The sequence below is a fragment of the Pseudogymnoascus verrucosus genome (genome assembly GCF_001662655.1).
Source record: "Pseudogymnoascus verrucosus strain UAMH 10579 unplaced genomic scaffold scaffold_79, whole genome shotgun sequence".
Lineage (NCBI taxonomy): Eukaryota > Fungi > Ascomycota > Leotiomycetes > Thelebolales > Thelebolaceae > Pseudogymnoascus > Pseudogymnoascus verrucosus.
This window is the reverse complement of record NW_017263730.1, coordinates 1-107,507: the sequence shown is the minus strand read 5'-3', so window position 1 is coordinate 107,507 and position 107,507 is coordinate 1. Positions and strand designations below refer to the sequence as shown.

Here is a 107,507-nt window from a genome sequence, read left to right as displayed (position 1 = left end):
AAACAGACCAAATACTACAAAAGCTCCATTAGTTCCTATTATAAGTGGACGGGCGTGGGAGAGGGTTCAAATTGACCTAATTGATATGCGCTACGAACCGTCAGGGCAGATCAATTGATTACTTCTACTATTTGTGGTTTACGGTTAGGCCGGGCCAACCGTAAACCGGAAAAATCATGGTTGGACCGGCCAGTTCATGAACGGGCCGGCCAGTTCATGAACCAGAATAGTTCACGGTTGGGCCGGAACATATACCAGACAAAGAGAATATTTATTTCGCTACCTATTAACAAAGCTTGCAAAACCGTCCAACCCCTAACCAGCCCTAACCTTAAGGCGCGCTCACTTATGAAGTATGTTAGGCATCTTCCTTCCAAAGCTCCCCAAACCGACTCTCGCTCGTTGCAGCCAGCATCTTCGGACTGCCCTCTTCAACCAGCGTGCCCTTATCTAGGACAAACACCCGGTCACACATGTTCATCACTATATCCAGCCGGTGGGCTACCATAATGACAGTATAATCCGCAAAATGCTCTCTAACTATCTCCTGCGTGATTCTGTCTGTGTCTTTATCCAACTTAGAATTCATTTCGTCAAGCAGGAGAATACCCCCCCTCGGCCCGCCCATCTTGTCTCGCAATATTCGTCGCAGGACGGCCCTGCCCAAGCCAAAAAGCTGCTGTTGTCCCGCACTGAGACTATCGGCGCTCATTGGTGCGTGGAGACCGCCGCACGCTCGGACGAAGCTGGAGAGCTGAACTGTCTCGAGCACTGATATGCACTCCTCATCTGTGGCCGAGCTGAGGGTGTCGAGGTTGAATTTGATACTGCTTACCCCCGGAAGGAAGATGGAATCCTGAGGAACGGTTATGAATCGTTGCCGGAGAGTTGAACGGTGAACTTGATGAATAGGTATGCCATCGACTTCTATGTTCTCCGAACCTGGCAAAGGGTCGAGGAGGCGTAGGAGAAGTAACATCAAAGATGATTTTCCACTTTTTTAACGTCAGACATTAAGCTTAGCGCGTATATGTTTGAGGGAAACTCACCTGCCAGTTCTTCCGCAAACAGCAACCTTCTCCCCTGGCCGAATATATAGAGAAAGGTTGTTTAAAGCGAGGGCTTGAGGGCTTTTACCGGTCGACTTATCATCCGCATCTGCAGCTTTAGTGCTAGGAAAATATGTTAGCTTGTAGTTGCAAGAGTAAGCGTACTGCAGCCATACCTGTATGATGCTGATACAGCGTTGAGCGATACACTACCATAAGTAGGCCACAATTCTGGAATGGGCATGTTTGCGTCATTCCCGTCTTCGGGCTTAACCTTCTGGCTGAACGTCCTCAGTCGGTTGATTGCCCCAATGGACGTCTCAAGTTGAGTGTAGCTCTGCATCACAGCTGCCACTGTGCTCGCTAAACTCATCAACGTGAGCAAACTAGCTCCAGTGAAGCTCGAGCTCGTCCTGAGCTGGGTGGCGAGCGTGGTAAGACAGATGGCAATCACCCCAACCAGCATTGTGAGATTCGTCTGCAACCAAGCTTGAATCATGGCCAGGAGGTACGCCGGTCGCTGGGACGCATTCAAAAACTTATTGCTAGTATCAATTTCATCTTTTACCCATCCAAAAGCCCGGATAGTAGCGAGATCTCTTGTTGTATCGATGAAGTGGTTGCTGCAGTCAAGTTAGTGGATCGGCATTGGGGTCATGGATTGTTTCTAGCGAATTACTATAGTGGGCTTTTTGCTTCTAGATCAAGCAATCGCAGCTGTCTTGATGTTCTGAGATAAAATACTTGGATCACGTAGAGTATGCCAGCCACGAATGGATAGCTTATTGCGAGATATGGCGATGCAATGGCGGCGACAAAGCAGTTCCCGATTAGAATAACGACACCAAGAAAGGTGTTTATAAAGGCTAGCGGTAGCTCTCCGTCGATAAGAGTCATATCCTGCGAAAATAGATTCGTTACAGTACCGGTGTCTGTTGTAGTAAAAAAGCTCAACGGTGCCCTTACAACGGTAATGATGGCCTGTCTGTGGAGATTTGATCCGGATGATGAGACCATGTGCACCAGCCCTACAACCGCGCCAAGTATGGAAAAGAGCTCCAAAGCACGTATTGAGCCGTATAATCCCACATAGAAGTTTGTTGGTCGATCGAAAGAATTTTCGGACCAGAACGACGCCCATACTGTGGAAAAGTTTGCGGCAGTTCCACTCACTATGCAAAGGATAATGCACGCGGCAACGGATCGTGTCGCGACATTGCGTAGGTAGTGTATGTAAATCGACCAATCGCCTACTTGCCTGCTTTGGTCGGCGTCATTCATCTCTAGTGGAGCCTTGTGCTGGATTGAAACTTCCGGTAACTCTTCAGGGATCAAGAAATTCAAGTTGAGGGCTCCCCCGAATACGGAATCACGGCATAGGTTGTGTGCATAAATCGACCAATCGCCTGTTTGCCTGTATTGATTGGCGTTATTCATCTCTAGTAGAGTCTTGCGTTGGATTGAAACTTTCGGTATATCTTCCGCCTTCGACACTCTATTGGTATCTGGGGTGGTTGTCATGACGCCGAGGCTCGATACATATTTGCCGTTGTTGGCAAGTGTATCAAACGGTCCCTGTTCGACGACTCCGCCGTCGCTCCCAAGAACGACGACGTAATCCGCGAAAGGAAGATGGCGTACCGAGTGAGTGAATAATATTGATGTAGCCCTCCGTTGTTGGATGATCCCGTCTGGGCCAAAGACTCGCTTGAAGACCTCTGTCTCAGTAGGGGCATCCAGTCCACTAAACACATCATCGAATATCAGGACTTCCGATTCAAGGTAAAGAGCCCTTGCCAACGACACGCGTTGTTTCTGCCCGCCGCTCAAAAGGATTCCATTGCTCCCAATCTTGGTGTGATGACCAGATGGTAGGTTTGCTACATCAACACTCAACATAGTGGCAGTAATTATTGCATCGTACTTCTTTTGATCAAATCGAGAATAGCTAATGATGTTTTCCATTATGGTCGCGTCCAAGAGAAATGGCGTTTGCGCGCAGTAACCGATAGGGGAGTTGGGGAATTTAATTTTTGTGCTTCCGCAGGCTATTGGAACTTCACCCAAAAGAACTTTGCATAAAGTTGACTTTCCCGACGCGATTGGTCCAACAATTATCGACATTTTGCCGCTGGGGAAGGCAATATCAATATCTTTCAATACCATTTTGCTCTCGTCCCAACCGAACGAACCATTTTCTATCTCGAATGCTGGCTCTTGGGACGATGGCAGGACACCGGCTTGATGTCTAGCAGCATGTGTGAGATCCGGGCGATGAAGTTCCACCAGTGCGGTTTCAGAAGTCCAGGACTTGTGGTCATCTATAACCTGGCCTTCAGAAGCTCCGGGCGCATCCCGATGGCGAAAATCTTCCCAAGGCTGTTTCGCTAAATATGCTTCGATGCGATGGAGGCTGGTCAGGGCGGCTAGGCATTGAGGTAGATCTTGAAAAAGTTGCAACAAGGGAGTCGTTAGAAGTGTCATAAAAGACAACGAAACGAACAGAGTCGAGGCATCGAGGTTTCTAAATGTAAGCCCAAATGTGACCGCTGGCGATATGGACAACGGAATATAGCCGAGGCCGAAGGCGGCCAACAAGAGGATTCGAAACTTGGTTCCGGCCCGAATCTCCTCCTCTCGTAGGTCCTGTATCAAGTCCGCTACATGGTCCGAAATGCCCAACATCTTGAAGTATTTCATGTTGGAGATTACGTTGGCCGTGAGGCCGACTCTGCTTTCTATCTTTCCCATCCAGACACTCTGGCGACTCTGAACAAATGTCATTACCCAGAGAAGAATGCCGGAGCATAAGCACATGATGACGATAGGTGCTACGAACGAGACACCAAGTTTTGTGTAGAGCAACCAGCATCCGAGTCCAACCTGTATCAAACTGGACCACATGAAGTGCATAAGGCGAATGCCGGTTTCAACGTGCTGCACGTCAGTGCTCATTAACGTGACCGAGGCCGTGTCGGTAGCAGTCGCGGTGGTTATTTCGGTGGTCTTTTTGTAGATGACTGCACACAAGCTCCCACGGGCCATGGACGCCGCTCTCTGACTGTGATAGGCGTAAAAAGAGGTAGATACTGTCATTCCGAGGTATATCAGCGCACATGCAACAATAAGACCATACCCCATATTCTTAGACGACTCATGATCTGGTCGCTCCAGATATTCAATCAAAGTCTCCAGAAAGAATGACTGAGAATACTGGAAGGCGATAAGAGCAATTTGGGGAAAGACGGGCAGCAAAAACGGCCAAGAAAATGCTCTGAAAAGGGCCTTTAGTAAAGAAGGCTTTTGACCATGGTGTTTCTGATCATTTAACTTCTCTATTAGCTTTGAGGCTGTGGTCTCCGCACTCATTGCGCTATCTAGACCGTACAAGTCGTCGAAGCGTAAAATGCTCTTATACCCTCGTAAAAAAAGCTGCTTCAGCCAATAGTAGACAGACAGGGTGTAGATTCCGCTTGTTTCTTCAGGGCTGTGCTCTTTCTCGTCCCAGATAATCCATCTAGCCTTGCTGTGAGTTTCGAGGACGAGGACAATCAATTTTATGGTGATCGAGGCTGTGAACAAATAGGTAAATATAGCCTGGCTTCGAGAATTTATTACAAGCCATAATGTTCGGGCCTGGACAATATCAAAGAGCAAGGTAAATAGGAGGTAAATATTAAGAAGGGCTGACGTTCGATGTGATCGTGCATGCTCGAGAAATGATACGGCGATCATGAGGAGACTAGCAGTAAAGGCCAGAGCTATCCCGGCAATAGAAAAGCTACGTACAGCAGCCGCGTCCACGATGCTCAGGAGAACTAGAAGAGACAGTTGAGAAGCAGCATAGATAATAATCGTCAGCTGGACATAAATTAGTACTGCGCTCAAAGATTTTGCGTTTTTATTTGGCACAAATAGCCTCTTACAATTTTGACGAGCTGAAATGGCGTCGCCAACACTAATCGCGGTTTTTGGGCCAGGTGAGATACCCTGACTATGGCCACGAGTATGAAAGCCGAAGCAGGAACTGCAGTGAATAAAATCCTCTCAAACTTCTGCGTAAAGTCGAAGTCGTCGCGACACCCCTGGACAACTGGTCCAAAGGTGTCGTCGTTAAGACAGCCCATCAAAGTCATGATGCGGTTGCTGCCATTTCTAGTGAAGCGGAATATTCGTAGAAGAGAGATTAGAAGGTGATGAGGGTTGTTCGGTTAAGTGTCCAGTTTTCTAGCCTCTGGAAACCACGGCAGCTCCACCTACTGTTATACTCGGGCATGCTGGGATACTCACCACTGCTGTCACCTGGGTCAATCGGAGAATAGAGAAGGCCCTAGAGGTGGACGAACGAACCCTCCCGCAAATGAACCCAGAGGACAAAGCGGCGTCACATGGTGGAGAAGATGAAACGGGATTGTCGTCTCTCTGCCTGCGAAATCTTCCCAAGCGGGGCATACTGGTAAGCTGAAGGGTAAGACTGTCTGTGTAGATGCAGACTTAACTTCTGTGACGCATCGTTTACCCATCTTTAACTCGACAGGCGGCTCTATGCCGGACGCCGTTTCCACATGTGGGTACTTTAGTGGTGTGGTCTAATACCCCATGGGGATAAGGCCTTATTAGTAAGGACCCTGACAGGGATCCTTGGCATGTTTTAGACTAAATTCGGATAATGAGCCGGCTTCTAGCGTGCCACCTGACCCGCTTCTGCGCATCAAACCTTGGGCTTTGGGTATGGCTTGCGAAGCTTGGTACGCATTCGAGCCTTAAGCTTAAGGGCATGGCTTGCGAAGGTTGTGCGGGGCCGCATTGAACCTTAAGCTTAGGGCATGGCTTGCGAAAGATGATGCGGGGTCCAATTAAACCTTTCAGCTTAGGGCATGTCTTGCGAAGGTTGATGCGGGGTCGCAGTGAATCTTTAAGCTTAGGGCATGGCTTGCGAAGGATGATACGGGGTCGCTTTGTCTTTGTTTCTTCATCCCCTCATTTAAGAACACCCCTTAATCTTTTAAGAAAGGATATTCTTAACCGTGATTATTTTGTCCTCGAGTCCCCCGGCAACGGTGACATTGACATAGGGCTAGTAGCGCTAGTATATATGCCTTCACTCTAGATGATGCATTTAGCTGCCGCTGCGATGCAGTGGATCGTGGAGCCAATGCCTACGTCCTGGCTTACATGGGCACTGCGAGTGTGGCTCAAGACGTGATCGCCATAGTTGATGAGGTTCAAAACTCCTGAAGCAGACTGTTGAGCACCTTGACTCTGGTCACTTGATCGATGAGGAGCAATACCGTCTCCGTCTTCACGATCTAAGGGTGCAAACAAAGACCGAGTTGACCTGCCTCGGCTTCAGTATATTGGATTCCCCTATGGCACTATCTGGGTAATCAGACTTATCCATTATTCCCCCCCAAGTCATGGGCCGTGGACCCCTCGGAAGAGGTCCAACACAGCAGGGTGAAACAAACACCCGGCTGACCTGCCTCGGCTTCAATATATTGGATTCCCCTACGGCACTTTCTTGAACACTTAGATTTATCCCTTAGTTTCAGGAGACTTTCGCATTGACTATTACAAGGATTAACCGCTTTACTTCCTACGAACTTCGTAGCTTTGCAAACGAAAAGCGCCCACTTACTTGGCCTAGGAAAGTATATTTACTTTGATAAAATCCCATATCTTCGAGATCTCACCTCACACCCAAGACGGTAAACTCTTTTCTGCTTACATTTTCTCTACACCACACGAGATAAGAGAGAACTAGCCGCAACCTATACGACTACTATGGATTTCTCATGGCACACTCGGGAGATTAGCTTCATGTTTGGTGCTTGTTGCCTTATGAATTGGGTTGTTCAACCACGAATCTTGAGCTACTTCTTTCCCCACTGGCGTGCTTCCACCTACTCACATACGAAGACGCAATGGAATATTCGCATCATATCACTCCTACACTCAACCTTCATCTGCGGCATGGCCCTCTGGGTGGTTCTGAATGACCAAGAGAGATCGAACATGACAGACGCCCAAGAGAGGTTGTGGGGGTACAGCAAGAAGGCGGGCATGCTTACCGGGTATTCTATGGGGTATTATCTATGGGATTTGATCACCATGATGAAGAACACTAGATCCTTTGGTACAGGAATGTTGCTACATTCTGTATGCACGTTAGGTCTTCTATGTGCGTCCTCTGTATGTATACAATGACACCCTCTACCATATGAAACGCTTGCAGCGCTCACTAATTATGCGTACAGCAATCGTTTCTCCAGTTCTACGCGCCATGGGGTATTCTTTACCAGCTTTCGAATCCGTTCCTTCAAGTTCATTGGTTTTGTGACATGTTGGATATGACTGGTTGTAATGTACAACTTTGTAATGGCCTTGCATTGTTGTTCGTCTTCTTTTGGTCTCGTATAATATGCGGGAACTATCAGTCTTTGGGTCTTTACCACGATATCTGGACCTCTTATTGCAAAAATCACTCGCCGATCAGTTTCGATTCTGGTGTCATGGGTCTGGCGAACAGAAACCCGTCTGATACATGTCAGGCTACTCAGGAAGGTTGCGTTCCGCTGTGGTTGGCATTCACCACCTCTCTCGCTGTTGCGGCGTTAAGTGTCATGAACTGCTTCTGGTTTTACAAGTTGATCCGGAGCATGAATCGACGGTTTATCTTGGCAAAACAACAACCCAAAAGATGCGCCAGTGGAATTTTGAAGGTAAACAGCGCAAATGTCGCTGGTACATCAATTTTTGGGTGGCCATGGAGGATGTTCGTGAAGCTACTGCCCTGGTTGGCCGGGTTTCTCTATTTAGGAGATCGCATTGCCCTGCGAGAAAAAATTGTCAAGACGCTGCAACTTTTCAGGCACACGGCAGCACGTATTATTTCAAGGAAGCTCGTGCTGGACATGAGAGATACGTCGACTGAGAAATTGGCACCATTAACGGAAATGGAAGTGAAGGTGCAGAGACTTTGGGCCGAAATCTTGGAATTGGATGTGGATACCATAGGACTGAAGGACAACTTTTTCCGACTCGGTGGGAATTCTGTCCAAGCAGTATCGCTCGTAGCTGCATCGCGAGCACACGGGGTCCAGTTTACCGTTGCAGACTTGTTTGCCAACTCGACAATATCTGAGTTGTCCTTGGTCGCAACTGGAATCGAGAAATCAACCCACGTTGACCTAATGCCATTTGAAATTTCAAGTGGGCATGAAGCTACCGACACCATCGTTGATGAGGCTGCTGCCATGTGTACCGTACATCGGGACAATATTGCAGATTTGTACCCATGTACACCTCTACAAGAATCACTCATGGCCCTCTCTATCAGGACAACTGGCGCATATGTGGCCCAACACCTGATCTCACTTAAGTCGACGCTGGACGTGGACCGGTTCCGCGCCTGTTGGGAGACCGCTGTGAAATCCTCACCCATCTTACGTACAAGAATAGTGCAGTCTAATTCTTCACGGAAAATGCTTCAAGTGGTTATCCAGGAGCATCCGAGCTGGGCGGTCAGCTCGGATCTCCAGACATATCTTGAAAATGACAAGCGGCTGACTATGAGCTTCGGAGAACCATTAAATCGATGCGCCATAGTGAATGATATTACCAGCGCGCAATCCTATCTGGTATGGACGATGCATCACTGCATATACGACGGTTGGTCTTTATCGTTGATCATAAAAACCCTTCTTCAACTGTATGAAGGTGCGACGGTTCCCAATCCGACCAACTTCAACAGCTTTGTAAAGCATGTTGAAGGCGCGAATGGTGATGCGGCGAGAGCATTCTGGCAGTCACAATTATCCAGCTCACAACCATCAACATTTCCAATCGTTACAGGAGCGATGTGTACGACGACGGTGGAAAGTTCCTACAAGCACCAAATTTGCATATCACGGACCACAAACACGGACATAACCACCCCGACCATAATCCGTGCAGCATGGGCACTTCTGATGTCTATGTACGAAAACAGCAATACTGTTGTGTTCGGTGTAACCATCGCAGGAAGAAACGCACCAGTGTCTGGCATTGAGAACATCGTCGGGCCTACGATCGCAACTGTACCTTTCCGTGTCAATATTCATCCCAACCAGACCATAAGCGAGTATCTAGAAGTGTTGCAGAAACAAGCTACTACTATGATCCCTTTCGAGCAATACGGCCTCCTTAATATCAAAGCTATCAATTCGGAGACCCAATCAGCGTGCGAATTTCAGAACTTGTTAGTCATACACCCAACAACTTGGAGCAAGGAGATAGGTCGCATTGGCAGCGTCGAGACATACCTGAGTGAGCTTGAAAACGACAAGACTTATCCATTGGTCATGGAATGTACGCTCACTACAGATGGAATTCAGATCAAAGTAAGTTTTGATAGTAAGATCGTGGACAAACCCCAGATCGTAAGACTTACTGGGCAATTCGAACACCTGATAAATCAGATATGTTGGAAGCATGAAGTTGCGCTTGTAGGCGAAATCAAAATGATCAATCGAAAGGACCAGACAGACATCTGTGCCTGGAACAGCAACTGCCCGGAGGCCGTGGAGGCGTGCGTGCACGAGACCGTCGCGCAGCAGGTCGTCGCGCGCCCTGACGCGCCAGCTGTCTATGGGTGGGATGCTAGCTTCAGCTATCGCAAGCTCGATGAGCTGTCGACGCAGCTAGCACGCCATCTTGTTGGCCTCGGTGTCGGACCAGAGAAGTTCGTGCCATTGTGCTTCGAGAAGTCAGCATGGACCATCGTTGCGATGCTAGCTGTGCTAAAGGCTGGCGGCGCATGTGTTTCTCTGGACCCAAAGCATCCCATTGACCGATTGCAGGCTATCATCGCTGACCTTAACGCCGACCTTATCATTTCTTCTACAGCTAATGCTGCTTTGTTCAAAGGGGTCGTTGACAAAATCGTGTCTGTTGGCCCTACAGCATTGTTTAGGAAGATACCATTAGTTCCTCATCTAGGGGTTCAGAAAGCACGGCCATATGACCCTGCATTTGTCATTTTCACCTCAGGGAGCACTGGAAAGCCTAAAGGAGTCGTGCTTACGCATGCATCTTTCTGCACCACTGCACGGCAGCATGGTGCGGCCATGTTTCTCGGATTCGACTCGCGGGTGCTACAGTTCGCCGCATATACGTTTGACCTTAGCCTGGCAGAGATCTTTAGCACGCTTGTTCATGGTGGTTGCGTTTGCGTGCCATCTGAGAAAGACAAGATGGACAATCTAGGTAAAGTAATTAGGACGATGAAAATTAACGTAGCCCACCTTACGTCGTCGGTGGCTAACCTAGTTCGACCTAAGGATGTTCCAGGCCTCAAGTTTCTCGCCGTTGGTGGAGAGGCTACCACACAAGGTGTTGTTAAAAGATGGGCGGATAGCGTGTACCTGGTTAGTGTATATGGACCTTCGGAATGCACAGTTTTCTCTTCTTGTCTTGGTGGGCTCCAACCAGATACGTCCGGAGCAAATATCGGACGAGGGATAGGATCGGTGTTGTGGGTAGTGGACCCAGGGAACCATGAACGACTTATGCCCATTGGCTGCGTTGGAGAGCTGCTAATCGAGGGGCCTATCCTAGCCCACGGATACCTAAACGACCAAGAGAAGACCACTGCGGTCTTCATCGAGAACCCTGAGTGGGCAGAGCACTTTGGACTAGGCCGCCGAAGACGTTTCTACAAAACGGGGGACCTAGTGCGGTACAACCCAGACGGCACGCTGAACTTCATGGGCCGGAAAGACACGCAGGTTAAGCTGCGTGGGCAGCGACTCGAGCTGGGCGAGATTGAGCACCACCTAGAGCTGTTGGTGCCTAGCAACTGGAAGCTGATAGTGGAGATGATCCGGCCTACCTGCCGAGATGGGGATCCGATGCTGGCAGCATTTATTTGTACTGAAGTTAGGCAGTATGACACGGCTGATGCAGACCTAGCATTGTCCGCGTTGGCCGCGATACACGACAAGATGCTAGAGCTAGAGAACGGCCTAGCTGCACAGTTGCCAGGGTACATGATGCCGGCCGTGTACATTCCCCTTCAGCACCTGCCTCTGACGAGTTCTGGCAAGACCGATCGGCTGCGGCTACGGCAGCTAGGTGCGCGGCTGACTGTGCTGCAGCTGACGGCGTGCTCAGTGGGCGAGCGGACCAAGCGCCCGCCGTCGACAGTGATGGAGTTAAAGCTACAGCAGCTCTGGGCCGAGGTGTTGCATCTAGAGCTGAGCTCGATCGGGGCGGACGACAGCTTCTTCCGTCTCGGAGGCGACTCGATCCGGGCCATGCGGCTCGTGGCGGCGTCCCGCGAAAAAGGGATCGTGTTGACGGTGGCAGGAATTTTCCAGACTCCCACGCTCTCTGACATGTCACAGAAAAGCAACATGGCAGATGACGACAGCCTTAGGGAGATTGCACCCTTTGGGCTGTGGGAAGAAACCGACAGCGCTGACTTCAATCGACTGGAGGAAATTGGAGCAATTTGCAACGTGGCGAAGGACCAAATTGAGGACGTCTATCCTTGCACTCCCCAGCAAGAGGGTATGATGGCAATTTCGGCGCGGCAGCACAAAGCGTACATGGCTCGCAGAGTGTTCAAGTTGCCGCAATCACTTGACCTTGGCCGCTTTCAGATGGCATGGGATAGACTTGCTGAGGTACACGCCATCCTACGAACGCGGATCGTGCCCGCAGCGCGATCAAGGCCTCTCCAGGTGGTGGTCAGAGAGAAGATATCGTGGCACAGAAGCGGATCTCTGGATGAGTACTTGAAGCAAGACGAGCATGCTCCGATGTCTTACGGCCAGTCTCTTACCCGATATGCCATTCTCGGTCAGGCAGATGCACGGGTCTTTGTGTTGACCGTCCACCATGCACTATACGACGGATGGAGCTCCGCTTCCTTGTTTGAACAGGTGAGCCGCATTTATCGTGAGGGCTCAGTGCCTCAACCGGTGCCTTACAACAGATTCATTCACTATCTTGCTGGTCTAGATCATGAGAGGGCCGCTATGTACTGGCAATCGCAGCTTAGTGGTAAATTGCCGACAAGTTTTCCACCGCTGCCCTCTGCGACATATCAGCCGCGACCGAATGATTCCATACGGCAATTTGTGCCCATGATGCGGGGTTCGAATTCCAGTGTGCTGACGTCAACTATTGTGCGAGCCGCATGGGCTGTCGTGGTTGCGCAGTTGTCGGACTCGGACGATGTGTTGTTCGTTGTCACACTCACAGGCCGGAATGCGCCAGTGCCAGGGATCATGGAAATAATCGCACCTACATTCACGACAGTGCCGATGAGAATGCGCTTAGATCGAGGACAACCTGTTCCTGACTATCTGAACGGGGCCCAGAGCCAGGCGGCGGAGATGATACCATTCGAACACACAGGGCCTCAAAATATCCGCCGACTAGCACTCGATTTTAAGCACCTGTTGTTGATACAGCCCTACATAGACCAAGGAGAACAATCCAGTATCCTTGGCTTGGAGGTAGGTCCGACGCATCTCAAGGACTTCGATTCATATGCCCTGGTCATGGAGTGTAATCTGGCCAAAGACGGCGTTTTTTTCGAGGCTCGGTTCGATGCTACAGTCGTCCCAACAGCGCAGATGCAAAAGATCTTGAATCTATTTCATAAAATGATTTCCTTACTGAACGAGGAGAAGGGCGACATGAAGTTGGGCGACGTATTGACATCTTAGTCGATTAAGATGTTAGATTTCCCGTTATTTGCTCGCTCGATAATTTCCTTACACCAAGGCAGCCTACGGCCGTCTTCCGCCGGCCGGATATTCGGAAGACCGCCCACTGCATTCTTGTAGACAACGAGGCAGAGCGATCAGATGTCACAAGCCTTTGTGTAGTATACAGTACGGTGCTTAGTATATACTTCCGGTGCAGCATAGCAATGTGTCCATATCAGAGTGGTTGGAGGTCAGCGGTTGTCTTTGAAAGGATAAAGTCTGACAGTTTTATGTGGAGCAGTTCTCGAGATTGAATGAGAATGTTTTCTGGTTTAATATCTTAGTGAATGATGTTTGCTTCAGGGACAGAGGTTAAGCTATTAAGGCTTTGAAGAGGGGTATCGAAGATTTCTTGATTTGTAATCGGATGTTGTCTGTTTATATCTTCTAGGTTTCCAAATAGAAGATTCCTAGAGAGAATGTGCATCTTTAACGGACATTTGAGAGTTGTGAGATTTTGCGCATAATATGTGTTCCGGCCCAACCGTGAACCAGACTGGTTCATGAACTGGCCGGCCCAACCGTAAACTAGAAATAGTAGAAGTAATCAATTGATCTATATAGCTACGTAGTATTACCTACTGTGTCTGCCCGTGCTCGTTTCTAACGAGGCCTCTCAACTAAAGCTATTTCTGTACGAGTAGTAAGACCTGATAAATTGCCACAGTCGTGGTCATCGTTATAGCAGTGTATACTACACTCCTTTGCTTCCTTATAACACCTACACCTCTTCGTACTACACAGCCCTTTGCACTGACAGGATATTCCAACCTGAGCACTTGTAGAAGCCTCTCTAGCTGCAAGCCCTAGGCCTACTTCCTTAGTAGAAGTAGGAATTACTATATCACCCTATAGAGCTCACCCTACAACTCCTAGTGATTTAGTAGGAATAAGGCGTTGTATAATACTAGAAGCTGTAAGAATCCGATACCTATGAGGGTAAGGCTCTTCTAGAATTCTTGTAAATAGCCTCTTATTATTAGTTGAAGTTCTATCCTCTTAAGGAACCTTAATAGAGACTATTGCTCCTATATTAAAGTGCTGAATATCATGCTTCTTTATATACTTCCGCACCATAGAAATCCTTGCTCGTTGAGTAGCTACTATAGCTCTCTCAATTACAGGATCTAGTGTAAGCTGAAGCTTAGTTCTAAGCTGAGTTGGAACTCGGGCCCGGCTCCCACGCTGGAGCTCTGGCTTAGAGCTAGTGCTTGGCTCAGAATTGAGTTCTGAGCTAGAGCTCTCAATTCTAGGCTCTGGCGCTCGAGCCTAAAGCCTTGAGCTCTCGCTTAGAGCCAGAGCGGAGCTCCGAATTGAGCTCCGAATTGAGCTCAATTCCGAGCTCAATTTCAAGCTCTGACTCGAGCTGGAGCTGGGCTCTAGCTGTAGCTCTAGCTCGAGTTCTAGATTAAACTCTGGCTCTGGTTCGGAGCTTAGAATTGAGCTCAATTCGGAGCTCTGGCTCAGAACCAGAGCTAGGCTCATAATTAAGCTCTGGCTCTCGCTGCCGAAGCCGTGGGTCGATTGGAGCTTCCGTCTCAGACTCAAGCTCGGACTAGAGCTCGCTCTCAAATATCGGGCCTATGGTTGGGTCTTCCTACTCAATTCCAATTGACAGATCCTTCCGGGCCTGACTATTGAGCCAGTCAATGTATGAGCTCCGCTCTCGGAACAGAAGCTCAGCTAGCGCACACCTAATTGTAGAGTGGATTTGGGTGTTCATAGCAAGCACCACTTTAAGTAGCCCATTCTTCCATTCTGTAGACCCGTGATCCATTTTCCATGCCTAGAGCTTATTCTCAACAACTCCATTTGCCTGCTCAACTAGGCCTTGCGTTTGTGGTGATCATGGTGCTCCATTTACTACCTGTATTCCATACTTCCGTAGTAGGAGTAAGAGAGCCCCCTTGAATTCCTTCCCATTATCAGCCTGCATAATCTTCGGAGGTAGGAAAGCTGCAATGAATTGAGCAAAGCACTCTGCAATAGGCTCTACGTGCTTGCTTTTTAATGGGTATAGCTGTGTATACTTTGAGAAGTGATCCTTTATATGTAGAATCCATTTATACTGCCCTAAAGGCTCGTGGCGCATATTAATTAGATTAATTTGAACCCGCTCCTACGCTCGCCCTGTAGTAATAGGAACTAAGGGAGCTTTTGTAGTATTTGGCCTATTAAGTGTGCAATTCTTACACCGTTTGAGTATAAACTCTACATCCTCTCGCTTTATTCCATAGTACTGTTGCTCTATAGTAGGCCATACCTTCTTATAGTTAGTACTATAAAGTAGGAGCGAGAGCTTAAGCTAGAATATAAGGAAGGCTTACCTTATTCCGGCCTGCGTGTAGGAGCTTAAGGTGTTCCTGTGTAATAGTATCAAACACCTCTGCTTTCTATACTACATATCGAGGCTGTAGATGCCGAATATCACTCTTATAGATCTTATTATTAATAAGCTCAAAGGTAGATTGCGTACGGTTTTTAAGGTTACTAGTCTCTCTATTATATGGTGTATAGGCTGTAGGATTCTCAAGAATAGTACGGATTTAGCTCCATTTTGCGTGTGATAACTGCTCACGGTTGTAGTAGGTAGAGCTGCTTATATAGGCTTCAAAAGCAGTACGTACATCGTTTGGAAACGGGTTAATCGAAGCAATAGTAGCCATAATTATCGTGATTATATAGGAAGTAGGAAATAGGAAGTAGGATTTATTTTTTAATACTATTCTACACTGCCACGTAGTTGGGCCGTAATACGGTTTACGGTTGGCCCGGAACATATATCCATCCCCCTCTCTGCTCGTCCCACTTTCCCCGAGAACAAAAAGGTAAACCCCCTATCCCATCCTCACCAGCTGAGCTTCCATCGACCAACAGTGCGGGACGAAGTCTATAAAAAGGGCCTCCGAGCAGAAATCTTTTAATCACACAGCAAACAGGTACACACCAGAAAAAGGCATCAGTTCTCCTCTGGAACTGATGTAAAACAGGCCTCGCACACGACGGTGTGACTACTGAGCTTCCCGCGCGGCTCTTGGATGCTTTCGAAGCTGGTGGGGTTGGAGGTGATGGGGGTGTGGTGGTGGTGGTGGTGAGAAAGGGAGAGGTGAGAGGAGCGCGACAGCAAGAACCCGCCTCGCAAGAAATAGATGTGACGGCAAGAACACCAACCTACCTTATCCACACCCCGAAGAAAACTCTATCAAGAAACTCTATCAATGGATCCATCGATCGTGAGTCGACGAACAGCCACCACACGTGTCGAAGCATGATATTTCAAGGCGACCCAGTGAGTGAATGAGAAAAAGCTGTATTCGCGGATTCTATCGTCTATCATATATTCAACCCCCTCTTCCCCTCCCGTCTTTCCCCTTTCTCCCTTTCCCGATTTCCCGCTCCCCCCGAGACACCAAACAGAAGTGAGACAGGTATCTAAGACAGCAGTAAGACATCGATCGCCCCACCCCACACCCCCTTTCAAAACGGCACGGGACGGAGCGGAGCGCAAGGGAGATAGATGGAAAGGAGTCAAACATGTGTAGTAGACGGTGGATTTAACTCAGTCAAAGCCACCGTCTATTACACCTGTTGTCCCCTTTCTATCTCTCGTCTTTCCAAAAGAAAAGATAACCCCCCTAAAAAATCCCCTAAAAAACAACGCGAAAACTTTCAAGCACAAAAATAAAATAAAGACTTGGGAGACAACAATTCAAATAGAAATCGGAAGAAAAAAAAATCTTTAGCAGTTCTTGTCTTTGTAATTAAACGCGTAGTGCTCCCATAAACTCCTGAAATCTTTCTTTTTCATCATCAATCTTGCCCATCTCGACGTCTCTCTATAACAAAAAAAGAACTGCGAAAATGAAGCCACATATAAAAGCTCAGATCCCGTCTTCATCATCACTGCGTGCGTCCACTGCTCCCTCTTCTTTTCTTCTCTTCTCTTCCCCCCCATCCTTCTCCATCACATTCACCACGCGCACATATTATTCAACCTCCCCCCTCCTAGCCTCGCCAACCTTATGCCTTAGCAACCTTCGCCGGCGGCACGCCCAACCCATTCCTATTCCTAAAAAACAGCACCCCCTCCGCCTCCCCTCCCTTCCCCAGTGTCTCCTGATTCGGCTCAACCCACTGACACCACCTAGCACTCTTCCAAATGCTCTTCAGGAAGCCCCAGCTCCCTCCCTCCACATCGGCGCGGTAGTGGCGGCCCATGACGGGCTTGATGGCTTCGGAGGCGAGGTCGGCGTTGTAGAAGGGGATGGTGCAGACGTAGTGGTGGAGGACGTGAGTCTCGATGATGCCGTGGAAGAGGTGGCGACCGATGAAGCCGAATTCGCGGTCGATGGTGGCGGCGGCACCGCGGACGTAGTTCCAGGACGAAGGCTGGTAGTGGGGGAGGGAGGGGTCGGTGTGTTGGAGGTAGGTGATAGCGACTGTGGGGGTTGTTAGACTTATATTCTTCTGGGGAGTTGAAAGGGGTTAAATGGGGGATGACATACCAAGCCAGTGGTTAACCCAGAGATACGGGATGAAGTACCAAACGAACATATTCGCCGCTCCAAAGGTCTTGGACACCCAAACAAGAGCTGCGATGGTAAGTCCAACACCAATATCGCTCAGGACGATGAGTTTCGCATCCTTAGCCTCGTAGAGCGGGCTGGCGGGGTTGAAATGGTTGACACCAGTCGTATACCCGTTCTTCTTCCCCTTCCCGCGTCCCTCCTTCTGGTTCTCGTGGTGATTATGTCCAGTAACATTAGCAAAGAGGTACAACCACCACCCCGCCAACTGCTGTCCAACCAAATGCAAGAGAGTGGCAATAGGAGTCTCCTCAGTCAACTCATCAAGCTCATGCACAAACTTCGCAATGCGGTTCGCGTACACCTCGCGAGACTTTGGGACGAAAACCATGTCCTTCTCCATGTTCCCCGTAGCCTTGTGGTGCTTCCCGTGCGAGATCTTCCAGGAGAAATAGGGGACCAGGAGGGCGGAGTGGCAGACCCAGCCGACAGTATCATTAACGACCTTCGAGGGCGAGAAAGCCTGGTGTCCGCACTCGTGAGCCAGCACCCAGAGGCCAGTCCCGAAGAGACCCTGGATCGCAGTGTACACCGCCCAGAGGGCCGCGCGGGCAGGGGTGGATGGTACGTTTTCGGGGGTGACGAAGGTGTGGAAGAGGTAGAATGTGGTGGCGAGACAGGCGATGTCGCGGGCGACGTAGTAGAGACCCAGGGCGGTGTTGCGCTTAAAGCACTCCTTGGGGATGGCTCGGATGATATCCCCCATCGCGTAGTCGGGGAGCTGGAACTCATTGCCGTAGGTGTCGATCAGCTTTGTCGATGTTGTGGACTTGGCGGAGACATCGTTGTCGATGGACGACATGGAGGAGAGCGAGGAGGAGGAGGGAGAGGCGCGCGGGCTGTCGGTGGGAGACACGTCCGCGGTGGAGGGGGAGGAATCCGCTGCTGCTGCGGCGGCGGCAGCGGTGCGGCGGAGGCCATCACGGCGGGGGATGGCTGTTGAGGAGGCCATGGTTGTGGGATGTGAGAGAATCGACGACCCGGGGGGATGTTGTAAAAGGTAAGAGATGGAGGTGGAGGGGCTTGCGGGAGATGTTTTATAAGTCGGGTGCTCCCTTCGGGTCGGGGGGCGTGGAGGCGTTTGTTGGGGGAATTTTTGGTACGATTCTCGTCTTTTTTGGGTCCGAGGTTTCTTTAACGCAGGAACCCGGGGCTGTAGATTGGCTGGCGGGAGTCGTTAGCGGTAGATCTAATCTGTCTGGTCAAATCAAACTTGATCAATTGACTCGCCGGTGGCCACGAGAACTTACAATTTCACCAAAAAACGTTCACAGGACGGTGAAGGAAGAAGAAGAAGGGAGAGGTTCGCGGTGACAGGGGGAGATGTGGGTTGAAGGGGGACGGTTCTTCAAAATGAGAAAAAGCTCGGGGCGCGGTGGTCTGGGTGTGGGGGAGATTTATTGGCTTATGTATGTACCACCGTACCCTCCCCATCCACCCCCATCCCTTTGGCTTGGCACAACCTTGCAGTTCAGTTAGTTACAGTTTCTGGAAGTAGAGTTACTCGTAGCACGCTATCTTTTCTACAACTTGTCCCATCCCACGCTATTTCATTATTTCCACCACGCAACGAACGGCAAAAGTTGTACTGTGTTGGAATTTTAGTGTGGTTGGGGGAAAAATAGTTAGGTCTCTTGGCTATCTGTTAGTTCCGCGATTTGGCGTGTTTTCTTCGTGGTCTTTCTTACAGGGCAATTACTCATGTTATGTTTTCTAGGGCGGTTAATTCACGATTTTTGCCCCCTATAAAATTTTGATTAGCACACCAGACATAGACCACACCCTCCCCCAACGACGATCTAGTACACAGGGGGGTGCACATCATCAGCTTCGAACTTGACGGCCCTCTCCTGCACGCCATTCTAGCCACATAAACTCGGTGTCTAGAACTATTTTGATTTGCCAAGTTACAAAAGTCTGAGTGAGCGAGGGTGGCGAGACTGGTGCTGGAAGAAGAGAAAGAATGGCTCACAGGACCAACCTGAGAATGTAACACCAGCAAGCCAGCCTATCTCCTTCCTAACTCTCTCCCACCGAGACCTCACTTCTCAACCTTCGAGACTTTCTCGTCACAACATCCCACACACACACACAGCGGGCTCGTCCAGAGTCAATCAAAGATCGGTACATCACCCCCCCTCCCCCCGAAGTAACCATCTATCTCCACGAACCCCATCCGTTTCGGGCCTGGGATCTCAGCACATGGCATGCATGAATCGATCGCATGAGCAGACGAGGCTGGATCGAAGAGAGCTGACAACGTCACACCGGCGAATAGGCGAACAAGAAGTCTTACCAGGAAAGAGTCCATCACAAAGTGGCACAATCAATCCCCCCCTTCAGATAAAAAATATACATCCGATACTTCCACACAGAGTACTCGCCGTAACTAACTAAACCACCCGGTAGCTAGCCCTGATTCGCGGTGTGTGTAGTGTATAGCAGAGGTGTGAGACTTGCCGTCACGGATTCGAGATATCGAGAGACGACGGAATTGTGGCCCGTTTGTGATTGACATGTGCAACTGCAACACCAGTAGCTGTGCATGTGTGTAACATAACCACCTTCCCCCACCGAGGAGATACTGGGAGGATTTCAACGAGAGAGAGACGGGAGTGTTCGCCACTGGCCAATGGGATCGGCAGCATTTGCAGTATTTGCTGCGGTTTTGTTGACACACTACTAACAATACTAACAGTACTAACACTGCGGAACCACCAAGGTCAACAGAAGAGGGGTGATCAAAACAAGACAGACAGCTCCATCTCCCCAAGAAGAATAACTATGGGGCGGAGAGAAGGAAGGGAACGAGAAAGCTCCTGTCAAATCCCACACCGACTGGTACTCTACTCACTACTCTATCAAGTTCGGAGTAACTGGGACTGCAGTATACTGTATTGTACTCTACATATAACCAACCCCCCTCCTCATCCAGAGAAAAAAGATTCTCCTCCCTCCTCCCCATTATGAGAACGAGCGAATGACGTGGCAACCCGATCTCCACCGCCCTCAATATACCTGAGAATCTGGATGTTAATTTACTTGTACTGTACACGCTGTACAAAACTGTATTGTACTGCTGTATGGGATAGGATAGGATGAAGTATGCCCGCCCAGCTCTCCGCGGCCTCCTTGGCTGGTAGTTGGTCTCTTCCCACCCGCAGGTTAAGTGAGAATCAAACAAAATGTTGCATTGCATGTGCTCCCTTCTATCCCTTCCTGTCCCACCCGACCACCACCACCACCACCACCACCACCGATCTGATCCCACCCGTCCCACCTTCCCTCGTACAAATCTCTACTCCGTACACTCTTCCACGTGATACCACACGCACTGCCATCTCAACACCTTCATACCGCCAGAAGACAGACTGGTTACGGCAGATACTGTAGTAAGCTGTAGCAGCTGCAACAGATCGTATCGTAGAAACTCGACTCACCTCGGCCCATCACCCACCATCGCCACCCCCCACCCAATCACAACCCCCCCATCCCATCATCCCTGCATGCCACTCACTCGCCTCTCAGGGCCCCCCACTAGCGTCCCCAACCTTAAAATTGTTGAGGACGCGACCGACCACCAGAGTACCACCCACCCACCCACCCACGACACCCATGTCCCCCTCTCGGAAGGAAGAGCGGGAAGACTTGGCGGGCGGTGTGTGTCTGTCTGTTGGCTGGATGGTGGAGAGGTACGGGAGGGTGTGTACTGGGTACATGGGGGGGATGGATGGATGGATGGATGGGTGGTGGTGGTGGGATGGTGGGGGGTGGGAAGAGAGATCTAAGCGAGGAGGGGGAGTTTCACGTGCGGATGGGACCGAGATGGGTTGTTGTTGGGGATGGGGAGGGGAGGAGAAGTCAGGTGATTGGAGGGGTCGGAGCCTATCAAGTAAAATGGCTGAGTGGTTGAAGGCGTTGGTTGGGGTGGTGCTTGCATGACAAGTTGATGCACGTGATTACATTATAGAGTTGGTAGGGGTTTATTGCACGTGATGTAAATATTATTGGTCATGTGATCGTATATTTATGGTGCTAGGTTGCGGATGTTTGCACGTGATGTATATGGCAGCGATCACGTGATTGGATTGTTAGGAAGTAGATTGGGGTTTTTACACGTGATTGAAATAGTTATGGTCATGTGATCAGAAATCTATGGCGCCAGGTGATGGTTGTTTGCACGTGATAGTGTAATTTTAAATCATGTGATTGGTTTGATATGAGCCAATCGAATACAAATGGCCGAGTGGTATATGGCGCCAGGTCGTGGTTGTTTGCACGTGATGACTGAATTTTAGATCATGTGATTAGTTTGATATGAGCCAATCGAATACAGATGACCGAGTGGTATATGGCGCCAGCTCCTTTCACAATTTGGTCATGTGATTTAATAGATTGGCGATCTATCTAATCTTATCTCTTCAACGGCTGTGCCTATTCCGGCTCTTGCAGGATCAGTCAGCCGCCACAATACGGTAGTTCTCAGCTATATCAATCGTTGATATCCCTTTTCACCTTCACTCCCTCGGATCCGCCGGTTAGAAGACAAACTCCGACGACAATTTTGCAAAGAGTCACACTGCAGCCTAACATTTCAGGAACAATCCCCTCATCCACCACCAAAATCCCAACACTTTAGTGCCGGAGCACGGCAAACCCTCTTCGGTACAACGGCCACTCGTACCTTACATACCAAAGCCAGCCACCCGCCCCTTACCACCGAGCGGCTCAAGAACCCCCTCTAACCCTCTCACACTCTAGACCGCCTCCCCGCTTCTTTCTTTTCGACGCTACCCCACACAAAACCACTCCAACTCCGGACTCAAACCCTTACTAACGCTCGTCTCCACGTGGTTTGACGCGAGCAGTTTGCGTAGTTTGCCCTCTCCGTCGGCCTATTGTGCCGCGGAGATGTTATGTCCACGGTTTTTGTCCGGCTGAGGGAGCACAGAGCTTGCTGTAGCTGCTGTGGTTGGTAGGTACTTTCGGTAAGTAACTGGTTATTTTTGTCTGTTCTTGAGACATCCTGGGTATTCGTCATATTCGGACATACCCGTCCGTTCTTTTCTTCCTTGAGTCTTCCATTCCGAGTCCGTTTGCTTTCTTTTGCTTTTTATATGATCTCATCCCCCGTCGCGAGCGAGAAATATACGATACCGCAGATGTCATCAGAGCCCTCACCATGTTCCACTCGAGCATGTCGCCCGCACCATACACGACGTCAGCTGGCAGCTCAACGGCCTCTAGCTCAACGTCTTCAAAAACAACTCTCCAAGCCTCACCATCACCCTCGCCATCACCCTCGCCATCACCGTCAATCTCGCCCTCACCATCACCATCCCCCTCACCCTCACTCTCACCCATCCCCCCACCCTCACCTACACACCAACCCCGCCGCACCCCCTTCGACATAGACCACCACCTCAACCCCTATCTACCTACCCCCCGCCTCCACCTCCTCCCCCGCCCCCTCGCCCACCTCCTCGGCCACCGCCCCCACCTCCACCACCCCCCTCGCACGCTCCTCACCACTCTCCTCGCCCTCCTAGGAACCTTCACCGGCCTCGCTCTCGCCACTTTACTCTTCCACATCCTCCCCTCCCTCTCTGCGGCTACGGATGCGAATCCCCTTATCATCGCTTCGCTGGGCGCTACTGCGATACTGTTGTACTCCACCCCCGCCTCGCCCCTCGCGCAACCGCGGCCGTTGTTGTTGGGACAGGCGATATCAGCCACAGTCGGGATTCTAATCACGCTCGCCTTCCGCTCTCTCGGCCATGAGGAATTCGAACGCCTGAGATGGTTAGCAGGCGCCCTAGCTGTCGCGATAGCGGCGGCGGTGATGTCTTTTACGAAGACCGTCCACCCCCCCGCCGGCGCAACGGCGTTGTTGGCTGTTACGTCAGACGAGATTATAGAGCTGGGCTGGGGGTTGGTGGCACTGATTGAGGTGGGGTGTGCGGCGATGATGGTGGTGGCGCTGGTGTGGGGGAATCTGCACAAGGGGAGGAGGTATCCGGTGTTTTGGTGGACGGAGATGGAGTTGGGGGAGGTGGAGGAGGGGGTGGTGGAGAAGGAGATGGAGGAGGGGAGGGGGGAGAGGGTGGTGGTGTTGCCGAGGGGGTTTGTGTTGAGTGAGGGGGAGAGGGAGGTTTTGGAGAGGATTGAGGGGAGGGTTGCTGCTGCTGCTGCTGCTGCTGCTGCTGCTGCTGTGAAGGGGGGGATGGGGGTGAAGGTTGTGCCGTGATGGAGGGATGATTGATGAATGACTGGCTTTAGACGAGCACGGATGGAAGGCTGTGTGTGGTAGACGGACTAGACGGGTGGTGGGATAGACCTGAAGAGATTATATACGACATGGCTAGACGGACGACTAGACAAAACGGCGGTTTATACGGCATCGATATACGGCAGACCAGATACGACGGCAGATTTACATGGCATGTTAGACGGCAGACATGGCGAAAATATACATGAGCGGACAGTACGCCCAGAATGGGGTACCAGGCCGGATGACGATACACGACATTTACAGAAACGAACACCTACAAAATTTGAGCATTAAAAGCGGGCAGGGAAAAATGGCAGCATATGGAAGGCGTTTTGGGAATTTAAAATATTGCTTTAGCATAGGCGTACATAGATAATACGCGGCGCGGAAAAAGGGGAAGAGACGCCCCACTCAAGCAGGTTTACAGCTTCACAGCGACGAAACCAATGTTCACATGAAGCAGAACCGAGAGAAGCGGTAATTATATCAATAAAACAAAAAATATATCAAAACCACGCCGCCCGCGCCACCATGCACCACCGCACCCCCCCTCCTCCTCCCCCATCTCCTTACACATACATACACAAACACAACTCCTCCTACCCCCCTTTCCTCACTACTACCCTCCAATCACCCAGCCCAGCCCCCTACTGCTTCTTCTTGGAACCCCCCTTCCCCTTCCCCTCCTTCTTCTCCATCGCCTCAAACTGCGCCCTCTCCTCCCTCTCCCTGCGCTCCGCATACCACTGTCCCGCCTGCAGCACCAGCACACCCACCAGCACTAAGGCAAGAATCGTATTACTCGCCGCAAGCACCTTAAGACTATCCTCCCTCCCAACCACCTCCTCCCCATCCGCAACCTGTACAACAGCGTCCCACTCCCCCTTCGTCACCACTCTCAATCCCTTGATAATGTTTGTGATGTAAACGATCACGCCCACGACGTAGAGGACCAAGCTAGCGCCATCGAAGAGTAAATTCGCTTCGGAGGGTTTGAAGAGTTTCAAGAGGAAACCGGCGAAGCCGACAACGATGAGGAAGTGCAGGATTCGTGGGATCAGAGGGGGGGAGGCGTGAAGGAATTGGAGGTGCGTTTCCAGGTCCGAGAGGAAGGTGGGGGGGAGGGGGCTGGAGGTCCAGAGGAGAGGGTAGTCGTAGGGGAAGGAGGAGAAGAGCATGCCGAGGAAGAAGGATGTTGCTGTTGGGGGAGGGGAAGAGGTTAGCTGGTTGGTCTGGTTGGTCTGGTTTGAGGGGTTTGGGGAAGGAAGGGATGAGGGGAAAGGGGATGGAGGGAGGACGGGACGTACGCGCAACGATCATGTATGTAGCGAATGACCCCGAGCTAGGCGCGCGATTGGGGTCATCGAAAGTTTTGAGGCCGAGGAAACTCATCGTGGCAGTTGTTCTTGCTATCTCTTACTCCTTCTTCTTATTCAATCCCCAATAATCCCGCAACAACCGTATTGTTCCTTTTCGCGCTCGTAAACCTCAATGCGTCTCCCGTTTCCTTCGCGATTCGTATGCTGCTGCTGCTGCGCGCGACAGAAATTCTTGCGATGTGAAGTATGCGTATGTGTCGAGATTACCAGAACGCAGAGGTGGACGTAAACTGGACTGACCTGATGTTCGTTGCGCGCGCGGCCGCGAGTGGAAATGTCGCGAGCGATTGGATTGGATGGGAGGAGCTACGTAGCTTGGCGGCGGGGGTGGGCTCGCTTGGGGGACTGATTAGGCAGGCGGGCGGGACGTGTGTGTCGATGCGGCGGTCGACGTAGGGGGGGGAGGCGGCACGAAAAAAAAAATTGAGGGGAAAGGGGGGGGGGTCAGTGTGTGGTGTATGGGATGGGATGAGGGGATTGGGGAGGGGAGGGGAATTATTCTGTTTGGAGGTTGTTTGGGGGGTTTGGGTGGGTTTTTGGGAGAGTGACGTTTGGTTAGTGGTTGTGGCTCTGCCGTGATGTGGGATAATCACTTTTTTGCGTCGGGGTGTTTTTATTGCTACTATTGTTTGAGGATTATACTTAAATCACTGTGCACTGATATATAATCTAGAGGGCGAACGAATTCTCCTTCTTCTCCTTTACTTGATTAGTGTTATTTATTTAGAAAAATAGCCAAGTCACTCAAAAACATAGTCACGTCCCAGCCATTCAACAGTAGAAACAAAAACCATAATTCAGAGGGATCAAATAAATTTATTCGCCGCTACTGAGTTTCATAATTATAATTATCTAATCATCATCATACAAAAGAGTGTAATCCAAGAACCGCTCCATTAATCCAGTGTCTCAAACCAGAGGCGCCGCGTACCAGCGCACACCTACAATGGCAAGCTCTAGTTCAGCGCCTTCTCGTCCGTTACGACCTCTGGCGCCTTCGCGTCAATGTGGTTCATGCCGTGGATACCCTCCTCGCCACCAGCGGCGCTGTAGTTTTCGATCTGCTCAACCAGCTGCCTGCCCTTCTCGGTGGCGACGGCGCCGCCCAACAAAGCGGAGTCGCCGTCGAAGTGCTTGACGATTTCCTCGAGTGCGGTGTTGCTAGTCTCGACGTAGAAGAGGTAGACGACCAAAAGCTCAACGGCCAGCCAGACGTCGTACACGATGTAGTACTTCCATGCCAGCTTGCCGAGGGCGACGGGGTTGACGTAGCTGTTGAAGAACAGCGAGAGATCGATCGCGAGCCACATTACGGTCATACCCTAAAATGAAGTTAGTTTCCGCGTTTCTAGCTTCGGATATTGATAGGGTGTCGTACCTTGGCACGGATACTGTATGGCAAAATCTCGACGGCGTAGCCGACAAGCAGACCAGACCAGGCCATGTTGTAGAAACAGTAGAAGATGAAGATGAAGGCGATCTCAGCATTTGCAGCCATGGTATTTGGGTTCTCCTCGTCAGTCCTGGCGACAATTGATGCAGTTGCGGTCCAGATAATGAAGGCTCCGAGCATGCCTCCAGTTGCAGTAAGGAAGAGTAGGCGACGGCCGAGCTTGTCAATCCAGAAGCACATGAACAAGGCGACGCAGAAGTTGACAATATTCAGGATACCGTTGATCTCAAGCTGCTTGTCGGAGTCTTCAATTCCTATCAGTTTCAAAACGTCGGTCATGTAGTAGGACACGAGTCCGTTTCCAGACCACTGGGAGAAGAAGCCGAGAGAGATGAGGATGATAAGACGATGGCGGTTGCCCTTGGTGCTGATCAGCTGTTTCCATCCGTTACCCTCGAACTCTTGCTCCAGCTTGATGGTCTCGGTGATCTCGGTGAACTCGAGCTGCACCAACTCATCGTCTTGGTTGCCGCGAGCGTGTACGTCAGCAAGAACTTTGAGGGCTTGCTCATGCTTTCCCTTAGCGATAAGGAAACGCGGCGATTCCGGTACGAACCTGTTTATATTGTCAGCATGTATAGTGCAGAGGAAAATGTGTCCCACAGAAGTTACGGTTAACGTACCAGATAAAGATCATTTGGAGGCAGGACGGCAGGGCCTGGAGGATGGTGGGGATTCTCCATGCCCAATTATTTGTATCTCCCAGCTTGTTTGTACCGAATGCTGTCCATGATGCAACAATGCTACCGAAATACCAGGTACAGTTGTAAATTGTGGTGTAAATCGCGCGATGCTGGGGGTGGACAAGCTCTGCAACAAGAAGAGGGGAAGCTCCGTGAGCGATGGCGACACCGAAACCGACGAAAAAACGTGACGCAGTAAGGAGTTGCAAGTTGATACCAATCGATTGGAGAACAACACCGAGAATCATAATAGTGCAGCCAATAATGATACCCCAACGTCTGCCGAGGATATCGGCGGTATATGGGACGACTGGGAGCGCGCAGATAGAACCGACTGACATGATGGCGTTGAGGAGACCACGGGAGGCCGGGTCCGGGGACTTGAATTCTGTGAGGTATGTTAGGACGTATTCGGGGTTAAGGCCAAAGCCAGCGCGCGGGGTACTCACCACTCCTCCATGACTCCATAGCCTGGAGACCGTTCATGAGAGATCCATCGTAACCGTTCGTAGCAGACGTCAAGACGACGAAACCAAGGCAGATGTACAGCGACCTCATGCCAGGTTCATTCCACCAGGTAATGCGCGGGAAGTCGCGTCCAGCGACCTCGAAGGTTGGCTTGCTTGGAGTGTAGAACGGCATGGCGGCGACTGAGTTGCTCGCGACGCTGTTTGATAGCCGATCTTGGGGATACCTTTCTGTGCAGGAGAAGGGGCGTCAATGACTATATATGCATTTTGGGGTTGTCTCCGAGAACGTGCATCTCCCCCCCCTTGCCCCTCCCAATACAACCCTGGTACCCCGAAAACAATCGCATCTAGAGTACACCCTAACGCCCCTCCAATTCATCCCCGCATAGAAAGAGAGACCACTGAGGGCGATTTTCTTCCCACTGGGGCATAGTAAAATCACGAGCGTGTTCTGGTGCCGGGTGGAGTGCGTCGGTGGAGTCTGCGGTGGATCCCATCACACATGGAGTTGGGGGTTGACACTGTCAATTACACTGGGGCCGCCGAAAGCCAACAGCGGCCAGGGCGCATTTATCCCACCATCACGGCAGGGCAGTTATGCGTTCCCCTGAGCCGGTAAGGGTTCCATTGGTTCTGTAGAGAAAAGCGATTGGATGGTCTGTTTTCCATGGCATTAGGCTAAATACCGCCGTCGTACTCCGCACTCTGGATAAAGTCGATTACCCCGGAACATGCGTGATCCACCACCACATCTGGGATAGTGGCACATGAACCTTGAGAGGGGAGGTCTAACCGTGGAGGAGACAAGACACACTTGGCACTGTCAGAAGTCACCAGCGCAAAACCCATGCCGGTAAAAGGAGCTTCAGCACAGTGGATGGTCAAATAGTGGATTCTTCTTCTTTTCCTGCCGAGGCCTGAGATTGATCTCCTCTATCCGTCTTCGGCGAGGGTGGATCAAAGGCATAGTCGGGAGAAGAGGTTTAATTTTGGGTGAAAGCTGGGGACACCGAGGACGGGAAGAGAGTTTTTCATCTGGGTAATATCGAACAGCACGAACAAACGAAGCCCTAATCAGGCAAGAACCGTCCTGTGGAGGTGCTAAGTAGATTTGGTGTTCGATGTGGAAAGCGTGGGCGTCGCCCGCGTATTGTTGTCGAGTATGAAGGAGAGAGAGAGCCAATGGTAAACGCGTGGCGTATGCTTGTTAACTGCCGTGGCGATATCCAGTCCCGGCGCTCGGTTACCATCGCCGAGCAAAGCGCCGCAAAAACCATAGAACTGTACCGCTTTTGCCATCGATCAGCTTTGATCAGCTGTATTTTTGCACAATAGTTCGCAGGAATCATAGTATCTAACAACCTCAGAACTGAATACCACCTCCAACAATGACAATGCGTATGGCGTTCTCGCACTTTGCGTACTGGAGCATGTGCATTGATCCGATAAACCGAGGGTCTGGATGTGGGGTCTCCACTGAATGGGTCTATAGTCTCCAAGAATCCCCAAAATGAAGTATTCCCCCCACCAGCAACTTAGCCGGCCTTCTCGAACCCGTTCCATTATCCAGCTAACGACTCATCCCAGCGACCTAATACTGAAGCGGACTCTTCCCCCAACATGATTCTCGCCTCAAGGTCCACTTCCATCGCTCTTTCCTTTCAGGCAGAAAGCTGCAAGTGCAATCCCAGACGAGGATTACCGCGTGGAGGGAAAGAACGATCCACCCGTCACGCCACATGCACGTGGGATGGGGTGGCAAAAGGGCTGAGGGAAGAGCGAGCTAGAGCTGAGAGCTATGCGCCGTCGATCTGTTGCATGTACAGTGCAAGCATGGCAGCCGATATATTGAATCGCCAAGTCGGCTTGCAGTGGCTGCTGGGAATACTCGGTAGTGTTCTGCTAGATGGTAATCTGGGGCGTGTTCCAGAAAGATAATTGTCTTGGCCGAAGCCTGTCTGGGTAGCACACACCTCGGGAGTATGCGTACGTGGCGCCTGCATCTCGTAGTTGATGGTGGTCTGCGATCTCCGATTCTTCCCTCTACTCGTTGAGGTTGCTACTGAACCTCCGGTTCATTTCCTATTCGTTCAGCCATCCATCCTGTTCCCTGAAGTCTCCCGCAGTCAGGCTCTTTTCTTGCAATATTGATTTCACTCCTGCGGTATTCGTTCTGACTACGATGGATGCTGCTCCCCAAAGCTTTGGTTTCGGGGGAGCGGCTCACTCCATATAGGATTGGTTTATTCCTACAGCGTTCGTTCAGATTGCTACGGACTCTATTTTCTGGAGCTTTGGGCTCGGAGAAGCGGACTGATTCTTACAGCATTGGTTTTATTCAATGTCATTCAAACTGTCACGGATCCTGTTCTCTGAAGGTTTGGGGGGTGGCTCGTTTCGTACAGTATTGATTCTACTCCCATTCGTTCTGACTGCTACAGATCTTGTTTCTCTGGGGGGTGGCCGCTGAAAATCGATTTTGCGGCGTCCCTCGGCTACACAACTCAGATTTCATGGATATTGACAAGCTGCTTATCCTTCAGGTTAGATTGAGATGACGAGCACACCCATAACTCCTTTGCAGGCAGTCGCTATTTTTCAAGCCAGTGAGGGGTGGTGAGTTCATGCATGGGTTTGTCCAGGGAGTCATGGTGAGCTCATCAATGGCCTCGGTCCGTTTGCTTTCTCTTCTGCTTATAGTCATTTGGATTTTGGGGGGAGGGTGACAAGCCCCATGACCAACGTACATATTTTGAAGGAATGGAGGTAAACATGGAAGACACGTGCGGACTCACACGACATGGATTATAACTTGCATGATGCATGTCGGCCTTTTCGAATTTCGTACCATGCCCATGATGCTCCCTGGAGGATGCAGTAGGCTGTTCGACATGATTCCCAACAATGCGACACTGACTCGCAGCTGTCAACAAAGGGTTCATTGGTAATCAATCTGCAGCCCGATGGAATGGGTGTGGACGATGGGCGGCTGTCCAACGTGTGTGTTGGATGATTTGGCATGATTGGCTATAGGCAATGAGGGGAAGATAATAGAGAGACCTCGAGATATTACGCGCTTGCGTCGTGGTTATCTGCTATTCGCCAAGAATCCTTCTGATGGTGGTGGTTGTCAGCCACAAGTTCGGCGTCTAGATGATGGCGTGCAGCCGCGCGCTGAGCAATGGCCATCGAAGTGGCCGGCCTAGTTGGCGTTTCTATTGGAAAGACTCCAGAAGGTTTGTGAGCCAGTCAGACAACAGTCTTGTATCTTCTCCAACACACACTTCTGAGTTGAACAGATGTTGGCAGCAATTGGTGTTGGTCCACGGGCCACAGAACACCAGATACCGCGCGCTCTGCGAAGCTCTGCTTCATCTTCTGGCGCCAATGTATTATTAACGGCGAAGAGGTCGTCGACACTGGATCTCGTTGATTCGCGCCCGTCACAGACCAAAATATAACTCTGCTGGCGCGCGCTCTTTGTGTCAGTTTATCTGCATGGCCTACTTTGACGGCCGTCCTTCTCTAAATAGGAGACTCTCAGTTTGGCACTTTGACACTACATAAGCAAGGGAAATGCCCACTATCGTGACATTTAAGCAAGAACCTCATTGACATTCTGTTCTGACATAACTTGTACACCCGGGATCAGCGTTTACTTGCTGGATCTGTTGGTTGTCTCGCCTCACTCAAGCCACCCGTCTTCCCCGTCCTCCCAACGAAAGTCGTCTGACCCGTCGGCCTGGTTCCAACACCGCTCTGGATCTTGGGATTTTTTTTTGTCTCGCTTTCACCTCGGGCCCATTGCCCTTTTCCGTCTACCACGCCTCTACCACATTGAAGCCACGACGCCCTCGAGTTACTCTGGATAGTACCGCTGGTCAACCTGTCCAACTTCCCAATTCCAACTGCAGCGCAGCCAACAAGTGACGCTCCCTTCCAGCCACCAAATATTGCGCAGCACGACCAAGCCCGTACTTCGATACATAGCTGGACTATTGGCCCAAGTAGTGCTGAGACTCCGTCCAGATCACCTTTTGTCTCATTGGCCCAAAGACCAAAGAGTTGAAGAGTTAGCCGCCGAGGACTGAGCGCCAAGTATAGTACTGACGCACATACGCATTCTCGTCCTGTCCAATCACAAGCAAAACACGGAAGTCACAGGCCAATCAAGAGCGGGTATCTGCAGGCGCCGCTCAAGCTCGACGCATTCGCTGGCAGTGACCTTCACAATAGCACCACAGCATCTGAGCACTGTGCCCCTACTGCAACTGTACATACAGTTCACATTCACACTTTGACGATCTCTTCTCCTCATCCACGGTTTCCCCGATTATCGTCGCATTCACATTATTCTTTACCGTCTTCGTCTTCATCGCCATATCCAACGATCTCTCTTGCGCGCTCTCTTCAAACGCGTCAACAGTACGAATCAACAACTGATCCAAGATCTATATCGAGCTCAATCATCGATCCTTCGCCCTCGACCTAAAACGCGGCCAAGAACCAACGGGCGCTCTATTGCACCCACAGGACTGGGCGACCCACTACCCACAAACAGAACCCGCAATCCCACCCTGGCGCGATTCGCGACCTACTGATTGGCGTGTCGCTTAGTTCCCAGCAGAGGCAAAGCACAATCATTCATCCCGTTTCTTGTCAACCATCGCCTCTAATTGGCTCTTGTCTCACACACCCTTCTCCATTGCCGCCCTTATCACCTGCCAGCGCTTGACCAGGGGGACCAACTGAACGAACAAAGCTGCCACCTGCGTCCAACTACGACCTGTCCTGCAACCTACAATCCCTCTATCACTCACTGCTCACTCGCCCTGACTTGCCCGCGTTACTGCTCCTTGTGCCCCTCGTTGCTGCTATATCTGGCCGCTACTTCATACTCCAAACACTGCTGCGCCAGCTTGTTGACCTGGTCCACCCTTGTCACACGGGAACATTCATCTCACCCAGGCCCACCCGCCGCCTCTGTTTCTCTATAATACTTTACCTATCCACCCGTCACGATCACTTCATCTTTACGGACCACTGCTACGGTTTCGCTCCAAGGTGCCCTGCGTCTCGCATCTTGCCTCGTCTCCCATCCCGAGTCATTCATTCTCGACGCCTAAGGACACTCGCTTCAACAATCGAATACTCAAAATGGCCGCTTCAACGACTACCCGCCCGACGCTGCCAAAGCTGAAGACGCCTCAGACAGCGTCTTTTCCCTCTCCATTCCCCTCTGAACTCAGCGCCCGGTCTGCTCGCACGCCTCTCTCTGCTTTCCCCGACTACATCAAGATCGAGTGCGATACCAAGACCCCCATCACCCCGCCGTCCGCCTACCTCGATTTCCTCAAGAGCATGGCTTCACCCGTCGTAGCCGACAAGCCCAAGTCTGGCTCGACAACTCCCTCCTCCACCGCCCACTCCGACGGCGGCTCTACCACCTCAGTCTCACCCATCACCGACGATGACCACACCCTCCCACACAAATCACCCGCGCCCTCGCCTTTTGTCTACCCCACCTCCGCCCCCTCCACCTCTCGCATCCGCCTCCGCATACCTCCCTCCCCCGCCTTCTCTCTAAAGGACGCCCGCTCCCCGCTCAGCGCAAACCCATACAGCGCACACCCTATGAGCGCCACCAGCATTCGCTCCCCCTTCAGCGCCCGTAGTCCTCACGACTGGGACATCGCGCTCAAGGGACGCTGGTTCGACGTCAAAAGCCCGAAGACGAGCCGTAGCGGCGTAAAACAAATACGTGAGATTGTCACGCGCACCGTCACATATACGCCGAGGATGAGCGCGGCGCCGAAGGGGAAGAGGAGGAGGATCGAGTAGAGAGTTACGAATGGCTATGGGGAGCCTCACCGGATCGCTAGGTCGATACCGGGTGAGGTGAAGGCCTTCACATCGACAGCCCAATTACCATGAATTTGGGCCGTGGATACGAAAATCAACACACTAATTTAAGATGCGCTGGACACATCGCACACTACCTATCTACCTTATTTATCCATCACATCGAACTATATACCTCTCGGACACGGAGAAAAACGGTTGTTTTCTATTTAACGAGCCACGCACGCAACGCATGCGCTCGAGGAACGCTCGGCTTCAGGCTTGGAGCACTCGGAGCAGCTGGGGGCGGGGTTGGGGTGGGAGGGGGGTACTTTGTCTCCCGTCTGCCTATGCTACGTATGCTGGGACGGGATGGCGGGAGCAGGCGTTTTTATGGGAGTGTGCTTTTGGAGTTCGTTATGGGGGACTATACGGGGGGTCAATGGGAGGCATACATGTTATGTCATTGCGGAGTGGGAGGGTTAGATGCCCGTACATAGCAAGAAATGAAGATTCATATATCAAGCACGTCCACATCACGTTTTGACTCTCCTCTGCCTCCTCTAACAAAATAAACAAATAAACAGAACCCAATACGCGACCATTCCTCCCTAAACAGCCGGTCGCCATGGCCTCGACCAACCAACCCACTACCATATCTGCAGCCCGCAACGTGTCCAAGCTCCCGCTGCCAAAGCCACCACATCGCCATCTCGACTGCCCTCAGCACGCAGTATTGTACATACACACAACCACATCTGATTCCTCGTCCTTACACATCCCGGATGCAGCACATTTCCGCTGAGGCTTTACCCCATAACCAGGCGGCACAGATGTAGGATGATGGTGAGTAACAATTGCCATAGTGTCGACCGTTGAGGACCACACCTGTGGCTTTACGGTCTTTATCACAGGCGACAATACCGCTAGGGTCATCCCACCCCATATTACAGTAATGACTCTGATGGCTGCTGGCAAGAACTCCACAGTCGGTAGCAAAGATTGTGGGCTGAACCCAGAGAACTCCCGCCCCTTGAGGGGTTTGACCATTGGTCATGTAGGTGTAACCAACACCGACTTCGTTGGCCTTGCATGGCGTAGCCGTACTGAGTGTTGGTAAGGCGAGGAGAAGCGAGAGCGTAGAGAGGGTAGTGGTAGTTGTGAACCGCATGATTATAACAGTGTGGTTTGTTTTGGTTGTAATATGAGACTGATTTGGAGGCGTGCTATAACAGAAGGATATAATACGCAGTATTTACTATCTTATAGACATACTTGATGCCCTCGAGTGGATATTTTGCTGAAGAATTATCCAAACACTTAACCGGCTCAAATTACTTTTCTCTAATAACTAACAAAGCCAAGGCCCCTACGAGCAAATGCAGTATTTGATGTCCCAATTAGGCATACTTGACGCCGTCGAGAGGATATTTACTGGAGGGATATCTAGACATTTAGCCGGTTAGTACTACTTCTCTCCACTCCCCAACAAAGCCAAGATCCCGATGAGCAATCAATATCCGCTTGCGCATACCAATAGTTCCTAATAAAAAAAACCGCCAGAAAAAAACCTCGTTCCTGCGGCGCAGCTGTGCACAGCGACGACGACATCACGAAAATAAGACACAGAAACAAACTCCCCCCATTGCCCGTCGATCACCCATCACCCACCCAGTTCACCCCGCCAAAATCCCCTAAAAGCAGCACCACACACCCCCAGTCTCCACGCCGGTACGTACCCGCACCCCTCCCCCTCCCGGCGGCTACAGGATCACCCACGGCGCTGGAATCTTATGTACGCGCTCTGATTGGGTTCTTTTAATAAGCTAATGGTGTGGGGCCTGCGGGAGCAGACGGGGGACAGGGATGGTGAGAGGTGTGGGTATTTTTAGCTTGGTTGGATGCGGGTGTGAGTTTTGAGAGTGCGCTGTGAAACGCAGACGCAGTTTCAAGGAGGGTTATTTTTAGTGTTTCAATCGCTCCTGTTGTTTCGAGGGGGTGTGTTGGGGTCCTGTTTTAGAGCTGGAGTTCTGCCAGAATTAGAGGAGAGGGGAAAGAAGGGACAAGAGGGGAGGAATGCCGAGAACGGGATTAGAGGCCAAAACGGGATGACCGACGGGATACCTTTCACAATAGGACGGACACCGACGGGGCACGTGCATGGCGCTCGGCCGTCACGTTGTTGGACCGCTTGGTTGGGATGGAAGTCCGAGACAATACATGGGACACGTGATTGTTGGCTTTCGGGATGGCGTTTTGTGGTACAGTATCACAATTGGGGTAGCACCATCACTATCACATACGCTTGCTGCCGAGTTCATCACAGCACATCGATAGTTTCTGTTTTTCTTTTAACTAACTCTACGCCCACCTCATGCCTGGGGGTAGAGATATTTAGGGGCACGTGATTGTTAAGGAGGCGTTTTGTGGTGTCACATTGACACTAATCGTGGGTGGAAGGAAAGTGCGTTCGGAGACATTTATATAGTAAATTTGTAAATATCAGAACTTCTTCATTTTCTATATTTTTAATATGAGCCTATTTTACACCCTTTTTAGTAATTAGTAACTTTATAATCTTATAATCTAGATCGTGGTGTTCGAGCTTCGGGTTTAGTGCCCGCCTTAATCAGGCAATACGCCTGCATGTGCCTGCTGCCGCTTTCGAGTTCTATCAAATGGCAACAACTCCCTCTCCCGACTGCAAACATCTTAGTCGCGGTGTTCGCCAACCTATCTACCTCAGAGCATGGTTCCCCGCCCCAATCCTAGCCTGGTAAAGACCACAACACTACCATCTTCAGTAGACTTACAAACACTGGTAACGTATCTAATCACTCATCTCTCATCGCCTTCGCTTCCTCTCTTAACTCAAGCACAACTCTGCAAATCATCCCAATAACCATCTTATCCGCATCACCTGGTGCACAATTGCGATACAGGTTAACCATTTTATCCGGGTGCCACTTCAAACTCTCACGCTGCATAGTTTTAAACATCGCGGTCGTTTTCGTATCCGGGCACGCCTCGCGATAGAAGCCCCTAACATGTTCTCTGGTTAAATCTCCAAATCTGCCGGATTTCACTGGCCACGGAATGAGCGCTTGAGCTTGTTGCACTGTACAGGGCTCGTGCTTGGCTTCTTTAAAAGCTGCCCATTTAGTCACGTAATTTTGCCACGCTTGTTGCCACTCTCTTCGTTCCTTCATGGCTTGCTCTCTCGCTTGTTGCTCTCGTTCTCCACGTTTCTGTGCCTCACGTTGCCTTCGCTCGCGAGCCTCTTTGTCTCGCCGTTCCTGCTGCAATTTCTCCTTGTCTTGCTCCTCTTGCCTCTTCTTCCGTTGCTGGTCCTGTTGAGCCTCCCGACAATCCTGTTCTCGCTCTTTCTGTTTCATATCCTCTGCCTTAGTCTTGACATACTCATCCGTGTAGCGAGTATAATATGAGCGCGTTGACTGCGACTCCTTTGTGCGGTTTTTGGATTGCTTTCCTTTCCCCTTAGCCTCAGGGCCAGGTAGGTTTAATGCAACGATACTGGCTTCCCACTTCTTCACGATGTCGTCAGCCTGGATACCGTGCCGCCAACATAAAGACCGATATGCCGCTTCTTCCAGCAGAGTCGCAAAGTTGCCGCTACTAGGACCCATTAAGGCGAGGAGATCGAGCAGTCCGTACACAAAGTCACGATTATTTCGCGCAATCGGGTTCCGGCATTGTCGCCGCATGGACGGTGCGTAGCCCACGCAAGTAAAGGATCCTCGATCTGGGTTTATAATGCCCAGTATAGCTTCCGGATCCCATTGTGTAGCTTTGCAAGCACTTGAGAATGGAGTCTGAGCTTCAACCTTCATTTTGACCTGATTCGTCGATACTGAACTATTATTTGGTATACTTTTAGCTTTAAAGTATTCTGCGGAGAATATAAATGAAAGAGTCGTAGTAAAAAAATGCAGGCCACAAACACCTTTAAGTGAGAATACCAAACTCAACTGTAATTATAGTTGCATTAGAGACGTGCGCATGCCACCTATATATCCTCATCAATCAGATAGTACTTTCACGACCGAAGCCCTAGCTGTCGTCCTTTTACTGCGCCATTTTGCAGCCACAATGTGAGGCCTGCATAATGACATGGTTGCGTATCGAAAGACACCCATACGAAAATAGTGCAAGGAAGTCATTGGCTGTCTACATGGAAGTTGCAACAGCCTGCGCCACAACCAACAATGATTATATAATGAAGGCTGCTACAACGCAAAGGGATATTCATCTACGAGAAACAGTTCCACAAACATCTCCTCGAAGCACAGCCTCACAAAGATAAAGGACCCCTTGTAAGTAGTTTGAGGGCTGTATCAATTCATATCTTCCTATTCTACTGAATGCTACCCGCACAGTTTAACAGAAAGTAAATGTGGAGTTTTTGACGCAACATGGACTAGGACGTACACTATGATGTGAAGTTGGAAAGTGATTTGTTATTAGACATCTAAGTTTATTACTCTCGATCTTTAAATAAAGACGAAAGCAAGTAAAGAACTAAGTGAACCTGTCCTAGCCTCTCCTATTTAACAGTATAGCAGTAGCAAAGCAATACAGAGCAAACACCGGAGCTGTAGCTAATGCTGTATAGCCACTTGCTAGCAGGCATAGCTTGTAAAGACCTACATGAACCTTTGAAGTGTTACAGCGGGAACCTACAACTCCTGTACCAACCTGACTATTGATAGGGTAGTCTAGATCTTGGTGTTCGTGGTGGCGTAAAGCAGCAACCAAAGCCAGCTGAAAACAGCAGCTCTGGCATCACAATCTTGCATAAAATTATAAAATCTATATGCTTCTAGGTATAGATAGTATTATATATTTTTTTATTTTAAAAATCCAACTATATCTCCATCTTTTTGCTATCTTAAGTTACGTTAAGTACAGTTTACCATATAAAGGTACCTGTAATATTTAGTAGTTGCAAACGTATATTGCTCCTACATCTTCTCACGAACGCACTTTCCTTCCACCCGCGATTAAGTAGTAAATAGAGTTGTAGAAGGGGGCTTTCTTCTCCCTTTACCTCCCAGGCGAGCTGCAACCACATACAGACCAATACCTCCTCCAAATTGGGCGCAGAAATCCCCTATTTCATTATTTCTTTGTCTACCAGCTACAACGCGCTAGACCACACCAGCTTCCGCGAGGCGGACGACTGGCAACATACATTTCAATATCAAGTTTACACACTCAACCTGGCGTTATTCCCATTTCCAACCACCGTGCACTCCGACACCCCAGCTACCCTGAACTCTACCACATCTCCACACACACATCACGTCCTCAAGGTCCGTTAGGACGAGGACGAGTTTCTTCCTCCTCAGCTGCCTCTACCAGGCCTGCTACCCCTACAACAACCATGGCCCCCTCATCGCCACCACCCCCACCCCCCCCATCTCCCGCCTAACCGACCAACGGATCCACCGAATCCAACAAATCCGCAGCCCTCAAGATCCTCAAAGGCCTCCGGAACCATGAACCAGCAGCAGACGCACGCCTCGAGGTCATCAACGCATTCCTTCTCTCGATCAAGCGTGCCGCCGACCTAGCCAACCTCGAACCCAAGGACCCCAGTCTTCCCCCTTCCACCAATGCCAAGACCATCAACATATTCCCCAAAGAACTCCAATACCTCAACACCACAAAAGCCGAGACCCATCTCCGGCGCGTCCAAGCCGCGCGCAACCAGGACCCAACAGCTGAGCAATTCACTAATGCCGAGCTGGATGTCGAAGTCCAAGAGCGTGGGAAACTAACGGAGTTCATGCATGATACGTTCCGGCGGAGGAAGGGAAACGTCAACCTAGCTGTCATCATGGGTTTAGCACCGTGGACTAACTTCGCTGCTGCGGATCAGGCGGGGCGGACGGAGGGTACGAGGAGTGCAGAGGAGAGGAGGAGGTTGTGGGAGGAGCCTGAGACGCCGGGGAATGTTATTGTGGTTAAGTGGGAGGATAATGTGGTGGGTCCCCCCCCCTCCCCCCTCCCCTATCCCACAGACAGCACAGAATATCCTAACAGTAACCAGATGACCATATACGACCCCTCATGGTCCACCAACAGCCGCACCTACTACCGAGACGGAAAAGTCCTCCGCCTGCGTGAAATCAGCGGATGGTCCCTCGTAGCTGCGCTGCGGACGGCGATTAACAAGCAGGGAACGAATGTGCGGCTTATTCAGGGAGGCGGGGGTGGCAATCATCATGGCGAGTCCCGAAGGATGTCGTATCGTTGGCTTGTGGAGGAGGTTATTGCGGCGATTGAGCCTGCTGAGGCTAAGCCTGTTCGGTGCACGGATTGGGTGAAGATCGTGGCGTGAGCTGGATGGGTGGTGGCGGGGTAATATAGTGTTATTAGTAGGAGGGAGACTCTGCTTATTACATACATTTGGAGACTAAGTGCATACCATCGAGCTCATCACATATTCAATTTGACTCTCCGGGGCTACCACTGACTCCCCCTCCCAGCCGTTAAACCTTCGCAGGACTGTCTCCCCCCTAAACCTCCAACCTAAACGTAGCAACCTCAAACGGCCTCAAGCAAATCCTCACCCCTCCCTCCCCAACCTCCACCTCCACCCCCTCATCCTCCAACACATTCGTCTTCCACGCCTTTTTCACTTTAAACCCCGTCTCAATCACCCCCCTACTAGTCCCCCCCAAACTATCAAAGATCCTCAGCACCACACTCCTCCCCCCCCTCTTCGGCAGCTCCCCCCGACTAACATCCTCATCATCCTCCCCCCTCTTCACCGTATCAAGCACCAGACTCGCATCCCCCGTGATACGGATATCAAGTACATTCAGCGCCTCCACCGCCGCCACCGGCGCGCGCAGCACACGCATGGGGTTGTTAAACGCATACCCCGCCCTGATCGTCTCACTTCCCAGCTCCCCCTGATGCGGTAACAACGCCCATTTAATCTGATGCCTCCCCATATCCGCATGCGCGTCGGGCGCCTTGGGGGCTCTCAGGAGACTAAGTCTCATCACATTCCCACACGTCGCGAACCCGTACTTCGACTCGTTGAGCACCGACACGCCGTAGCCATGCTCGCTCAGATCAGCCCACTTGTGGCAGCAGACCTCAAACTTGGCCATGTCCCAGGTGGTGTTGTAGTGTGTAGGGCGGCGCACGATGCCGAATGCCGTTTCGTATGAGGCCTCGGTGTTGCGGATGTCGACGGGGAATTCGACCTTGAGGAAGCGCATGGTTTCGCGCCACTCGACGTTGGCGGTGATTTCGACGAGGGAGGGGGTGTTGACGAAGGCGGCGCTGAGGCTGATGGTTGTTTTGATCCAGGAGACGTCGCTGATGCGGGTCTCGCTCTGGACGCTGACGCGGTGGGGGGTGTTCTCAACGACGCGGGTGCTGGTGGCGTGGAGCTCCTTGCGTGAGTCGAGGTGGTACACTTCGACGTCCCAGGCTTGCCAGTAGAGCGGCTTGTCGTCGAAGATCACGAGCTGGTTGGCCCGGCTGCCTTTGGGGATGACTTCGCGGCCGGCTCGGTGGTCGTAGAGGGATGTGATGTTCCCGCCTTCGACCTGGACTCTGAGCTGGTCGTTTTCTAGGACGAAGACGTCTTTGATGACTTCGCGGACTGTCACGGCTGGCTTTTCGGCGATGTTGAATGGCTTGATTTTGATGGCAGTTCCGCTTCCACAAACTACGCCGACTGCGGTCTCTGAGATTCTCACGATCTCTTTGCGATACCATGGAAGGGTGTTCACAGCAACAAGTCCACCACTGACCCCAGAAATTACAGGGTCCTCAAGACCAAGTGCTTTGTGGGCTTCTTTTAAAAGTCTATGCCCAGTTGTGAATGCCTTTTCGTAAAGCTGCAAGTTCAATTAGAATGTTTCAAGTAGTTGGGTAGGGGGTCCTTACTTCATCGGAGTCGTCGTAGCACATCTCTATCGAACTCCCCGGTAGGCAATCATGGAACTGGCACAGTAACGTAGCCTCCCATATATCATCTATATCCTCCTTAGGATACTTGTATTTCGAATTCTTAAGAGACGCAGCAGTAGCCAAAAGCTCAATATCACGAAGCAGGAACTCAGCCTTCCGATTATTGCGCTTGTTGTTCGCCTGGGTCGTGTATGTCCCACGGTGAAGCTCAAAGTACAGCTCACCATACCAAGTGACGAGATCCAAGCCCTTCCCAATTCGGTCTTCAAGTCGGTCATAGAAGTCCTCCACGGACTGTCCCATGTGAACTCTAGGCAATGAGCCTATTTTATCACTCAACCCTCTGCAACGTCTGAGCTTCTCCAAATGCTCCCATGTAGGACCGCCACCACCGTCACCCTTCCCAAAGACCAAGAGCGAGGTCGCATCCTGATCCATCGACTTATGTTGGGTTACGCTCTTACGAAGGTCGCCAAGGTTAGCTTCCGCAGTATACGTCTCAGACGGACACATGTGGCAGATAACCTGGCTTCCATCAAGGGACACCCAATTGAACGTGGTGTGCGGGAATTTATTGATATTGTTCCAGCTCAACTTCTGGGTAAAGAAGCGCTTCATGCCCGATTGCCTGCACAATTGCGGGAGTTGCGCGGAGTAGCCGAAGGTGTCTGGAAGCCAGAACGTCTTGCATCGCTCCCCGAAGTTGCTCTCGAAAAAGCGTTGGCCGTATAGGAACTGACGAGCAAGTGATTCTCCACTTGGCATATTTGTATCGTGTTCCACCCAGCTACCTCCAACAGTCTGGAAGTTACCCTTCTTAATATGCGCCTTGACTCTATCAAAGAGGGATGGATAGAACTCCTTCAACCATTTGAATTGCTGTGCTTGGGAGACCGTAAAACGATGCTCTGGATAGGAATCAAGGAGGTTGCATTGACTTGTCCAACTTCTGGCGACCTTTCTTTTGGTCTCGGCCCATGGCCAGAGCCAACATGTATCGATGTGGCAGTTACCAATTCCATATACAAGAGGTTCGGTGCCGGTTTCGTAGACCTTTTCGGAGTCTACGTTCTCACCCAAGTATTCCTGGGCAATCTTCCTACCTTTTATAATCGAATCCTGGTTGCCAGCCTCGAAAGCGTCAATTATTGACGTTGCGACCTGAAGTGCTTTGTGCTGCTCCCAGGAATTTTCTGGGAACTCTTTCGCAGCATCGCCAATAACCCAGAAGTCCAGGCGTAAAGCCCTCGCCTGAACGTTAACGGCGACAATCTCCGCCTTGCCTAGTCTGAAATACCTGTTTGGATCAGGTGGCTGGATGGAGTCTCCTCCAGGAGCATTGCCGAACATGCCATTACAGGCCATCTCGACGTATACGATATGTTCTTTCCCGTCTCTGAAGGAATCAGGAATAACCCATTCTACTCTTTCGCCTCCGCCTGTTAGGCCCTGCAATGGGTGGCCATCCTCAGACCACACGAGCGCCTCGTTATTACCATCCCAGTGTAACTCAAGAAGCTCCTTCTTCAGTAGCTCCTTAGGAATTGTGATAGCCACCTTGAACCAGTGGGTTGACCACGACGGGCCAAAAGACTCGCCGACTTTGGTGGGCTTAAAGTCGTGGGAAACAGCATCTTTGAAGGGCGGCCGAGCAAGGTCTGGCACGTTATAGACTGATAGTCTGACATGCGGTTCTCCAGACACCACAGCCTCATTCAGCATACTATCAAATACGTAATCAGCGACGGTTCTGGTATTATAATTACCGCCATTAAATCAACTCACGATCGTAAGTTTTGGCTCTCATATTGGCCACCCGCCGTAAACGAGTTAATGCGCTCCTTATAAATCCGCGAGATCCGCTGCCCGACCGGTTTCGCAGACAATTGAGGATACTGGCCGTCTGCCTCCGCAGCAGGTTGTCCGCCCATGATTGTGTCTTTCAGTGCAGCAGTGGTTGTCTTGAGAATGTTCTCTGGCAAGTTCGTGCTGCGGAGTGAGCATTCGCTGGTTAGCCACCGAGCTACCAAGGTCACGGCAGGGATGATGTGCGGGGCAGAGACCAAGTGGGAAGGCGATAGGGAAGAATCTGGGGTAGAGTCGTCACTCACGAAGACATTATAGCATTGGTTTTTGGAGATTTAAATAATGACAGAAGAGGACTATGGAATATAATATGAAGAGTAGTAATAGGTGTTTAAGACAGCTATGAGGTAAACTGTTGAATATCGTGTCTTACCCCTCATTGCTGTCTTTGTCAGGCCAGGAACGGTGCTAAGGTTACTAAGGTTACTCGAGGCATGATGATGTGGTGTCTCGCTCCTTCCCAATTGTCGTCCAATGAGATAATCAGCACATGACTTTGATTATTAAGGAAGTTAGTAGGAGGTTGATTTGCAGTTTGTTTATTGTCTTATAATGCACAATATATCTGTCTTGGCATTGCCATATTCAGAAATTCCCATAAGCCAGGGTTAGGTAGGTGTGTTGTTGGGATGGGGATGTATGTGTCATGTGACTCGCGCGTTGTATTGCTTCAAGGAGAACGTGAGACGTGAGGCTTGATTGAGGTTCCCACTTCCCGACCTGAGACTCCAGACTCGATACTCGAAAGACATGAGACCTCGCTTAAATGATGTCAGCAATCAGGAGACAAGAAAAGATAAAAAGATAAGCAATGTGGAGGATTAGTTCTTCCGTTCCTGACGTTAGTTTCACTGGATCGGCCCATTAGACCCGGCTATCCCCAAAGCAGGTAAGCTGTTGTGGTGTGGTCGGTCAAATCCGTGAGATGCGCAAGATGCCTAAGATGTCGGTCATGGGCGGTCAGAACCTTCAGACCCTTAAGAATCTTGCTGATCCCCTTTTGCCTCCACAGTCCAACACACTGCCTAACGCTGCCTATCGCTAGTGTTCTGATGGTGTGTGGTGGTGTCTCCATGCTTGCTTCCTTTTTACTCCTTTGGGCACTAGAGGGGATTAGCCGTAATTGCGCACTGTTGCTTCTGTTGCTAAATTCCCACTTCTCCATGGGTAAATATTCCCCCCAGCTGCCTCATTGGCACATTCATCCAATAAGACCCGTCAACGTCGGAATGTGCGGCACCATGGCTTAGATCCACTGTCATCCACTGTCATCCACTATAATCCACCAACCATCCACCGTCATCCACCATGGTCCACTCGCTGTCCACTCACTGTCCATTCACTCTGCTGCTGTTGTCGCTGCTGCGCCGCCCAATGCACTTTCCGTCTACGCATCCTTGATTGGATGCGTCGAGGCACAGGTGAAGTGACAAACAGAGACACCGACACCCATGGGGCCAATGCATGGATGCGTTCGTTGCGTGCTGCGGACTCTTTCTTGCTCCCCCCCAGCCGCACCTACCTCGTGGCTTTCAGACACTGTGCCGCGGGTGCTCTACAACCATGGACCCTTACCGTGTCAGCGATGAGCCCCCCCAACAAACCAAAGAAACGCCTCAAATCAATACATCGTCTGTCTACCTACCACCATTGCCGCAATCAAGGCAAGGGGCTGAACATTTGCCGTTCCTAGATCACTTGATGATTCGCCTCATCCAGCTGCAAAAGGTAGGTTCCGGGGAAATATTGAGAGACTTTCTCGCCATCTTGTCCGCCCTGGGCTAGACTTATGGTTTATTTTGGGAGACACACCCCAGTCCAACCCTTCGATATGATCGTTAATTTCTTCCCTGTGAGTATCCACCTGCCTGTTGGTCCGCTAAGATGGGCAGTTCGATGGACTTCACACCCAATTTCCAATGAGGCCCTCAGGTAAGAGGATCCCTGCGGGGGCTGACACTGGACTGGCGCCTGGCCCTCGCTGCCTATGTCCATCTGCGACACCTCCGCCTTCAGCTTTCTTAACCTTTTACACTTTACATTACTGCGCCGCTGACCTTCATTTTTTTGTTATTTCTGCCCTTTGTCGCTCATTCAGTATCCTCGGATACCAGTCACTCTTTACACCGATCGACCTCGCGTTCAATTCTTCAACATGCAGTACTCATTCGCAAAGGCCTGCCTTTTGGCACTCGCCACCACCACCAGCGTCCTCGCTCAAATCCCCGGCTTCAATGTCCTCACCGCACCAACCAGCCACGAGGTCATCCCGGCCGGCTCGACCTTCACCATCAGATGGACTCCCAGCGACCCTCCCGCACCCATCACCCTCCTCCTGATGCAGGGCAAGGACGCCCAGAGCCTCGACATCGCCGAGCAAGCCATCGCCAGTAAGTTCCCCTTCCCCAATCCTGCGGCGCAGCACACCTAACAACCACTACAGGCTCCATTGACAGCGCCGTCGGCCACTTCGACTGGACCGTCCCTGCCTCCGCCCCCTTCGCCGCCTACGGTATCCTGCTCCAGCTCGACTCCAACCACGATCAATTCCAATACTCCAACCCATTCACCATCTCCGGCGGCGAGGGCGGTTCCACCGCCGGCGCCGGCGAGGGCACCATCAGCATCTCCACTGCCGAGTCCACCGAAGGAAAGTCAACCACCACCATCAAGGTCTCCCAGATCTCCACCGCTGCCGAGCCCACCACCACCTCCTCCTCCACCAAGGCCTCGTCCACCTCTACCAAGGCAGCCCCATCCACCACCTCCACCGAGGCGTCCACCACGACTGCTGAGTCTACCACCGAGGCCCCGAGCACCACTGAGGCCCCATCCACCACCCTCGAGACCAGCATCACCCCACCCACCTCCACCGAGGCGCCTACCACCCCGCCATCCGCTACCCCCACCGGCGCTGCGCCCCGCAACGCCATTGTCGGCAGCGGCCTCCTCGGCGCTATGGTCATGGTCTTCGCGCTCTTCTAAGCTGTGCTTATGTAGAGATGTGAGAGGGACGATTATTAGAGGGATTGCGGGGTGAGGCGCTTGGCGCGCGGAGAAGATGGGGGATGCTAGAGCGATATATTTTTACGGAAAATTTTGTTATGTGCTGGGGAGATTGGGATCTTATCTTGTTATAAAGTGTAACGTACGTGTGTACTTGCTTGCTTGCTTTCGGCGAGGGGTTCGTTCCCTGTTTTTATCTAATCCTGTGCTCTTGCTCTGTTTGTCTATTTGTCTTGGATGGTTTTGTGAGATCTCTTCGAGTGGTGCGCGCGTGCGACGGAATACTTAAAACGGTCCTCTTGACTCGCGCGCAATTGTCACCCACATAACCTGTAACCGTTGCATCGTCCGCCCTATATGCATTGATAATAAACCCAGAACCCGGACGAGCTGAAACGTATAACCCCCCCACCCCCGCATTCCTCCATCCCACACCTCCCCCTCCTAAAACCTCCCTCTACCCGGTGGAAATCTCTGGCTATCAACCGGGAAATCGCTTTCCCGGTCGCTATGATGATGACTTGTGAACCCTGTGGAGCTGAGATGATGTCGGCGGATGGGTGATGTATGCTTGTCCAGCTGTCAGACTGGGGGTCAGACGCGGGGTGTTGGGGATTGGATTGTCCGTTTTCGACTGCGACTGCGGTGCCGTTATTAGGATGCGACGTGGGGAGGTGGTGGGTTAATATGTAGACTAATGCGCGGTTACTTCGCCATGTTGGCGGGTGGTGGGTGAGAAGTGGTGTAGAAGGGAGGGGAGAATTGAGAAGTCTTGGCTGTCGCTGTCGAGGAGGGGCATCGTTTGCGATTATAATTCCTGCTTTGGAGCACCATGAAGGCGGTAGGGATTGATTTAAAATATACAGCTTGCCAATTACTCAATCCCAAAATCCAACAATTTTATTTCCCCAATAAACACCTTTCTAATAACGTAGGCCTCTTTTTAAGCTTCCAAACAAAAAAACTCGTCATCCCGTATCTAATCGCAACCTTGATGTCTGACAACCCCCCCACCCCCGCACCCGCCGTTCCAAGACACCCCTCACCTCGTATCCATCATCTATCATTTTATTTTCCCCCCCGCCCAAAACAAAAAGATCATCATGCATAAAATAAAAAATCCAAAACACAGTCCACAGTCCATAAATCCATCAACAACTCTCCTTCCCCCATATTAGGCTCCTGTTGCTGATGCTCCACCCCCACAGAAGTGATAGTAAGATAGAGCTGCAGTAGAAAACAAGGCTTACACACCACGCCCACCACCCATCCATTGGCACCCCTTGCTATCATGCAGTCAAATCACTGCAGCACACACGCAAGCAGCCACTCACTCACCCAAACCGGCTATCACACCACGGCCTCCACGCTCTTGAGAGGTGCCACGATCCCTGTGGAAGGCGAGGAGGCAGATACCCGCCTTGTGCGGATGCTTGCCTCTGCTCCGCCATCCTCTTCCTACCTTTCCTGCTGGCTCCTCCATATCCCCAATATAATCACTCTACACTATTCTCCCCGTACCATATATACCGGGAGCTTCCGCTGAAATGATAGTACCATGATATCGTAACCCAAGCAAATACGTCACTAACGGACACTCCCACGACACGAACCGCATCGCATGATCCGCATGACCCGCACCAGCCAGCGGGCCCTCTAAGCCCTACCATACCCATACCCATACCCATACCCATACCCGCCCATCACCCGGCTTGGATACCAGCTAGGTGTGAATGAGCTGACACCTCGTTCTTTGGTTGGCTGCCCCCGTAGAGCCGCAGCTGCAGCCTGGAGCCTCGTCGGGTGCTTGCGTGGTGAGGGCTGCTGCGGGGACGACGAGTCTTTTGTTGAGTTCAGCGCAGCCTTCTCATCATTTCTTTTCTCGGGTTATCTGCAAGTTCGTCCAGCAGTCTGTCCCTGTCATCGAGGCTGGTTTAGTGAGGCGGAGAAGACAGAGTTGGACGATAGGATAAGGATTTAAGTGTTGTCTGCTGTTTTAGGACAGACGATCCGGACGGGAGCAGAGAGGGATGTCGACCATAACGACGCCCCGCGCGGAGTCCTCGGCTGCGGCGCAGAGGGGAAAGGAGCGCACGTTGGCGGATGCGATGAGGGAGCCGAGCGTGGCGGTGCCGGCCGTGGTGGTGCTGGATGAGGCGCATGTGGAGGTGCCGAGGAGGGTGTTCGTTAGTGTCAAGAAGGACTTGTGGCTTTCGACTGTGGATGGGTGAGTGGTGTGTTTTTTATCTTATTTTGCTTGTTTGTTATTCGGTTTTGCGGGTTTTGGCATGGGGGTTTAGGGGTCGATGGGAAGGGAGGGCGTTGGGTGGTGTGGATTTTTGTTGGATGGTTTGTTGCTATGTTGGGAGTTTTGATAAGGGTCTTCTTGTGGGAATTGGTTTTAACATTATGTTCTCTCTTAGGCGCCATCAATCGCCGATTATACCAGTCAGGTGCGGGCCTGAAGCGGAGACGTTCTACGTTCACAAGGATATCCTCACGAAATCGGAGTTCTTCAGGAACGCGCTTGATGGGCGGTTTAGGGAGGCGGACGAGCAGGCTGTGGACTTGCCGGAGGAAGACCCGGCGTTGTTTAGCTTTGTGGTGGCATACCTTTATGAGGGGAAATTTTCTCCTATCAAGCCTGCGGTTGATGCATTGGGTGAGTTTTTACGGTCTGGGGGGGTATCAATATGCTGATGATGGGTCTAGTTGTGGAACTTCCGAAAGGGAAGGGAAGGGAGGGAGAAGAAGAGAACGAAGAATCAGAAAGCGGCAGCGGCAGCGAAATCGGCAACAGCAGCAGTGACGACTCGTAAGGCCAACCTTCCAACCCCCCCCCCCCCCCCCCCCCCCCCCCCCCGGGCCACCAACCTCTAACCCCCTATCCCTATCACTAACAACCCTCCCCAGAATGCGAAGCGAACGCCGCTTCCAAGCCCGCCAACGCCGCCAACAGCGCACCTTCGACCGCCTCAACCGCAAAGAACCCGGCCGCCACCGCCTCGGCTGCAACTGTTCCACCTGCTTCAACCACAACCAGCGCCCGCCCTGCTGGAACTGCGGCGTGCAATCCAACCGTCCCCTTCCCCCCCGCCGCGCCTACGCAGGATACGTTGCTCCTCCCGGCGGCTGGGGTGTCCCTCCACCGCCGCCACCTGTGGGCGTCCATCCTCCTCATCCGGGGGCGATAATGCATCGTCGTGGCCCGCCGCGGCCGAGGGGGGGAAATCAGAGGAGGTTGTCGAGGGATAGGGGGGTGGTGGATCCGGCGCCGGAACCGAGGATGGATGGGGAGGATATGCGAACTTGGTTGATGGCGTATGAACTCAGCGTCGACGTGTATATCTGCGCCGAGCGATACTGTCTCGATGATTTCAAGTCCTGCATACGGCTCTGCATCATCGACTACCTCGAGACGGCCGGGATGGATGCCGCGCAGCCTCTTCTGCTGGAGTGCTGTAGAAAGTTGCATGCGGGGCTGAGTGCAAATGATGTGTTGCTGAAGATGGTGTTTGCGAGGGTGGGGTTTATGTTGGCGAGGTTGTGGAAGAATCATGGGGAGGAGACGCATTTGTTTTGGATGGAGAATGCGGAGGTGGGGGGGATGATTATGAAGGAGACGATGGAGAGGAGGGAGATGGATGCGGGGGAGGATTTGCCGGCTATGAGTAGGGTGTTTCAGGTTGGGAGGGAGAGGGAGGTGGTTGCGATGCACAGGTGACAGCAATAGGGGAGAGGGGGAGACTGTTTGTGAGTATTTGATGAGACGACTGGGACAGACTGACGATCCATAACGATATACGACGAACGAAGGGCATAATCTGTGGGTTTCTAGCGAAAAGGTGTGATGACAAGTTTTCTTATGTTTATTATCTATTGTATTTTTGGTGCATTAGCGTCTTCATTGTAGTTTGTAAGTTAGGATTATTTACTCTTTCATGACCAGAAATAATTGTTTTATGTGTTTATTATAAGTCTAGTAGGATTATTTATCAATGAGAACAATTTCTGTAGCGTCCCAATACAAATTGGAATAAAACCGCCGTGTGCAACTATGCAACCTAGAAACAGACCAGACATAAATTTATTTAACTGTTACCAATATTGGACTCTTATTCAAAGTGAAGTGTAAGAGGGGAAGTTGAATGATATATTGTCTTGGCAGTGGGAGCTTGAGCTCTCACCGCCTTACCACTCCGAGCTATTACTAGGGCAGTATCGCGATGTGGCCGGACCCCGATTGATAACCCCCCGTCCATGAATACAGATTGCCTCTAAGATGATCTGATGCTCCCAATAGCTGTCTGCAATGGAACAGCCATCTTCAAGCTCAAAGGTCACCGGTAAGCAAACCCAAACCCAACCCCCCGTGCCTACCACACCACTAACTCCACTCCACAGTTGAGTACTTCGACCCCTACAATGTCTACGAGCTTCTCTCCCCCGGCCTCCTGGCTCGACTCCCCCTCCGAACACTACACTGGGAATCCCACGCCGGCCCCCTAAGATCCATCCGCTCCCTGCACGTCGACCTCGTCCCCGCCGCCGACGCGCGCCCCCCCTCCTCCGCCAGCAGCCCCGAGCTCTCGCGCGTCAAATCCAACGACTCCACCATCAGCGGCGACGACGGCTTCCGCACGCAGCCCCTCGGGAAATCAAGCAACGACCGCGATCGCGAAGAAGGGAAGACGCCTGCTCCTCTCCAAGTCCCGGTGAAAGGGCGGCGTCACCAAATCCCCGGCCTGAGACAGACGCCGTACCTCAAAGTCCTGCTCGTAAGATGCGACGACAATGATACCTATAAAGCGCAGGCTAGGAAACAGGTTCGCGAGTGGGTGAAGGCGCATACGCCGCCGGCGCAGAGCACGGCGAAGCTTAGCGCGCAGGAGAATCATGATGCGTTTGAGTACCTGATTCTGCATGTTATTGTGCCGAACACGGCCGCGGCGACGCAGCCGCGCGTTAGTGCGAAGGGCGGGAATACCATCTATGAGAAGCTGAAAGCGGATTTTAATGGCACGGCGAAGGCGCCGGTGGATCGCGTCGCGCAGATCAGGATTGGTGTTAATGATGTGCCATACGATCGCCTGCCGCGAGTCGTACCCGCGATACCGGGGTCGTATACGGAAAGTGCGCAGGAGCACGAGGCGGCGTGGCAGGATCTGATTGCGAAGTTTAAGAAGCTGATTTTGGACTCGTTTGATATGCGGGTCACGCAGTATGAGGATGATATTAAGGAGAAGGATGCGCAGAGGGCGTTGCCGGGGTGGAACTTTTGCACGTTCTTTGTGCTGAAGGAGGGGCTAGCGAGGGGGTTTGAGAGTGTGGGCTTGGTGGAGGATGCGCTGGTTGGATATGATGAGCTTGCTGTGGGGCTGGATGCGATTATTAGGGAGCAAGCTGCGACTGGGACGGGGGCTGAACATGGCGGTTCGTTTTTGCCTTATACGGACGACTTATTCGGCCAAGTTGAGCAGGCCAAGAAGAGAATCGCGAACGGGGATGCTGTAGACCCGTCGGATTCAGAAGACACTGTCGACCTCCAGAGCTCCGATAATGCTCAGAAGGCCGACCAAGATGAGATCCTCCTGAGTGCAGACCGGAAGCCGTACCGTGAACTTATCTTGGCGAATAACATCTCGATATTCGACTTCCGATGCTACTTGTTCGCTCGACAGCTCTCCCTGCTCCTACGCATGGGAAATGCCGTATCATCTAGAGAAGAGCTTCTGGCCAAGTTAAAGGAGCAGCGCGAAACATCCCTTCTCGGAGTCGCTGCTCGGCATCCACCGACCCAGGCGAACGAAGAGGGAGAGAACCTCGCTCTTCTGAGCGAGATCTGTCGACGCTCTATTAACTTCCTGGCATCTATAAGCAGGATCATGCGCGACGACATTACATCTGCTCTGTATATATCGAAAGAGAAAAACCCTGACGCAAAGTCGAGTACATCGGAGGATCTAGCCACAGCCCAAGCTATCGACAATGTCGTATCGTCGTTTACGTTTTCTGTTACCCAGCAAATACTGGCTCAGACAGCAACGAAGGCGCTGCCAATTCCTGCCTCTAACTTGGCACCAATGAATGCAACGGATGGCCCTGACCAGGAGAAGGCAACTATCCCAGAACCTAAAACTATGATGCACCCCGCAAGGTCCTCATCACTCATTACGAATCCGCCACCAAGGGCGACAAGCCCTGGTGTATTTCCGGGCCGAAGAGCCAGCTCGGCTGCAGTTGATAGTAACGCCAGTGTCAGCTCCACGTTCTTAAAAGCCGGGCTTGAAGATTTGGCTGCCGGCAGAGCTCAGATTTACCTTCTCAGCCGAATTGTCCTTGAACGACTTGGTAAGAAAAGAAAGTGGTCTGTGGGATGGGAGGAGCTTCAATCTTCAAACGTTGGAACTGGTGCTATGGAAGAGGTTGATCTGAACTCTGACTCTAAAGAATCCCCGGACAAGTTAGATAAAGGCACGCCATCCCTTCAGGGGATTGACAATAAGCTTCTCCGAACGGCGCTGGAAACCCAGGAGGATTTCAACCGACTGTATGAGATATTAACGGATAAAGCCCTGCGCCACTTTTCAGTGGCAGGACACACTCAGTCTGTGCAGGCGAATATGGCAGACCTTGCGGTTCTGAGATATCACCTGGATGATTATGCTGGCGCAGCATCATATCTATACCGCATAACGCGATTCTACGGTGAATCGGGATGGGAGCAGATCCAGATGTCTATGCTGGTGATGTATACCAGGTGCTTAAAAGAGCTTAAGCGGAACGACGAGTATGTCAGGGTAGCTATCAACCTTCTGGCTAAAGCTGCTGGTCATGCGAAGAGCGATTATTTCCGAAAATCTGGGGTTAAACTTGGCCACGAGGACGCACTGCAGGCCCTCGAAGATGTATCCGTTGATGGATATCTGACGGAGCTGATGACGATTGTTCCTACTCTGCAGAATGATTTCGCCGTCTCATTGAAGTACTTCTTTGCTCGCATCGAAGTTGAGGGAGCTGCGAGGTACCATGAAGGCCGTGATAGCTTCTCTATTCAGCTTAAACTTCGGTACCTTCTTCCTGATGACCTGCATATTGACAAGGCAAAGGCTCGGTTGGTACCAGTTACGGCGGGACAGGCTCGAGATATATGGCTTGATTTACAGGAACCTATGGATTTGAAGCCTGGGATTAATAGGCTACAATTCCAGAGCAACGTAAGCATCCCCATCAACCACTCTATGATGCCATCTAACACTCGCGCAGGTTACTATTCCTGGGACGTACGTCGTTAAGCAACTCGTGCTATATTCGTCAAAGATGGTAATGTCTTACGAGACCGAGAGTGCACCGCCAGCCATGACACAGAGCATGGATTTCTTCAAATGCCCCCGCATCCGTCTATACCAACGCGCAGACTCATTTGACGTCAAGATGGCCGCCTCCCAAAATCTGCACCTGGACCGCCAAAGGGCTCTCGAGGTTACATTCTCATCCGGCTGGAACGATGTCGCTAGTGGCGAGATCCATGTCCGCGCCGCGACAGCAGGTCTCCGCCTACAAACTGCAGAGACGAAAGTGCTCGATGGCGAACTTGAGATCATGAAGAAATCGAGTCCAGGGGTTATTCGCTTTGGGGCTTTACCTGCGAATTCAACCGTTAAGCTTAGCTTGCCATTTAGTCTTGAGCAGGAGACAAGTACGCTAGCGCTTAAGGTTGAAATGTCGTACACGGTGGGCAAGGAAGTCTTCTTCCTCGCATGCAGCCCGACTATCTCGGTGCTGTTACCTCTCGGCGTCAATGTGCAGGATGTATTCAAGCGGAAGGCGCTCTTTTCGAAGTTTACAATCTCATCCGCCACAACCAATCCTCTACGACTTCTCAGCTCAAGTCTCTCAGAATCAGATATTTACGAAGCCTGCAGTGGAGACGAATTCATGGACTCAGTAGTCATCTACCCCCGCCAGTCCGCGTCACTCCTCTACCGAATCAACCGCAGAAAGACACCCATCATCCCCTCCGGCGGCAAGAAAAAGCAAGTCTCCTCCCTACAACTGAAGCTCCACTACATCTGCCTCGAAGAAGAAATCGACTCCGCCATCACCACCGCCCTAACCACCTCCCTCAAAACCACCCCTCTCCACCAATACACCCGCCTCATCATCCCCGCCATCCTCTCCGTCCTCCACTCCCGCCTCTCCGCCTACGACCTCGAGCGCGCCGCCCTCCTCGGCGAACTCCTCACCTCCACCCTGCTGGACACAAACTGGTCCCCCTACTTCGGCGGTCTGCACACCTCCTCCCAGCAACCCACCGACGTAATAACGCAAATAGCGACTTGGATCCGCGAATTCCACGCCGCGCACCCGTTCATCCCGCTTCCGCCTTTGGTCATCACAGCGGATACTATAGCGCAGAGCCGCTCTATCACCATCCCTGTCGCTGTACCGTCTATAACAGTCGTCCACACCGCGGATTTGCAACTCACCACCCCCTCTCCCCACGGCGCGGAGACTACCACCGACGACGAGCTCGTCGCTGTCACTAACCAACCCATCCCAGCCACCTTAGTCCTAAAACACACCCGCGCCTGGGACAACCCCGACTCCCCCCACCGCGCCACAGAACTGGCATTCACATACGAGCTCAGCGCGCCCTCAGACACCTGGCTCCTCGGCGGGCGTCGCAAGGGGGGTTTCAAGATCCCCGCCTCCGGGTCTGCGCCGCCGACAACACTACGGTTCCCCGTTCTCCTCATCCCGCTACGCGAAGGGTACTTGCCGTTCCCTAGTTTGGAGGTTAAGGCTGTGCCGGTGGTGGGGGAGAAGAAGGGAGAGGGGAAGAAGGAGGGGGAGAAGGGGGAGGTGGGGAAGAAGGAGGAGGAGGTGAGGGTGACGAGTGAGTGCGATTATGGGAATGTGGCGATGCTGGTTAGGGTTTTTAGTGATGCGTTTAAGACGACGGTTAGTTTGGATGCGAGTGGGCCGCAGGGAGGGGCGTGGTTGTTGGAGAGTAAGCGGAGGGGGGAGTGAAGGGGATTGGGGGTATGGGGGGGTGCTTTCGCTGCGCAAAGTATGATGGGGGGTTTTGTGGCTTATGACATAAAGAGTTACTAGAGACCAATATACCCGTTTGGTTAGACATGAAACTTTGATATCACGAATATATACGATGAGTGTGTCATGTAAACTGTAAATTATAGTCTATGGAACGCTCAACAGCGCGATCTCTCTAGGCTCATATGCGGTATGCAAATCTTCTCATACCATTATTCCTCCTCTGCCCCATCTATTATGCAAATGCTTTGCCAAAAAAGAAACATCCACAACAAGTTTGACTCCGTCGCCATGCCTTACTCCCAAGAAATATATATAAAATAAAAAAGTTGCGGCCGAAGGCCAGGTTTCGTTCCCGTCACCATCCAGACGGGAATATGCAATGCATCTCACCTCATTTCATGTATCATCTCCTCGATATACAATACCCCCCACTCCAACATATCTGGCTCTAAATCATATATGTACTTTTGACTCTGAAATACCAATCATTCATGACGTAGGGCAGCCCAACTGCGCGCGCTCAAACGCCGCCGCAAAAAGATGTTCCATAGCGCGATAATGGAACAAGATCCCCCCCAGCACCGCAAAATGCCACAAGTTATGGCTCCCCCCCACGTAGTCAAACGCGCCGGGATACCACTTCTCAGGCACCTTACTAGCATAGACGATCGCGCCGCAGAAGTACACCGCAATGCTCTTCGTGATCGGCGCGTAGAAATCCCACGCCCAGTCCCCGCCACGCGTCTTGACGAGCTGGAACACAGGCACGAAACCTGTCGCAGCGAGGGTGACGTAGAATGCGACGCGGCCCCAGGCCATGTTCTTCGCGTTGAAGGTCGGGTGCCAGGGGAGGATGACGCCGGCGACGCCGAGGGTTGCGGTGGCGATGAGGTAGACGCTTCTAGCGACCGGTTCGCAGTAGAACGCCGTGTACTCCGTCGTCATGATGGAGGCGGCGATCAGTAAGGAGATGCCGGTGTAATCCACGCATGCGAAGCGCTCGAGCAGCGTGCGGTTCGCGACACAGTTCATGGTGTGCCAGAGGCAGGAGCAGACGAGGCATTTGCAGGCTGCGAAGAAGAAGACGGCCGCGATGACTTTGTCGGCTGTGGTGGAGAGGGAGAAGTTCACGGAGGTGGGGTAGAAGTAGAAGGCGATGGAGAGGACGATTAGGAGGCCGATGGCGTGCGACCAGATGTTCACGAGCTCGTTGGAGATGGTGAGTGTGGAGCGCAGGATGTGCACTTTGGACTCCGAGAAGCGGTAGCCCCGCGTGATGTGAGGGTTCACTTGCCATGGGGCGGGCAGGTCTTGGAAGGTGATTAGGCCGTGCTTCTTAGCTTGCGAGACGGCGTGCGCTATGCGGATGTCCAGGGTCTCGGCGGCTTTCATGGCGCGTTCGATACTGTCGTCTACCACCACCTTGGCCCTGCCAATACCCTCGTCGACCATTCTGCGGCCGCCTTCAATGACCGTGTTTGCGGCGTTGCAGAAGCCCTGCTCCCGGAATTTCATTGCGCGCGCTTCGTATTCACACAGCATCTCTTCTAATAGAATGAGCCCCGTCTGTGCCTTCTCAGCAAATGTCTCCTTCGCTACCAGCGCGTGTTGATATCTCGACTCTACAGTCTCCACCATGACCTTGGCTCTCCTGCGGCCAGCGTCGAGGACTTCTCCGGACACCTGCGAGCATCGTGCTCGTACCGCTTGTAAAGTCGCGTAGGCTCGCTGGATGCTGGCATCGAGGTCGATATCGCCGTACTCCTCAATCAAGTCTAATCGGCGCTCTAATTCTTCGAGGAAGAGGTCAATCTAAACAGAGAAAGTTAACAATGTCCCTGGATGGTCGTTGGGTTCGAATTGGGATGTACCTTCAACTGAAGCCCGTCCTCCCAGTCCAAGCTGGAGATGGATAGCCTCCCACTACGGAACGACGAATGGCGTCGTTTGTAGGGCGCTGCTGGAGCCTCAATGCCCGATGTCGTTGCGCTCATGGTTTCTGTAGAGCATTCCGCCCCGGCGGCTAGGGCGGTAGTCGAAGCCATGTTTGGCTCAGGAGTTTGCGTATGCCACTTCGAAAGCTAGTCGCTGATTCACGGGCTGTGAATCTCGAGCGATATAATGAATGCTATTGTTTTGTTTGTAGCCAGCGTGGAGGACTGGAAATTGAAGTCTGAAGAGGGGGAGGTCCGTCAATCGGCTGTGGTCGTTAAAGGAGCACTATAAACTGCAGGTTCGAAACCGCCGGCGGAGGTTCTAGTGGGGAGCAGCGGCGGTTAAAATCTTGGTCGGGGGATAACAGGGTGTGGGGTTCTTGTGGGGAGGACAAAGATCTTTAATATATGTACTGGTATGAATATAATATAAATGAATGTGAATATGTTTTAATCTTTAATTAAGTTGTAATGAGTTTGGAAAGTGGAAATTCATTCCCAGATATGTCCTCCTGTTTGTATTTGTTGGCACATGCAATTTTGAGCGGAATAACCAGCCAAGACGTGCCCAGACTCCTATGAGCCGTCATAAGTCAGCCAAAAGGAGGCAAGTGGGAGCGGCTTGGTTCGGACTGAAGGGACGAAAACTCCGACTAAGTCATGTGATGTGTAACCGACTTGTCCGCCACCACTAGAAAATATTCAAGATTGAAGATTCAGAAAATATCACGTGATATATTATCATGTGATGTGTCGTTGGTAACAAGGGAGAACACAGACAGACAAGACAAGACGTAAGGCTGAACTATCAGCCTCGACCTCAACTCTCCACGATCTCAGCAAACAAAACCACCTACCGTTCTACAGAACCTACCTCCACAAACAAACACAAGCCTAACTCTCCCCCACAATCGCAACAATGGCAATCGACACGGTCGTCACCGACCCCTCCCTCAAAGCCGTCCTCATCGCCTCCCGCGAAGCCCGCCAACAAGCCATCGACCTCCTCACCCTGACCTCCTCGCCCCTCCCCCCCTCCACCGCCGCCCTCCAGATCTCCAAGCAACAGAAGCTGCTCAACGGCTACCTGGCCCAGCTGCGCGGTCTCCAGCGCCAAGCCACCTTCGGCGCGCGCGACACCAAGGCGCAGACGGCTGAGGCGCGCCAGGAGGTCGATAGGCTGCACTTGCAGTTGCAGAATCTGTATTACGAGCAGAGGCATTTGCAGGGCGAGATTGCGGCTTGTGAGGCTTATGAGTTTGTCCCCCCCCCCCGTCCTCCCCAATGGCTGGAAGTTTAGTTACTAACGAAAATGGCAGCCACAAATACCTCGAGCTCCCCCTGATCCCCGAATCCGAGTTCCTAACTCTCTTCCCGGAGCACGTTGGGAAGGATGAGGAGGCATTGATGGCGGCGCGGATTGAGCATGAGCATGCGGAGAGGGAGGCGCTGGAGCAGCAGAGGCAGGGGCTTTTGAAGATGAAGCAGGGGTTGATTGCGGATAATAAGAGGAGGAAGGAGGATTTGGCGAGTCTGGATAAGCAGTTGGAGAATTTTATTGATGCGGCGAAGCCGATTCAGAAGACGTTGGAGAAGGTTTGAGAAGGGGTTTGGTTTTTTTTGGGTGGTGGTGAAAAAGGGGGGGGGGATGGCGGTGGGATGGGAGAGAGGCTTTTGTGTGGGTGCGATGGCGGGGATGGAGGTCGTATGGTGATATGAGGGCTGGATATGCCTCTGTGCAGCTGAGCATGAAGAATGAGAAGAGCAGCGCCGGACATACAGCACAAGAGGAGAAGCACTTGATCGCAGACCCCTACCAAATTTCTGCATCGGGCAATTCACCACCAGAACGCAATCCTCGACACAGCACACGACATCCTCCCCACGAAATCCAACCCCGCAGCTGAGACCAAAAGAGCTCACCCCAAGACCAACCCACCAAGCACGAAAACAAGACACCAGCTGCATCGTCGGAGCATATCCTGTTGTCTCATCCACAAGTTATCCACAGCGCACACGTAATCTCAGCATCGTTACACAGTGCAGGAGGAGGTAGCACGAGGCCTCGGAAATCGGAAATCCCAAATACCTAACCCGGTTCCGTGCCCGAACGAGGGGAAGATGCGGATTGATAAGCTACGGCTGCAGTGGGATTTGCGGGGTCTGTAGCATGTTCGAGGACGGATGTGGTGTTCGGTAGCTGGAATATTATACCCCGAGGGATCCTTCAAATTACAATATCGTGACGAGTTTACGTGGAATACAAGACTGTACCGTTGTGAGCCCTCTTGAGATCAATGTAACCCTCCCCCTGAGTGACCCGGTCCAGCAGCAATGCAGTGTCCACGACCCGCATACCTACGCCTGGCCATTCCTCATCCCCATCTCCAAACAGTCCACAACCCCCGTAACCACACGCGACAAGACACCATCCCTTCGCCCAAAAACCCCCCACCTGCAGCGCGCCGTTTCCAACCTACCCTACCCTCCCGTCCCATCCCTCATCCCCATCTCCAAACAGCAAAACTTACCTACAAATCCCATCACCACACGCGACACGGGCATCACGCCTTTGCTCAAAGAAATCGCACCTGCAGCGCAGCACGCCGCTTCCAAAAAAAACCGCCCTACCCACCCGTCCCACCCACCTGCTCTGGCAAAACAAAATTCCCCGATCGACCCAAACTGGGCTGTGCAACGGCGCCTCCGCGGCTGGGAAATTGGCACCGACTACTTACTCCGTCCGTCTGCGGCTGGGGACTTTTGTACGGGTGAGATGTACGGTATGTGAGTTTCTGTTGGGGGGGTGTGTGAGATGTGAGTAAGCGGTTTGGATTGCTTTGGGATAGATGGATGTCTCTAAAGCTGATATGGATATGCGGGGTTGTACCTCCGGAAGGGAGCCGGGTGGGAGCCGGGTGGAATATTCGAGTGCGTCGAGAATTGAGGAGGGCCGATTTTTGATTGTTTTTATTTTCCCTAAATGAGGAGGTGCTGGGTGGTGGTGTTTGTTGGTATGGGATGGATTGGGTCTGGGACGGCAGGGTGGCTTGGGCGTCTCCATCCAGGCCGTGAAATGGAACTTCCCGACCTGGCTCTGTTGGTAAACGGTCCCGCCTTCCTTGTAGAGAAGGAAAGAGGGTGTGTCGCCTTTAACCGCCGGTGGTGAATACGAAGCTTCAGGATAATCTGAAGCCTTGTTACACGAGAACGTACGTAGCCTCTGAACACGAGAGCGTACGTAGCCTCCAAAAGCTTGTCAGGTTGAGTAAGCAGTAAGCTCTACAAGGATCGGGATATATCACAGCTCTTCTCTCGTGGCTACAGGCTACCTGCATGCCAATACTGTCCTCCCTTGTCCGTAGGGAAGTAAGGTAAGTACACCATACCCGCTGGACGTCGGAAAATCGCCGTCCCTACGGGGTCCCCCGCGTTCGGCGACTTAAGCCTGGCTGGCCCCCTCTTTCTCCATGGAACCCAGGGGAGAATTTTTTCCCCTTCAGTAATCAGGAGATGCCGTGGATGTCTCCGGTCCCTCCTCTTCCTCCCAACCGAGGGTCTAGAGTCACCCTGAGGGATGTCACCACCCACGGTTCACGAAGACGTTTCAGCACACCCTCACCACCCCCCACTCTGTTGGAAACTCCATTGCAAACACCCAGCCTGCCATTCGCCCGTACCACGGCGGTTTGATGAAGATAACCAACGTCCCCCTCCACATGCAAACACACCTTGGAAATGGAAAACGATACCACCACCACCACCGCACACCCCTAAATAGAGACTCACACATCCCCATCCTACACGTGGTATAACCCCCATCCTCAGATTGGTCTCGCCCTCCGTCCCTCCCTCCCTCTCCAGCCCGCCCCTCCCCCCATCCAGCCCGTCCACGCCCGACACCCACCCATCTCCCTCTGCCATCCCACGCCCAGCGCTGGTCATAGCTGAGAAAATGGGCCTTCCGTTCGTTTCTGGATCGGGGGAGACCAGGTGGACAGCTCTGACTCTTGGCGAACACTTACTATAGCTGTCCGCCAAGAGAAATAGCTGCGCACAGAGGGTGTTTAGTAGGGGGAATCTGATCGGGGAGGGAAAGTTTAATTTTGACAGGAGAAGGGGGGTGTGGAGGCGTGATTGGCTGGATGGGGGGTGCGAAAGGAGATGGGCGATGTGTGAGAGGCCAATGGGGGGAGGGGGGAGGGAACGTGGGGGGGGAGGGAGGCGCTAGGGAAGGCTTGTGTGTGGGTTTGTGTGTGGGATGGGGGAGATGGGTTGGTAGTCTGGTAATGAAGAGTATCGTAGCTATATTGTTGGATGTACAGTACCTATGGCCCCAAGAGCGCATATCTGAATATCAAAATTTTATCAAGTGGACTGCGTACCATACTGTAGTTATTTGAAGCGAGGTGGTTGTGTGTTGTGGAAATGGGACGAGAATAAATTATTCCGATCCGGCGTACAGCCAACGGCATGTCGTACATACCAGCTAGCATCCCCGAATGATGACAAAGACCTGTCAAACGCTGCCATATACGCCATGCCAAGCATTGTATGCTATGGCCACTGTCTCTCAGGGATCTAGTCCAGTCTATCGTAATAAGACAGCTTGGCAGGCTTGTGGCGGCTGTTTGTCAAACTAAAACTTGTCACTTCACTTTCCCGGCGCGGCAGTAGTGGGGCATGAAGGCGGACGCAAGGGAGAAAAGGGGAGTTATTGGAGGGGATAGGTTGGTTCGGTAAGGCCAAACTTTCTGTGAGATTTCGATTTTGGCGTTTCCTCTACCTTTCGCTGGTGCCTGGTGGAGATGGTGACACGGCAAGGGGGGTGCTATCACAATATTGTCTCTGACTGACTCTTGTACCTGACTGACTTACTTGGTCCAGCCAGCGGCGGTTCCGTGGTTCAGTATGTTGGCTGACCAGAGACGGAAACGGGCTATGCTCAGTTACCCATAGGAATAGGCCATCCCATCCCGCTGCGTTGGCCCGAGATTGCAGGACCTGATGAGGCCCTCCATTCTACTACGCATAAACCTGCTACACTCTGGATACGGGACATCGTGTAATGCAGAGAGGGAGCCACGATGCACTCCCTCCCAACCAACCTCAGATGCGCCATTTACATGTGGGGAAGATCTCGACTATCACCCAGCCGCTGAACACGGGTGATCTGAGCAAATTATGCCCTTTTCCCTCCACTCCCTCCGCCGAGCCCCATCGATCTAGCCCAAGCGGGCCTGCTCCTTCCCTTGCTGCACTTTCCACCTCAGAAACTTCATCCTCCTACCATTCATTTAGATGGCAACCACAGAGAGCTGCGCCTTCCTCATCATCTCGCTACGGCCCGTGCTTCGCAGCAGTGTTTGGTTGGTTGGCTAGGTGGGTGGCTGCATCGTGAAAAATGACCATCCAGACCCCCGGCATCGATGGTGTCTCTGTCAATCTTCCCCGTAAGTCTTGGTACGACAGGTATAGTGCAGCTTGCCGTACTGTCTGTGCTACTCTACCATTTTTTTTTATACTGGGCCTCCTTGCTTGATCATCCTCCCTAGACCCGGCATATTTCCTTGGAGGCACGTCCGTTTACTCTTGGCTTCTGGCCAACTTTTGATGTCCCCCCCGTTTACTACTCCTGGAAGTAGTCGGCGGTGAGGTGAGTGGGGGGTGTGAGATGGGGAGGACCCTGATGAAGGGGACCCCGAGGAGAAAGTGTGACCCCAAGCCACCGGTATAAGCAATACCAGATTGGGTTATGAAAAGCTCCCCTCCTCAAATATATTCTTTGCCCTATGTTCCCTATCTTACCCGCTCGTGTCTCCTCCTAATCTCGTTTCCCCAAAATATTCTACCTCTTTCTCCCCCTTACCTTATTCCTTCGGCTTATTCTCACTTAATCGCGGCTTCCCTAATAAACCTGTCTCTCCTGCTTAATAGACACTTGGCAGGCAACCTTAATCTCTCACCTCTCACAGACTAGACTGTCCCTCGAGTCGTCCTTCCACCTTTACATCTGTCCAGACGACAACTATTCACCCTATCGTGAACACAGATTTCTCACACGGCGTGCACGCCGTTCTCACCTCCTCACCTCCGCCACAATGTCAATATTTCTATGGGCCACCCGGCGAGTGGGAGGCCTCTCAGTCCTCACATTGGCGTCCCTGCTGTCCATATCACTATACCTCGAGTGGTCGACGCGCAAACAAAATATCCAAAAGCCACACGGTGATTCCAAAGCGCCGAGCCATGCCTCGCATACAACGGCACCCATCACCAATGGAGGCTACTGGACTCTCGCTTTCGCATACTACTCCGTCCTCATTCATGTCATGGTCCTCATGTTCCCTGTCCGAGCATGCTTAGCAGTGGGCAGCCTCACGCGCGGTGTGAAAGCTGTTTCGCGCAACAGGAGTCTACAGCGCTTCAAGTATGGCCCGACACGCAGGCTTTCATTCATGTCTCTCGCGAGTGATGTGACTCTCACATCATCCCTTGCCTCGACCACGGCTTCCAGTGATGCGGGAGACTCTGACATGATCGACTCCGTTACCGATGTTGAGTATGACCAGGACAAGGTTATTCATGCTATTATAATCCCTAATTACAAGGAGGATGTCGACGGGCTGCGCGAGACCTTGGATGTTCTTGCTTCTCATCCTCAGGCACGATTGAGTTATGATGTGAGTAGCCCTTCCTCTGAGCCCCACGATCAATGGCGATGGTTCTAACCGATCTTAATAGGTATATCTTGCAATGGAGACCCGCGAATCTGGCGCAGAAGTAAAGGCTATGGGCCTGGTCTCCGAGTATATGAAGAAGTTTCGTTTTATCTACTTTACGATGCACCCGAGTGATATTCCAGGCGAGGCGCCTGGAAAAGGTAGCAACGCCGCATGGGCGGCGCGGAAGCTCAGCGAGAGATATTCTATTGAGGAGCGCAGAGATGTCATTATTACTGGAATAGATGGTATGTCCCTTCATTTCATTGTCAAGGGGTGCAGATATGCTAACACTGAGGTTCAACAGCCGATAGCCACCTTTCTTCGAACTACACCGCTTTAATTACTAATATGCATCTCGAATACCCGGAGTTGGCACAAACCACCCTATACTCAGCACCTATCTTATTCGACAGAAACGCCCATCTTGTCCCGACTGTTGTCCGAGTTGCTGATATCCTATGGTGCGCAGCTGGATTGTCTGGCCTATACGCCTGTTCGTCTATCAGGCCGCCTACCTCTGTCTATTCTCTACCCCTGGAGTTGGTAGACCGCGTTGGCGGCTGGGATTCGGACCCTGAGGCCATCGGAGAAGATCTGCACATGTATCTGAAGTGCTTCTTCGCTTTGAACGGTAACCTGACGAGCAGGACCGTTCTGTCTCCTGTCAGCCAGACAAGTGTGTGCAGCGGACAGAAGGGACACCGAGGCTTGGTTATGGATATCCGCGCAAGATACGCACAGGCTATGCGCCATATGTGGGGTGCTTTGGATAGCGGATATGCGATGAGACAAATGGTCAAGCTGTGGAAGAACAGGAAGACGACAGTCCACACCTACAGACCACTCCACACGACCCTCAACGCCGAAACCGACTACCTCCCCACCCCCGACGAGAAGATGGAAGAGCGCAAGGCCGAGAACGGCATCTTCTCCGACGTCACGCACGGCGACGTCAGCTCCCCCGACTACATCCGCATCTTCTACCTCTTCCACCGCCTCTTCGAGGCCCACTTCCTCCCCACCCACATGATCCTCCTCGTCCTCGCCTCCTCCCTCTACACCTGTATCACCGCCGACAAGCCCGACACCCTACACATCGGCTGGACCTTCGCCCTAACCAACTACCTCCGCATCATCAGCTTCGGCGGCACAGCCGTCTACCTCATGCTCTACGAGAGCTACCACGCCACCGGCGCCGGCCTGCGTCTCGCCGAGATGACCGCCGTCGGGCTCGCGGAGCACATGGTCTTCTCCTTCCGCAAGTTCCCCGGCAACCTGGTCGATTACGCGGTCTCGCCCCTGGTGGCGCCGCTGTTTGGATGTGTGCCCGCGCTGCAGGCGCAGTTTAGCCACTTCTGGACGCAGGAGCTGGTTTATGCTGTTAGTGCCAAGCCGGAGGTGGTGGGAAGGGTGAGGGCGAAGAGTGTGAGTGGGGAGGAGTTTCTGAGCGTGTGAGGGGCTGTGTGCTTCGTTGTGAATTCTTCTTTTTTTCTTGCTGCTGCTGGTGGAGTGGGGGAGTTTTGGACAGATGATAGTGTATTTTTGGGGTTGTAATTTTTTTTTGGGGGGGGGGGGATGACGTTTTGCTGGTGCGAGGCGCGAGGTTGGTGTTTTTTTTAATGAGGGGAAGGAAGGGTTTTGATGGGGCGGGGGGGGTAATAGAGAATGGATACTTAATTGTCTCGCTGGAGCGGATTTTGTATAGACGTGGGGAGGCATGGTGGTGGTGGTGATGCATGTCAGTCCCTGAGTGGGCATTGTAATAGAGAGGCAGACCGTGGAGGAATAGGGGACCTGGGTTTCGTGGGAGAGAGGAAGGGTGGTTCGTGGGAGTTTTTAGATAGATGCATGATGGAGGGGGATGGGATGTTTGATAACTGGGGTGGTTGGGTTGAGGGGAGATAGATGGCTGAATGAGCCGATTGGGATGGCTGGTCTTCAACAGTTAGAGCTGGAGGGGTTGAGTGGATGGATGGGTGGGTGATGGGGGAGAGAGCGTTAGTAGGCGCTGGTAATTGAGTAATCTAATGAATGGCTCTTGACGATGAGTCTGTATTTTGAAGTACTTGTCAAGATGTGAAGGGAGGTGAGGAGAGGCGGGGTCCTAAGGAAACGTAGCATGGGTTCGCTATGATATGCGCCATTTTGAAGATACCATCACTCGCGGGTTAAGAGAAGACAATGTCAATGGGGGTTATATATATTGGGGTGCGTGAGCGCTGATATCCTTAGCACCTCATTTTTATAGTCGTAGCATAAGTATGTTTTTTCCCAACCAACGGAATCGAACGCGTCCACGCATTTTCTACCCCGATCAGGAATCAAAAATCGCCCCAAAGGCAGGAATGCCTCTACTCTCCATAGCATACACGATCATCTGCGTCAACTTCTTATTCGAAATAACACACACCGCCTCCGCATTGCTCTCCTGCAAAAGACGATACGAAATGGCGACCATATCCGGCCTTCCCATCGTTTTCGTATTATGGATCACTGCGTCTGGATCTGCATCATATATAGCCTTGATGATCTCAGGCCCAAAATTCTTCTCCGGATGGGGCGTCGACCAGAAGATACGACATGGAACTTTCTTGGCGTATATGACAGGCAGACAGGGGCCGATGCCAGATCCAGTGCCGACCAACACTATCTTCTTGAAGAGAGGTGCAATTCGAAGAACGCCGCATGCGGGGACGCCTCGGACCCAGAGCTTTGAGGGGCCGTTTTGGATCTGGTTTAATGTCCAGTCACCTGCGTTTGAGACGAGGAGGGAGAACCCCTTTTCGTTGGGCTTGGCGATTGTGGCGAATGCGTGCCATTCCACTAGAGGCCGCTGGGAGATTCGAACGGCGGTGCCTACGACTGGGGTGGTGTAGTCGAAATAGAGACGGACTGCGTGGCCGGAGAGCACGTCGCGTCGAACGTTCACCTTGCGAAGGTTGAGCCAGGGGAGAGCGACGCTGCTGGTAGCGATGAGGAGGAGCCAGAAGCCTGGACTGTTTATCAGGGCTTTCCCTAATGTGGAAGTGCCGCGCAAGCTGTCGCTCAACACGATGGTCTGTATCCAGAACAGCGCCAGTGCGGTCCATCCGGCAAATCTATGGATCAGCTCGAACCGATTATGGAAGCGAGCGCGGAATGTAGGATGGGCTGAGATGACTATGCCCACAAGCAGCGCTATGAGTGTGTACGAGACGGCGAGAACAGCTGGGTGAGCGGACTCGATTGTTGCTGCGATGGTGAAAACCAAAAGCCAGGCAGTCGCTGCAACGCCTGCACCGCTGTGCAGGCCCCCAATATGATATACTTTGGCACAGTTGCGCCGTATGAAAAGGGGAGCAGAGGTGGGGACAGAGCATGCGAGGGTGAATAAAAGGTTGACAACGTGGTCCTGCCTCATTAAGACCGCGGTACATAAATTCGCCCCTATTGCGGTCCCTAAACTTGGAAGGTCTGGTCCTTGGACTGCGTAGCGGTGGATCATGTAAATCACCGCTACCGTGTTGGCTATGAAGACAACTGAGAAGAACCGTCGGTATAGAGAAAAGAATCGGTGACGCAGCGCTCTAGCTCCGTGGGTTCCGAGTTTTTGTGGAAGTGGATGCTTCTCCTGAATACTCGAAGTGGAAGAATCAGTTTTATTCACTCCTGTGTCTGACTCAACAGTTGTGACAGCTGTATCATCCGTGGAAACCGGATATTTCTCTAGGTCATTCAGAGTTGCTGGAGTCGGTTGGGCGATTAACTGCATTTCCTGGTTGGCCGGTATTGAAGCCAAAAGAGCATGCTTGTCAATTTTGCCATTTGGAGTAAGGGGTAGATCGGATCGGTACATCCATGAACTTGGTATGGCATAATATGGCTGACATTTACTAACCACAGCATTTACAGCAAGCTCTTCGACATAAGATGGGCCAGAGTAGAATCCCCAGAGGACTTCGTTATTCAAAATTGCACAAGCTCGACTGACACCGGGTGTTTGCTGTTGACCTTGTAAGATGTTGCTTTTGCCCAGGCCGTGGACATGACTTACCTCTATTGCAGTGGCCACACTACTTAACTCCACTCTGAATCCCTGTTGATAGTTAGGAAAGATCACAGTGTGTCAAAAGGATGAATAAACGCACTTTAATCTTTACTTGATCATCGATTCTTCCAAGAGTTTCCAAGGTGCCATCGTCTCGCCATCGGCCAAGATCACCAGTGTTGAACATAAAAGACCTATTACTGGCAATTAGTATACAAATTCAAATATAATTTCGAATTGGCTTCATACCCATCATTAACAAACTTATTCAGTTTGAACTTCTTTGACGTTTCTTCTGGTAGATTCAGATAACCTCGTGACACACAACGACCGCCGGCCCACATGAGACCGATACTACCAATTGGAAGGGAATTTTCATTTTCGTCAAGAATGTACACATCAGTGTTTGGTACAGGCCGCCCGATCGACATATCATACCCTGGCTGGTGAACATGCATAGTGTTCACGATCGTAACCTCTGTCGGGCCGCAACAGTGATAGAGAGTGGCCTCCTTTGCCCATTCATCAGCCAGCCTTTTTAGAAGTCAGTGAAACGCTCTTCTCGGCTTTATTCAAAACTTACGATTTTGGACACGGCTCTCCAGCCAAAGCCACCACCTGAATGTTAGGATATTCAGCTCTATCCAGCTTTCGAAGAACTGATGGCGTTGCTATAATCGTGTTGGCCTAACAAGGTGAGCAGAGTGACCTTTGAATAAAACCTGTGGCACCTACCTGCTTTAAAACATCATTCCAATTCGAAGTACGCAAAACCAGCGTGCCTCCATTTAAGAGTGTTGCCAGGATTTCCCATTGTGCTGAAGCCAAACAAATCAGACCTCGCTCTAGATATCAAGGGGGAAAGGAACTTGCCCATGTCAAAAGAGATCGATAGCAATTGCGGCACTTTCGTGCCTGTACTGATACCGAGATTCCCAGGAGGAAGACAGATCAGGTTGGTTACATTCTGATGGCTGACATCAACGCCCTTTGGTTTTCCTGTGGTTCCTTTTCAAGGTTAGAAAATTTGCCTCATAAGATTCTACGAGAATTACCTGAGGTGTAAATGATATATAGTCCATCTGATGAATTAAGACTCACAGCTGGCCTTTCTGTGGAAATGGAGCTGCTCTTTTCATCTCTAGGAGCATCTAATACGACGATCGTCGTCGTGGAACCAGCACATTGCTGGACTTTGTGATGGAATTTCCCAAGACAGAGCACAAACTGTGCTTGTGTGTCTTCAAAGATGTGGGACATGACATTGTCGGGCACTACTCCGCCATCTAGAGGAACGTATTGACAACCGCATTTTATTACGGCAAGAATTGCAACTACCATATCAATAGAACGCTGAAGAACGAGGCAGACACGCTGCCGTGGCTCAAGGCCACTCCGAATGAGGTCATTAGCCAGGACATTGGATAACCTTTCGAGCTCCTGATAAGTAACGCTGTTGCCATCATGTTCAGCAGCAACTAGTGAGGGCTGGGAGTCAACGACATCTTCGAATGCCTTGTGAACCAACGAGAATCTAGGTTCAACACGAGGTCCGTGACCAAAACGATGAAAAAGATCCCGATCGGCAGGAGTTAAAGATTCCAACTCGTGAAACATGCTTGCTACGCTCAAAAAGACTTGCTTGTTCTCGTGAAATGGAAGGATTTAAAACTGTGGAAGCCACTTTTATGTCGTGTTCGATTTTTGAGTAACGTTAGACTAAAGAATATATATAGACCCCCAAGCGCTTTCCTTCTGCGACTGCCAAAGACACTCTAAACTGCTTTCAAATGCTTTAGTAAGGAATAAGTGCAACCTGAAGAATCCCATCATCCCTCTGTAGATTAATTTCTAACTTCGGGTGATACCTGTGTATGCTTATGGGGCCATATTCGACCTCTGCCCCAAATACTAAGCTTGTTTAGGAAGTCTGACTTGCATCCCATCTTGGCGACTCAGCCTGTATATCGGGGGCGACGGGGGCCGAATATATTGCTATTAATATAGGATCCTTAGCCACCCCAGAGTTGATCCAATAACAAAAGCGTAAAAGTACATTATTCTGATTCGTGATCGTTACGTTAGCACCGTTTAAATCTGCGATCTATAACCGTTCGCGGCTTCGGGCCGTTAGTTGATCGCCGTGGTTGCAACCAATTGAGAGCAGATCCACCAAAGCCAAGGCTCTAGAGTTCAGCCAGCAGGCTGCAGGGCACAGCGACATCAATGTTAAGACTGGTAATAAGGGATTCCTCGTTGAAGCCACGCTGTAAATATATTGGCACGTTGAACCCATGCTCTATACGACGTAGCATCGTGGCCACACAAGCAAGGCCAGCCGACTCCAAATTGAACCTTTTGCTTCCTGGGGAAATCGGAGCCGCTCCACCACGAAACAACAGATATGGACCGAATAAGACACGAAAAATGGAACTGATAAGGCGCAAGCATGTGTTGACGAGTTTTCCATTTAATATCTCTTCTCAGCATAGAGATCCGGTTTGCGGATAAAATATCTACAGTCTAGGATCGCTCCCATAAGAGACCTGGTATAACCTCCCTCACACCCAAACCTCGATCTCAGTCATACATAAACCACGGAGAGTTTCCTCCGCACATATATCCCTCAAGCTCCCTACCCCATACTTCTGATCGGCAGTCTGATAAACCTCGCCGGCTAGCATGTCCGAAAATGTCAGGTGCCTGAGTAATGCCCCCTGTGCCCAACCATCCCCCAGTACCATCCCCAACGTAGCCCTGGCCGTTCCCATGATCTTCGTACCACCACCCCCCGTAATGGACCAATCGGCTTGGCAAGCTCACTGCGTTACTTCCGATTGATCCTAATGAGACCTTCCTTATGGGCTGTCTTGAGCTTAATTAACCTCTCCGATTACTCGTTTTCAACTTTCCCATGTTGATTTCCAGAGAACCCTTGCGAGCATTAATACCTTTCCCTTGTTTTAGGCACTTAGCCGTGAATGGTATTTGCTTCCTTTACGTGTTATCTCTGTCTCCATTGTTCTCGTCCCCCTCTTGTCGGCTTCCTTCTGCCGTACAAACCCCTCCTTTTCATCGTGTAACTTCTCCTTCTTCAAACAGCCTCCACCGAATATTCGAAGGAAAACAGAACACCCATGTTTCAAAAGCAGTCCCTCATAGCTAATCATCGGCTCATGCCATTTCCATTCTATTAAACCCGTATATACCCCGCTTCCATGCCAAATTAATAAGATATTATAAGGAGAGTGTCTTCCCGAATCCCATCTACATTCTATTTCCACAAATCAAAAGTCCGCCGTGCATACCACCACCCCAACACCTACACCACCTCCTTCGGCTCCCCCTCCTTCTCCACCCTCGGCGCCTCCCCCTCTCCCGCCGCCGGTTCCAACGTCCCCCAACTCGCCGCAAACGCAATAATCGTAGACGCACCCGCCAACGCAATCGACACAATAAACGCGGTCTGGATACCCTTCACGTACGCCCTCAGGATAATCGGCACCTCCGTAGCGGTAAACGTTGTCCGGATGACCGTCGCGCCCGTTGCGATGACCTTGGCCGGGCTGATGGCTGCGTCGGACTGGAGGAGGTATTCGCTGAGTTTGGCGACGAAGGCGCTTTGGCCGGCTGAGACGAGGAAGGCGCCGCCGATGGTTTGGACGACTGGGGGGTGTTAGTATGAGCTTCTGATACAGGTTATGAACGAGGAGCGCTGGGGGACTTACAGATAATCATAGCTGATCCAGAGGGGATGTCAATCTGCGGCAAAGTCGCCTGAGCAGCAGAGACAGGAACCTGGAAGCCCAACCCAAGACCGAGACCAGCGAGGACCTGGTATCCAATCCACTTCGACGACCCAGTGCCGATATCAAGCGTGTAAAGCAATCCAACTCCAATAGTCGTCAAGACACCCGCAACAGCCATAAACGGCATCGCGCGTCGCGTAACAGTAATTCCCACCCCCGAAATGATAGTCGAAAGCGTAATCGCCAGAATCAGCGGCAAATTCCTCACTCCACTCTGAATAGGCGACACATTATCGATGACCTGGAAGTAAATCGGCAAATAATACAGGACCAAGAAGTACGTCCCCGCGATGGTAAACGAGTACGCCATGCCCTGCCAAATATACCTATTCTTCAACAACCGCGGCGGCAACATGGCGCGCTCACCTAACCACCACTCGTTGAAACCGAAGGCGATCATGAGGAGGGCGAACCCGACGAAGAGGCCGATGACTTTGGAGTCGTTCCAGGGCAGGGAGACGCCGCCCCATTGCAGGGCGAGGACGTAGCAGATCACGGCGCAGAGGATGAGGACTATGCCCGTGGGGTCGAGTTGGAGCATTTTCTCGCGGAAGGTCGCTTCGGCGGGCTTGACGTGGGCGGGGAGCTTGAAGAAGAAGAAGAGGATTGCGGCGGCTACGCCGCCGACGGGGAGGTTACTGGGTGGGGTTAGGACTTTGTTCGTTCTTGTTGTGGGAGCAGAGAGAGGGTTCTTACATGTAGAAACACCATCTCCACGAAAGGCGCTCGGTGAACACACCACCTAGCAGCGGGCCGATGACAGCGGAGATACCGTAGGAGGCACCAATGATACCTAGATATGCGGGACGCTTCTCTGGCGGAGCGAGGAAAGCGACGAGAATGAATGCGCCAGACGCAACACCGGCAGCGCCGAGACCAGCAATGGCACGTCCGACGATTAAGGCAGTGCTGTTTGGGGCGACGGCTGGAGGTGGTGGTTAGCTTAAGGGGTATGTCAACTCTTGGGGATGCGCAGATACGTACCACAGATGAGACTGCCTAATTCGAAGATGAAGACTGCGACGAGGTATGCCCACTTGAGGGGGAAGTACTTGAAGAGCTTGCCCCAGGGCGAGGTGAATGAAGCTACAGTGAGGAAGAAGGCCGAGCCGTACCATCCAATCTCCGAAACGCTGTGGAATTGATCTGTGATCTTTGGGATGGCTGTTGCTACGATAGTCTGCAGGATTAAAAATATCAGCACTCGCACTCTTGTTATCAGAAGAAAGAGAATGGGGGGAAGGAAAGAAGGAACACGTACCAAGTCCAGCGCAACCATGAAGATCGACAGGATGAGAGCAATGAGGATGAAGAAGAATTGGAGGCCCTCAGGGTAGTCGCTCGGTGAGAGGGTATCCTCTGGTAAAACTCCGACTGCATTCCCAGAACTACTATCGACATCTGTCTTCTCAGCTTCGAAATCCGTGTTTTCCGCATCGCCATCCATTTTCTCAGCGTAATGCTCGTTGTTGTCCACAATCGTATTAACCTCCGACCCCAAACCGTCTGCCCTCAGGTCATCGTGTGCCTTGAGAGCAGCCATTATAATATCTCTCTTTAGTCGACTTGCTCAATCCCAATCCCTTATTAAGAAACAGTTAACACAGTAGAGTAGTAAGAATCCTCTTTCGTATTGTTCCTATACTAGCGGAATGGTGAGCGTGGAATAAGTGAAGTATCTACAAACAACCCAAACAACAATCTCACGGGAGGTATTAAAGGAAATATGAACCCCAGCGTGGGTCTTGGATTATTCAATCCCAAACACCCATCGGACCTAACCTATCTTCCATCTCCGGTCAGCTTACATACTTACTGTCAAACCTCGCGCGCTGGTTGGTATACGCGGTGAGATTAATTATGGATATCTGATAACAAACACCACCACCGCCGACTCGGCGGACATGGCGGCTGACGTAGTAAGTAAGCCTTAAACCCACCACACACGCCAGTTCGCTGTGCCAAAACCCAGGTACTCCTTAAATCCGCCACCCACATCAACCAACCACCGGCTGATACCGAATCGCGTCAACAGAGATCGTCCATGGTATTAATAAGCTTTGTCACAACAGCCCCTCTAAAACCCGCCCCGTCGGACTTAAGTAGCAGACAAGCAATGCTTGTCTACCTGCCAGCAGTCAAAAGGTTAAATCAGTTGGGTGGGTGGGTGGTGGTTTCGGACTTTGTGGACTTTGCGCACCCACCACCGGACGTTTAAATAACTTCCGAAAGCTGTCTGTCGGTGGTAGCTTTCTTCGGAACTTCCCGAGTATTACTCACGCCGAAAACCTTGTAGACGCCGTAATAGCGCAGATCTGGTTAGCTTGAGATTTTCGCAGGGTGTCTTACGTGAGCACGTTTTTTTTTGTCGGTGTTAGGGAAGAGCCGTGATTTTGTCCGTGTGTGTGGGATTGGCAGTGACACGTCTTGACACGTCTTGGGAGGACGAGCGGAGTGGGGCGGGGGAAATGGCGTTTGGAAGATTCGAGCACGCACTATAAGCACTTATGGGGTATGAGACGAGGAGGGTGAGGGGGGGGGTTATATAGAGCTGGCTGATTGACTGACACTGACTGACTGACTGGCTGGTGGTGGGTGGGTGGAGATAAGGAAGCAGTGAGATCGTATACGCGCACGCTCTTCTAGATAAACAGTACGAGAAAGATACGAACGAGCTTCACAACAATGAAAAGGGGGATGGAAGAAAGAAAAGAAAGTAGTCGGAACGATTTCAATATTCCCTATCCATCCATATACCCATATAACCCATAATAATCCGTACAATAATCTGTCTGCCCCTTCCCCGTCGCAGAGCCATAAAGCCTCTTGAACCATCAAGCTAGGAAAAGCAGATGCCACATCCCCAATCTCATCTCATCTCATCCCAACCACCCCCTCCCCACTTCAGACGAGCCAACCACAACTAATATCAGGTATATAATCCATCCCTCATCCATCCATCCCCTAGATTACCTCATCATCCAAAAATAGCAACAACAACAAAAACAACAAACATCAACGCAAGAACAACACTCAAACAAACAGCACAAAAACTCGTTCAAAAAAACATTAACACCAAACAAAAAATAACCACAGGGAAATATAGCAAGCGTGAAAGACCCCCCCACCCCCGTAGCCAGTCCCCGCCCACCCCATAACGTTTCATTCCCATATCCCCTGTTCGAAAGGGGTTCAAAAACCAAACACGCACCCCATCCCTTCCCCGCCAGAAAATTCGACAAACAAAAAAACGCCCGCAGATGACATGCACGCACGCCCTGCTCCCCATCAACCTCCCCATCCTCGTCTCGAATAAAAACGCCCCTCCCCCCACCATAACAAGTTGTCTCGTATCGTTCGCTCGTAGAAAAATAATCGCTCGAACCAGAAAGAACAAGAAAAAGAACATCCCCCCCCCCTTTTCCAAAACAAAAGAGGGGTTCAGTTTTCAAGTTTTTCATCTTTCAACTACCATGCGCGCGCATCAACAACTACAAGAAAACAACCCCAAGAGATTAGCCAACCTTCCTCTTCTTCGCAGCCGACGCAGCCTCCGACGGAGCCGCCGCGTCCGTCTCCCGGCGGCGGCGATCGTTGGCAGCTGCGGCAGCCACGGCGGGGCGAACGGCAACGCTACTCACCCTCGCAAGCGGATCATCACCCTCCTTCGCCGGACTTCCCTCCTCCCCCTTCCCCGGTCCCGGGCTCGCGCTCGCACCAGCCGCAGCCGGCGAGCGCGCTGACCTCCCCCCGTTTTCGAGGGGAATATTCCCCTTCCCCCCCGACTTGATCTCCGCCTTCTTCTTGGCCCCGGGGCTGAGCGGGCTCAGTGGCTGCGGCGCCTTGACGGGCGGCCCGATCTTGGTAGGTTTCTCTTCTTTGGTGGATTGGCGGGGTTCGCGGCCCTTCTCGAGGAGCTGACCGCCGAGGGTGGCGCATTTGAGGATCGTTTGGATGAGGTGGTTTTGCTTGAGGGGTTTGGAGAGGTATTCGTCCATTTGGGCTTGGATGCACTTTTCGCGGTCGCCGAGCATGGCGTGCGCGGTTAGGGCGATGATGGGGGTGCGCGTGGTGCCGATGTTGTATTCGTATTCGCGGATCTTGGCGGTGGCTTCGAAGCCGCCCTGGGGAGAAGGTTAGGGTTAGTTTTTCGTGGTGGGTGGGGAGGGGGGTGGGGATCGTTTTTTTGCCAGGGTGGATGGGATGGAAAGGGGGAGGGGTTAGAGAGGACATACCATAATAGGCATCTGCACATCCATAAGGATGCAATCGTATCTCTTCAGCTTGATGGCCTCAAGCGCCTCAAGTCCATTACCCACCACCGTCACGACGTGATGGTATTTCTCGAGGATCTTGACCGCCAACCGTTGGTTGACAACATTGTCTTCAGCCAACAGAATATCGAAGCTCTTCGTATTATCCGCCAACGACGGCATCGCACGGTTCTCCAGCGCAGGAATCATACCATTACCCAAATCGATGGTCTGGCAAGGCGTCGTCATGTACGACGTGATACCCAGATCCAAAGCCGACTTGAGGCTAACATGCACGACAGGCGCCAGTAGCACAATAGGGATGTACTTGAACTCATCGATCGACCTGAGTCTGCGGCCAGTCTCGATAGAGTCGACGATGACGACGTCGTAGTTGGATGGGTGGTTGGCCGGGCGGCCCGCCTGCATGAGGTCCGAGTGGCTATCCGACTCCACAACCACAGGCTCGAGACCAATCTGCGACAACATGGAACTGATCTCCTTGCCGTGTCCCGTCTCGCCCTTGTCGATGAACAGCACCTGGTGGCCTTGATACGGCTTGAGCGCCTTCTCGATGAAGCTGATGTCCGACGTAGCCAGGCGCACCGTGCACGTGAAGAAGAAGGAACTGCCCTTGCCGTACGTGCTCTTAACCCACACGTCACCACGCATCAGGTTAACGAGGCGCTTCGAAATCGACAGACCCAGTCCCGTACCACCGAACTTACGCGTCATCGATCCATCAGCCTGCTGGAACGTGTCGAAGATAAGATCCAGCTTGTCGGCCTGGATACCGATACCCGTGTCCGACACCGAGAACTCGATGGCGTACTCGTTGTGCTCGCAGTTATCCTGGTCTGCCTTGCGGATCGTCAGGCTGACCTCGCCGTTCTCGGTGAACTTGATGGCGTTACCGACCAAGTTCAGGATGACCTGGCGCAGACGGAACGAGTCTCCGACGACGTGATCAGGCACCGAGCTGTCGACGCGGTAGGTCAGGTCGAGGAACTTCTCGTTGGCCTTGACGGCGAGCGTCTTGAGCGCATTGAACACGATGCTTCGCACCGAGTATGGGATCTCCTCCATCACCATGCGGTTCGCCTCGATCTTCGACAAATCGAGGATGTCATCGATGATTGTGAGCAGACTGTTAGCAAGGTTGTGCACAATGTTCAACATCTCACGCTGATACTGCGTAAGGTCCGTGTCAAGCGTAAGCTGCGTCATACCGATGATACCGTTCATGGGCGTTCGGATCTCGTGGGACATATTGGCCAAGAACTCGGACTTGGTCCTATTGGCCATCTCGGCCGCCTCCCTGGCAGCCGTGTTCCTCTGAATCGATTCTCTCAGGTTAAACACCATCTGGTTGATCTTGCGCTTCAGCTCGTCCATCTCACCCGACGCCTCGACCGTGATCAACTTCGTGAAGTCGCCATCCGTCGCCGCGTTCGTGATGTCGCCAAAGGCTCTCACCTGCGCCGTCAAGTTCATAGCCATGGTGTTGACATCCGTTGTAATCTCCTTCCACCTTCCGCCGATGCCCGCCACATCTGCCTGACCGCCCATCTTGCCGTCAACACCGACATCCTTCGCCACGCGCTGGATCTCGTTACTGAAGATCGACAGACGGTCGACCATGTTATTTATCGTCTCACGGAGCACCAGGATCTCTCCCGCGGCCTCGACCTCAATCTTCTGGCTCATGTCGCCGTTCGCGATAGCCTGCGTAACGGTCGAAATACCTCTCACCTGCGACGTTAAATTCGACGCCATGGTGTTGACGTTCTCGGTGAGGTCCTTCCACTTGCCCTCCACATTCTCGACCTTGGCCTGGCCGCCCAGCGTACCATCCGTGCCGACCTCTCGCGCCACCTTGCTCACCTCGAAGGCGAATATACTCAGCTTGTCCACCATGGTATTGATAGTAATCTTCAGATCCAGAATCTCTCCCCTGACCTCGACGCCGATCTTCTCCGTCAGGTCGCCCTTGGCGACGGCAGTCGTGACCTTTGCAATCTCTCTCACCTGCGTCGTCAGGTTCATGGCCATTCCGTTCACGTTTTCGGTGAGGTCCCTCCACGTGCCCTCGACATCATGCACGGTAGCCTGCCCACCTAGCCTACCCTCTGTTCCGACCTCTCTCGCAATCTTCGTGACTTCCCGCGCGAACTGCTGCAGCTGGTCCACCATGGAATTTATCGTAGACTTGAGCTCGAAAATCTCACCCTTACACTCGGCCTGCACCTTCTGCGTGAGATCACCCTTGGCGACAGCCGTCGTAACCATTGCAATATCGCGCACCTGCGTCGTGAGATTGTTCGCCATGGCGTTCACATTAACCGTCAGCGTATTCCACATGCCCTTGACGCCCTCGATCTCTGCCTGCCCGCCGAGAATACCCTCCGTGCCGACATCGCGCGCGACGCGAGTAACCTCTGCTGCGAACGTCCTGAGTTGATCCACCATGGTATTGATAGTCTGCTGTAGCTGTAAGATCTCTCCCTGCGCGGGCCTCTCAATCTTCTGCGTAAGATCTCCATGCGCGACAGCCGTCGTGACCGCGGCAATCTCACGCACTTGATCCGTAAGATTCTGCGCCATAACGTTGACATTCTTCGTCAGCTCCTTCCACGTCCCGTCCACGCCGCTAATCTGCGCCTGTCCACCAAGCATACCCTCCGTTCCGACCTCCCTCGCCACACGAGACACCTCGCTGGAGAAGACCTGCAGCTGGTCCATCATAGTGTTGATAGTGCGCTTGAACGTTGTGATTTCAGGGTCCATCTCCACCGAGTGAATCTGCACCTTCTTGCTCAGGTCACCCCTCGCAACCGCCGTAACAATCTCTCCAATCTCCCGCAACGCCTTCTGGAAAGCCTCATTGGCCTGCTGATGCTTCTTGAGCTCGCGCTCGAGGGCATTGACGCGCTCGACCTCAACGGCCTTGAGCGCCTTCTCCTGCAGCTGCTTCTGCCTCAACAGCTGTGCGTTGACGCTGGCAAGCTCGAGCTTCTGGCTCTCGAGCTGCCCAGACTGGTGGTCAACGTGCTCGCGCAGCGCCTCCAGCTGCTCGCTGCTCAGCTTGGTGTAGGTGACTGTGCTTTGCCCCGCCGGGCTCTCCCGCGACGCCAGCAGCGTCGACACGATCTTCTCGCGCGCGGCGCTCGTCGAAGCCGTCGGGATAATGTCATCGGCGGGGGAGGAGTCGATGCTATCATTAGGGGTATCGGGCATGAGGTGGTCCTTTGAGGACGCGGCGGCGTTGGACTCCAGGAAGCGCACCCGCTTGGCGAGCGACGTCAGCTCGCGCTCCAGGGCGTGCTTGGCCGGCGTTGACGAGCCAGGCAGGTGGATCTCTTCAATGCCATTAGTGTCTGCATCTTTACGGGATGCTTTCAAGGCTGAAAGACCTGTGGGCGAGGTGGCCAGGCTTTGAATGTAGGCGGTCGCAGCAGCAAGTGCCGCATCGTCGGTCATGATGTCCGAACGATGGATGGCCTGCCACAAAGGCTAGGCGATGATGCAAAATTTGCAGTGATATGGTTGTCTGTCGGGGGGGGAGATGTTTCTTTGTTTTCGCGATGGTACTTTTTGGAGAGTCGTTCGTCTTTCCGACCTTTGCCGCTCTGTTCGTAGGAGATCGATGGTTCCAAGTATTTCTACCCTGCACCTCGAATGTCAGTACCCGCGCCCGGCTCACTCGCCTCAGGGAAGCAGGGGCCCCTACGGTCTCTCTCAGTCTCTCTCTCTCTTTTTCGAGTTGTTGGTATCGACAAGTTCGATCGAAGAAGCCCAAGCCTAGTCGATGGTGGTAGATGGCAAGAGGCGAAGAAAGCAGCCGATTCGTCGTCTCTGCGTCGGTCGGTCGTCTTCTTCTTCTTCTTCTTCGTCTTCTTCGTGGGGTCGTCGTCGTGGACACCTGGTGTTCAGGCGTGCGCACCGGTTGTGGCAGGGTGAATTGTACAAAGGGAACGCGAGCCGGTGGTCGTCAAGGCTGCCGGGAGGAAATGCCCTTTTCCGAATCGGGGGTGGGGGGACGGGCGGCAGACCAGGCCTGTTTGGCGAAGGGGAGAGTGGGAATTGGAGGCAACAAAGTTCCCCAAGCCAAGGCAGGGCAACACAACGGAAACACAGTATAGCACAGCGCAGCACAGACACAGAGACAGGGTCTATCTGAGGCTGGTGTAGACGGGGGGGTATTGTGAATATCCTCAAGTCTACTCGGCCAGCTTGAAGGGTCGTCTCTGTTCGCGATGGCGCCAATGCTGTGGTGCCATGAAAAAGGTACTGGTTGATGTACAGTGTATAGAGTACCGTACAGGAGGAGTGTACAGTACTGTGCAGTGTATGGGAGGATTGATTGACGCTGGGCTGTAAACTCCGGACTGTGGTGTTGAAGTGTCCTATACAGCGAGTAACGAGTACACCTGTTCCCTCCGCCCTCGGTGAAGTTTTGGCGCAAAAAGGACCCCGTACAGTGAATTAGGGTAGACACAGCAGGCTAACAGTGCGCTAAACTGCAGTGATGCGAATTATCAACCACAGTAAAAAAACACTAACTGCACCACTAAACTAAGCACTAAGCCACTACGGAAGGCTCAAAGTACGGTACGGCGGTAGGGCCGAGTGGGAACGGGCAGGGTTTTTCTTTAGGGATGGGATAGGATGATGGGATGGGTAGGGTTTGACGGGTAGACGGTTAGACGGGTACGAGGAGGCGGCTGTGGTGTGTGGCTGGTCGGTGTGGTGGGTGTGGGTAGATGAAAAAGATGGGATGAAATGATTTAGGTGGTGTTGCCTTATAGCTCAGGACTTAACTACCTAACTCTCTACAATACGAACATCGCATACTGGTGAAAAGATGGGATGAAGTGATTTAACGTCTGTTGTTGCCTTAGGATTCAACTGTACTCTTGCCAACTAACTTGGTTATTGCCTTAGGACTCAACTACGGTGTAGCATGCAACTGACTCTCTTCTACTACTATACGAAAATCATACTCCGTATACTGTCTCTTTACAAGGCGGAGACAGGAAGGCTACTCTCGAGTACGAGTATGCAATACTATATATGTACATGCACCATCCATCTGATACACACACACATGCAGCTACATCACATCTCCATCCGCGTGGTGCATAGGCGATGTCTGCCTGCCTGCTGCTTCTGCCGCCTACACATTCCCATTCCACAGCCGTACTCTAGTCTACCCTCCCCTCCTCCTACAACCCCCCTAATCCGGTAAGACGAAGGCAACTACTGTCGACATCCATACACACCAGTAGACCCTTATTTTAACCCAGAACGGGCAAACCGTCCATCCATGCACCTTCCCGCTCACTTTCGAAACACACCACCACGCCGTACTATACAGTACTTCCAATAAACATCCACCGTAGAATACCGTAGCGTAGATATGTAGATACACACACGCTCAGTGGATACGGCGGCAAAGGGGCCAAAAAAAATGGAAGGCGCCAAATCAACTCTCTTAGCACAGTAGCACAGCACACACTCGGCACAGACAAGACAAAGAACAGCTTGAATCGCGCACCGGCTGGGCAGGGGTGATTACTGGATTAGGGATGGGGGGTACGGGATACGGTACTCGTGGCAGAGGCAAGGGGGGTGGGTGTGTGTGGTGTATATACTTTGTTCTCTGTGGACTGTGATGGGGTGAGTGTATTCTCTCTACATATAACCAGTTTCTGCGCGTGGAGTTTTGTATATCAGTATACCATTCCTACACCCATACACTCTCCTCCCACCCCCTCACTCCCATATACCGCCTCCCCCCTTCCTTCCTCCCTTCTCCAGCCTCCCACCGCCCTTCCTCCTCCCCCTCCAAGAAAAACCCTCATCCATCCCTCCTCCCACCACCACCAGCCAGGGGTCCACCACCACACCCGCCCTCCCCTACCCTACCCACTCTACCCAACGCACGCACTATCCCCCATCCATCCACCCCAACCCTCCACCGTCATGACGTCAGTTCCCCACACCACAAAGCCCGCCTTCTTCCCCCCCTAGTCCCGTTCCAAGGCTTGCTATGCCCCTCCAAGACTATCTAAACCCTTTTAAGTGTGCTAGGACGAGAGAGGTGTGGTGCGTGGGATGGGGCGTGGGCTTGCCTAATTGGAGTTAGTGGGTTGGAAGTGGCTTAGGCTTGCCTAATGAGGGTTGGTGCGTGGTGTGGGTTGGAACGGGTGGAAAGGGACAGGGGGGGTGGTGCTGGGGAGAGAGGCGTGGTGTGGAGGAGAGGGTACGGGGGACGGTTGGGAGGCAGGGTACGGGGGACGGCGGTAGGGTAGGGTAGGGATAGGCGGCTGTTGGTGTTGGTGGTTGGCGTGGTGGGAGGCAAGGAGGACGTGTGGTGATGGTAGGTGGTCACCAGGAATCCCATACACAAGGCTGGTAGGTAACCATCCATATCATACAGTAAGTAAGGGGAGGGAGGTCATGTTGGACGTGACCTCTCACTTCACCACTCTCACTCTCACTCCAATCCAACCCCCCACTCCCTCCAACCAACACGACCAACACTATGCTGTAGACCAAACGAACAGACGGCTAAGTGCTGAGCCCCCGTGCCCGTAATGAGGGATCTAGCGCGCGAGTACGGACGCTCGTTTTCAGCCGAGGCAGCGGTAGGTTTTTTGGTGGTGCGTGCTGTGGTGTGCACGGTGTGGTGTAGGTTCAGGGGGGGTTGAGGAGGGGAGGATGAGGCTGTAGTGTGGGGATGGGAGATGGGGGTTTGAGGGAGGTAAATGTGAATATAAATGTTTTGTCAGGGAGGGAGGTAAACTAAGAGGCTATATATTAGCTAAAGAGGTAGGAGGCGTCGATATTTCAGCTTCGACAACGGAGGAGAAATGAAATAAATATCTAGACCGCGTTATTGATAGATTCAACATCATCCATTCATTCATCCGTCTACCTAATTGTAATAACCTCAGTTCAGTCGCTAGCTATAACCCACGCTTAACGCTCGCTGCACACACGTCGTTGGCCCTTCCTAATCATCCATCCATCCCGTAAGGAACACAAGAAAAAAGAGCAATGGTATCGCCGCAACCCCCCCACCTAGACAACCCGCAAGCAATGAGACCCCTAAACATTTCCATCTGACCCAACAATCAAACGCCCCATCCCTTCCCCCCCTATTACCCCCTACCTCCTCGGCAAATTCCCCCCCCCAAACCTCCCCCCACCCCCCAGACTCTGCCTCACAATCGACTCCGCCGCCGCCGCTGCCGCTAAGCGTTCCCTCTGCCTACTCCGATCCCTCAGATACGCCACGGCGACGCCCTCATGTCTCATCCGTAGAATCCTTAGGATAACGTCATCACTCGGATCCGCCTGTGCCTCTCTCCTCTTCTCCTCTTTCGCCTGGCGCATCGTGCCTAGGTTCCTAGACAACATGATACTCTTCCCCCGACGCAAAGACGTAGCGCTCCCTAACCCAACACCTAGCGACGGTCCCAGACTCCCCGGCGGCAGGGAGAGGGATGTTCGTTGTGCCAAGGCTCGAGCTGCTGTGGCAGACGCCATGCGCTCCGACGTCTTAATAAGCGAATCCGTAGGGTCGAAATAGAAGAACGCCAGTTGTTTGAGTTCATGATACTTCGCATTCTTCAACACATCATCCGGCACCCCCATCGCCTCCCCCGTCTCCTCATCCCTCGCATTAAAGAAAGCCCTCAGCAGCTCAAGCCACATAAACACCGTATCCGCCTCCTGCCTACTCAGCGCCTTCTGCGGACTCGGTTTATCGCTCAGCGGCGGGATGAGCAGCGCCTCGATGGCGAGGAGGACTTCCTTCCACAGCCGCGTCATGACGGCGATCATGGACGCCGTGGTGAGGGTTTGCTGCATGATAGCGAAGTTGTCGTCGAAGTAGGTGAAGAGGGGCTTTAGGGCGTTTTCGATGTCGATGGGGAGGAGGGGGGGGGGGAGGGATTGCCGGGTCTTCCACATGCTGGTTATGGAGATGCCGCGGGAGAGGAGGGAGCGCAGGGCGTCGGGGGAGAGGGAGAGGTTGATGTAGGTTGAGAGCTGGGGTGGGTTAGCGGGGGTAACAAAGAGGGGAAAAGAGGGGAGGGGAGGGCTTACCTTATCGGTGATCTTCCGAATCATATCACGCTCGGTGCGCTTGAGGAGTCGGAAGGCCTTACCGAAGTAGAACTGAATATCGTCGCGCTCGCCCTCCATACCGATACGGAGGAGCAGTTTCCCCTGAGTGTCAAGGTTGAGCCAGCACTCCTTAGGAAGGTAGTCCGAGAAATGCGACGGGTCGAGTTTGAGCGACGTGCGACCCATCAGGTCATCATCGCCGAAGGTGTCGAAGTCCCAGATCGTCGCGACGATGTTGACGGGGCCAGACACGATGATGTCGATTGACTCGTCCCAGCGCGGGTTGAGGTTCTTAGGCACGACCCGCGTCTTCATCAAGCGCTTCTTGAACTCGTCGCCGAGGATGACGTACGGGTCGCTGAGGCCATTCGTGTCACAAGCCTTGAGATCCTCGCCCTCCACAATCTTGACGGTGAAGACGTATTTATTTGGCTTCCGCATCTGCTGCTGCTCCTTAGGCGTGATATTCCGCTGTAGCACCTCAGCGCACGCATCGACATTCATCATCTTCTCGAGCTTATCGAGCTGCTGCACGGCGAACTCGATGTTATTCAGCTTCACCAGCGACTGCGGGTGGAACTGGAACGGCTCCATCTTCTCCTTGTTGTTCCACGCGTCCTTGGCGAGCTGCATCCACCGGTCCTGCTTGGACTGCTTAGCCGCCGCCTCCTGCTCCGGAGTCAGCCGGTTCATTTCCTTGGTGAAGCGCTCCTCGACAGCTTCGCAGTATCGCGCTAGCCCCACCCCGAATGACTTCGACAGCGCAGTCATGAACTTGGCGTGGTGCACGTCGTCGTCCCAGTTGAGCTGGAAGATCTGGTCCGTCGTCTCGTTGAACAGCCGGAAGACATCGATGGCCGACACGCTGTGTCGCTCATTATCGGTCGGGTTCTCCGAACGCACCTCGAACTTGTCGTGAAGGATCGCCTGGTCGACGAGATCCACCATCTTCTCGTCCGCCACGTTGATCCAGCGCCACACAAAGTCCGCCAGCGCGTCCTCAATGTGGAACGCGAACGGCACGTCTGGCAGCGCCTGCTGGTGGATGCGCCGGATCTCCACGAGCTCCTTGTACAGCGCGAAGCCGTCCTCGAGGTCGACCTCGGAGTTATTCGCGTGGGCTACGTTCATGATCCGCTGGATCAGGTCCGCCGCGTCGTTCTCGAAGCTCGGGAACATCGTCTCCACCAGAACCGTCAGCGGGTTCACGCCCATGAACTCGGGGTTCTTCTTGTACCGCTTCTGGATCCGAGTGCACAGCTTCACCACCGACTTGCCTAGCTGCACGACGTGGTAGAACTGCCATTCCTCCTGGTTTTGAGGCACCTCCGCCTCGAGGTATCCTCGGTAAACCGCTGCTGCTTTCTCTCTTAACCCCCTATCCAGCTGCTCGCTATAATCCTGTACCTGCTCCGGGCTCTGCTGGAAGCACTCGTCATTATAAATATGGCTCTCCAGAATCACCATTACCGGTCCAACTGACGGCGGCTTCGAGTCATAGCAGTGCTGCAGTACGTCATACAGATCCCGCAGCAGTGAATCGTGGACACTGACAAGCGTATGCCGATATAGCGCCATGTCATTGATAGTCCAGTGCGAGCGGTCGATGGACTGCAATCCACCCGCATGTGCAAGCGTGCTAGACTTCTTGGTCTCAGCGGGTGGGTTCTTAATCATCTCAAACGCCGCATCGAGCTCCTCGAGCCCGATTTCCCGGTCCTTGAAGCGCTGCACCGAGACGTCGAGGTAGAGGATCAGCCGGGAGAACTGCGGAACGCGCCATCTAATCGCGAGCTCGGTGAGGAGTTCGAGGGATTGCATGCTCAGAGGTGGGGCTGGGGCGCCGCTCTCTGCATTGTGTTCTGTATGTAGTTGATCGAATGTAGCCGCGTGCATGAGTATGGATCTGTAGTATGCCCGTGGGTCTGGAGGGATATACACGAAGCTGACTTCTTCGAGATACAGCCGGGTAGACGGTTCATCGCTCAATGACAGGCCGCTCATATCTGCAGGTTGCGTCTGGCTGAATGATGACAGAGATGTGCGCTCTGTCGGGCTTGAAATAGTATTGTAATAATCGGCATCCGGTTGCACTGGTATAATAGTAGGTAGCGGCTTGTTGGGCCCAGTTGTCGGTGGAGCGGCAGGCTTAGTACTCGCCGAAGATGATTTGGCCAATTCAGGCTTAACGTGTAATATATCCAGCATCAGCTGCGACAGGTCATGACTCTCCGCCTTCTTCCACGCCTGGTACCCCTCATCGACATCGAAGTCATTCGAGGAGAGGACGCGCGCCGACTGCGAGTTGATACACTGTTGGTACGACTTCAGCTCTGTCAGGGCCACCTCCTCCGTCCAGAACTTCTTATTCGCATCGATATCAGACTGCACCTGCGAGTTCCTCATCCCGAATATGCGTCCCACAACCAGCACCATCGGCATATCCTTCACATCGTAGCTGATCGGGTTGACAACCTCAATATATGAATCGCTAGGGCCCGCACCAGACGACAAGTCCTGATCGTCCGTCAGGAGCTTCTTCTCTAGCGTCGCCAGCCGACTCATCAGCTCTGGCCTATCCTTATCATAACCATGATCCTTCATCGTATTGCTCAGCAGCCTCAGAAACAGCGCCACATGTCGATCCAGCAGATTCTTCCACGAGTCATCCCCCGGCGGCTTCCCCTTCTGCAGCGACTTCACCGCATTCGAATAAAATATCAACACCAAATCCTCCACACGCCTCTCCTGCTCCATACGCCTCCTAAACGTCGTCTCCGTGAACGCCGTATACGCCTCCGCAAAGCTCCTCTTAACCGCTGGATCATTATACCCCGGCAAGCGCTCCTTCATCATCAGCACGCCCGTCATTCTCTTCTCCAACGGCCCCATAAACCCATGCGGCAGCTTCGCGCTTTTCGCCGAGCCAACCCCAGACAAGTCCTTCACCAGATCCCCAACCGTCGACGCCCGGTGGCTGATCGCCTTCGGCGCAGGAAGGTACTGCTTCCGCTTGGCGCGCGGCTGCAGCAGGTGGTGCAGGAAGGCCGCGCGCAGCGCGTACGTGTAGCTCTCGTTGTACGTCACCACCTTTGGCATGAAGCGCGAGACGGTGCGCGAGAGGCGGTCGGAGAGGGAGCCATTCATGTTGCGCGGTAGCCGGCGCGTCGTGGAGCCCCGCGCCGAGCGCGACGAGGACGTCGACATCGCTGCGATGGGAGAGGGCGGCCCGAGGGGGAGCGGGGAGGATGTGGTGTGTCGTCCGCCGATGGATGGTGGTGGGGGGTGGGCGCGGGGAAGGCTGGGGCGTCTGTTTGCTCCTGCTGCTGCCTGTTGTTTACCGGCCGGGGGTGTCGAAAAAAGGAAATATACGTTTGAGGCAAGGCACGCGCGACGTTCGCGAGCAGAGCTGTGATGGGTGGTTCTTCTGGTGCCCGTTTGGGACGTTTCTCTCGTCTTTGCTACGTTTGCGTCAGGTCCAGCCTCGTTGCGGCGGCTGGGCGGGTAGGTTTGGCGGCGGGTATACGATACGGGTAGTTGCGAAGCAAGAGCCTCGTCATGGTGGTGGTGTTGTGAGCAGGGCCAGGGGTCAGATTGGGTTTAGCGAGGCTGCGGCCGCCGCCGTTAGGTTGGTTGGTTGGGTTTGGTGGGTGCCGGTGGGCTGGGGGATCAAACTTCTTCTCAAACAAAACGTCACAGAGGGGCAAAATGTCCGATAATGGTAATAATAGCAACAATGGGTTCGGCTTGCATATTATGGGTACGAGGCTATCGTGTTCCATTCACTAAGGTACTACTGTAAGGAACGTGCTATTCATGGCCACCACCCGGCAGTTGATATTGCGTGAGAAAAAAAGAAAAAAGAAGGAAAAGAAAAAGAAACATCGATAAGGAGGGGCATTGTTTACACCTGTGTTTTATCGTGAATTAATTCCCTGTCAAGTGCACACTCACTGTGTACGAGCAAGTACTGTGCAGTACAGTAACAGTACAGTACAGCACACACACACAGCACAACACTATAAAACCAAGGCATGAACAAAAACGACGTGTTGCTTTGCTCTCCCGCTGTGACTCTCCGTAGTCGGTGCCCTTCTGTCTCTCAGCCTTGCAAGCGTCTTAACGTCCGACGTCCAACGTCGTATTATCATCGGCCTGCAGCACGCAGCAGCAGCATGACGAGGCTGATCGGCAGGAATGGAAGGTTGGGGAATGTGGGATTTAAGCAATTTGCTGTGCTCAATCTCGAGTAAAATCTTACTGTACTTCGTACGTACAGACCTGGCTGTCATCAGACAGTTCATTGAACCCCCGATCCCACGCTTTCTGCCCCTGACCGACAACTCACTGGTAGAGAGTCAAGTACTCTAATCCTCTGATCCTCTAACCCTCTGGTCTTCTGCACCTTGCCTGTTCCCGGTCCCCGGAGGGATCCATCTGCACCACCCTGACGCCCAACCGACGGTGGGAAGGTTGCAGCGCATATGGTGCATGCTAAGTATGTGCATGGGCGTGCATGTCTCCCAATACCACATTCCACATATCACCGTCGCCCCCCTACCGTCCCACAATCCCACCGTTCCCAGACGGCTATTCTTTGGCCCCTTCCCTCCCCCCGTCTCTTATCCGTGTAAATTCGACGACCGCCAAGGCCGCACCTGCACCCGCACCTGCACCACCCTCACCTCCCTTCCCACAAAACCGGGCTTGCAAGCCCCTGCCACTTCCTCACCGGTGTGGAGACCACCGTCACACCCTCACACCGAACATTCGTGCCATACAGTAGTCCAACGCTACTCCGTCCGTCCAGCACGCTATATCGCGCTCCATCCCAAAGCATCGTGACGATGCGCGGATCAACGTGGATCAAATCCGCCCGCGGCCCAATCACCGCGCTCACTCCCGCCCGGGTTCCAAACCTGTGATTGCATCGCTGGTGCCCCTGTCTCCCTGTCCGCCCAGGGCAGAAGTGTCAGGTGAGGTGAGGGCTTCCTCAAGGTTGAACGAAGTACGGTAAGCGAGGACCCATCGGTGGCTCCCGCTACTGCAACCACCGCACCCACCCACACACTCGCACTGCCTAAATCGTACGAGCCTCAAGGGCAAGGGGATGGCTAGGGGATGGTCATTCTGCCACTAGAGGAATTAGTACTTCAGTAGAGTATGGATAGTACAGGCCTGCCCCAGAGGAAACTTCTGCCGACGACTCGTCATTTTGCGGAGTGAACCCCTACTCAAGCCCATACTCGGCTCGTGCCTCTGTGCTGTTGACGCTGTACTCTGTTGTATAGCGGAGAGCATCTTACTCTGCACTGCACTATTCAGCACTCTGGAGAGAACACACAGCACGGCACATATGTACAGTACTCCGCAGTGCAGCTTCCACCGCCCAGAGAAATTAACATTTCTTCCTGGGAACGATGGCTGACGCCTCATGTACCCACCTACCACGGTTCCTGTGCAGTGCGTGCGCTCGTGCCATGTTGCAGTTATTAAAAAGTGACAATGGCTAGGAACCACCACTACCCACCGCGAAGACGCTCTAATTGCTTCCGTACTCCCCGTGATACCACTTTGGGCAAATCCGTCGACGGGCATAGTACACACACATAAGTAATCCTCCCAGCGCAGCGTCCTATAACTGCCCTGGGCCGTACTGTATGTACGTACTGCCCGGCCCGTACCCCATCCAACAACCAAACCAGCACCAGGTCTGGTGCCCAAAACAACTAGCCGTAGTTCACAGCCGGGCTCCTTTAGTGATTCCGTAGTTCGAATCTCAGAAATTAACCCACCACCAGCGAGAAAGGCCGTTAAGATTTGGATGTGCGCACCCTCCTCTCTCGGTACAGCAATAGGCAGCCCATACTCATGTGCCTATTTTGGGCCGCCCGCCTTGCCTTAACCCGCAACGTCCGAGGTACACATTATGTTCCTCTGCGTGTTTCTGTTCCACGGGTTGGACGGAAGGCGATCGCGGTGGCCGCTCTGGCTGAGATGAAGCAGCGCTGCGTGCATCGTCAGGCGCCTGTCAAGGCTGACGATCTGCCTGCGCCGACCGACGCCCCCAACAAGACTTTCATGGCGTCCTTCGGCGGCGCTTGAGCGTCCCTGGATCGTGTGTGGCCGGCGACGGGCGATGGGTCAAGAGTGCTTGTGTCAGGAGGCAGCGATGCAGCAAGTCTGGTATGGTATGACGCTTGCATGCTTGGCGCCGACCATTCCTGTCCTGTCACGCGGAGCCAATAGAAGGAAGATAAATATCTCCATTCTCCAATTCCGGTTAGCAAGGAGGAGGAACTTGGGTTTGTAGCGGGAGTGGTGGATTTGCTGAGGAGACGCCGTTTAAGCTGTTGGTTGGCGGGGTGGAGTGACGAGGGATCGGAGTACCAGGGGACCTCGTCTCCTGTTTTCAACTTCTTTGGCCGAACCACACCTCCGATGACGATGCTGACCTTGACTAGTGGGTACTTCCGCAGATCGGTGTCTATCCCTTACTCAGAATGGCAACCACGCGCAGGACGTGATGCTGTTGCTGGTGTTGGCGTGTGTTGTGTTGTTTGAGTGAGAGTCGTCCGCCCCTCGCACAGTATCGGAACGCATACTGTATTGTATGGCTCAGGTAACTTCCTACCATACCCGTATGACGACCGACGTACATATACTGTTTATAGTAGTCGGTAGGTACACATACTGTACTCGGTACTGTACGGAACAGATCTAAGACAGCAGCTTGCTGCTAGTTGCTTGTTCGTTCGGTAGGTAGCAGGTGAGATGGTTCGGACGGCGACAGGGTGAATCCGACACCTGGCCAACTGTGCATAGTTGTTGAGCACCGAGTAAAACATCAAGATCGTATGACGCGCGCATCAATAGGAGAAACGATGACGGCTTTGGTATCACTCAACACGCCCATGACCGCTCCGTACAGCGCTCTGTGTAGTGCTCTGTGGAGCACTCCAGCATACCCGTACGAGTACAAGAACCCCTTCACAACGGTGTGTGCCGTCACAGTTCTGTGGTAGAGACAGATCGCAGCGGGCTTTCCTCGTCGAAATCTCTTTAATTAGGTGCATGGAGTGTCGACAAAAGGGGTAAAGAAGGCTCTCCTGGTCGTCCAGAATTGGATAGGTGCGGGAGACTATTGTGGTTCTCTTGCCCCAGTATAGCCCGCCCATTACCAAAATTACCGCCGTAGTATCAACCCGTCAATATATCCAATATATCAACGGAATAATAAAATTCGAAATTCGAAGAGGAAATCATTAAGAATTCCCCCCCACTACCCTTCCCCCCCCCCGCCGTTATCACAGCGTTTCTCTCGCTCATATCCCTATAGCGACTAGAGCTGTATATCAATCGATAGCTGGATCCATAGTTGTATGGGTGTACGTATAGCAATCTCCAGTCCCAAGACGAGGACTGGGGAGCGAGTGCACATCACCACGCGCGCCTTCCCCGGGAGGGCCAAATCACGACATGCCGGGTGAAGCTTCGTTGTGATCATCAAAGCCGACACCGATGGTGGTGGAGGAGAGAAGGATCGAGGAAAGGAGCGAGGCCCACCACCATTCAAGTATTTCTTTCGCCTCCCATAGCCGTATCATCCGTATAATTCGTATCAGCTATAATAGGATCCATCAAAAGAGTCGTCATTGAACAAAGGCGAACGAACGAACGAAGCCGCCACTGTGGCCACCACCGCATTCCATCCTGTATACAGCGCAGCAACTGACAGTCAAGCTGGAGTACACGCCGAACACGCTCTGTGCCACTGACTGTTTTCACCCATTTGGCCCTTTTCCCCCCCTTCTCTTTCCTAGCTGACCCCATGGCGTAAGTGATCTGCACGGTGCAGGTTCGGCAGGGAAGGCGTAGTCGAGTAGGCCCTTTCCCCACCGCCCCAACTTTTCCCTCTTTCCCTCTTTCCCTTACCGAATGACGCTCCCAAGGCAATGCGCTCCCGGAGTCCAAGGGTCCACACAGTCCACACTCAGCATCACTGCACGCGCGCGCGCCCACACGCTGTTCCTCATCCGACATACCCCTGGTACTTTGGTGGAAGCGGTAGTTTAGGTCTGTATGGTATGTACTTTCTTCGTAGCGTGGTATGTAGCGTGGTACTGTAAGTAGTAGTCTGTTCTAGTAGTCCCGTCAGTATGGAGGAGGGAGAGATTTGAGGTACTTGAGAAGTCATCTGTTGTCACCTATAGAGCCAGCACCCGTAGTCGTTTTGTAGTGGTCAGTAGCCGTGCTGTACATAGTGAAGCAGCGTAGAAGCCGTTCTGTAGTGTTATAGATATATGAATATATGTAGATATGTGAGGCATGTAGGCATGTAGGTATGTAGGCATGTAGGTATGTATGTAAGTAAGTATGTAGGCATGTAAGTATGTAGATATCTACGTAGATGTGTGTGTATATGTGCATATGTGTATGTATGTCTGAAGACAGTAAAAAGGATGTTGAGTCGTAGAACGCCAACAAGTCAAAAACCAGCACTCCCGCGTCTCTCCACCCGCCCACCCACCGCCGGCTTTCCCACTAAAACACCCACACCACCACTACCAACCGCTATTCAACCACCACCAACCAGCGTCAACCAGCGTCAACCAGCGCCAACCACCACCAAAGGAGACACCGACCAACAACAGACACACCGACAGGCACCCCAAAAACCAAAAATCTACCCAAAATTGCCCATCAACACCACCACTCACAACCTCCCACACACACAACACACTCAAAAAACATAAAAAAACACTCATATAGTACCCATCAACTACCCTTCACTACCCGTCACTACTTCTCAGAAACCATACCCATCAAAATCCGCCTTCATCCACTCAGTACCCCCTCCACACCACCCATATCCCCCCCCCCCCGCCTCTCCCCCCCATCCGCGCCCCTCTCCTCCCCTCCACTCACACACCCCCAGTGCGCCAGAAGGCAGCCACCATCGCTCAGACTTTGTTCCCAACTGCTTCTCCCATCCTTCTCTACCTACCTTCATCCACAATCCAACCTTCAACCTTCTTTTCAATATCCCACGCCAACATCTTCTCGCAATCCCACCTCGACCTCCTCTTCGCCGAGACATACTCCTATACGACACTCACGCCAGCACGCAGAGACATCCAGCATCCAGATATACAAGGATATAATAATACCCTCCGCATTAAAGGTACACCGACTCCCGACATTGGGCCCAACTTCCATCCCAACTCATATCACGCCTCTTGAACCTCTTGAACCCAAAATTCACTGGCCTTCAAACACACCCTCCCAACTGGCCGACTCTCCTGAAATCTCCTCCCCGGCCACCAAAACCACCCCAGACTCACACATGAGTAACCCTCACCGATCCCATATCACAGACCGGACGCCAACGCCCTGTGCAGCAACAACGCAAGCACTCTCTCCGTCCCGTCTCTAAATCCGTCACCGCACCAGCATGACGACAACAACACAACACAGCACCAGCAGCACGACCGCCCGTGAGCCCCCCGACACAGCAGTTACCTCCTCCGCCTCCTCCTCTCCCGCCTCGCCGCGGCGCCTCTCCCAAGGGGCCCCACCTGCAACAGACAGCGACGCTGCGTCCACAGCAACCAGACCCAAGATTGGCACGAGAAAGAGCAGCGGGACTATCATTGTGCCGCGCGATGCACCGAACGTCGAGCTGAAGAAGGGTGAGGAGGTGTTCGATGAGGACGATGCTAGGGCCATGAGCCCGAGGAGGAACAGCGAGGATCTGGAGAAGATGAGCCAAGAGGCTAGAGCACAGCTTTCACAGTCAGTCCTTGCCCTGCCGCTCTCTGCCCTGCCCCTTGCCTCCCCCGCCGCAGAATTTATATTTTTGTCACCCTTTCCACAAAACTCCAAAAATACACACTAACCCCTGGTTCCCAATTTAGACACGCGAAGCTCCTCCAAGAGTCCCTTCTCGAGATCTACAACCGCATAGAGGCGGTCAAGGAAGAGCACGACAAGCTCGACTCGAACAACAAGTTCCTCCAAAAGTACATCGGCGACCTCATGTCCACCTCCAAGATCACCGCTACTGGCTCTGGAAACAGGAAGAAGTAGGAGGCGTAGACGTTGTCGCTTTTGCCTGCCTAGACCTGTCCCGGCCCAGCCTGGCCTGCCGCCTCCCTGCCATGATGCCCTGATACCACCCATTTTCCCCCCCGCCGGAACGCGATAATATCAAAAACTCCACACATTTATATATATACACGCAAACCCAGCCATTTTCGCGTTCGCGCAGGGGAACAAAAATTCGGGGGGTACAGGCCCACATACATACACAGCAGCCGCGGAACAGACAGACAGACAGGTGCCGAGGAAGATGGACAGGCGTACAGGCAGGCAAGAAGTCCGACAACGAGACGAACGAGGCGTAACGAACGTGACGGCCGAATAAACGAGTCAATAAACTCGAACCCAACTCCATTTCTACATCCAAACAAATACCCTACAATTCAAACCGATCCTTACTACACTCATAACGCCACTACTACCACCATACCCTTCCGTCAAACGTCAGGAATTCGAAAGCATTGCAAACGGCGCATACCAAATGGGGCAACCACCATGAACAAGCAACATATATATATTTTTTTTCCTTTACAGCACCCCCTTTGTGGCTTCTCTTGCATTATGGGAGGAAACGGGGGAGGAGGGATCAACACATTTTTGATTTTTACGTTTTTTCTGTTCTGTTCCAAGGGCGCGGCGTTACCTGTTAACATCTTGCTTCTCTTTTTTTTATATTCCCGGTTCCCCTCCTTTTTTCCGGCCTCCATATTTTTTGCTGTTGTTTTTTTGTGAACTTCTTACACACTTCTGGTTTTACTTTCGAACATTCGATTCTGTTACGTTACGTAGGGGAGAGAGGGAAAGGGGACGAGGATAAGGAGGAATAGTGAGCAAGGACGGGAGGAAATAGGGGGGGCAAGGAATTGCAGGAACGGAGGAGCGGAGAATGAAAGGGCGAAAGGCAAGGGAAACACGACGATTATAGACCGTACGTGTGTGTGTTTTTTGAGCGAGCGTTCGGGGGGAGCGAGCGAAAAAGAGGCCCCCACAGCAGCAGCAAAGTCCAAAGAGAAAGAAAGAAGATCCCCTCAAAAAAAGGGAGTGTCAAATCACCCACACACAAATCCTTTTTTTCAATACTACGCAAAACCATCCATCCATTTTCCATCCCTCAAGGCGGCGATGATAGAAGTCCCCCCACCCCCCGGGATCATTTTCAAGCAATGATCACGAGCAAGGAGCGGACAGGCAGCAAGCAGCACAGAGCAAAGGGAGAGAGAGCAGCGCAGGGCGGTCGTCAATCAGTGAGAGGGGCGGCTAGGGAGGTGGGGGTCCCCGACCGTGGTGGTGGATGTGGATGGGGTGTGGGGGTCAAGCTGCGCGCGGTTCTGAATGAATGAAACTTTGTGTAAGAATAGAAACGATTTTTGTTTTTGTGGACGCGGACCGATCGACAAGGATCGGGTCCCTATGATACCTCCCAGAGAGAGCGATATAGAGCGAGGCAATAAGAAATACAAATAACGAAGAATTTTACCGCAAAGTAGTGCAACCCGCCCTCCGAAAACACCCCACTGTAATCAGGAGAGACTACACCGTCTCCCCTCTTCCTTAATAAAGCCCACATCTCTAATTTTGATCGTTTTCCTTATCGAACTTAGCGCTAACCAGGCCGAATACCCGTGGGCTGCATTGCAGCCTTACCAGTCGAGTAGCGTTGAGTAGTGTTGATGAAGGAATCACAGGGCATTCGGCAGCTCACCAAGAGCACGTCGCCCTGCCGATCCTTGAGAGATCTTCCTCATTATCGAGTTCTTCGGTTCATCTTCCTGATCGATAGCCTTTACCGATGCAGGCGTGACGACGTGCTGCCTCTTGTGCCCCGCCGCGCTAATCGCCGACGATGGCTGCGAGGCGCCCAAAGTGAAGTTGTTTCCCTCGGATAGAGCTTCTCTTGGAAGCGGGGAATCTTGGGCATTCTCTTTTCTGCTCTTGACACTTCCGGAAATACCAGATTCGGGCGCTGTGGCAGGTGTGGTCTGGCCAGCTATGCTCCTGACTACTTTTGTTTCAGCAATTATATCGAGACAAAGAGTGTCAAACTTACTAGACTGATGGTCATCTGGCACTTTAGGTGCTTTATTCTGAGCAAGTCTGACGTCATCCGAGTCTCCTAAAACGCTCTTTTTGGTGACATTGCTTGGCTTCAGTGCTTCACAGAGGCCTTCGAAAGCACCGATACTTTCCAAAGACTGAAACCTCTGCGGCTCTGGTTTGTTGCTGGAGATAGGATCCGTGAACTGACGGCTGTGGCTTGCCAGCGAGACTGAGCTGGAATAATCAGGCATGGACACGTCTGCTGACGATGGTTGCCTCCACTGAGTGGCTCGGGGCTCCGTGAATGGATCGAAATTGGCAGGGTGAGGGAAAACTGGCAACCCAGGAGGGAGCATCATACCCATCGCTGGGGGAGGTCTCTGTGGCCGAGCCAAGGAAATGGATCTACGTCGTGGAGAGTGGCTATGGGCTTCAACAGCGCCCTCGCTGGGCTTTCTTGGAACGTTACCACCTGGTAACATTCCTGCAACAAATGAAATGTGGCGCCACATTTCTGCATTTGGCCACGCAATACTTGAAGATTCGAGAACCTCTTGAAAAGTATCAAGTCAGCTAAATGGATGGTACAAAGTGACACTCTGTGGGATGCAGAGTGCCACTCATCTGGGAATGCTCACATACCCAAAGGCGCGTGCTGGAACGAAAAAGCCACAATATTTTTGATGCGGTCAAATGGCATTGCTGGCGACTCCCGGTGCAAGCCTTCCGCAATAACGACCTTGATTCGGCCAAGGTCGTCGCCTGCATTCCAATAGTTCTGGGAAAGAAGCTCTTGATGGAATTCAGGAAATCTTAAGGGCTCGAGATCCCCGTTCTTATTAACGTCTAGATAGTTAGCAGGGTCAGTTTGTTCATTTCAAAAGTGAGGTAATAGATCTCGATGGCGGGATGGATGGTAAGCACTCACTTATCCCCGTTTCAATGATTGTTGGCCATGGGCCGTCTCGTCCAAAATACCTGTGTCTGTAGCCATCTTTGTCAGCCCTGTAGGTCTATACTCGCAACGATGTGGCTCACCCCGCCAGTCGTCCGTCAATAAATACCCTGGCTTCAAACATGATGAGACCTGGATCCTTGGTGAAGTTTAGCGCAAAGCGACTCGGTTCCGGTGCCTCCCATGAGTGAATCGATAGTCGAAAATTCTGGCCCTGTCCTAGAGCCGGCACGAATGAAGTGACCGTTGGAAGCAATGGCAGAGTGCCTTGTGTTGGGAGGTATTCTGCATTGAGGCGGTTAGCCATGTCTTCTTCCCTTCGTGGTGGGAGTGTAAAATCCACGAGTAAAGATGCTACACCATCAACTGCCTTACCTGAATCTTGGATAACATGGCACGTAGTCTTGAACTCTTGAATCGGAACCTTCGATTTGTCTGAGAACAGGAGGACGTCCCAGTTCTGGTAGCGCATGGTGTACTGTGTTCAGCAGCAGAGGCACTGGTCAGAATGATGAATGCAGCTTTCCGCGAGGTCTAGTCAAACAAAAGGAAGTAAAATCGAGACAGTAAAAGTAACATCAGTGGAGATGCTCATGTAACTGAAGATAGAAAAGGATATCGTCGATCAAGATGAGCCAGCTTATCGTTGAAGGCGTCACACATTATAACTAAGGGAAGGCACGAATCTCCCCTCGCTCCTTCCGCTTTCATGCCATGTAGGGCGAGGAAGGAGCACTCTGACCTTCGCCCTAGCAGTATATGCGTAGCTCCAAGTGATGGAAAACTCTAAAAATATGAAGACGGACAGTGTAGCTCAGGATTGATACGAAATTCTGACTCGTGGATATTTGTCTCCCTGGTTCCATCGGTGAGTAGCTAGCTTATTGACTGTAGCCCCAGTGATTAAACGACTTTACTTAAATCAGAATTGCAATGAACACTGCTGTCATGTACAGTCCATCTCGAGGCATTTGAGAGGCACAATGGAATCGCAGGCACTCTACTACTGATTTAGCAAGCCCAATTAAACAACCAATACTTCTTTCACAAGCGCTTGACTTCTTGAAGATATTAGGGCAGTTCATCCGTGCTGGCAAAATTCTCCCGTGGAACAGCTCTCTGCGAACAGCGATTTGCAAACTGGGCTCTCACCATATCCATTCATGTCAGAACTGCAACCACCCACTTGATGCAAAGGCGCCGCGGAAAGCCATTCACATTATACGTATGTATCTCCTTCTTCAAAGCACGCAACAAAAGCCTGGTGATATTGGTAATTGATAATTGCATTGGTGTGGTGTATATACATTCGGTCCCACTCAAGTCCTAAATCACTCGTATGGATCTCCTGCCTTTCGTGCCTATACTAAAGTTAGTTATCGTATTCAACATCGCATTGAGCATTCGACTTACCCTAACAACTCCTGGCCCACCGAGCTCCTTCTCCAATCCTCCTTCATACTCCTTCGGGTATGATTGCTTGTCCGGGTAGAGGACGTAGACTACGCCGCAAAGTCCAAACACTGCGGTGATGAAGCAGCCGATCTGGAAGAAGGCAGTAGCCGGTTTGGTGTGCGTATATTCCTCTGGAGAGAACAGGCCGAGAATATCATCGTCTTCATGTACTGGCTCGCCGTAGTTACGACGCTGTTGTTTATCCCACCAGTCTCCATGGGGGTCGCGGAATTGGCGCTTGATAGCCGGTGGGTTCACGTAGCCTCCGTTCTGCAGATGAAAAATCAGTCTCAATACTAGAAATACCATGCAACTCATCGTTCCGAGTGGACTGACCATGTTCGGATCCTCAACGTCGGCCTGGGAGAGGCATCGCTTTTGGATCGCGCCCGCAGGGCGAGCTACCTGGGCGACAGCCCCAAGGCGTTGGATGCGACCAATGCGTCGTGAGAGCATCTATTCAAGCTGTTAGCAATGGATAGCTAAGTCCAATGGCGCGTGGACGTACTGTTGTGGGACTGAAGGCTGTTGCGATTTGCACCTTTCTGGGCTATTCGATGAGTGGTGGTAATGTCGTCGTCCGCGATTAGCTTAGATTCGCTAAATCCCGATCTGCGGCTTACTTCATCCCCATTTAGATTTCTCTCGCGTCCATAATCGTCAAATAATCACCTTGAAGGCAACAACAACCGACATTTTGCCCTGTGCATACTCAGACTTTGTATGAAGAATATTTGAGGTCATCTGCATCGTTTGATGCCAGTTTTGGCGCTACAAATGCATGGTTCGCTCTGTACACGGTAGTGTCGAGCGCACGCCACGTAGAAATGCCGGGGATCGCGTCTGAGACGACGGAACATCAAGCAATTTCTGGTATGCATTTCCACATCAACGAAAGTATAATAACCACAAAGCACAAACATTTTAACAGGCTACATTAGATATTCCGCCCGATGATGAAACGACGCCGAATACGAATGGACACGGTGAAAGCGCCCCTCAGAACGAACCACCTCCCAAGAGGCGCAGAGTCAGTGAAGGCACGCCATCAAGCTTAACGCGTAAAAAGGACAACTCGCCACCTTGGAAAAAGATAGTTGCAGAGGGCCCCTCGTCCTTCACTCAGGATGGAAAACGAAAATCCGGTCGGACAAACCAGTTACCTCTCACTTTGCAACCTCCATCAAACAAACGCCAGACTCGACACGCCTCGCAGACAACTTCTTTCGCGGACAAGCTCAGCAAGGGGAGGCAATCGCTACCGGCGAATAGCAAGCATGATACAAATATGTCGAATAACAAGTTGGGAAGCTCGCCAGGGAAAGGCCACGCGCATAAATCGCCAGCGAAAACGGGGTCACAACACGCCTTGAGCGACAATGAGGGATCGCCTCCTGCCCGTATCAAGAGAGCCTATAACAGACGAGTGCCTCAGCCTGAGGTCAGCGACAATGAGGAGTCACCAGCTCCTGTAAAAAGAGCATACAAGAAACGGGCGTCGCAACCGGAGGCCAGCGAAAATGAACAGTCGCCACCTCCCGTACGTGTCAAGAGAGCGTACAAGAAACGCATGTCTCAACCCGGGGGCACGCCAACGACAATACGCCGATCTGCGAGGGCGTCGGATATCCGTTCGAAGGAGACGCCGAATGACGAGGATGCGATAGAAGGCTATAGCCCCGAGTCCAAGACGAAATCGCCCCGTATACGATTTAAGGTTAAGCCGCCGACTCTGCCGCTCGTACACCCCGATTTAGTTCTTCGAAGACCGAAACAATATCCGACTTTTGAGGAATACATACAAAAAGCGTTCAACCAACCTATTGAGGAAGGGGGTCTCTTTTCTGCGGAAGATGATGTGGGGTATACAGATGAGATGGCATTGAGAGAAGCCAGGTTAATTCTTAGAATGGAAGACGCGGCCTTGCCGGGTGGTGTCCTGAGTGAAGAAGTTTCATCCGCATACAGGCCGGAAGAGCAAGAAAGCACCAAGCGCATACCAAGACAGTACTCTCACCAAGACCACTTAGTCCGTGCTGTGACGGAATTCAGGATACTAATGGTTGAGGAGCACAAGAAACACAAGCGCAATGCGAAGCGCCTTGCCGAAGCTTGCAGGGATGAGTGGCACAGGAACCAACCTAAGTCTCTCGAAGAAATGGAGGCAGAGGCGCAAAAGGCAGTCGAATTACGATATAGGTCGGTTGTGAGGGCAATGCAAATAACCTGGGACAATGTCAAGGCCGAGGTGAATAAGAGGCGTCTCAAACAATGGGAGGCGGAGGAGCAGGTCAGAGTGCGCAAAGCTCTGAACGAGGCTGTCGACCTATCCACACAAAAGCTTGAGGCGCGGCGAGCTCACCAGGACTCCGATGTGCCCAGTTCCGAAGAAGAGGGAGACGAAGATGATGATCTATCGGCAGAAGATCAAACCGATGAAAATCACAGCGAAAGTGACAGTAATATGTCATCATCAGAGTCGGAAGCTGACGAGGAACGCGACGTCGAGGACAAAGGGGGCGATGAGCACTTGACGCTGGAAGAATTGAAACAGAAGTACTCTAGTCTCCCGGAAACCCCTGTGAGCATGGAAGTCGACGAAGAAAACGAAGAAGGATCCGACGTAGATGTATTATTAGACACGGCCAGCAATATCAACGGTGAAACCGAAGCAGATGAAACGGACGAATCAGTCGATATGGATGACGATATGGGATCCAGTGATGAAGAACGAGACAGCGATGAGGAAGAGGAGGATGAATCGGAAGAAGACGGTGACGATCAAGGAGATGCCAGTCTCTTGGGATTCCTTGCACCTTCGGATCTTGCAGAGATGGGCGTGGATAAAACGCCATCTACGCCATCAGCTGCGGCGGAAGATGAAGATATGCTCGACGAGGATGATGAGGTGTCGTTAATTCCAGACGCGTCTCATCCCCAATCATCTCTTGCTCCTGCTACCGATGTGGAGGAGAAGGCGAGTGCGGAGATAGATGACAATCCACAACACCCCCTATCCGAAGTCATGAACGTCGATGCTGCCTCCGAGGCCGAAGGCGAAGCTGCCAGCGCAGATCACAGCACTCAGCTCACCCCAAGGACTTCTGTGACGAAACCCTCAGATGCCGAGTCAGCTTCGTCCATAGAGCAGACAAGCGGTCCAGTTACGCCCACCGTAGCTCCCCAAACACCATCGAACTTGAAAACTCCAGTACCATTCTTACTAAGGGGAACTCTGAGAGAATATCAACACTATGGTTTAGATTGGCTTGCGGGGCTGTATGCAAATAATACGAACGGAATTCTTGCAGATGAGATGGGTCTCGGCAAGACCATCCAAACCATCGCACTACTGGCCCATTTGGCGTGCGAGCATCATGTCTGGGGCCCTCATTTGGTTATTGTCCCGACAAGTGTCATGCTGAACTGGGAGATGGAGTTTAAGAAGTGGTGTCCTGGGTTCAAAATTCTCGCATATTACGGCACTCAAGAAGAAAGGAAACGGAAGCGTCAGGGCTGGAATGATGTGGACACCTGGAATGTTTGTATTACGTCGTATCAACTCGTCCTACAAGATCAACAGGTCTTCAAACGTCGGAAATGGCATTACATGATTCTAGATGAAGCCCATAACATCAAGAATTTCCGCTCCCAGAGGTGGCAGACCCTTCTTACGTTTAACACACGAGCACGGCTCCTTCTCACCGGAACTCCGCTCCAGAACAACCTCACTGAGCTTTGGTCGTTGCTCTTCTTCCTGATGCCGTCTGACGGCACGGAGCAGGGTATCGGCGGGTTTGCAGACCTAAAAGAGTTTTCTGAATGGTTCAAGAAACCGCAAGAGCAGATCCTTGAGAATGGGCGTGAAACAATGGATGACGAGGCTCGCGCTATCATCACCAAGCTGCACAAAGTTCTTCGACCGTATCTTCTTAGGAGGATGAAGGCGGACGTCGAGAAGCAAATGCCAGCCAAGTATGAGCATGTCGAGTACTGTCGACTATCTAGGCGACAAAGGGAGCTATACGACGGATTTTTGAGCAGGTCTGGTACCCGCGAAACTCTCGCGTCGGGAAACTACCTGTCGATTATCAACTGTCTGATGCAACTGAGGAAAGTTTGCAACCACCCGGATCTCTTCCTAGAACGGCCTATTCTTAGCTCGTTTCCTATGAAGAAGTCGGCTGTTGCTAGCTTTCAGGCCACAGACTTGATGGTCCGTAGCAAACTTCTATGGCAAGATCCGATGAGCACAGTCAGCTTGGGCTTTTTAAATCTAGTGCCTACAAGGAACGAGCATTTATCCCTGGCTGTTAACGAGCGCAGCAACATGTTGACGGCGCAGCGAGTTCTGATGGACATGCGTGAGGCCCAACGTCTCCGTGCTCAATATGGCATGACAAATATGGATCCGTCCACTGTCAAATCCAACCTTGTTTTCCTAGAAAGCGCATCGCGATGGAGTCGGTTTGAAGAGCTACAGCACATCGTATATCTCAATGCTCTACGGCGACAAGCAAAACCGATGTATGGCAAGGGCCTTGTCAAACGCTTTGATCTCGGGGTTAACCCTCGATTGTTCGAAAAGCGGCCCACCCGACGAGACCAGGTGCTTGAGTGGATCTGGAAGTCGTCGAGCGTGTTGAAAGACATGGTTCTAACGCTAGAGCAACGCTCTGAGGAACTCGAACCCTATATCCAAAAGTTCGCATGTATCACGCCTCCCATTGTTGCACCCGACGCACTTCCAGTGCTACTCTCCCGCCGCGGCGTGGAGTACTTCCAGACTGCGCCTCACCGCGACAAGCCCGATCCCTTCCACGAAGCACGCATGCGACTTTCCGTCCAGTTCCCCGACAAGCGACTCTTGCAGTACGATTGCGGCAAGCTACAAGCCCTAGACAAGTTGCTGCGCCGTCTCCAAGCTGGCGGTCACCGCGCTCTCATCTTCACACAGATGACCAAAGTCCTCGATATTCTTGAGCAATTCCTCAACATCCACGGCCATCGTTATCTCCGCCTTGACGGCGCTACCAAGATCGAGCAGCGTCAGATTCTTACCGATCGCTTCAACAACGACACGCGTATTCTCGCCTTCATCCTGTCTTCTCGTTCGGGTGGTCTCGGTATCAACCTTACAGGTGCCGATACCGTCATCTTCTATGACCTCGACTGGAATCCCGCAATGGACAAGCAGTGTCAGGACCGCGCCCATCGTATCGGCCAGACGCGCGACGTGCACATTTACCGTCTCGTGAGCGAGCACACCATCGAAGCCAATATCCTGCGCAAAGCGAACCAGAAGCGCATGCTCGACGACGTCGTCATCCAAGAGGGCGCCTTCACAACAGACTACTTCACCAAGCCCGCGGAAGAAGTCGTCACCGACACGTCTCTCCTAGACGCCGACGCGGCCGCCAGCGCAGCTATGGACCGCGTCCTTGGTGGCCCGGATAACAGCACCAATGTGCAGCGCGTGCTTGAGGCAGCAGAAGACACCGAGGATGTCGTTGCCGCCAAGGCCGCGGCGCAGGAGACGCAGGCTGACGTTGAGGATTTCGCAGAGAAGGCTGTCACTGCTGCGCCGACGCCGCGAGCCTCGGGACCAGACACGCCCATGGATGACATTGGCACGCCGGCCACGGGGGCGACGCCCGCGCCGGAGATTATGGTTAATGGCGTGGTGGTGTCGGAGGAGGAGCGCGATGCATGGGGACGCCCAGTGGGGTCGATTGATGAGTATATGCTTGGGCTTATGATGGAGCTAGTGAAGGATACGCCGCTTGAACTGCCCAAGGAGAAGAGCCGTGCGAAACGAGGAAAGGAGCACCGCCAACGTAATAGAAGGGAGAGGTAGCGGTTTTGTATGATATGTGATGTTTTGTTATGGACGGCTGTGCGATATGATAGGCGCGGGTCGTCCGCTGGTTGAAAGCGGGGTGTTTTGCGAATAATGATAGATTCCCACGGATCGGTCCGTTTATGGAACGGCTGCTCTCCGGCAGGGAAGAATAGTATACTAGTATGTATGATAGAAAAGGTTGTAGAAAGGATCTCAAAAAAAAGAATAAACAAATATGTTCCAACCTTCCCGTAGATCCGCTGGTCGTGAATATAATATAAAATGGTTCTTATAACTCAACCACCTTTATGAGAATCAGTGTTGCCCGAATACCGCTCCGAGTACTACTCGAGCATCCTCGAGTAGAGTACTGAAAATTGAAGCTCGAGTACCGGTATTCGAGTACCGGTACTCGAATACCTCGAGTAGTACTCGAGCTTAAAATAGATATTGATATAAAACTGTATATTACTATTCTAACTCTCATTATCTGCATCGTCGCCGCTGTCTTCGTCGTCGCCTTGTGATAAAACACCCCAATTCCGTAAGCAAAGTAGATATCTAAGTGTAGAAGGCGATAATCAGTTCCGTTTCTTTGTGATAATATCACCACCGACACTAAATACTCGTTCTGAGTCTGCTGAGGTAGCTGGAATAGCTAGGTAATCCCTTGCAATAGAAGCAATCAATGGATATTGGTATTGCTTACTCTGCTAATACTTAAGAATATCCGTATCCCTACCAACTGTCGGCTCCTTCATCTATTGCTTCTATTCTAGCTTAATATTATAGCGGCTTTGTGATACGTATAGCTTATCTTCTAAGTCGATATCGATATTTATAGCTTGCTCTATATCTAGATCCTTAGCTTCAATACTATTTATAACGTCTGCTGCTTAAATATCAGACTCGCGGCCTAAATATCGATAGAAGCAGTCCTGCCACTATGCTTTTGCCCTATTCTTCCTAGTTAAGTGCGTGCTATCTTTCTATATAATATTGAAGACGTTGAAGTTATACTGAGGATCATAGATAGTAGCAATTGTAGAGTAGCTCTGTTGCTGATTTGTAGCTAGAGTATAGTAATCATTAAGCTTCTTTAACGCAATTGACGTAGTAGTAGCAATTGGGCTTCGTTCTAGTAGCTCACTTCTCATATCTTCAAGCTTCTTAATCATCCTTATATACTGCGGAACAGCGTAGTTGAGAGATAGATAAGAAGAGCCCTGTAACTTCTTAGTTAGGCGGACGAAGATATAGAATAGCTTTAATAAGTCATGTAGCGTAGCCTAGTCTACTGCTGTTAAAGCAATATCTCTCATACTAATATCAAGTTGCTGTAATGCGCATAAAGCTGTAATTAGAACCTAAAGCTTTAAAGCTATATCAATCATATGATAAGTTGAGCTCCATTAGACTAGCATATCAAGAGTCAACCGACAGACTTTGATACTCGCAGCTTTACACTAATTCTTTAAGGCGTCTTTCTACCCGCGGCGGTTCCGAAACACATATATATGACGCTAGAGCTTAGCAAGAACAGTAACGATATCATTTTCAGAAGTAAGTGGTATTCGTGCTGCCCTAATCTCAAGCCGATATGCCTCTAGGCCTTCATCTAGTGTTGCTTTTAAAGAGGCTAAAGTAGCTTGAACAGCAATATTGATAATATGCCCAATATAGCGTACGTCTCCTACTTTTGCTGTAAAAGCCCATGGTTGTTTTAGAGTAACAGGTTGTACTAAAGCTAGCTTCTTATATTCTAATAGCATAGTTGTATTCGTAGAGGCGTTATCTCTTGTAATAGTAAAGATTACAGGTGTAATACTGTAATCGTCCGTCACATTTATCAACTGTTTAGCAAGGTATTCGCTAGAGTGGATTGGCTCTTGTAGGTATATAACGTCGAGTATGGTATTTCTCATTTGCTAATTATCATTAATCTAGTGTACTGTAACTGCTGCATACTTAGAATAGTTCCGAGCAGACTAAGTATCTGTCGTTATTGCCAGTCGTCTACTGCTTGTGATATGCTGTTGTAATTCTACTTAAAGCTGTGCTTTATAATAGCAGAATAGTCGATATAGATCCCGTCTAATTGTAGTTCTACTAACTGTTAAGACTATAGGATTTAGATAGTGAACTAATTGCCGGAAGGATTAGCTTTCAATAAGGCGTAATGGTAGGTTATTTAATACTATAAAAGAGAGAACAAGCTCTCTATATTTCGACGAACTTGGTGCATTACTAGGTGCTTGGCGGGGCTGGAAGAAAGCAGAAGCAGAAGTAGAGGGTGTTGATGAGCTTCGAATTGAAGATATTGTATTGTATTCTGCATGCACCGATGGGTGCTGCTTCTAAAGATGCTTCTATAGATTGCTCGTCGTTGGGTTCTTTAGGGGCTGGCTCGGCGTATATCCACAATTGGTTTGAAGGCATTGGTATTGGATTCTAGCAGGTACTGTATCCAATAAAGTACAGTAGAATAGTCTTTTGGAAAAGAGTATTGATGTAGAATCAGGTAATTGAACTCTTAGAGGCATATGCGGCATCGAAATAAGGGGCATTGGAATAAGGGGCGGCAGCTCTAAAGCATCAGACTGATACTCAGCCGGCACCGGCGACAGCGAAGAGTCACTCATTACAGGAAGTAATACAGAACGCTCAAGTAGAAGCTTCAATTATCTATTCTACAATCTATATTACCCCTCTTTGCCAAGGGCTTGGCAGTACTCGAGTATTCAGAGTAGTACTCGGCGAATACCCGAGTACTCAAAAATATCACCCGAGTAGAGTAGTACTCGGGTATTCGCCGAGTACTACTCACAGCGAGTAGTACTCGGGCAACACTGAT

General features: G+C 51.9%; 27 protein-coding genes across 27 annotated transcripts; 12 read left to right on the top strand and 15 right to left on the bottom strand.

Moving 5' to 3' along the window:
- Nucleotides 1–254: 254 nt before the first annotated feature.
- Nucleotides 255–5,545, bottom strand: VE01_10478 (uncharacterized protein). Its single transcript, XM_018279876.2, has 5 exons — nucleotides 4,976–5,545; nucleotides 1,729–4,910; nucleotides 1,226–1,672; nucleotides 1,050–1,172; nucleotides 255–995 (listed from the first exon to the last, which is right to left on the bottom strand). Exons 1-5 carry the CDS (start codon nucleotides 5,183–5,185, stop codon nucleotides 359–361), a joined length of 4,599 nt encoding a protein of 1,532 aa, XP_018125370.1. The 5' UTR covers nucleotides 5,186–5,545; the 3' UTR covers nucleotides 255–358.
- Nucleotides 5,546–7,022: 1,477 nt separating this feature from the next.
- VE01_10477 (Nonribosomal Peptide Synthase (NRPS)) lies at nucleotides 7,023–13,244 on the top strand (the record flags this gene model as incomplete). Its single annotated transcript, XM_018279875.2, has 2 exons — nucleotides 7,023–7,208; nucleotides 7,307–13,244. 2 exons carry the CDS (start codon nucleotides 7,023–7,025, stop codon nucleotides 12,764–12,766), a joined length of 5,646 nt encoding a protein of 1,881 aa, XP_018125362.1. The 3' UTR covers nucleotides 12,767–13,244.
- A 2,911-nt stretch (nucleotides 13,245–16,155) lies between these two features.
- Nucleotides 16,156–18,766, bottom strand: VE01_10476 (uncharacterized protein). Its single transcript, XM_018279874.2, has 3 exons — nucleotides 18,645–18,766; nucleotides 17,314–18,558; nucleotides 16,156–17,247 (listed from the first exon to the last, which is right to left on the bottom strand). The coding sequence occupies exons 2-3, from the start codon at nucleotides 18,344–18,346 to the stop codon at nucleotides 16,829–16,831; spliced, it is 1,452 nt and encodes a 483-aa protein (XP_018125363.1). The 5' UTR covers nucleotides 18,347–18,558; nucleotides 18,645–18,766; the 3' UTR covers nucleotides 16,156–16,828.
- Nucleotides 18,767–21,874: 3,108 nt separating this feature from the next.
- VE01_10475 (uncharacterized protein) lies at nucleotides 21,875–24,144 on the top strand. The gene has a single exon (XM_018279873.2). The coding sequence runs from the start codon at nucleotides 22,577–22,579 to the stop codon at nucleotides 23,639–23,641; it is 1,065 nt and encodes a 354-aa protein (XP_018125361.1). The 5' UTR covers nucleotides 21,875–22,576; the 3' UTR covers nucleotides 23,642–24,144.
- A 168-nt stretch (nucleotides 24,145–24,312) lies between these two features.
- VE01_10474 (uncharacterized protein) lies at nucleotides 24,313–25,391 on the bottom strand (the record flags this gene model as incomplete). Its single annotated transcript, XM_018279872.2, has 2 exons — nucleotides 24,973–25,391; nucleotides 24,313–24,863 (listed from the first exon to the last, which is right to left on the bottom strand). The coding sequence occupies exons 1-2, from the start codon at nucleotides 25,055–25,057 to the stop codon at nucleotides 24,313–24,315; spliced, it is 636 nt and encodes a 211-aa protein (XP_018125367.1). The 5' UTR covers nucleotides 25,058–25,391.
- Nucleotides 25,392–25,846: 455 nt separating this feature from the next.
- VE01_10473 (uncharacterized protein) lies at nucleotides 25,847–27,979 on the bottom strand. Its single transcript, XM_018279871.2, has 4 exons — nucleotides 27,630–27,979; nucleotides 27,121–27,568; nucleotides 26,423–27,053; nucleotides 25,847–26,366 (listed from the first exon to the last, which is right to left on the bottom strand). Exons 1-4 carry the CDS (start codon nucleotides 27,820–27,822, stop codon nucleotides 26,001–26,003), a joined length of 1,638 nt encoding a protein of 545 aa, XP_018125360.1. The 5' UTR covers nucleotides 27,823–27,979; the 3' UTR covers nucleotides 25,847–26,000.
- Nucleotides 27,980–30,831: 2,852 nt separating this feature from the next.
- Nucleotides 30,832–31,083, top strand: VE01_10472 (uncharacterized protein; the record flags this gene model as incomplete). The annotated part of the gene is made up of 2 exons (XM_018279870.1): nucleotides 30,832–30,886; nucleotides 30,950–31,083. 2 exons carry the CDS (start codon nucleotides 30,832–30,834, stop codon nucleotides 31,081–31,083), a joined length of 189 nt encoding a protein of 62 aa, XP_018125366.1.
- A 1,724-nt stretch (nucleotides 31,084–32,807) lies between these two features.
- On the top strand, nucleotides 32,808–33,491 carry VE01_10471 (uncharacterized protein; the record flags this gene model as incomplete). Its single annotated transcript, XM_018279869.1, has 1 exon — nucleotides 32,808–33,491. The coding sequence occupies one exon, from the start codon at nucleotides 32,808–32,810 to the stop codon at nucleotides 33,489–33,491; it is 684 nt and encodes a 227-aa protein (XP_018125364.1).
- Nucleotides 33,492–34,051: 560 nt separating this feature from the next.
- On the bottom strand, nucleotides 34,052–34,826 carry VE01_10470 (uncharacterized protein). Its single transcript, XM_018279868.2, has one exon. It carries the CDS (start codon nucleotides 34,660–34,662, stop codon nucleotides 34,264–34,266), a length of 399 nt encoding a protein of 132 aa, XP_018125365.1. The 5' UTR covers nucleotides 34,663–34,826; the 3' UTR covers nucleotides 34,052–34,263.
- A 1,160-nt stretch (nucleotides 34,827–35,986) lies between these two features.
- VE01_10469 (uncharacterized protein) lies at nucleotides 35,987–37,603 on the bottom strand. The gene has a single exon (XM_018279867.2). The coding sequence runs from the start codon at nucleotides 37,340–37,342 to the stop codon at nucleotides 36,326–36,328; it is 1,017 nt and encodes a 338-aa protein (XP_018125380.1). The 5' UTR covers nucleotides 37,343–37,603; the 3' UTR covers nucleotides 35,987–36,325.
- A 722-nt stretch (nucleotides 37,604–38,325) lies between these two features.
- Nucleotides 38,326–39,855, top strand: VE01_10468 (uncharacterized protein; the record flags this gene model as incomplete). Its single annotated transcript, XM_018279866.1, has 3 exons — nucleotides 38,326–38,335; nucleotides 38,981–39,498; nucleotides 39,565–39,855. The coding sequence occupies 3 exons, from the start codon at nucleotides 38,326–38,328 to the stop codon at nucleotides 39,853–39,855; spliced, it is 819 nt and encodes a 272-aa protein (XP_018125379.1).
- A 14-nt stretch (nucleotides 39,856–39,869) lies between these two features.
- Nucleotides 39,870–43,571, bottom strand: AMS1 (Glycoside hydrolase, 38 vacuolar alpha mannosidase). The gene is made up of 3 exons (XM_018279865.2): nucleotides 43,233–43,571; nucleotides 41,424–43,170; nucleotides 39,870–41,374 (listed from the first exon to the last, which is right to left on the bottom strand). The coding sequence occupies exons 1-3, from the start codon at nucleotides 43,376–43,378 to the stop codon at nucleotides 40,034–40,036; spliced, it is 3,234 nt and encodes a 1,077-aa protein (XP_018125377.1). The 5' UTR covers nucleotides 43,379–43,571; the 3' UTR covers nucleotides 39,870–40,033.
- A 1,791-nt stretch (nucleotides 43,572–45,362) lies between these two features.
- Nucleotides 45,363–46,615, top strand: VE01_10466 (uncharacterized protein). The gene is made up of 2 exons (XM_018279864.2): nucleotides 45,363–45,703; nucleotides 45,757–46,615. The coding sequence occupies exons 1-2, from the start codon at nucleotides 45,469–45,471 to the stop codon at nucleotides 46,296–46,298; spliced, it is 777 nt and encodes a 258-aa protein (XP_018125376.1). The 5' UTR covers nucleotides 45,363–45,468; the 3' UTR covers nucleotides 46,299–46,615.
- Nucleotides 46,616–47,396: 781 nt separating this feature from the next.
- VE01_10847 (uncharacterized protein) lies at nucleotides 47,397–48,022 on the bottom strand. The gene is made up of 2 exons (XM_059464295.1): nucleotides 47,658–48,022; nucleotides 47,397–47,605 (listed from the first exon to the last, which is right to left on the bottom strand). The coding sequence occupies exons 1-2, from the start codon at nucleotides 47,800–47,802 to the stop codon at nucleotides 47,421–47,423; spliced, it is 330 nt and encodes a 109-aa protein (XP_059320278.1). The 5' UTR covers nucleotides 47,803–48,022; the 3' UTR covers nucleotides 47,397–47,420.
- On the top strand, nucleotides 47,523–50,302 carry VE01_10465 (uncharacterized protein). The gene is made up of 4 exons (XM_018279863.2): nucleotides 47,523–48,546; nucleotides 48,743–48,981; nucleotides 49,032–49,134; nucleotides 49,233–50,302. Exons 1-4 carry the CDS (start codon nucleotides 48,350–48,352, stop codon nucleotides 50,041–50,043), a joined length of 1,350 nt encoding a protein of 449 aa, XP_018125358.1. The 5' UTR covers nucleotides 47,523–48,349; the 3' UTR covers nucleotides 50,044–50,302.
- A 281-nt stretch (nucleotides 50,303–50,583) lies between these two features.
- Nucleotides 50,584–55,398, top strand: VE01_10464 (uncharacterized protein; the record flags this gene model as incomplete). The annotated part of the gene is made up of 4 exons (XM_018279862.2): nucleotides 50,584–50,665; nucleotides 50,724–53,536; nucleotides 53,586–55,332; nucleotides 55,394–55,398. The coding sequence occupies exons 1-4, from the start codon at nucleotides 50,632–50,634 to the stop codon at nucleotides 55,396–55,398; spliced, it is 4,599 nt and encodes a 1,532-aa protein (XP_018125378.1). The 5' UTR covers nucleotides 50,584–50,631.
- A 101-nt stretch (nucleotides 55,399–55,499) lies between these two features.
- On the bottom strand, nucleotides 55,500–58,063 carry VE01_10463 (uncharacterized protein). Its single transcript, XM_018279861.2, has 2 exons — nucleotides 57,251–58,063; nucleotides 55,500–57,191 (listed from the first exon to the last, which is right to left on the bottom strand). The coding sequence occupies exons 1-2, from the start codon at nucleotides 57,422–57,424 to the stop codon at nucleotides 55,869–55,871; spliced, it is 1,497 nt and encodes a 498-aa protein (XP_018125356.1). The 5' UTR covers nucleotides 57,425–58,063; the 3' UTR covers nucleotides 55,500–55,868.
- Nucleotides 58,049–59,589, top strand: VE01_10462 (uncharacterized protein). The gene is made up of 2 exons (XM_018279860.2): nucleotides 58,049–58,570; nucleotides 58,633–59,589. The coding sequence occupies exons 1-2, from the start codon at nucleotides 58,233–58,235 to the stop codon at nucleotides 58,913–58,915; spliced, it is 621 nt and encodes a 206-aa protein (XP_018125355.1). The 5' UTR covers nucleotides 58,049–58,232; the 3' UTR covers nucleotides 58,916–59,589.
- A 2,247-nt stretch (nucleotides 59,590–61,836) lies between these two features.
- Nucleotides 61,837–65,589, top strand: VE01_10461 (uncharacterized protein). The gene is made up of 4 exons (XM_018279859.2): nucleotides 61,837–62,052; nucleotides 62,201–63,996; nucleotides 64,058–64,283; nucleotides 64,343–65,589. Exons 2-4 carry the CDS (start codon nucleotides 63,415–63,417, stop codon nucleotides 65,491–65,493), a joined length of 1,959 nt encoding a protein of 652 aa, XP_018125357.1. The 5' UTR covers nucleotides 61,837–62,052; nucleotides 62,201–63,414; the 3' UTR covers nucleotides 65,494–65,589.
- Nucleotides 65,590–66,255: 666 nt separating this feature from the next.
- On the bottom strand, nucleotides 66,256–69,759 carry VE01_10460 (uncharacterized protein). Its single transcript, XM_059464158.1, has 8 exons — nucleotides 69,121–69,759; nucleotides 68,939–69,073; nucleotides 68,801–68,883; nucleotides 68,649–68,752; nucleotides 68,315–68,599; nucleotides 68,166–68,259; nucleotides 68,072–68,113; nucleotides 66,256–68,020 (listed from the first exon to the last, which is right to left on the bottom strand). The coding sequence occupies exons 1-8, from the start codon at nucleotides 69,680–69,682 to the stop codon at nucleotides 66,353–66,355; spliced, it is 2,973 nt and encodes a 990-aa protein (XP_059319243.1). The 5' UTR covers nucleotides 69,683–69,759; the 3' UTR covers nucleotides 66,256–66,352.
- A 717-nt stretch (nucleotides 69,760–70,476) lies between these two features.
- VE01_10459 (uncharacterized protein) lies at nucleotides 70,477–73,552 on the bottom strand. The gene is made up of 5 exons (XM_018279857.2): nucleotides 73,136–73,552; nucleotides 72,859–73,054; nucleotides 72,571–72,799; nucleotides 71,794–72,512; nucleotides 70,477–71,731 (listed from the first exon to the last, which is right to left on the bottom strand). Exons 1-5 carry the CDS (start codon nucleotides 73,415–73,417, stop codon nucleotides 71,388–71,390), a joined length of 1,770 nt encoding a protein of 589 aa, XP_018125371.1. The 5' UTR covers nucleotides 73,418–73,552; the 3' UTR covers nucleotides 70,477–71,387.
- A 1,470-nt stretch (nucleotides 73,553–75,022) lies between these two features.
- On the bottom strand, nucleotides 75,023–80,076 carry NIK1 (histidine kinase osmosensor). Its single transcript, XM_018279856.2, has 4 exons — nucleotides 79,858–80,076; nucleotides 76,110–79,794; nucleotides 75,516–75,998; nucleotides 75,023–75,365 (listed from the first exon to the last, which is right to left on the bottom strand). The coding sequence occupies exons 2-4, from the start codon at nucleotides 79,605–79,607 to the stop codon at nucleotides 75,339–75,341; spliced, it is 4,008 nt and encodes a 1,335-aa protein (XP_018125372.2). The 5' UTR covers nucleotides 79,608–79,794; nucleotides 79,858–80,076; the 3' UTR covers nucleotides 75,023–75,338.
- A 3,224-nt stretch (nucleotides 80,077–83,300) lies between these two features.
- On the bottom strand, nucleotides 83,301–87,790 carry VE01_10457 (uncharacterized protein; the record flags this gene model as incomplete). The annotated part of the gene is made up of 2 exons (XM_018279855.2): nucleotides 84,243–87,790; nucleotides 83,301–84,185 (listed from the first exon to the last, which is right to left on the bottom strand). Exons 1-2 carry the CDS (start codon nucleotides 87,468–87,470, stop codon nucleotides 83,301–83,303), a joined length of 4,113 nt encoding a protein of 1,370 aa, XP_018125359.1. The 5' UTR covers nucleotides 87,471–87,790.
- A 5,927-nt stretch (nucleotides 87,791–93,717) lies between these two features.
- VE01_10456 (uncharacterized protein) lies at nucleotides 93,718–94,352 on the top strand (the record flags this gene model as incomplete). Its single annotated transcript, XM_018279854.1, has 2 exons — nucleotides 93,718–94,058; nucleotides 94,181–94,352. The coding sequence occupies 2 exons, from the start codon at nucleotides 93,718–93,720 to the stop codon at nucleotides 94,350–94,352; spliced, it is 513 nt and encodes a 170-aa protein (XP_018125368.1).
- Nucleotides 94,353–95,740: 1,388 nt separating this feature from the next.
- VE01_10455 (uncharacterized protein) lies at nucleotides 95,741–98,638 on the bottom strand. Its single transcript, XM_059464157.1, has 6 exons — nucleotides 97,732–98,638; nucleotides 97,440–97,641; nucleotides 97,330–97,385; nucleotides 97,044–97,247; nucleotides 96,412–96,954; nucleotides 95,741–96,363 (listed from the first exon to the last, which is right to left on the bottom strand). Exons 1-6 carry the CDS (start codon nucleotides 97,826–97,828, stop codon nucleotides 96,044–96,046), a joined length of 1,422 nt encoding a protein of 473 aa, XP_059319241.1. The 5' UTR covers nucleotides 97,829–98,638; the 3' UTR covers nucleotides 95,741–96,043.
- On the bottom strand, nucleotides 98,639–99,362 carry VE01_10454 (uncharacterized protein). The gene is made up of 4 exons (XM_059464156.1): nucleotides 99,320–99,362; nucleotides 99,148–99,267; nucleotides 98,770–99,081; nucleotides 98,639–98,717 (listed from the first exon to the last, which is right to left on the bottom strand). Exons 2-4 carry the CDS (start codon nucleotides 99,265–99,267, stop codon nucleotides 98,688–98,690), a joined length of 462 nt encoding a protein of 153 aa, XP_059319242.1. The 5' UTR covers nucleotides 99,320–99,362; the 3' UTR covers nucleotides 98,639–98,687.
- Nucleotides 99,363–99,462: 100 nt separating this feature from the next.
- SWR1 (swr1 complex component) lies at nucleotides 99,463–104,864 on the top strand. The gene is made up of 2 exons (XM_018279851.2): nucleotides 99,463–99,684; nucleotides 99,753–104,864. The coding sequence occupies exons 1-2, from the start codon at nucleotides 99,639–99,641 to the stop codon at nucleotides 104,666–104,668; spliced, it is 4,962 nt and encodes a 1,653-aa protein (XP_018125373.1). The 5' UTR covers nucleotides 99,463–99,638; the 3' UTR covers nucleotides 104,669–104,864.
- Nucleotides 104,865–107,507: the final 2,643 nt, after the last annotated feature.

Coding starts and splice junctions, on each gene's coding strand:
- VE01_10478 (XM_018279876.2), bottom strand. CDS start 5,185: ATGACTTTGATGGGCTGTCTTAACGACGACACCTTTGGACCAGTTGTC. Junction 4,911..4,975: donor CATTTCAGCTCGTCAAAATT/GTAAGAGGCTAT, acceptor ATTTATGTCCAG/CTGACGATTATTATCTATGC. Junction 1,173..1,225: donor GCTGTATCAGCATCATACAG/GTATGGCTGCAG, acceptor ATATTTTCCTAG/CACTAAAGCTGCAGATGCGG.
- VE01_10476 (XM_018279874.2), bottom strand. CDS start 18,346: ATGGCCTCCTCAACAGCCATCCCCCGCCGTGATGGCCTCCGCCGCACC. Junction 17,248..17,313: donor CTGGGTTAACCACTGGCTTG/GTATGTCATCCC, acceptor CAACCCCCACAG/TCGCTATCACCTACCTCCAA.
- VE01_10475 (XM_018279873.2), top strand. CDS start 22,577: ATGTTCCACTCGAGCATGTCGCCCGCACCATACACGACGTCAGCTGGC.
- VE01_10473 (XM_018279871.2), bottom strand. CDS start 27,822: ATGCCGTTCTACACTCCAAGCAAGCCAACCTTCGAGGTCGCTGGACGC. Junction 27,054..27,120: donor CTCCAAATGATCTTTATCTG/GTACGTTAACCG, acceptor CAATATAAACAG/GTTCGTACCGGAATCGCCGC. Junction 26,367..26,422: donor CATACAGTATCCGTGCCAAG/GTACGACACCCT, acceptor ACTTCATTTTAG/GGTATGACCGTAATGTGGCT.
- VE01_10470 (XM_018279868.2), bottom strand. CDS start 34,662: ATGCGGTTCACAACTACCACTACCCTCTCTACGCTCTCGCTTCTCCTC.
- VE01_10469 (XM_018279867.2), bottom strand. CDS start 37,342: ATGAAGGTTGAAGCTCAGACTCCATTCTCAAGTGCTTGCAAAGCTACA.
- AMS1 (XM_018279865.2), bottom strand. CDS start 43,378: ATGGGCGGACAACCTGCTGCGGAGGCAGACGGCCAGTATCCTCAATTG. Junction 43,171..43,232: donor GAGAGCCAAAACTTACGATC/GTGAGTTGATTT, acceptor CGTATTTGATAG/TATGCTGAATGAGGCTGTGG. Junction 41,375..41,423: donor GCTACGACGACTCCGATGAA/GTAAGGACCCCC, acceptor TTGAACTTGCAG/CTTTACGAAAAGGCATTCAC.
- VE01_10466 (XM_018279864.2), top strand. CDS start 45,469: ATGCAGTACTCATTCGCAAAGGCCTGCCTTTTGGCACTCGCCACCACC. Junction 45,704..45,756: donor CGCCGAGCAAGCCATCGCCA/GTAAGTTCCCCT, acceptor CAACCACTACAG/GCTCCATTGACAGCGCCGTC.
- VE01_10847 (XM_059464295.1), bottom strand. CDS start 47,802: ATGGAGGAGCCAGCAGGAAAGGTAGGAAGAGGATGGCGGAGCAGAGGC. Junction 47,606..47,657: donor TGGTGTGATAGCCGGTTTGG/GTGAGTGAGTGG, acceptor ACTGCATGATAG/CAAGGGGTGCCAATGGATGG.
- VE01_10465 (XM_018279863.2), top strand. CDS start 48,350: ATGTCGACCATAACGACGCCCCGCGCGGAGTCCTCGGCTGCGGCGCAG. Junction 48,547..48,742: donor TGGCTTTCGACTGTGGATGG/GTGAGTGGTGTG, acceptor GTTCTCTCTTAG/GCGCCATCAATCGCCGATTA. Junction 48,982..49,031: donor GCCTGCGGTTGATGCATTGG/GTGAGTTTTTAC, acceptor TGATGGGTCTAG/TTGTGGAACTTCCGAAAGGG.
- VE01_10463 (XM_018279861.2), bottom strand. CDS start 57,424: ATGGCTTCGACTACCGCCCTAGCCGCCGGGGCGGAATGCTCTACAGAA. Junction 57,192..57,250: donor AGGACGGGCTTCAGTTGAAG/GTACATCCCAAT, acceptor TTCTCTGTTTAG/ATTGACCTCTTCCTCGAAGA.
- VE01_10462 (XM_018279860.2), top strand. CDS start 58,233: ATGGCAATCGACACGGTCGTCACCGACCCCTCCCTCAAAGCCGTCCTC. Junction 58,571..58,632: donor GCGGCTTGTGAGGCTTATGA/GTTTGTCCCCCC, acceptor CGAAAATGGCAG/CCACAAATACCTCGAGCTCC.
- VE01_10461 (XM_018279859.2), top strand. CDS start 63,415: ATGTCAATATTTCTATGGGCCACCCGGCGAGTGGGAGGCCTCTCAGTC. Junction 63,997..64,057: donor AGGCACGATTGAGTTATGAT/GTGAGTAGCCCT, acceptor CGATCTTAATAG/GTATATCTTGCAATGGAGAC. Junction 64,284..64,342: donor CATTATTACTGGAATAGATG/GTATGTCCCTTC, acceptor GAGGTTCAACAG/CCGATAGCCACCTTTCTTCG.
- VE01_10460 (XM_059464158.1), bottom strand. CDS start 69,682: ATGTTTCACGAGTTGGAATCTTTAACTCCTGCCGATCGGGATCTTTTT. Junction 68,753..68,800: donor GGAATGATGTTTTAAAGCAG/GTAGGTGCCACA, acceptor TCACCTTGTTAG/GCCAACACGATTATAGCAAC. Junction 68,021..68,071: donor GTGTGGCCACTGCAATAGAG/GTAAGTCATGTC, acceptor CAAGGTCAACAG/CAAACACCCGGTGTCAGTCG.
- VE01_10459 (XM_018279857.2), bottom strand. CDS start 73,417: ATGGCTGCTCTCAAGGCACACGATGACCTGAGGGCAGACGGTTTGGGG. Junction 72,513..72,570: donor TGGAGATGGTGTTTCTACAT/GTAAGAACCCTC, acceptor AACCCCACCCAG/TAACCTCCCCGTCGGCGGCG. Junction 71,732..71,793: donor TGGATCAGCTATGATTATCT/GTAAGTCCCCCA, acceptor AACACCCCCCAG/TCGTCCAAACCATCGGCGGC.
- NIK1 (XM_018279856.2), bottom strand. CDS start 79,607: ATGACCGACGATGCGGCACTTGCTGCTGCGACCGCCTACATTCAAAGC. Junction 75,999..76,109: donor ATGTGCAGATGCCTATTATG/GTATGTCCTCTC, acceptor CCTTCTCCCCAG/GGCGGCTTCGAAGCCACCGC. Junction 75,366..75,515: donor GTGATGATCCGCTTGCGAGG/GTGAGTAGCGTT, acceptor GTTTTCTTGTAG/TTGTTGATGCGCGCGCATGG.
- VE01_10455 (XM_059464157.1), bottom strand. CDS start 97,828: ATGCGCTACCAGAACTGGGACGTCCTCCTGTTCTCAGACAAATCGAAG. Junction 97,386..97,439: donor ATTGACGGACGACTGGCGGG/GTGAGCCACATC, acceptor AGATGGCTACAG/ACACAGGTATTTTGGACGAG. Junction 96,955..97,043: donor GTTCCAGCACGCGCCTTTGG/GTATGTGAGCAT, acceptor ATACTTTTCAAG/AGGTTCTCGAATCTTCAAGT.
- VE01_10454 (XM_059464156.1), bottom strand. CDS start 99,267: ATGCTCTCACGACGCATTGGTCGCATCCAACGCCTTGGGGCTGTCGCC. Junction 99,082..99,147: donor ACGTTGAGGATCCGAACATG/GTCAGTCCACTC, acceptor TTTCATCTGCAG/AACGGAGGCTACGTGAACCC. Junction 98,718..98,769: donor GTGGGCCAGGAGTTGTTAGG/GTAAGTCGAATG, acceptor ACTTTAGTATAG/GCACGAAAGGCAGGAGATCC.
- SWR1 (XM_018279851.2), top strand. CDS start 99,639: ATGCCGGGGATCGCGTCTGAGACGACGGAACATCAAGCAATTTCTG. Junction 99,685..99,752: donor GGAACATCAAGCAATTTCTG/GTATGCATTTCC, acceptor AGGCTACATTAG/ATATTCCGCCCGATGATGAA.